General features: G+C 52.2%; 3 protein-coding genes and 1 pseudogene across 13 annotated transcripts; 3 read left to right on the top strand and 1 right to left on the bottom strand.

The window, feature by feature from the left end:
* Positions 1–36,351: 36,351 nt before the first annotated feature.
* Positions 36,352–115,697, top strand: RADIL (Rap associating with DIL domain). Its single transcript, XM_030932013.1, has 16 exons — positions 36,352–36,458; positions 41,815–42,413; positions 81,896–82,143; positions 83,238–83,870; positions 85,244–85,281; positions 94,900–95,060; positions 99,581–99,693; positions 100,479–100,716; positions 101,486–101,658; positions 110,203–110,353; positions 112,196–112,395; positions 112,819–113,162; positions 113,942–114,090; positions 114,490–114,629; positions 115,034–115,173; positions 115,321–115,697. Exons 2-16 carry the CDS (start codon positions 41,879–41,881, stop codon positions 115,421–115,423), a joined length of 3,366 nt encoding a protein of 1,121 aa, XP_030787873.1. The 5' UTR covers positions 36,352–36,458; positions 41,815–41,878; the 3' UTR covers positions 115,424–115,697.
* LOC104668112 lies at positions 46,529–55,099 on the top strand (annotated as a pseudogene).
* On the top strand, positions 58,644–62,940 carry PAPOLB (poly(A) polymerase beta). The gene has a single exon (XM_010370745.2). It carries the CDS (start codon positions 58,859–58,861, stop codon positions 60,770–60,772), a length of 1,914 nt encoding a protein of 637 aa, XP_010369047.1. The 5' UTR covers positions 58,644–58,858; the 3' UTR covers positions 60,773–62,940.
* Positions 115,698–121,133: 5,436 nt separating the features above from the next.
* Positions 121,134–138,571, bottom strand: AP5Z1 (adaptor related protein complex 5 subunit zeta 1). 11 transcript variants are annotated; one of them, XM_030933008.1, is made up of 17 exons: positions 138,418–138,571; positions 133,435–133,572; positions 132,992–133,178; positions 131,098–131,242; positions 130,762–130,871; positions 128,960–129,168; positions 128,282–128,422; positions 127,881–127,918; positions 127,649–127,811; positions 126,882–127,060; positions 125,528–125,670; positions 125,009–125,149; positions 124,321–124,432; positions 123,376–123,473; positions 122,277–122,409; positions 121,877–122,059; positions 121,134–121,752 (listed from the first exon to the last, which is right to left on the bottom strand). In XM_030933008.1, exons 4-17 carry the CDS (start codon positions 131,230–131,232, stop codon positions 121,318–121,320), a joined length of 2,220 nt encoding a protein of 739 aa, XP_030788868.1. In that variant the 5' UTR covers positions 131,233–131,242; positions 132,992–133,178; positions 133,435–133,572; positions 138,418–138,571; the 3' UTR covers positions 121,134–121,317. The 11 variants fall into 11 exon arrangements, with proteins under 11 accessions (XP_030788868.1, XP_030788863.1, XP_030788864.1 ...); XM_030933003.1 differs by having other exon boundaries at positions 128,960–129,128; XM_030933004.1 differs by having other exon boundaries at positions 121,982–122,059; positions 128,960–129,128.
* Positions 138,572–140,640: the final 2,069 nt, after the last annotated feature.

Below are 140,640 nucleotides of genomic sequence, written 5' to 3'. Positions count from 1 at the left end.
AAGATACGATGGCATCAATGTCAGTTAACTTGGCACTGTTTAAAATAGATCTATGATCAAATCTTAAATTTTTCCAAATAAGACCCTGGATGAATGCAGGAAGATCATTTGATTACTTTAAAATAAGAGTATTTTATGTTAAGTTTGAAAAAGCCAGTCATAAAACTAAGGCCTGTACCAATGAATATTGTTTGTGAAGCCAGCAGCACAGGCTTATTATTATAAATATCAAACACCACCATTAGGAGTAAGCTCATTTATTTTCAAAGCGCTTTGCAATCATTAACTGTTCACGTCTGTGAATACCCCCGAGACAGACGGTATTATTAACTTCATTTGAAAGGAAGAAAACTAAGTCACAGAAAACCCATAATTCATTGCCCTGAGGGGAAAAGGAGACACCAGGAACACTGGCTGTCCTTTCACTGCATCTTCTGTTTGGTAGAGATCCGGGGACATCCGGAACATCCACACTCTCTCTCCCACTCACGGCCATGCCACCATCTAGTGCCACATTGACATTTCCTCTCAGTCTCAGGATAATCACATCGATGTAGCACTTGGCAGGTTTGTTATCTCAATGTCTATTATCTCAAAAATTAATCCTCATAGCAACCTTAGAAAGAGGCAGTATTAGCCCCATTGCATAGGAAAATGAAGGATCAGTGAGAAAGTGACAGATCTGTCACTGGCGATGGCGGACAGGGCCATTGCGGCGAGTCAGGCCTCAGCTGCAGGTCTGACTTTATGCCATTGCCCCCATCTGTGGGGTCCAGGAGGCTGTTGTCTAAGCAGAAGGCATGGCCCATCAGGGGCCATGGGTGGTGGGCACAGAATTGAGTCATCTGACTGCCTTCCCACCCACCTGTGCGTGTTGTTTGTTTTATTTAAGTCCTGTGAGCGTAGTTTAGGACCTTGTCCCTTCCCACAGCATAGCACAGAAAACTGGGCAAGTCCAGACCATGACTAAATCCACTTAAAAAACCCCACCCCCCAAGACAGGTGGATTCTCTCCCTCTCCGCTTGAGATACGATGTTGCCTTAAATGGTCCAGCAGTTGCGGAGTTTCAGGGGGTCTCTCTGCCTTGGTTGGTGCATTCCAGTGCTGCTGGGTCTGTATTTCCAGGTCTTGCTTTTATCCTTTTATTTTTTAAAGTAATTGATAATTCCAATCTCTCTGGCCTGCATGAAATTTATAAAATAAATGGACATAATAGGAAATAAACATGTTATGGAGCCACCACTATGTGTGAGACATTCTGCTAGGGAGGCTGAGGGTCCACAGCTTCCAAGGACTGGTCCTGGCCTAATGGAGCTCACAACAGATTGAGAAGGGAGGACGGACACTGCTGACACAGCCCACACTGCCCAGTGCCAGGTGCAGGAGGGGCAGTGGATGCAGGGGACTGTGGGGAGGGTGTGCTGAGCCTGGGCCCTGGCTCCCTTTGGGAGCCTCTCAGCCGCTCTGCTGTCTTCCTCCATGCATGGCCTGGGCCACATTGTGTGCTGTGGAGTTGTTGGATCAGACCTGGATGCTGCAACCCAAGGAGAGAGAGGAGGACAGAGCCCGGGAGAAGAACAGCAATTGGCAGCCTGACCCCTAAAAACCAAACACAACAGAAACCAAGCCAATGGCAATGGTTGAGAAGAACCAAGCCAGCGTGTAGGGGAGGCCAGGGTGTTGCCCTGGGCATCCAGGGTGGAGGGACTCGAGGAAAGGAATGACCAGAAACACAGCTGGGGAGGCCCAGAAGGCCAGGGTCTCAGGTTGAACTGTCTCAGGGGTCCCAGGGGACTGACCAGGGAATGAATCGTCAGAAGTGGTCAGAGCCAGATTCCTGGAGGACATGTGCTGTGGCTCAGGATGGAGAAAAGGTGGGCTGAGGTGGGGACGGCTGGTGCAGGCCGGTGCACGAAGGCTTCTGGAGGAGGAGAAACTTTACAGCCCATGTCCTGGAGGGGCCACAGACAGGAGGCACCGGGTGCTGGAAACCACAAGCTGCTGCTTTTCATTGGTGAAGAGGGGAGTGGGGAACATAGGGCGAATTTCAGAGTCTACTGTGAAGAGGAAGGATTTACCTGACATGGCGTTGCTGCGTGATCTGGGCAAAGCGAGGGGAGCTGGTTTTCGAGGAGTGAAGAGATAGGGTGGGGAGGGGGAGATCTGGACATGGGTTTGGGAAACATGAGGGGATCCAACTGCAAGAGACCAGAGGCACCCTCAGGACAGTGGAGCTGGTTCTTTACTCTGCAAATAAATCTCACTTTTCTACATCTCAACACATGAGGCGGCTCATCCCAGTTTCTTGTTCTTTCTCTAAGGGGGTTTGGCCTTCCATTGCCTCTAAATGGGAGAAAAGCTAATGGGGCTCACGTCCATGGAGGGGAGCTCAGGATGAGGCTGGTGGTTCAGGCATCCTATGAGCCCAAGAGGAGGCCGCTGGCCTTGTGGTGTTTATAGAGACATGCAGCGGCTGTGATCCACATTGGGGGTGAGAAACAAGATGTGAGGCTGCAGACGCCCGAGAGGCACTGTGGGGGCAGCACCCCACAGGCAGAGGCAAACGGTGGGCATGCAGTGTCCCTTCCCATCTGGTGTCCACTGGCGGCTGGCAACCCCATGTGGAGACCTTTGGTGCCTGCGCTATCCCCACCCCCTTTTACCCAGGGCCCCTGATGTGCTCGGCTCTGCCTGGCACGAATCCCAACAACTCTCCCTGCCTCCTGCTTGTGCGAAATGAGCAAATGTGAAATTGCCCAGGATTGAAGAGCTCAGGAACCTTGAATTCCAAGAGCCAGGGAGAAATACTTTGCTGTTCTTTAGACCCAACAAACCAAATCTGTTAACACCAAGCCTTCCTTCCCAAGACAACCCTCCCTTTTGATGGTCCTAAGGTGTTGCCACCTAATTTCATGACTTTTGCCACTGCAAAGGCGTCCCAAATTCGTACCGGGGCCACGCCTCTCAAAGCAGATGCACGAAGGAGTCCAGATTCTCCTCTCCAGACGCTCGGGCAGTGCATCGGAAGTGAATCTGAGATTAAACTCATGTGTCTTAGCTCCTCAATGCTCACCTTCATCATTTCTTGAACCTACGTAGTAGCATGTCCTGGTCTTCTTGGCAGTCTCCTTAGGGATGTAGGGGAAAGGCAGTTTTCATATCAACTCTCTTTATGTTGCCATGAATTGGCTGCTTGCTGACTAAACTTCTCAGACAAAAATCACACACTTCCCGAGTATTCACCCTTTCACACCACAGTCACCTGCTCTAGTATTTGCACACAGTTACATTATTATCAAAACTGCAGTTCAACTAAACGCTCCAAGTGCAGGTGAAGGTCTGTCCTCAAGGTGCTGGTTGAAGCAAGTGAGTGGAACACTTCCAGGTCCCTGCCGTTCTGGGGTTTCAGCGTCAGCTCTGTTCAGGGGTGACAGACAGCAAGGCCCCAGCCAGGAGAGGCCAAGGGGATGGCAGTGAGAGGGAGAGCTCAAAGGTGGGGCAGGAGCCCCAGGATGGGGGATGCCAGGGCCTTGGCAGGTGGCCACCTCAGGACCGGCAGGCTCCACAAGCCAGGGGTTCTTTCCCTCCCAAGAGCAGGACTGAAAGGAAACTTGGGAGTCTGGGGCAAGGACGGATGGTGGCAGGTGCAGGGGGCAAAGGGGCCCTGCCTGGGATAAGATGGCAATGGAGCGCAAGGAAATAGAAGCAGCCACGTTGCCACAGTGGCCACGGTGCAGGAGCAGGTGCTGCTGGGGAGCTGGGCCCCAGGCTTTATCTACACTGTCTCACTGTAAGTCCGCTCCCAACTTGGCACCATCATCTGACTCCACACATTGCCATAGCCCTGCCAGGCAGGTGCTTGCAAAGGCCACAGAGCCGTTGAGTGGGTGCAGGAGGGAAGCACACCAGTAATTTGGCCCCGGTCTGAGGCAGCAGGGGACAGTTGACTGTGGTCAGCAGGGCCTGAACCCCAGCTCTGGAGCCTGCGAGCCACCCTGAGGGTGCAGAAATCTGAGTACCTGGGGCCATGTGCAAAGTGTGGCCATGTCACAGCTGTGGCTTCAGCATTCAGAGCCTCTGCCTCCACTGGGGATTAATGCAGGTTTCCAACATCTCTGTTTGGTCAGTGCTGATCTTTTTCCTAACTGGCGACTTATTGGTTCCAGGAGAGTACTGCGCAGGCTGCAAATGTCTGCATTAAAATAGCTCTGCTGGCTAAGACGGGACAGAAGCAGACAGCAGGTGGAGGAGACACACTTTCCTATCCAGCAGAACCTGCGGCAAGCTCCACAGCGCTCTCCAGTCTTGCTTCCGGGAAGGTGGTTAATTCCATCTGGTCAGTATTTCCACACCGTGCGAGCCTCCACTTCCCTCTACGTGTTCTCTGAGACCCACCCTCCTGGGCTTGCCACTTAAATGAGTCCAGAATTGCCTCACCACCCTTTTACTTGCAGAACCTGGCCTTCGTGTTGTGGGGATGAATAGGAAAGAAAGTTGCTTCAGGAAATGGCCAGAAAGGGGTTCCACGGAACTGGCTTATGAAATAGTTTTGCAGAATCTGTACTTAGTAAGCTGGAAACAAAGGCAAAAGAAAAAATAGGAAATCTTATTGTAGAAAATACGCTCTGCAGTGTTTGAAAAGGCTGTTCTTGTTAAATTAACCCATTAATAAATACAAACCACTTAACATTTGCTTTTTAATTTTTGTATCTTTTTGTAGAGATGGGGTTTCACCATGTTGCCCAGGCTGGTGTCCAGCTCTTGAGTTCTAGTGATGCACCAGCCTCAGCCTCCCAAAGTGCTGGGGTTTCAGGGATGAGCCTTCATGCCTGGCTTGGTTTGCTGGCTTCTGAGAGGACCAAGAGGAAAGCCCTTGCTGGCTGCTGGGTGGTCATTATGGGCCAGCTCCCCTCTAGGCTTCGTTCCAGGCATGTCACAGGTGCCATTCCCTAATCGTTTCAATAATTCTGCCATGTAGGCATTAGAATCCCCGAGTTTCACAGTTTTGATTTTTTTTTTTTTTTTTTTTTTTTTTTTAGATGGGGTCTCACTCTGTCACCCAGGCTGGAGTGTGGTAACGTCATCTCGGTTCACCTCCACTTCCAGGGCTCAAGTGATCCTCCTATCTCAGCCTCCTGAGTAGCTGGGACTACAGGCATGCACCACTGCATTTAGCTAATTTTATGTATTTCTTGTAGAGATGGGGTTTCATCATGTTGCCCAGGCTGGTCTTGAATTCCTGGGTTCAGGTGATCTGCCCTCCTTGGCCTCCCAAAGTGCTGGGATTACAAATGTGAGCCACCGCGTCTGGCTAGTTTTGATTAAAAAAATAAAAATAAAAATTACAGTGAGGCCGGGCAAGGTGGCTCATGCCTGAAATCCCAGCATTCTGGGTGGCTGAGGGGGAAGGATCACTTGAGGTCAAGAGTTTGAAACCAGCCTGGCCAACATGGTGAAACCCTGTCTCTACTAAAAGTACAAAAATTAGCCAGGCATGGTGTCTGGCACACACACGTAATCCCAGCTACTCAGGTGGCTGGGGCACGAGAATTGCTTGAACCTGGTAGGCGGAGGTTGCAGTGAGCTGAGATAGTGCCACTGTACTCCAGCTTGGGCAATGAAGTGAGAATCTGTCAAAAAAAAAAAAAAAAAGAAAGAAAGAAAGAAAGAGAGAGAGAGGAAAGAAAGAAAGAAAGAAAGAAAGAAAGAAAGAAAGAAAGAAAGAAAGAAAGAAATAAAAGAGAAAGAAAGAAGAAGAAAGAAAGAGAGAGACGATAAAGAACGAGGGATGGAGGAGGATCAAGGAAGGATGGAGGAGTAAGGGAAGGGAAGGAAGGGAAGGACGGGAAGGAAGGGAAGGAAGGGAAAGGAAAGGAGAGGAGAGGAAAGGAAAGGAAGAAAAGAAAAAGAAAAAGAAAAGAAACCTTATTTGCTCCAGGTTGCATAGCAGCCACATTCAACCCAAACTGACTCTAGGAATCCAGGCCCCCCATAAAGCTGTATGCCACTCCCTTTAATTTCTAGGAAGACATGCAGTTGAGCCGTGCATACAATCATTAGTCAAATTTGTTCAGGGCTGCACTTTGCTAGACAGAACCACAGTTTGTACGGGTCCGTGATTGCTTTGTAACGAAGTATGCCAGAGCATTGTGGCTTAAAATAACAAGAAACACTTAATTCTCTCTCAAAGCCTGAAGCGGTTAGGAATTTGAGAGCTTTAGCTGTGTGGCTCCAGTCCGTGGTGTTTCCTGTAGTCAGAGGTTGGCTGGGGCTGCTGTCATCTGACAGCTTGACTGGGGCTGGAGAGTCTAAGCCCCCTCACTTGGCTGGTGAGTTAGTGCTGGGTTGTAGTGTGGCTGTGTCTTCACAGCCACATGGGAGCTTGTTTTCCCCAAACTTAGCAACTTAACAGAACAAGGCAGAAGCTATAATGTCTTTTATGATCTAGCCTTAGGAATCATACACCATCATTTCTGCAATGTCCTAGCGGTTCCCTGAGTTTACCTTATTTGTTTTGGGAGGGGAGGGTCCCAGTGTGTGAATACCAGGGGTGTGACTCACTGGGCACCACTGTGGAGGCTGGCACATGACAGTCCCATGTATTGAGGGTTATCGCTCACTATACAAGGTGAGGTCATCATAAAAATGGTTGTTTATTTATTTATTTTTATTATTTATTGATTGATTTTGAGACAGAGTTTCACTCTTGTTGCCCAAGCTGGAGTGCAACGGCATGATCTTGACTCACTGCAACCTCCGCCTCCCAGGCTCAAGCAATTCTCCTACCTCAGTTTCCCTAGTAGCTGGGCTTACAGGCACTCACTACCACACCCAGCTAATACTTTGTATTTTTTTTTTTTTTTTTTTTTTTTTTTTTTTTTTTTTTTTTTTTTTTGAGACGGAGTCTCGCTCTGTCGCCCAGGCTGGAGTACAGTGGCGCGATCTCGGCTCACTGCAAGCTCCGCCTCCCGGGTTCACGCCATTCTCCTGCCTCAGCCTCCCGAGTAGCTGGGACCACAAGCGCCCGCCACCTCGCCCGGCTAGTTTTTTGTATTTTTTTAGTAGAGACGGGGTTTCACCGTGTTAGCCAGGATGGTCTCGATCTCCTGACCTCGTGATCCGCCCGTCTCGGCCTCCCAAAGTGCTGGGATTACAGGCTTGAGCCACCGCGCCCGGCCAATACTTTGTATTTTTAGTAGAAACGGGGTTTCACCATGTTAGCCAGGCTGGTCTCAAACTCCTGACCTCAGGTGATCCCCCACCTTGGCCTCCCTAAGTGCTGGGATTACAGGCGTGAGCCACCACACCCGACCAAAACAGCTGGTGTTTATTGAACACTTACTATATACTGTGCTGAGTATTAGCTAATTTAATCCTCCCTACAGCCCCGTGTCAGGTTGCTGGCATCCTCTGTATTTTACAGAGAAGGAAGCTGAGATCTAGAGCGAATAGGTAACTTACTCAAGGTTATGTACTCCTGAAGAGTAGAGCTGGAATTCAAACCCAGGCCTTCTGGCTCCAAAGCTTGGATCTGAACCACTAAGTTCTTCTAGCATTAGAATGTCAGCTCCCAGACAGTCTTGAGGGGCACATAATTTAGTAGTTTTTGCAGTGTTTTTGTTTTTGTTTTTGTTTTTTGAGACAGGATCTAACTCTGTTGCCCAGACTGGAGTGCAGTGGCACAAACATGGCTCAGTGCAGTCTCAACCTCCCAGGATCAAGAGATCTTCCTGCCTCAGCCTCTGGAGTAACTAGGCGTACAGGCACGCACCATTATGCCTGGCTGATCTTCCTAATTTTTAGTAGAGATGAGGTCTCACTATGTTGCCCAGGCTGGTTTCCAACTTCTGAGCTCAAGCAATTCTCTTGCCTCAGCCTCCGAAACCTCTGGAATTACAGGTGTGAGCCACTCTGTCTGGCCATTTTTGCACTTTCTCCACAGAATTCTTTCCCCATTATAAATCTTTGGAAAAACCCAGTATATAAAGCAGAAATGCATAATGGCTCTGTTTAAAGTAGGGGAGGATGGCCAGGCGCAGTGATTCACGCTTATAATTCCAGCACTTTAGGAGGCCGAGGCAGGTGGGTCACTGGACATCAGGAGTTCGAGACCAGCCTGGTCAACATGGCGAAACCCCATCTCTACTAAAAATACAAAAACTAGCTGGGAATGGTGGCAGGTGCCTGTAATCCCAGCTATTTGGAAGGCTGAGGCAAGAAAATGGCTTGAATCTGGGAAGCAGAGGTTGCAGTGAGCTGAGATCGTGCCACTGCACTCCAGCCTGGGAGACAGAGTGAGACCTTGTCTCAAAAAAAAAAAAAAAAAAAAAAAAAAATGTGGGAAAGAGGGTGTCCAATCCTTACTTGTAGGGGCACAAGGCCCTCAGTGGGACCCCCGAGGCAAGGTGTCTCCATACAACCCCTAGGGTGATAAGGAGCCTGGTTTGAAGACCACTGCCCTGGTCACTTACAGATGGGGATTCTGAGGCCCAAGGGGTCCTGGCTGGATAGAGGAACCCAGCCCCGCTAACCTGTAGGCAGGCACGATCAGCCTAGGGCACGGCTCTGGGGGCACTGGCCCTTCCCTGCTGTGCAGGGGCTGTGACCGCCGGCTTCTCTGCCACCCTAGGATGGTGGAACACTGTCTCCACATGTTCGACCGGATGGTCATCTATTTCTTCATAGCAGCTTCCTACGCACCCTGGTGAGTACTGTCCCACCGCTCAGCAAACGCTTGGCAGCCTTTCTTTTCATTGTTTGAATTTATTTTTCTATTTAGCTGGGTAATATGTTGACTTGGCACAGAGGAGTTAGGTGAAAAGCTTTCCGCCACACTTTTCTCCTTCCTGACAGCAGCTGCTTATACCCACCTTCTTGTGTGTCCTTCTTGAGTTACTTTATGCAGAAAAAGCAAATACATACATCGTTTTTTTTTGTTTTTTTTTTTTTTTTTTTCTGAGAATTCTGAGACAGAATCTCACTCTGTCACTCAGGCTAGAGTGCAATAGCGAGATCTTGGCTCACTGCAACCTCTGCCTCCCCGGTACAAGCGATTCTCCTGCCTCAGCCTCCCGAATAGCTGGGATTATAGGCGTGCGTCACCATGCCCAGCTAATTTTTGTATTTTTGGTAGGGACGGGGTTTCACCATGTTGGCCAGGCTGGTCTTGAACTCCTAACCTCCAGTGATCTGCCCACCTCGGCCTCCCAGAGTGTTTGGATTATAGGTGTGAGCCACCACGCCCATCCAGAAAAGCAAATATTAATATGTACATATGTATGCATGTGTCTATATATATATACACACATATATAAATATGTGTAATAGACAGACATGCATGCACATGCATATACATACATGTATACTTTATATTTACTTAATATTTAATTTATTTAATATAGCTTTTAAATTAAATAAAAAATTTTTTTAGAGACAGGGTCTTGATCTGTTGCCTACGCTGGAGTGCAGTGTTGTGATCTTAGTTCACTGCAGCATCCAACTCCTGGGCTCAAGTGATCCTCCCACCTCAGCCTCCCAAGTAGCTGGGACTGCAGGTGCAAGCCACCATGCTTGGCTAATGTTTTTATTTTTGTAGAGATGTGTCTCACTATGTAGCCCAGAGTGGTCCTGAACTGGCCTCAAGTCATCTTCCCGCCTCAGCCTCCCAAAGTGTTGGGAGTACAGGTATGAGTCACTGCAGTGGCCACGTTTTATAAGTATATATTTATTTTGTTTTTATTTTTTGTTTTGTTTATGTTTTTTGAGATAGAGTCTTGTTCTCTTGCCCGGAATTTTCACCATAAAATTCACTTGGATTCTGAAGTTAAGATAAATTATGCAACACACAAGGAAATTGGATTTTCAGCCGGGCGCAGTGGCGTGATCTCGACTCAATGCAACCTCCAACTCCCGGGTTCGAACGATTCTCCTGCCTCAGCCCCCTGAGTAGCTGGGACTACAGGCATGTGCCACCACACCCCGCTAATTTTTGTATTTTTAGCAGAGACGGGGTTTCACCATGTTGGCCAGGGTGGTCTCAAACTCCTGACCTCAGGTGATCTGCCTGCCTCGGCCTCCCAAAGTGCTGGGATCACAGGTGTGAGCCCCTGCGCCCAGCCTGAGTCTCTCTTCTTTACCTTTACCCCTGGTTGTGATTGACTGGGCACTACCCTGTGCCAGGCCCTGTGCTGGTATCTGAGGGTGTTGTCACAAACAGAACCCGCAGCTCCCTCTCCTTGTGGGGGAAAAAGAAACAAACCAAAAACCAAATAAATACTGAAGGTTTTACATAATCAGGGAGAACACAGACATTTTCAAAAAGCCAGAATTAGAGCAATCAGAGAGAAGCTGATGGAAATGAAAGAAAGAGACAAATTCTTCAGGCATTGAGACTGAAAAAATAAGTTATTTGCAAAGTGAAAAAAACAAGCTGGCTTCTGAATGTGGCCACAGCACCATTTAATGCTGACACGCAGTGGGGACACTTCTAATAATTTCTCAAAGATAGACTTCAGAATAAACTATCAAATGGGGTTATCATGCAGACATAAAAACAATAGGCACCATTGTCACACGTGAAAGAAGTCCAAGAATCCCGTATCCATGAATAGTGTTTGAAAGAAACTAGTTTGTGATGGCGTGTGCCTGTGTTCCCAGCTACTCAGGAGGCTGAGACAGGAGGATCGCTTGAGCCAAGGAAGTCGAGGCTGCAGTGAGCTATGATTGTGCCACCACACTCCAGCCTGGGAGAGTGAGCCCTGTCTCTAAAAAAACAAACAAACAAGAAACCGAAACGTGTAATTTTAAAAATCCAACTGTTTTTTTTTTTTTTTTTTTTCCGAGATGGAGTTTCACTCTCATCACCCAGGCTGGAACTCAATGGCATGATCTTGGCTCAGTGCAAATTCCGCCTCCCAGGTTCAAGCAATTCTCCTGTCTCAGCCTCCCAAGTAGCTGGAATTACAGGCTTCCACCACCACACCCAACTAATTTTTGTATTTTTAGTGGAGATGGGGTTTCACCATTTTGGCCAGGCTGGTCTTGAACTCCTGACCACAGGTGATCCACCTGCCTTGGCCTCCCAAAGTGCTAGGATTACAGGCATGAGACACTGTAACTGGCTGAAAATCCAATTTTCTTGTGCTTTACATAATTTATCTTAACTTCAGAATCCAAGTGAATGTTATAGTGAAAAAACATTTGTTTGAATTTCAGCAAAACTTTTAAGTGTCCATTTTCTTCTTTTAAAGTCAAGTTAAAATTAAACATAATACTTTTAATTAAAAATGATGTGTATAACTTAATTCTCACCCTTTCTCCTTTCCCTTCATCCCGTCCTATCCTTCTACCTGGTGGCCTATTTTTAGGTCTACTTGGAAGGATATCTAGAATGATGTTCACTGATGGTTATTTTGGGTAATGAGATGGGTTATTATTTTTTACTCTTAAACTTTTCAGTGTTACTTAACTTCTTTATAACGACAGACTCCAAGCAGGTCACTTTTTTTGGCAGAAGTTTTATGTAACACATTCTCATTTCACAAATTCATTCCAGGCCAGGCGCAGTGGCTCACGCCTGTAATCCCAGCACTTTGGGAGGCCGAGGCGGGCGGATCACCTGAAGCCAGGAGTTTGAGACCAGCCTGACCAACATGGTGAAACCCATCTCTACTAAAAATACAAAAATTAGCCAGGCATGGTGGTGGGCACCTGTAATCCCAGTTACTCGGGAGGCTGAGGCAGGAGAATCACTTGAACCCGGGAGGCAGAGCTTGCAGTGAGCTGAGATCGCACCACTGCACTTCAGCCTGGGTGACAGAGCAAGACTCCATCTCCAAAAAAAAAAAGAAAAAATAGAAATTCATTCCAGAAGAAACTTAAAGGACCCTCTTCTTCCCCAATCATCACCACTATTAACTACACCTTTCCAGACAAAACCACATGGGACGAGGTTCAGATCTTTTTCTGTGCATTGACAGTTATCTCTTTTTCTTTTTTTTGAGATGGAGTCTCGCTCTGTTGCCCCAGGCTGGAGTGCAGTAGTGCCATCTCGGCTCACTGCAACCTCCGCCTCCCAGGTTCACGCCATTCTCCTGCCTCAGCCTCCCAAGTAGCTGGGACTACAGGCGACTGCCACCACGCCTGACTAATTTTGTTTTTGTATTTTCAGTAGAGACAGGGTTTCACTGTGTTAGCCAGGATCATCTCAGTCTCCTGACCTCGTGATCCGCCCGCCTTGGCCTCCCAAAGTGCTGGGATTACAGGCGTGAGCCACCGCGGCTGGCCGACAATTATCTCTTTATACATTCACACAATATTAGTCATCTTATTCTTGGTTCATACCCTCCACCCCCCAAACACCTCACAATATAGCTTAGAGATCTATCTATGTTGGTAAAAACAGATCTTCCTCACATTTTTCACTTTTAAATTATTATTAGTTTTAATTTTTTTTGAGACAGGGTCTCACTCTGTTGCCCAGGCTGGAGTGTAGTGGTGTGATCATGGCTCACTGCAGCTTCGACCTTCCAGGCTTAAGCAATCCTCCCGCCTCAGCTTCTCAATTAGCAAGACCCTGTCTCTTAAAATAATTATTAACAAAGGATTGGAGGCTGGGCGTGGTGGCTCAGGCCTATAATCCCAGCATTTGGGAGGCCGAGGTGGGTGGATCACCTGAGGTTAGGAGTTCGCGACCAGCCTGGCCAACATGGAGAAATCCCATCTTTACTAAAAATACAAAATTAGCTGGGCGTGGCAGCGGATGCCTGTAATCCCAGCTACTCGGGAGGCTGAGGCAGGAGAATCACTTGAACCCAGATGGTGGAGGTTGCAGTGAGCCGAGATTGTGCCACTACACTCCAGCCTGGGGCACAGAGAGAGACTGCATCTCAAAAAAAATAAGCAAAACAAAACAAAACAGTGTTGCTTTGGTTAGCTGCTGGAACTGCAGTGGCAGAGAATGCACAATTTGCCTCCAAACAGGCTTCACTTGTTCATAATCCCGCCAGTTTGAGATGCTACTTACCTTTTCTTCTAGATATTATCAATTTTGCTAATTTTCCTCTAATCATTGCTTGCTGCTTTAAGTTATCTAGCGCCCTTTCTGCCTGTTCACCCATCTTCCTGTGAGCGCCCATGTCCCAGCCGTGGAGCGACGGGTTACAGGACTTCCCTGGGGTCCGTTTCCTGTGACAGGCCGGTCCTCAAGGGCTGGGGTCCTGGTGGGCCCCCCTCAGGGCCATGGCCTTGGCTCTCTCTCTCCCAGGCTGAACCTTCGGGAGCTGGGCCCCTGGGCCTCCCACATGCACTGGCTGGTCTGGATCATGGCTTCCGTGGGTACCATCTATGTCTTCCACGAGTGGTAAGCCAGGCCTGGGGGCTGCAGGGAGGTGGGATTTCCTTAGATGCCCTGGCCTCCCCAGCACTCCTGGGCAGCTGAGAGCCCAGGATGATGCCGTAATCGTGAGAGCACAGCTCTGGCTGTCATGCCATTCAGGCTCATGGGTGGCCACCAGGTCTTGCAGCCCCTAGGGTCAACTTGAAGTTGTCAAAAAGACATCATAGATGGCCAGACGCGGTGGCTCACATCTGTAATGCCAACACTTTGGGAGGCCGAGTGATCCACAGGGAAGGCGGATCACTTGAGGTCAGGAGTTCGAGACCAACCTGGCCAACGTGGTGAAACCTTGTCCCTACTAAAAATACAAGAATTAGCCAGGCATGGTGGCATGTGCCTGTAATCCCAGCTACTCGGGAGGCTGAGGCAGGAGAATCCCTTGAACCCGGGAGGTGGAGGTTGCAGTGAGCCAAGAGTGCACCACTGCACTTCAGCCTGGGCGACAAGAGCGAAACTCCGTCTCAAAAAACAAAACAAACAAACAAACAAAAAGCAGGGGGAAAGCATGCACTGGAAATTCAGACAGCAACACTCTCTTCCTTTCTATCCCTGGGGCGGTGATGTTCCCGGTGACCCAGCAGAGCTGTTGTCATGCCTCAGGGAGTCAGGAGAGTAGTCGGCAGCAGGTTGGCCTGTGTGACATTCTGGGCTCGTTGGCATCTTCACCTGAGCTCAGTGGGCACTGCCAGGGCAGGATGAGTGAAAGCAGATGGGAGTGAGGCAGGGTCCTGCTCAGCGGACTCACATTTGGGAGGGCAGCTGAATCAGTGGCCCCCAACACACCTCCCACACCCTGGCAGCGTGCCCAGCTGGGAGGACTTGCCTGTAAGGCCCAGACAGAATTTGGCAGGACTGCTCCCAGGACCGACAGGCTCCCAGCCAGGAAAGGATTTGAGTCAGTGTCACAAACCAGAGCTGTCTTTCCCACTGGATTGGAAGCTCAAGGTGTGGTGTGAGCAGCGCTGAGCCTTCTCCTTTCCATCAGCATCAGGCTCCACAGGGGAGAATCCTAGGATGGCGTTTGAGGGTGTGGAGGGGAATGCAGATGGGCCCAGAACTGGAGATCTAAAGCCACCTTGGTCATGGGCGGAGGCTCGCACAGGGGGATGACAGCACTGAAGGCTTGCAGAACACTTTCACAGTCCCCAATTTTCAGCTTTCCAAAGTCTCGTTTGTTTTTGTTTTGAGACAGAGTCTTGCTCTGTCACCCAGTCTGGAGGGCAGGGGCGCAATCTCGGCTCACTGCAACCTCTACCTCCTGGGTTCAAGCGATTCTCCTGCCACAGCCTCTCGAGTAGCTGGGACTCCAGGTGCATGCCACCACGCCCAACTAATTTGTGTATTTTTAGTAGAGATGGGATTTCACCATGTTGGCCAGGCTGGTCTCGAACTCCCGACCTCAAGTGATCTGCCCGCCTCGGCCACACAAAGTGCTGGGATTACAGGCGTGACCACCATATCCCAAACTCTCTCTTCCATATCAGTTTGCAAAAGCTGCAGAGCATTTTCCTCCACGGATGCCTGAGCCCCTGCTACTGGGCTCAGGAAGTGGGAGGTGGGGGCAGCTTGGGGTGCTAAGGGTGCTGACGCTGGCTTCATGCACCGCGGGTGCTGAGAGGGGGCAGGTAGAGGTCAAAGGGTTGGGAGATGGGCACCTGTCACATTTGCCACCATGTACAGTGTAACCAGATGCTGAAATGCAGGCTCTGGGGACAGCATCTGTGGGATCAGAAAGAGCCAGTGACAATTCCAGCACCCACTTCCAATGAGCATGCTGATGTCACAGGCATGGTATTCAGCAGGTGTGACAAGAAAGAGCTGGAAGCTGGGGCAGGCAGAGGCTCACCTGTCTGGGTCTCTTCCGGGTGCCAGTCTCCCTTGGTGGTTTTGTAGATGCTGTCTTCACCGATTCACAGAGACTCCCCCGCCGTGAGGTAAGGATAATTTGCTGATATTACAAAGCAGGAAGGCAAAGCCCAGAGAGGTTTGGTGACTTTCCCAAGGGCACCCAGCTTCTAACCAGCAGAGCAAAGCATTGAAGCCAGGACTATCTAATACCCAAGCCTCCTGCCCTTGGCCAGACCTGGCTGCGTGCAAGGAAACCCACTGCCTCCAAATCTTTTGCCCAGGGAGGAAAACTGACCTTTAAAAAACTTACAGAATTTTTTTTTTTTTTGGTGGGGCACGATAGTTCACGCCTGTAATCCCAGCACTTTGGGAGGCCAAGGCGGGCAGATCACTTGAAGCCAGGAGTTTGAGACCAGCCTGGCCAACATAACAAAACCCTGTCTCTACCAAAAATATAAAAAATTAGCCAGGTGTGGTGGCACATGCCTGTAATCCCAGGTACTCGGGAGGCTGAGGCAGGAGAATGCTTGAACCTGGGAGGTGGAGGTTGCAATGAGCCGAGATTGCACCACTGCACTCCAGCCTGGGTGACACAGCAAGACTTCATGTCAAAAAAAGAAAAAAGAGAATAATTGTTTTAAAATCTCTGGTGTGTAGCATTGTCAATTTCCATGGTGTAAATACTCATGCCAGGGCCAATTTTGTGCTGCCAATGTGGCATTGCCGAGGATGGAAAGCAATGTATATAATTGGTCACTGCAACTGCTACAAGCCAGGTGCAGGCTCCTCCCGCTCTGCCACTTCCCAGCTGTACCTCTCATGAAGCCTGGCCAGGGAAGCCAGGGATGTGAAGTTGGTGACAACAAACCCAGCCCCAAAGGGTCCCTGTGCAGTGCCAGCTCTGTGACGGAGATGCTCATAAATGGTATCGTAGGAGTCCAGAATCTGTTGCCAGTCAGACCTGACCCAAATCCAGCTCTCCACAAACCAGTGTGCAAGACCCTTGGGCCTGTCCCTTATCCGCTCTGTGGCTCAGTTTCCTGATTTATTAAATGGAGATTACGATCCATGAGTGCTATACACACATCAGAATTTCAGGTTTTTCTGTTTGGTTTTTAAATTTTATTTATTTTTGTATTTTTTGAGATCGGTTCTCTTGTCACCCAGGCTGGAGCGCAGCGGCACGATCTCGGCTCACTGGAAACTCTGCCTCCCATGTTCAAGAGATTCTCTTGCCTCACCTTCCCAAGTAGCTGGGATCACAGGCGCACACCACTATGCCTGGTTAATTTTTGTATTTTTTTTTAACTTATTTATTTATTTATTGAGACGAAGTCTCGCTCTGTCGCCGAGGCTGGAGTGCAGTGGCGCGATGTCGGCTCACTGCCAGCTCCGCCTCCCGGGTTCACGCCATTCTCCTGCCTCAGCCTCCCGAGTAGCTGGGACTACAGGTGCATGCCGCCATGCCTGGCTAATTTTTTTTTTTTTTTTTTTTTTTTTTGAGACGGAGTCTCGCTCTGTGGCCCGGGCTGGAGTGCAGTGGCCGGATCTCAGCTCACTGCAAGCTCCGCCTCCCGGGTTCACACCATTCTCCTGCCTCAGCCTCCCGAGTAGCTGGGACTACAGGCGCCCGCCACCTCGCCCGGCTAGTTTTTTGTATTTTTTAGTAGAGACGGGGTTTCACCATGTTAGCCAGGATGGTCTCGATCTCCTGACCTCGTGATCCACCCGCCTCGGCCTCCCAAAGTGCTGGGATTACAGGCTTGAGCCACCGTGCCCGGCCAATTTTTTTTTTTGTATTTTTTTTTTTTTTAGTAGAGACGGAGTTTCACCATGTTAGCCAGGATGGTCTTGATCTCCTGACCTTGTGATCCATCTGCCTCAGCCTCCCGAAGTGCTGGGATTACAGGCGTGAGCCACCGCGCCCGGCCATTTTTTGTATTTTTAGTAGAGATGTGATTTCACCATTTTAGCGAGGCTGGTCTCGAACTCCTGACCTCAAGTGATCCACTCACCTTGGCCTCCCAAGGTGCTGGGATTACAGGTGTGAGCCACTACACCCGGCCTATATCCCAATTTTTTTCTTTTTCTTTTCTTTTTTTTTTTTTTTTTGAGATGGTGTTTCACTTGTCGCCCAGGTTGGAGTGCAGTGGCGCAATCTTGGCTCACCGCAACCTCCGTCTTCTGGTTTCAAGCGATTCTCGTGCCTCAGCCTCCTGAGTAGCTGGGATTACAGGTGCCCGCCACCACGCCCGGCTAGTTTTTGTATTTTTAGTAGAGATGAGTTTTCACCATGTTGGTCAGGCTGCTCTCGAACTCCTGACCTCAGGTGATCCACCCACCTTGGCCTCCCAAAGTGCTAGGATTACAGGCGTGAGCCACCCCGCCCGGTCCAGAGAACTGGTTTATATGGAAGATATAGAACAGCCAACCCTAGCACAAAGAGCAAGGTGTGGAGAAGAGGAGGCAGGAGGAGCCCCACACTTGTTCTGCTGCTGATCTGGTGGGCGGCAGAAGAGGGGATATGGGTTGTGGGTGGGGGCGCTGCTGGAGGGAGAGCCATGAGCACTTTACGTGAGGAGGGCATACCATCCCGTCTCATGTTGCTCCACTGCTGGGGCAGGAGATGAGGAGTGATTGAAGGTATCAGTGTTCTTACATCCTTAGGGTACCCAGGAGACCGATTGTTACATATCCAGGCTTTTGCAAGTTGTTAGAAGACTGGTAGGGTGAAATTAAACAAGGCGTGACTGTTTACACCATGATGATGGGCGAATACTACAGATCAGAGCTTCACGTTTTTGGAGAACTAATTTACAGGCACACCACGACCTGCATCCCACAAACACATCTCTGCACACCATCCCCTTTCTTACCAGTATAACAGATAATATGCGCACTTATGAACATGCAGACATTCGCATCCCTCTTCTTGTATTTTGCTCTTCCAGAACCTTGCAAGATGAAATTAAATTACTATTTTCGTTTTCTTTCTTTCTTTTTTTTTGACACACGGTCTTGTTCTGTCACCCAGCTGGAGTGCGGTGGTGCAATCTCGGCTCACTGCAATGTCCACCTCCCGGGTTCAAGCGATTCTCCTGTCTCAGCCTCCCAAGTAGCTGAGATTACAGGCACCTGCCACCCCGCCCAGCTAATTTTTGTATTTTTAGTAGAGACAGGGTTTCACCATGTTGGCCAGGCTGGTCTTGAACTCCTGACCTCAAGTGATCCGCCCACCTCAGCCTCCCAAAGTGCGAGGATTACAGGCATGAGCCACCGTGCTCGGCCGAAATTACTGTTTTCATGCTACATGAGGATACTGAGGTTGCTCAGACAAGTTAAGTGACTTGTCCAGGGTCATCTAGCTGGTGCAGGCGGGGCCTGGAATTCAGCTCATGGTCCTTGGAGGTCACATGCTTCTTCTTTCCACAACACCCAGCTGTTTTGCTCCCCGAGAGGCCAGGTAGGTAAAGGCCATTTCCCTAAGTCCTCCTAGCAACCTCGTGTCCTGGCTGCTGGGTCCCTGATTTTGTCAGTTTGTCCTGAGCATTGGTAGGTCTGAAGACACAAACTGATGTTCTCTGCCTCTGCCTCCCATCAGGCCACCGCAGGGAACGGGCAAAGGCTGGAAGTCTCTCTGGTGGGCAAGGACACTTTGTGGTCAAAGCCTCCTGTGCGGCCTGGCAGCCTCTACAACCTTAGCTCTGGGAAAACCCTTTGTTTTGGGGGCTTGACTGTGCAGAAAGGAGGCTGTGGGCTGTGGACCTGCCTCCTATAGCGTCCATCTCTGTGCAGAGCTTTCTCCACCAGCACCCACAAGATAAAGAGGCATTTAAATACCTTAACTAGGCAATATTTTATTTAAAGCATTATGAGTGCGTACATAGGTGACTGCTTTTATCCATCTGGCATTTTGGGATGAGGATTTGGGATCTACTGGACTCGGCACAGCCATGACTGGTTATCACAGATCTGTGCAGAGGTCTGTCTGCTCACATACCTTCAGCTTGTCCTGACAACTTTCTCTTTGCAAATCTGGCTTCCTGGTGAACTTTCAAACAGATTTTTTGCCCCTGTTGCAGTGTTAAAAGGGGAGGGTGCTACATCCTAGCTGGGGCCGGCAGCCCTTATGGGTTAGGTGTTGGGTTTACCTGTGTATAATGTGACCCGCCCATTTCATCACCCAGGGTCCAGGTGGCAGAGGTCAGCCATCTTCTGTTTACTCTCATAGGGCAGTGTTTTTCAAGCCTTTTTGATGAAGACTCATACTAAGAAATACATTTTCCAGGCTGGGTGAGGTGGCTCATGCCTGTAATGCCAGCACTTTGGGAGACGGAGGTGGGTGGATCACCTGAGGTCAGGTGTTCGAAGCCAGCCTGGCCAACACGGTGAAACTCTCTCCCACTGTCTCTACTAAAAGTACAAAAATTAGCCGGGCACAGCGGTTTATGCCTGTAATCCCAGCTACTCGGGAGGCTGAGGCAGGAGAATTGTTTAACCCAAGAAGCGGAGGCTGCAGTGAGCTGAGATCATGCCACTGCACCCCAGCCTGGGCGACAAAGCAAGACTTCATTTCAAAAAAAAAAAGAAAGAAATACATTTTACACAGTGATTCCAGTTTACTGAAATAGGACTGACTGGTGATGTGCTCTGATATTTGCTATCCCATCCTATCCTGTCCTAGCCTTTGTCTATTTTGGCTGCTATAACAAAATACCATAGACTGGGTGGATTATAAACAACAGGAATTTATTTCTCACAGTTGTGGAGGCTGATTAGTCCAAGAACAAGGAACTGGCAAGTTCAGTGTCTGGTGCGGGCTGCTTCCTGATTCCTAGGTGGTGTTTTCTCATTGTCTCCTCCCATGGCCAACACGGGCAAAGCAGCTCTCTCAGGCCTCTTGTGTAAGGGTACTAATCCCATTCATGAAAGTGCAGCCTCCTTGACCTAATGACCTTCCAAGCCCTCCCTTCCTTCCTTCCGTCCTAGCTTGCTTCCTTCCTTCCTTCCTTCCTCCCTTCCTCTGTCTGTCTCTCTTTCTTTCTTTTTTTCTTTCTTTTTTCTGAGACAGAGTCTCACTCTGTTGCCCAGGCTGGAGTGCAATGGTGTGATCTTAGCTCACTGCAACCTCCACCTCCCAGGTTCAAGCAATTCTCCTGCCTTAGTCTCCCAAGTAGCTGAGATTACAGATGCGTACCATGGCGCCCAGCTAATTTTTGTATTTTTAGTAGAGACGGGGTTTTGCCATGTTGGCCAGGCTGGTCTTGAACTCCTGACCTCAGGTGATCTGCCCACCTTGTCCACCTCCCAAAGAGCTGCAATTATAGGTGGAAGGCACTGCGCCCTGCCCAAACACCTCACTTCTTAATACCATCACCATGCGGTTAGGTTTTCAACGTAGAATTTGGAGGGACACAAATCCTAGCACCATCCAATCTTATCTTATCCTATCCTTCCCTGCCCTGTCCCATCCCATCTTACGTCATGGTTTCAAATTGCTGGTTGCAACCCACCAGATTGATCTCATGACCCATGAGCGGTTCTGAATCCTAAGTTCTGAAAGCTGTTCTTAGTGGTACATTCCCAGAAAGCCATAGTTGTTGGTAATAGGTGCTTAGTGTCTATTTGCTGCAATTGGTAGGGCTCAGCATGGTGTTATGGCTTGGGAGTCAGAGTGCCCCCAGGCCATGTGGGGACAGGTAAGAAGAAAGAAATTAGGAGCTTCCAAGAATCTGGTTACCGAGAACCCTGACCCCACTGGGAGGAATACAGGATCACATTTCATGGCCTCTTGTCTTCGTGATGGCCCATGTTCGTGGGGGACCTTGAGGCTAGGTGGTCCTAGAGACCCAGTGGGCAGTGTGGCCCTGAACTTAAGCCAGCATTAGGTCAGGAGGGTTTAGAAGGCAGGAGAAAGAGATTAAATAGGCCGGGTGTGGTGGCTCACACCTGTAATCCCAGCACTTTGGGAGGCCAAGGCGGGTGGATCACTTGAGGCCAGGAGTTTGAGACCAGCCTGGCCAACATGGTGAAACCCCATCTCTACTGCAAATACGAAAATTAGCTGGGTGTGGTCGCAGGCACCTGTAATCCCAGCTGCTCGGGAGGCTGAGGCAGGAGAATCGCTTGAACCTGGGAGGCAGAGGTTGCAGTGAGCCGAGATCACACCAATACACTCCAGCCTGGGTGATAGAGTGAGACTCTGTCTCAAAAGAAAAAGAAAAAGAAAGCAAGATTAAATACACTAGAGAAAGGAAGGAGGGCAATCAATGTTGGAAGGGCTACTCTGCCTCCATAAGCGTTTTCAAATTTCAGGCTCCGGCCTTTCACCGAATGCACTGCCCACCAGTCCTGTTTGCACTGCCAGGTTCCGCTAGGAGCTTTCCCACCTCTGCAGGTGCAGGCCTCACTGCTTCTTAAGGCCTTTCTCTGGGATGGGGGAAAACAGCAACTATATGATTGTCTTTCATATTCACTTTTATAGACCTATAATGTCTACAATGTCTGAAAGTGGCGTTTGCGGCATGACTTTTAAAAAATGTCCTGCTGGTATTGGACCCTTTCTGTGTTTGTGAAATTGCTATTTTTGTATTAACACAGTATTTGATAAACAATTATATTAAGAAGAATAATCCCAGCCAAGGCGCGGTGGCTCAAGCCTGTAATCCCAGAACTTTGGGAGGCCGAGACGGGTGGATCACGAGGTCAGGAGATCGAGACCATCCTGGCTAACATGGTGAAACCCCATCTCTACTAAAAAAATACAAAAAAACTAGCGAGGCGAGGTGGCGGGTGCCTGTAGTCCCAGTTACTCGGGAGGCTGAGGCAGGAGAATGGCGTAAACCTGGGAGGCAGAGCTTGCAGTGAGCCGAGATCCGGCCACCGCACTCCAGCCTGGGCGACAGAACGAGACTCTGTCTCAAAAAAAAAAAAAAAAAAAAGAAGAAGAAGAAGAAGAATCCCTCTGCTGAATATTATTGTTTCCAGTGGAGTAGAAAAAACTTAAATTTAAAAAGAAAGAAAATTAAGATGTCTCACTCTTGGCTAATTGTCTTTTTTTTTTTTTTTTTTAACATAACACTTGCCAATTCTTTTTATAAAAGTGATCTCTGTTCACTGTAGAAAATGAGATAATTAAGGCCAGGCGTGGTGGCTCACGCCTGTAATCCCAGCACTTTGGGGGTGCTGAGGAGAGGGATCACTTGGGATCTGGAGTTCCAAACCAGCCTGGCCAACATGGTGAAGCCCCGTCTCTACAAAAAATACAAAAATTAGCTGGCTCTGGTGGTGGGCGCCTGTAATCCCAGCTACTCCAGAGGCTGAGGCAGGAGAATCACTTGAACCCGGGAGGTGAGGTTACAGTGAGCTGAGATCAGGCCACTGCACTCCAGCCTGGGTGACAGAGCGAGACTCTGTCTCAAAAAAAAAAAAAGAAAGAAAGAAAGACAGAAAATGGGATTATTGCTGATATAAATGGGGGTGGAGTAACACTAATACAACACTAATACTCAAAATACAAACATTAGCCGGACATGGTGGTGCGTGCCTATTATCCCATCTACTCGGGAGGCTGAGTCAGGAGAATTGCTTGAACGCGGGAGACGGAGATTGCAGTGAGCTGAGTGAGTGGCGACTGCACTCCAGCCCGGGTGACAGAGTGAGACTCCATCTCAGGAAAAAAAAAAAAAAAAAAAAAAAAAGGAATGCCTGGCCTCCTGGCTAAACTCCATCCTGAAGCCTGAAACCTCAGCCTTAAGTCAAAACAGCTGACCCCGTTTCTCCACCACCGCCCCCACCTGCCGCCACCGCCCCTCCGCCCCCCGCCGCCGCCGCCCCTCCGCTCCCTCCCCCCCCCTCAAATAATTGCCATTTTGGCCCATCCCACCCCTATCCTGTATCCATAAAAAGACTTCAGCTGGCTGAGCTCAGTGGCTCATGCCTGTAATCCCAGCACTTTGGGAGGCCAAAGCGGGTGTATCACCTGAGGTCAGGAGTTCAAGACTAGCATCGCCAACATGGCGAAATCCATCTTTACTAAAAATACAAAAATTAGCCAGGCGTGGTGGTGAGCACCTGTAATCCTAGTTACTGGGAGGCTGAGGCAGGAGAATCGCTTGAACCTGGGAGCAGAGGTTGCAGTGGGCTGAGATCCGGCCACTGCACTCCAGCCTGGCCACAGAAGGAGACTCCGTCTCAAAAAAAGAAAGACTTCAGCTGGTTGATGCAAGTGGTCGGGGATGCAAGCGGCTGAGCACCGGATACAAGTAGCTGAGAGTCAGAGACTACGTTTAAATGAGGCTTACTTCAGACAGTGCAGCTTCCGGGAAAGATCACTTTTCTTCCCACACGATCCCCTTTCCAATTCCGCATTCCACTAAGAGCCACATCCACCACCCAATAAAATCCTCCGCATACACTACCTACCTCTGAACTCGTTTGGGTGACCTGATTCTCCCTGGACGCGGAACAAGAACCTGGGTGCCGAGAGGGCAGGGGCGTAGACAGACGCTGCTGCAGGGGTCGCACAAGGCCTGCTCCCACCAGAGACAAACGACTAGCCGGTTCCAGCCTGCGTTGCCTCTGGTTCCTACACTTGCTAGCTTGCACTCTTCCTCTCGAGAGGAGTGGCCAGGGGCAGACTGAGTGAAACAATCCATTTCAGTTCCCGCCCACGAAGAGTGTCAACGTCAAGGGAACTATCCCATCTCAGTGAGATGTCAGGTCCCTGGCCCTGGGGTGATTAGGATTGGGGAATATTGGCCTGGAATCTGATAGCCCAGTAGAGGAGGTGGAAGGGGTGAGCTGTGATTGCTTGGTTTGCATATGAAACGCACGCTTAAAAGCCACTCTGTTACTCTCTCTAGGAATTGGCTGGCCCTAGGAGGGATAGTCCCTCCAGGATCAGAAAGGCCCCAGGTATCCAAACAGACTTTTTATTCTATCAGAAATAACTAAAAAGACATGCTTAATATACATTCACATGTGACTTCTGCATGTGGCCTGGACTTCCTTACAACATGGCAGCTAGGTCCTAAGGCAAGTGTCTCAAGAGAAAGAAAGAGCCAGCTGGGAGACTGTTGCCTTTTATGATCTGGCCTCAGGAGGTCATTCATCATCATTCCTGCCATATTCTTTGTTCAGAGACGTTTGAACCAGAGTGACTCCATCTTGAATAGGGGCTGAGTAAAATAAGGCTGAGATCTACTGGGCTGCATTCCTTGGAGGTTAAGGCATTCTAAGACACAGGATGAGATAGGAGGTCAGCACAATACACAGGTCACAAAGACCTTGCTGATGAAACAGCATGTGGTAAAGAAGCCGACCAAAACCTACCAAAACCAAGATGGCGAGGAAAGTGACCTCTGGACGTCCTCACTGCTTACACTAATTATATTAGCATGCTAAAAGACACTCCCACTGGCATCATGACAGTTTACAAATGCCATGGCAATGTCAAGGTGTTACCCTAGATAGTCTATAAAGGGGAGGAGCCCTTAGTTCTGGGAATTGCCCATCCCTTTCCTGGAAAACTCATGAATAATCCACCCCTTGTTCAGTATATAATCAAGAAACAACGGGCCAGGAGTGCTTTGGGAGGCCAGAGGCGGGCACATCACCTGAGGTCAGGAGTTCAAGAGCAGCCTGACCAACATGGCGAAACCCTGTCTATACTAAAAATACAAAAATTGCCTGGGTGTGGTGGTGCATGTCTGTAATCCCAGCTAATTGGGAGGCTGAGGCATGAGAATCGCTTGAACCTGAGAGGTGGAGGTTACAGTGAGCCAAGATTGCACCACTGCACTCCAGCCTGGGTGACAGTGCGAGACTCTGTCTCAAAAATAATAATAATAATAAAAAGAAATAACGATAAAAATAGCCAACCAGCCGCCCTTAGTGATGCTCTGCCTATGAAGTAGCCATTCTTTTATTTCTTTTTTTTTTTTTTGAGACGGAGTCTTGCTCTGTCGCCCAGGCTGGGGTGCAGTGGCCGGATCTCAGCTCTCTGCAAGCTCCGCCTCCCGGGTTCACTGCCATTCTCCTGCCTCAGCCTCCTGAGTAGCTGGGACTACAGGCGCCTGCCACCTCGCCCGGCTGGTTTTTTGTATTTTTTAGTAGAGACGGGGTTTCACCGTGTGAGCCAGGATGGTCTCGATCTCCTGACCTTGTGATCTGCCCGTCTCGGCCTCCCAAAGAGCTGGGATTACAGGCTTGAGCCACCGCGCCCGGCCCCATTCTTTTATTTCTTGACTTTCTTTATAAAGTTTCACTTTACTCTGTGGGCTCACCCTGAATTCTTTCTTGCATGGGGTCCAAGAACCCTCTCTGGGGGTCTGGATCGGACCTTTCCGGTAACACTTTTGCTCAAGGCAGCAAAAAAGGCCCTCCCAGGTTCAAGGGGAGGGAATGTAGACCCCATTCCCCCACACTTGATAGAGGTACATCCACTCCTCTTACAGCAAGACGAGTGCATAGGATGGGATCTATGTATTGGGGTGGCTATCTTAGAAACCGCAATTAGTAGGCCCGGTGCGGTGGCTCACGCCTGTAATCCTAGCACTTTGGGAGGCTGAGGCGTGAGGATCACGAAGTCAGGAGTTCGAGATCAGCCTGGTCAACATGGTGGAACCTCGTCTCTACTAAAAATACAAAAAAGTAGCTGGGCGTGGTGGTGGACGCCTGTAGTCCCAACTACTCAGGAGATTGAGGCAGAAGAATTGCTTGAACCCGGGAGGTGCAGGTTGCAGTGAGCTGAGATCATACCACTGCACTCCAGCCTGGGCGACAGAGCTAGACTTCGTCTCAAAAAAAAAAGGGAAATTGCAATTACTCATAAACTCTATCACCTAGAAATCAGTACTGTTAGTATGTTCTACCTGTCCTGCTTGCACATCTTTTAATTAATTAATTTTTTCTGATTTATTTATTTATTTAGAGCAGAGTCTCGCTCTGTCACCCAGGCTGAAGTACACTGGTGTGATCTCAGCTCACTGCAACCTCTGTCTCCCAGGTTCAAGCGATTCTCCTGCCTCAGCCTCCCGAGTAGCTGGGACTACAGGTGCCTGCCACCACGCCCGGCTAATTTTTGTATTTTTAGAAGAGACGGGGTTTCACCATGTAGGCCAGGCTGGTCTCGTACTCCTGACCTTAGGTGATCTGCCCACCTTAGCCTCCCAAAGTGCTGGGATTACAAGTGTGAACCACCGCGCCTGGCCTTGATTCATTTTTTATTTTGTTCTTTTAGTTCACAAATAAAAATTGTTTGTATTTATCATGTACAGTGTGATATTTTGAAATATATATACACATGGTTGAATGGCCTGGTAGAGCTAATGAACATTTGCATTATCTCACTTACTTATCATTTTTCATGTTGTGAACCAAAAGTATCTGAGACAGGTCTCAATCAATTTAGAAAGCTTATTTTGCCAAGGTTAAGGATGTGCCTGTGACACAGCCTCAGGGGGTCCTGATAACATGCACCCAAGGTGGTTGGGGAACAGCTTGGATTTATACATTTTAGGGAGACATGAGCTATCAATCAATATGTGTAAGATGGACAGTGGTTCAATCTGGAAAGGTGGGACAACTTGAAGCAGGGAGTGCTTCCAGGAGATAGATAGATAGATAGATAGACAGACAGATAGATAGATAGATAGATAGAGATAGATAGATAGATAGATAGCAGACAAACAGTTGCATTCTTTTTTTTTTTTTTTTCCAAGATGGAGTTTTACTCGTGTTGCCCAGGCTGGAGTGCGGTGGCGCGATCTTCACTCACCGCAAACTCTGCCTCCCGGTTCAAGAGATTCTCCTGCCTCAGCTTCTCGATTAGCTGGGATTTCAGGCACGCACCATCACGCCCAGCTAATTTTTTTGTATTTGTAGTAGAGATGGAGTTTCACCATGTTGGCCAGGCTAGCCTTGATCTCCTGTCCTCAAGCGATCCACCTCCCTCGGCCTCCCAAAGTGCTGGGATTACAGGCGTGAGCCACTGTGCCCGGCCTCAAACAGTTACATTCTTTTGAGTCTTTGATCAGTTTTTCACTGAATACGCAATTTACATGTGAGGGTGGGGTAGGGCAATAGTCATTTATGCCTTAGATGGGCTTAGTGAATCTGCATTTTTTGTTGTTGTTGTTATTGTTGCTGAGATGGAGTCTCGCTCTGTAGCCCAGGCTAGAGTGCAGTGGTGCGATCTCAGCTTACTGCAGGCTTCGTCTCCCAGGTTAACACCATTCTCCTGCCTCAGCCTCCCGAGTTGCTGGGACTACAGGCACCCACCACCACGCCTGGCAAATTTTTTGTATTTTTAGTAGAGACGGGGTTTTACCGTGTTAGCCAGGATGTTCTCGATTTCCTGACCTCGTGATCCGCCGGCCTCGGCCTCCCAACGTGCTGGGATTACAGGCATGAGCCACGGCGCCCTGTCAGAATCTGCATTTTTATTAATACATAGGTAGGGCAGAGGAAGCAATCAGATATGCATTTGTCTTCAGTGGACAGAGGGATGACTTAGAGTTCTGTCCTTTGTCTCGCACCTGTGAAGATCAGCTGTCAATTTATGTTGCTGAGGGAAATTCAACAGAACTGTTTTAGGGTAAAGATCTTGAGGCCCACAAGGAATTTCCTTGCAGATAAATTGTGAGGGAGGTATATAGCATTTTTTTTTTTTTTTTTTTGAGACGGAGTCTCGCTCTGTCGCCCAGGCTGGAGTGCAGTGGCCGGATCTCAGCTCACTGCAAGCTCCGCCTCCCGGGTTTACGCCATTCTCCTGCCTCAGCCTCCCAAGTAGCTGGGACTACAGGCGCCCGCCAACTGGCCCGGCTAGTTTTTTGTATTTTTTAGTAGAGACGGGGTTTCGCCGTGTTAGCTAGGTTGGTCTCGATCTCCTGACCTCGCGATCCACCCGTCTCAGCCTCCCAAAGTGCTGGGATTACAGGCTTGAGCCACCGCGCCCGGCCTATAGCATTTTTTTTAAAGTATTCGTAGCTATCATTTAGGAATAAAATGGGAAGCAGGTTTACCTGAAACAGTTCCCAGCTTGACTTTTCCCTTTGGTTTAGGGATTTTAGGGTCCAAGAACTATTTTCCTTTCACAGCGGTGAGATTGCACATCTTTTAAAAAGCATCTTGGCCAGGTGCAGTGGTTCACACCCGTCATTCCAGCACTTTGAGAGGCCAAGGCAGGAGGATCACCTGAACCCAGGAGTTTGAGACCAGTCTGGGCAACATAGCTAGACCCCATCCCTACAAACAATAAATAAAGTTAGCTGGGTGTGGTGGTGCATGTCTGTGGTCCCAGCTACTCAGGAGCTGAGGCAGGAGGATTGCTTGAGCCCAGTGAGGTATGATTGTGCCACTGCACTCCAGCCTGGGTGACAGAGTGTGATCCTGTCTCTGAAAAAACAAATAAAGTAGACAGACATAATGATGTCCACCATACAGAGTGGAAGTGGAGTGTTTAGTTCTCTTTGGCAGATTGGATGATTTGTTCACACATCTTTCTTCCTCCTCATCCCAGACATGGACACTTACCAGCTTGGGAAGAGCATGCTATCCTGACCCCTGGATGTCGATTAGCCATGTGATTTGTTGCTTTTTTGTTTTGTTGTGTTGTGTGTTTTGAGACAAGGTCTTGCTCTATCACCTCTGCTGGAGTAGAGTGATGCAATCACAGCCTACTGCAGCCTCCACCTCCCAGGCTCAACTGATCCTCCTACCTCAGCATCCCAAGTAGCTGGGACTACAGGTATGCACCACCACATCCGGCTAATTTTTGTATTTTTTGTAGAGACGGAGTTTCACCATGTGGCCTAGGTTGGTCTTGAACTCCTGAACTCAAGTAATCCATCTTCCTTGGCCTCCCAAAGTGCTGGAATTACAGGCATGAGCCACTGCACCTGGCCATGTAATTAGTTTTGGCCGATGAAATGTCGGTGGATGTAACATTAGCAGATGCTTTAGATAAACTCATGTGGTTTGGCTTGGTCTCTTGCATCTCTGCCATCTATCATGAGAAGACCATGCCCCTGGTAAGTGCTGCTCCCAGAATACAGAAGCACTTGAAGCAGATCTGAGCCCAAACCTTGCCAATTCAAACCCAGTTCTCTAGAGCCACAGGCAACCCGCAGGGCTCACCTGCTCTCAATGTTTTGAAATAAACTTTGAAATTTTAGAAGAGTTTCAGATTTAGAGGAAAGATATGAACCTCAAAAACTATGCTAAGGGAAAGAATCCAGACACAAAAGGTCAAATATTGTCTGACTCCACTTACTTGAAATATCCACAAGAGGTGTGGCCACAGAGGCAGAAAGTGGATTGGTGGTTGCCGAGACCTGGGGGCAGGAGGGAATGGGGTGTGCCTGCCTAGCTGGCGTGGTGGTCTCTCCTTTGAAGGTGACAACATTTTTTTTTTTTTTTTTTTTTGCAACCGAGTCTTACTCTGTTGCCCAGGCTGTGGTGCAGTGGCACGATCTTGGCTTGCTGCAACCTCTGCCATCCGGGTTCAAGCGATTCTCGTGCCTCAGCTTCCTGAGTAGCTGGGGCTACAGGTGTACACCCAGCTAATATTTGTATTTTTAGTAGAGACGGCATTTCACCATGTTGGCCAGGCTGGTCTCAAATTCCTGATCTCAAGTGATATGCCCACCTCAGCCTCCCAAAGTGCTGGGATTACAGGCGTGAGCCACCGCGCCTAGCCAACAATGTTTTAAAACTAAACAGTGGTGATGCTTGTATAACACTGTGGATGTCCTAAATTCCACTGAATTATACACTTTAAAATAGTTACTGTTCATTACAGCGTAAGTTCCTTGAGGATTCTTGCTCAACTCTGTAACTCCCTGTACCCCATACATTATCAGTGCCAGGAGGTCCTACATTGTTGATTGAAAATTGCTCTACATAAGGTATATGAAGAAAACTAACAATTGCTGAGTTTGGGCCAGGCTCGGGGACTCACACCTGTAATCCCAACACTTTGGGAGGCCAAAGCAGGAGGATAAACTTGAGCCCAGGAGTTTGAGACCAGCCTGGGTAACATAGCGAGACCCTCTCTCTACAAAAAAACAATTTTTTTTGTTTTGAGACGGAGTCTTGCTCTGTTGCCCAGGCTGGAGTGCAGTGGTGCGATCTCAGCTCACTGCAAGCTCCGCCTCCTGAGTTCACATCGTTCTCCTGCCTCAGCCTCCTGAGTAGCTGGGACTAAAGGTGCCTGCCACCTCGCCCAGCTAATTTTTTGTATTTTTAGTAGAGACAGGGTTTCACTGTATTAGCCAGGCTGGTCTCTATCTCCTGACCTCGTGATCCACCCGCCTCGGCCTCCCAAAGTGCTGGGATTACAGGCGTGAGCCACTGTGCCCAGCCTCAAAAAAATTTTTTTGAATTAACCATGTGCAGTGGTGTGTATGTGTGGTCCAAGCTACTCGGGAGGCTGAGGCAGGAGGATCACTTGAGCCTAGGAGGTCAAGGTTGCAGAGAGCTATGATGGTGCCACTGCACTCCAGCCTGGACAACAGAGTGAGACCTATCTCAAAAAACAAATGAGCAAAAGCATAAACAATTGCTGAGTTTGGGGCTGATGAGTTTACAAGCAATGGCCAAACCCAAAGCACTGCTATTTTTTTTTTTTTTTTTTTTTTTTTTTGAGATGAAGTCTTGCTCTGTCACCCAGGCTGGAGTGCAGTGGCACGATCTTGGCTCACTGCAACCTCCACCTCCCAGGTTCATGCAATTCTCCTACCTCAGCCTCCCATGTAGCTGGGACTACAGGTGTGTGCCACCACATCCAGCTAATTTTAAAATTTTTAGTAGGGACGGAGTTTCACCATGTTAGCCAGGCTGGCCTTGAACTCCTAATCTCAAGTGGTCCTCCTGCCTTGGCCTCCCAAAGTGCTGGGATTATAGGCATGAGCTATAAGCACTGCTATTTATAGGTGTAGAGGGCCTGAAGAATGGAATCCAAGGACTAAATCACCTGTTCTGCCAGCCCCCTCTAGGGAGACCAGATGTAACAGTCTGGAAAGGAAAAGTTGGGATCTAATGCTCCCCGTGTACCTCCTAAAGCCTGCCTCCTCGCTCCTCTGGGCCCAAAAGAGCCCAGTGTCTGCCCCTGGATGGCCATCCCTTGGGCACCGGAACGCTGGACATTAACGAGATCCTTTCCCTCTGGGTTCAGGTCCTTTCCTGGAGTCAGTTCCAGGTTTCTGTCACTCTCTGGTGGCCAAGCAGGACAGCTCAACACTCCTTTTTCGCCCAGTGAATTTCCAAAGATTCTTAACCCGACAGTTCAAAAACTGCCCAGGAGCCGGATGCTGGGATACGGAGATGAATATAGCTTTGGACTTTCCCTAGGAAAGGGGTGAGAGTGGATGGAAATCTATTCTTTCATCTACTCATTTAACAAATATTTATTGAGCACCTGCAGAGAACAGTAAACAAGACACATGAAGCCCTTGCCTTCCAAGAACACAAACTCTAGTGTATGTTAAATACATAAGCAAATATGTTGACATGGTTATAAAGTCTATGAATTAAATAAAACAGGTGGCAAGGTGTGGTGGCTCACACCTGTAATCCCAGTACTTCAGGAGCCGAGATGGGAGGATTGCTTGAGGCCAGGAGTTCGAGACCAGTCTGGGCAACATAGTGAAACCCCATCTCAAAAAAAAAAATAAAAATAAAAATAAAAATAGGCAGGCCTGTAGTCCCAGCTACTTAGGAGACTGAGGTGGGAAGATCACTTGAGCCTGGAAGTCAAGGATTCAGTGAGCTATGATCACACCACTGCTCTACAGCCTGGGCAACAGAGCAAGACCCTGTCTCTCTCTCTCACACACTCTCTCTCTCCTCTCTCTCTCTCTCTATATATATATATACACACACACACACACATATACATATATACACATATACATATAAATTAAACAGATAATAGAATCGAGAATGACTCAGGGGTGATGGTCAAGAAGTGGTCAGAAGACAGGAAGAGAGATGAGTTTCTGTGCTGGGAAGGGGCCCAGCATGAAAACACAGAGGGAAGGCTGTGGGGTCAGGGAAACTGAAACAGGAAAGGTCTCAGAGAAGAGAGATGACTTAAGTGTGCATGAGAAAAGAAGTTCCAAGGGGCTGGAACTCCAAGGGCAAGGAAGAGAGCAGTTGGAGCCGGGTTTTGCAAACCCTACTTTACTCTAAGTGCAAAAGGAAGTTATGAGAGGGTTATATGTGGAGGAGTCATAACATCTGGTTTAGGTTTAAGGAACATAGTGTGATTGATGTGGACTTGCTCAATAAAAAGGTAACAAAATTAAAAGACCATGGGTGCACAGAAGAGGGCATGTAGCCAGGTCTAGGGGACAGGAAGATCTTCCTGGATAAGGGGTATTAGTTATCCATTGCTGCATACTAAACTGCTCCCAAAACTTAGCAGCTGAGGTCAATAATAAACATTTATCAGCCGGGCGCAGTGGCTGATGCCTGTAATCCCAGCACTTTGGGAGGTCGAGGTGGGTGGATCACTTGAGGTCAGGAGCTCGAGACTAGCCCAGCCAACATGGCGAAACCCCATCTCTACTAAAAATACAAAATTAGGTGGGAGTGGTGGTGGCAGGTGCCTGTAATCCCAGCTACTTGGGAGGCTGAGGCAGAAGAATCACTTGAACCTGGGAGCCGGAGGTTGCAGTGAACTGAAATTGCACCGCTGCTCTCCAGCCTAGGTAACAGAGCGAGCCGCGAGCCTCCATCTAAAAAAAAAAAAAAAAAAAAAAAAATCATCTCATAGTTTCAGAGTTGGGAATTTGGGAGTAGCTTTGCTGCAGGGAGGAGGGAGCTATTTTGGCTCAGGGTGCTTCTGTGGACTCCAGTTAGGATGTTGGTCACCTAAAGTCTCCTGGGGCTGGAGGACTCACATCCACGATGGCTCACTGACATGGGTGGCGAGTTGGCCTGGCTGTTGGTGGACGCCTTAGTTTCTCACCATATGGACCCCTGTAGAGCTGCTTCAGTGTCCTCCCAACATGGCAGCTGGCTGACCTCAGAGCTAGTGATGTAAGAGACAGCAAGGGCAGAAGCCACGTCTTTTATTATTGCGTTCCAGAAGTCACAATGTCATTTTGGCAATATCTTACTGGTTATACAGGTCAGCCCTATTCAACATGGGCCTATACAGGAGCATGAAAACCAAGAGGTGGGAATCACTGGGGCCATCTTGGAAGTTGGCTACCACCAAAGAAACGCCTTGTCTGAGTCTCAAAGGATGAGTAGAAATTAGTGGCTGGGTGCAGTGACTTATCCCTGTAATCCCAGCACTTTGGGAGGCTGAGGCGGGCGGATCACAGGTCAGGAGTTCGAGAGCAGCCTGGCCAACATGGTGAAACCCCATCTCTACTAAAAATACACTAAAAAGACAAAAATTAGCCAGGCATGGTGGCGGGTTCCTAAAATCCCAGCTACTCAGGAGGCTGAAGCAGGAGAATCGCTTGAACCAGGGAGGCGGAGGTTGCAGCAAGCCGAGATTGCCCCACTGCACTCCAGCCTGGGCGACAGAGTAAGATTCCGTCTCAAAAAACAACAACCACAAAAAACAAATTAGCCAGGTAATGAAGTTTGCTGTTATGGTCTGAATTTTGTCCCCTTAAAATTCACTTGTTTGTTGAAGCCCCAACCCCTCACACCTCAGAAAGAGACTATATTTGGAGATTTAAAGAGGTGATTAAGATAAAATGAGGCTGTTAGGATGGGCCCTAGTCTAATCTGACTTGTGTCCTTGTAAGACGAGGAGATTGAACGCACAAAGAGACAGCCGGGAGGTGCACACCCAGAAAAAAGGCCATGTGGGCACACAGCCAGAAGGTAGCCATCTGCAAACGAAGGAGAGAGGCCCCCAAAAAGCTAAACCTGCTGACAACTTCACCTTGGACTTCCAGTCTCCAGAGCTGCCAGACAATACATTTCTGTTTTCCGAGCCACCCAATCTGGCATTTTGTTATAGCAGCTCAGGCAATCTAATACAGTTGGGAAAGGTGTTTCAAGGCCGAGGGACTGGCCAGAGCAAAGATCTAGAGGCGTGAAGCAGCATATTCATACCAAAATATCAGCAATTCTAGATCAAGAAGCAATCTGCAAAATTTCTCTGTAAAGGGCCAGATAATATTGTAGATATTTGGGGCTGTAAAATCTTGTTTGCAGGAAAGCAGTCATAGAAAATATCTAAACAAATGAGGGTAGCTGTGTTTGAATAAAACTTTATTTACAAAAACAGAAGGCAGCCCAGATCTGGCCCATGGGTTGCAGTTATCCGACCCCTGTGGAAGAAGGGTGTGGGGAGTGTGAGAGATGGGCCAGGGGCAGGGTGAGGAATATTGCAGGAGGAAAACCCAGGCCTGAACCAGCTCTGACCATTGTCTCTTCATGTGCACCTGAATTGAAATATTTAAGCACGTTATTCCTTTCAAGCATCCCGTCCCGGGGTAGGTGAGGAGGTTAGTGTGTATACAATGGGTCCTGTATTCCTGGCTCAGTTCTTGTCTCTACCTCCAGCAACCTGACATCTCTATGCCTCTATTTTCTCATCTGAAAAATGGGAGTATTACTGAACAAAAGGGTCCGTGCTTGCTGTGCTAGAAGCCAATCTTGGTCAGCTGCGGTGGCTCATGGCTGTAATTCCAGCACTTTGGGAGACCGAGGTGGGTGGATCACCTGATGTCAGGAGTTTAAAACCAGCCGGGTCAACGTGGCAAAACCCCGTCTCTACTAAAAATACAAAAATCAGGTGGGCATGGTGGCAGGCATCTGTAACCTCAGCTACTCGGGAGACTGACGCAGGAGAATCGCTTGAACCTGGGAGGTGGAGGTTGCAGTGAGCCGAGATCATACCGCTGCATTCCAGCTAGGACAATAGAGTGAGACTCTGTCTCAAAAAAAAAAAAAAAAAAAAAAAAAAAGGCCAATCTTACTGCATTAAGTTTTTGAGACAAAAGCTTTTTTTGTCCATATTGTGAGTTGATCAATAAGGAGACCAAAGCCTGGCTCAAATCTGTCTCTCTGTGTTGGTTTTAAGGCAGTATTTTTTTATTGGAAAAGGTTTAGGAGGTGGATTTTAAGATTAGCAGGTGATAGGCGGAGGAAAGGGGAGGCCTGGAATGTCTCAGACATCTCTGTCCCACAAGAGTTGATGTATTAAGTGAGGTGGCCTAAGTAAAGTTGTCTAGGGCCTGGCACACAAGTGGTCAATAAATGTCTGTTCCCACACTCATCATTGTCTGCTCCGACCTCCATCGGGAATATGGGGTCATGACTACGGAAGTCATACTGCGATAGTTGTCCACAAAAAGGTTCACTTCCGGGGCCCATATTCTGCATATTGATATTGCGAGCCACCTGAATCTCCCAGGTCCAGCCCACATTCCTCAAAGGGAAAACCCCAGCCAAAGTGCCGAGGACACGATCTGTTTTTTAAACAAATCCCCGGGGAGGGCAGTTGGGGCCAGAGCCCCAGAGCTGACCTGTCCTTTTTTTTTTACATCATGGTAAGCAGGAGGGCCATGACCTGATTTGTCTTTTAAAACTCTGGGTGGGAGACAGATGGTAGAGAGAGGGAATTCCTCCCTTGTTCCTTTTCGATGTCTTAGAAGATGTTCATTAATTGGGGACACAGCTCTATCCTCCCCTACACCCACTCGCTGGGCTACTAGAAGGTGCCGTCTCGAAATAGCCCACCCAACCATAAGAGCTCAGAGCCCACAAACAGCTCAGGGACTCAGAACTGGTCCCACCCTTCCTCCGGGGACCCCCTCCTTATGCTGCAGGCTGTGGGATGGGCTGCAAGCCCCGCCTCTCCACAACTGGCCCCTCCCCTTTCTTCAAAACCCCGCCTCTCCTATGAGGCCCCGGCCCCTCGAGGCTGCATCCCCGTCCATTGGGCGGCCGGCAGGAGGCGCCAGAGCACAGCCCGCGTTTTCTAACAGGTTGGCCCCGCCCCTCTCATAGAGACCCCGCCTCCTCGGGTCTTTCTGACTCTTGGACACCGAGGCCCAGCTCCAGCCCGCCTCTTCTCCCCCGCCCCTCCCTTCGTGGCCCCGCCCCCTCGCGGCCCCGCCCCGCCCGTTGCGCGGCCGGCAGGAGGCGCCGCGGCACGCGCGGGTCTGAGCGCCGGCCCGGGCCAACGGCTGGTGGGAGCAGCGCGGGAACGTGGCGGCGCGGCGGGTTGTGGCGGAGGTGAGTGTGGGGTGCGCGAGGAGTGACTGCGGAGGCGGGGGTGGCTCGTAAGGGGAGCTGCTCGGCCGCTGCCGGGGGCCCGGGGCGCGGAGGCCGCGGGGCGCGCTCCGGGACCCTCCCGGCCTCGGGTCCGGGCGCAGAGGGTAGGCTTGCCCAGTTGCCATGGAAACCGACCGGCTCTCGGGCCCCGGCCTGATCCGGGGGGCGGTACTCGGAGGCCGGCGAGCGCGGGCAAGGGCGGCCCAGCCTTTGGGGATCCGGGTGTCCGCGCTGCCGACCCCCGCGAGCCCCTGAGCCTGGCTGTCCGCGTGGGTCCCGGACCCTCAACTCCAGGAGACTCTCGTCCCTCAGTTTCCCCGGCTGTGCCCTGGAGGAGGACGTTCGTCCGGGGAGCGCTGCAGGGGAGCGGGGCGAAGGGTTCCGCGCGCTCTCCCACCCGGGCGGGCCAGACGTCCTCCGCACACACCCCGTCCCGGTTGCAGCCAGATCCCCACTCGTGCGCCAGCTCAAAGCATTGTTTCTCGGCTATTTATGTACCATTTCCAGCCCCTTGACAAATACTGCATCCAAGATAACAGATGCTGAGCCGAGCTCCGGGGCCCCGCAGGAGGATCCTGTTGGTGGGGTTGGCAGGGCCCCGGCGGGGCTGTGGACCAGCCTGCCCTGCCGTGTCGCCTGTCAAGTGTTTGACTAATCTGAATTGCACAGAAGAATTTGATTGCTCGTGTCTCCCGGTTAACATGGGCCACCGTGCATTCCAGACAGGAACCAGTGTTGAAAGTCCCTTTTGCTGGGTGGCAAGTCAGTCCCCTCTCCAGCAGCTAGCAGGTCAGAATTAAATCTGATTGAATTATGTTTGCATTTGAAAGCGTGGCTCAGGCGGGGGCTGTAAAGATGGGATTCACGGAAGGAGGGAGCTGGGTGTGTGAAGTCTGCATTTGGTTTTCCCTCCTGCTGGAAATGATAATGGGTTCCTCCACATTGTCCTGTTGGAGCAGAGAGGTCGCTCCACCCATGTCGTCAGCGCAGCACTGACCTCACTCCCTGTACTCGCCGCTGGGACTTGAGCTTGTTTTTCATCAGAAACTGGACCCTTCCTTGAGAACAAGAGAAAACATTCTCTAAGAGCAGCACCAGCCAGCGCCCCACACCCTCGCTGTCCGAGCCCTGCGCTTTCCCCAAGTATTTGTGTCACAGAGGAGCGAATGGGGCAGAAGACGCCGGTCGCACTTCCAGAAAAACAGATCTGGTTACCCAGGGCGTGCTCCGCCCGGTCGGATTTTCCTGCACTCCCCTTGGCCTTTTAAAAAACGAGTCCATCCCATTCTAACAAACAGGCCAGGCTCCGCCTTCTGGGATTCGGAAGCGGGCAGCACTTGAACGAGTGGGCACCCTCTGGTCTGGCCAAGGGAGGATGACCGAACGGAGAGAAATGCTTTCTGAAAATCCCCAAACAGATAAGGTTTGTGTAAACAGGGACTTCTGGGGGCTTAGGAAGGAATTATTGGAAAGGAGTGAATCACATTCTCTCTGCTTACATTTTCTCCTGTTTCATGATACTGCTAACTCTGCCTCTGCCTTCGAATCCGGCTCCAGAAACTGTGGGAAAAGCAGGGATCAGGGTAATGGGGAGAAAAACACTTCTGAAGTTCAAGCTTCCAAGGCCCTGGGAGGGGACCTAGCAGTTGTGTGTTTGTAATTTTCTATTTGTTTTTTATTAAAGAAGAATTATGTAAATGTCAGACCTTACAAAACCTATATCCACCCCTGGGCCCCAAATATTAACTCACTTTTCCATTGTATTTGGAGGCCTTTTTATAATTTTTCTTTTTCTTTTTTTTTTTTTTTTTTTTGAGACAGAGTCTCACTCTGTTGCCCAGACTGGAGTGCAGTGGCGTGATCTCGGCTCACTGCAGCCTCCACCTCTGGGGTTCAAGCGATTCTTCTGCCTTAGTCTGCCAAGTAGCTAGGGTTACAGGCATCTACCACCATGCCTGGCTAAATTTTGTATTTTTAGTGGAGACAGGGTTTCACCATGTTGGCCAGGCTGGTCTCGAACTCCTAACCTCAAGTGATCCGCTGCCTTGGCCTCCCAAAGTGCTGAGATTATAGGCATGAACCACCACGCCCAGCCAATTTTTGTCTTTTTTGAGACGGAGTCTTGCTCTGTTACCCAGGCTGGAGTGCAGTGCTGTGATCTCAGCTCACTGCAAGCTCCACCTCCCAGGTTAACACCATTCTCCTGCCTCAGTCTCCCGAGTAGCTGGGACTACAGGTGCCTGCCACCACGCCTGGCTAATTTTTTGTATTTTTAGTAGAGATGGGGTTTCACCGTGTTAGCCAGGATGGTCTCGATCTGCTGACCTCATGATCCGCCCGCCTCGGCCTCCCAAAGTGCTGGGATTACAGGCGTGAGCCACTGCGCCTGGCCGTCTTTTTTTGTTTGTTTGTTTTTAAACAGAAAGGGTCTCACTCCGTTTCCCAGGCTGGAGTGCAGTGGCGCAATCATAGCTCACTATAGCCTGGAACTCCTGGTCTCCAGTGGTCCTCCTGCCTCAGTCTCCCGAGTAGCTGGGACTACAGGTGCACACCATGCCCAGCTAATTTTTTATTTTTATTTTCTAGAGAGATCGGGGTCTTGTTATGTTGCCCAGGCTAGTCTTGAACTCCTGGCTTTAAGCCATTCTCCCGCCTTGGCCTTTTCAACACTTGCCTCTGCTTCATGACTTTTCTGTGATGTGGGCTTTCTCCTGCCTAGAGGGGGCTTCCCCAGGTTTTGATATCATGTTTATATCAGCATTTAGACTTCATCTGCAGAGGCAGAGGTTTCCTGAGCCACAGCTGCCTGGTGGCAGAGGCTGTACCATCCACCACCTGAAGTTTGGCTTGGCACCCTGGGGAACTCGTTGGAAATGACCACTATGAAAAAGTAATGGCTGACCCTCTGCCAGCGTGTGCTGCCTGGCGGCTTCTAAGCCAGGGGCGTCTGGAGAGGCGCTTGCGAGTGGGGTTGTGCAGCTCTCATGGATGGTTAATAAGGGCTGGCTGGAGAGGCTCTTTGAGGGGTTTTGTTCTGTGATTCCAAGTACTCACTTTGAAAACTGACCACAGGAGGCTGAGGTCAGATTCGAGGGCGATTTGAAGCCGCTGGTGTAGTGTGCACAGGCCAAGGCGCACGTTTGTGATGTGAGCACTGTCTGAAAATGCTTCTGTTGTAAATTAAATCGAGGCCTTTGATGAGTCCGTGGGGGAAGCTGTGGCCGGCTCTGAGCTTCTCAGGATTTGACAAGGAGACTCGTTGCACCTTCCTCAGAGGAAGAGAAACAAAGGCTTTGCTCCTTTACTCCTTTATGGCCTGGCTCGATGGAACCTCAAGGCTCCATCTGCTTATGACTTGTACTGGGATGTCCGTGACACCTGTTACAGCAAGTTCACATCTTCAGAAAGCCAGGAACAATGAAAGCCTTTGCCGTGGTGAACTGTCAGCAGTGGGCTATAGGAACAGGAGAATGGCCAGCCACCCACCCCACAGGGCAGACGTCCGCGTTGGGAACCCAGTCTTGGGTGTGCGAAGCTGTCGGAAGTATTTCTGAAGAGTTCAAGGTCGTTGAAGAAGGCGCAGCTGCTGGCTGACCTGGGCTAGTTCTGGAGGAAGTGAGTGGTGATCTGATTTCAGGACTCATCCATGACAGCTCTGGCTGGCAGTGAGAGGCTCCAGAGAAGATGAGCGATGCCTCGGTGATATTAGAAAGAGGCCAGTTCACAGTGTCAGCTTTGGAGGCCAGGACGGTTCCACTGTTTAGTTCCCTAAGGGATAGCATGGCTCCTTTTCTTTGGAGGGGTTCCCTGGTTGCTTTCTCTGGCCCTAGGCAGCCACCGTCTTTTCCAGAAGGCTTCTGCAGTGCCCGCAGCACGACGAGTGAGTCAAGCCTGGACAGTGTCAGTCGACTGCTGCGGAGTTTAGTACTGACCCGGGTCACAGTGGCAGGCGACCTATCCTTTGTTCACTGGGACCCAGACCGCTCTTTCCAGAGCTTTCCAAAAAACAGGCTTTCCTCCTGGCTCACTCGTCTGCCGCCTTTGTCTTCGGCGAGAACATGAGCGTGGAAGTGGGGTAGAGTAATGGAGAGATGTGTGCGCAGTTTTCCAGTATTTTCCTGCCTTGCCGTCCAGCCTCACCTTTTACAAATCGGAGACCTGCCTTCTTTTTCTCTGCCCTCCTGCCCCCACAGAGGTTCTGGAGGGAGACTGAGAAACCATCTGGAACTCCTGGCCCTGGGCACACTAAGGACATTAGAAGTGTGATTGTATGACACGCCAACACGTCCCAGGCTGTTTTCCAGTTTCCCCAGGAGACTAAATCTCTGTGGCCTGGAGCGCCGGGCACCCGCGGCCTGTGGTGGGCAGGACGCACGCATTCCGGCCATGCCTGCACCAACTCTAGAGGGGCCCTTTGTTCCCGCTGTGCTTGTGAGGCCACTCAATGCTGCCATCCCAGGGAGCATCTCCTTCAAGCCAGGACGGGTCTCTTGCCTGGAGGGGTAGATTCTGGGGGGTTTGTGCTTGGAATGTCTGATGGTCGATTCTGTTAACGTGGCTGCGATTTGCCTGTTTTCCTGGTTCCACTGTGTTTGTGACCCATTTCCCACGTTGCAGCCTGTGGGGCAGGAGACACGGGGTTTACGCAGAGGTGAAGCTTTGCCCTCGGGCTGCCCGCTGCTCTTCTGTGGCTGTGACGGTGCTGGGGGCGGCTCCGGGTGGGGTGCTCCTTGATGCTCACTGCACACGGGCGCTGTGCCCAGCACTTCCCAGAAACCCAAGCTCTGCAGCGGAGCGCGTCTTACCGTGGCGACCTCATTGTGTTTCCTAGTAATGGCTTTCCTTGAAGGGCGCTCTAGCCCGTTTAGTCCTCTCTGTCTCTGGTGGCCCTTCAGGCTCCAGCCACATCCTCTGCTCAGGTGCTCTGGTGGCAGGTCTGCAGGGCCAGGATGCCCATGACCTGTTATGTCCATCAGGTTTTGAGATGGGGTCTTGCTCTGTTGCCCCAGCTGGAGGGCTGTGGCACGATCATAGCTCCCTGCAATCTTGAACTCCTGGGCTCAAGCCATCCTCCAGCCTCAGCCTTCAGAGCAGTGGGTACAGTGCACGCCACCATGCCTGGCTAATTTTTAATTTTTTTGTAGAGTTGGGGTCTTACTATGTTTCCCAGGCTGGTCTGGAACTTCCGGGCTCAAGCCATCCTCCCACCTTGGCCTTCCAAAGTGCTGGGACGACGGGCAGGAGCCACCGCCTGTGGCCTCATTTGCTGTTGGTGCTCACGGTGATTGGCGCTAACCTCTCTCACTTTTTCTCCCAGGCCACGGCCTCCCCACGTCCTTTGGCTGAAGCCCCCAGTCCTCATCCATGAAGCCTCGCCCACCATGTTTTATGGGACGCACTTCATCATGTCCCCGCCCACCAAGAGCAAACTGAAGCGGCAGAGCCAGCTGTTGTCCAGCATGCTGTCCCGGACGCTGACCTACAAGTACCGGGACCTGGACTCCACCTTCTCCAGCCTGGGCGCCAGTGACGACCCCGCCGAGCTCTCTACCCAGCTCTCGGCCCCTGGTGTCCTAAAGGTGTTTGGGGACAGTGTCTGCACAGGAACCCACTACAAGAGCGTCCTGGCCACCGGCACCTCCAGTGCCCGTGAGCTGGTGAAGGAGGCGCTGGAGCGGTATGCCCTGGACCCCGGGCAGGCTGGCCAGTATGTGCTGTGTGACGTGGTCGGCCAAGCCGGCGACGCCGGGCAGCGGTGGCAGGCCCAGTGCTTTCGGGTGTTTGGGGACAGTGAGAAGCCCCTCTTGATCCAGGAATTATGGAAACCCCGAGAAGGTTTATCCCGGAGGTTTGAGCTGAGGAAGAGGTCGGACGTGGAGGAGCTGGCAGCCAAGGAGGTGGACACCATCACGGCAGGTGAGGAGGGCCACAGGTTCAGGAAGAGCCGTGGGTCTGAGCGCTGAGAAGGCTAGCCAGGGGAGGGGGAGAAGGAGTGGCGCAGGGGATGCGTGGGGCAGGCTTGCTCTGCGAGAGGCAGTCGGAGCCCATGTCCTGGGTGTTTGAAGGCTTCCTCTTTTGTTTTCTGAGACAGGGTCTTGCTCTGTCATTCAGGCTGGAGTGCAGCGGCACAACCAGAGCTCACTGCAGCCTTGACCTCCTGGGCTCAAGTGATCCTCCCACCTCAGCCTCCTGAGTAGCTAGGACTATAGGTGCACCACCATACCCAGCTACTTTTTTACTTTTTGTAGAGACAGGAGTCTCACTGTGATACCCAGGCTAGTCTTGAACTCCTGCCCTCAAGCGATCCTCCTACTTTGGCCTCCCAAAGAAGGTTTCCTCTTGAACTCACCATTTTCACCTCAGCTGTCTGGGAAGTCATAGTTTGTCTACGTGGCAGGAGGCTGGCTGGTGTTCCTCAGAGGCTCCTGATATATTCTTGCAATATTTGAGGCCACATCTGTTCTTCTGTCTGATCAGATCATTGTCCAGCTCTCCAGCAGTCATCTCATTGACCACAGCAACCACGCACGCCTTGTTAAATACATGGTCCCGGCAAGTCCCTTAGCACCTGCGACCTTGTCAGGGAGTTTTTGGGGCAATGAAGTGAAAAGACAATCAAGGAATCCGTCGCAGGCCAAAACCTACGTGGCACTGCCTGGTTGCACGGTCTGCAGAGGTGACTCTGGTGCACTCGGTGCACCGCGGGTCTGTGGGTGTCTGGGCGGCGGGAGGCCTTCCCGAGGAGGGCCCGGCCATGGGCAGCTGATCACTGTCTGTCCGAGGAGTGCCAAGAGCGGGGGCAGCATTGAGTGCCTGCCTCAGGGCTTGAGAGCCCGGGGCCCTGGGGCCCACTGTGTCTGGTGATTTATTCAATTGGTGGAAAGAAGTTGATGATCTTAATAGATATGTGTCATAAAAAATAACTTTGGCTGGGTGTGGTGGCGCACACCTGTAATCCTAGCACTTTGGGAGGCCAACGTGGGTGAATCCCCTGAGGTCAGGAGTTCGAGACCAGCCTGGCCAACATGGTGAAACCCCCTCTCTACTAAAAATGCAAAAATTAGCCGGGCATGGTGGCAGGCACCTGTAATTCCAGCTACTCAGGAGGCTCAGGCAGGAGAATCACTTGAACCTGGGAGGTGGAGGTTGCAGTGAGCCAAGATCATGCCATTGCACTCCAGCCTGGGCAACAAGAACGAAACTCGGTCTCAAAATAAATAAATAAATAAATAAATAAATAAATAAATAAACTAAATTTGGTCAGGTGTAGTGACTCACACCTGTATTCCCAACATTTTGAGAGGCCGAGGTAGGAGGATCGCTTGAGCCTAGGAGTTTGAGAGCAGCCTAGGTAACATAGTGAGACCCCATCTCTACAAAAAATAAAAAAATTAGCCAGGCATGGTGGTGCGTACTGTAGTCCCAGCTCCTCAGGAGGCTGAGGTGGGAAGATGGCTTGAGCCACGAAGGCAGATGCTGCAGCTGGGATTACACCACTGCACTTCAGCCCAGGCAACAGAGGGAGACCCTGGCTCAAAAAAATAACAATAAAAAGAGTAACTTGTGGTTGCTTTAATTATGGCTCTTTTTTTTTTTTTTTTTTTTTTTTGAGACGGAGTCTTGCTCTGTCGCCCAGGCTGGAGTGCAGTGGCGCTATCTCGGCTCACTGCAAGCTCCGCCTCCTAGGTTCATGCCATTCTCCTGCCTCAGCCTCCCGAGTAGCTGGGACTACAGGCACCCGCTGCCATGGCCGTCTAATTTTTTTGTATTTTTAGTAGAGATGGGGTTTCAACATGTTAGCTGGGATGGTCTTGATCTCCTGACCTTGTGATCCGCCCGCCTCGGCCTCCCAAAGTGCTGGGATTACAGGCTTGAGCCACTGCGCCCAGCCTAATTATGGCTCTTAAAGTCTGCTCAGACAAGCACCCCCAGTTGCCTGCACCCGGAGGCCCTTCCTCCAGCCAAAGGTCGCCGCTTCTGGGATCTGGTTTTCATCCTGACCCTGCCGTGTCAAGATCCAGTGGTCCCTTGGAAGGACAGTGATCCAGTGGCAGAGGAGTCCCTCCCCTCCTGATTCAAAAAGACCTCCCGTGAGACCAGGAAACCCGAAAAGAAAGAGGCGCGTGGTGGGATGTATTCTGCACAGGAACAGAAGGTCTTCAACGTCAGACACAGAATTGTGGTCATTCTTCCACCATGAGATGCCTCTGCCAAGTGGAGGGCAAAAATCGGGTGGGACAGGGCCACCTTGGGGCTGCAGAACGTGGGCCAGGGTTGTTGCTGTGTGGCTGGGGGTCAGCCTGGTGTGTCCTGAGGCCATTGGGTTCTGTCACCGGGCGAGGAGGAGCCCTGGAAAGGCCCACCTCCTTGCACAGGTGATAGGTGTAGGACAGGGCGGGCAGGGGGGGAGTAGACTGCATGTTGCAGGAGACAGGAGCTTGTCTGAGGCTCATGCGCTTCTTTTATTTTTTGAGACGGTGTCTCTCTCTGTTGCCCAGGCTGGAGTGCAATGGCATGATCTTGGCTCACTGCAACCTCCGCCTCCTGGGTTCAAATGATTCTCCTGCCTTGGCCACCTAAGTAGCTGGGATTACAAGTGTGCACCACCACGCCCGGCTAATTTTTGTATTTTTAGCGGAGACAGGGTTTCTCCATGTTGGTCAGGCTGGTCTCAAACTCCTGACCTCAGGTGATCTGCCCCTCTTGACCTCCTAAAGTGCTGGGATTACAGGTGTGAGCCACCACACCCAGCCAAGTTCATGCACTTCTTTGTTTTTTTTTTTTTTTTTTAAAGATGGAGTCTCGCTCTGTCACCCAGGCTGGAGTGCTGTGGCGCGATCTCAGCTCACGGCAACCTCCACCTCCTGAGTTCACGCCATTCTCCTGCCTCAACCTCCCGAGTAGCTGGGACTACAGGTGCCCGCCACCACGCCCGGCTAATTTTTTTTTTGTATTTTTAGTAGAAACAGGGTTTCACTGTCTTAGCCAGGATGGTGTTCATGCACTTCTTTTGGAATCATTCCTGTTACATTATTCAAGGCAAGCGAAAGTGCCCCTGCTCACAGCCTGTCTAAGCTGGTGGCAGTTTTTGAAACATGCCAAAGAGAGTCCATCAGGCTGCCCAGCTGTACTGACGCACTTGTCTGGGCTGGAGCAGGTTGTTACTTACCCAGAGCCGGCGCCTTGGGCCTCGGGGACTCATCCTTCCTTGCTGACCTTCTTCTCTGGCTGTGGCCCGGGGACTCCTGTGACCCCCGACCATGCCAAGAAGGTTCACCGAGGCGGCTGGGTGGTTTGAGATGGAGCGGCTGGTAGAGGCATGCACACGTGCTTCTGCTCATTACAGAACGGTTATTGAGTCTCTGCACGGAGCCAGGGGAAGCCTAGACCTGGGGGGAATTCCCATGTGGATAAGCCAGGCTCCGCTGGGGTGACCCTGCACAGACCCCACTGCTGCCGGACAGCCCTGCCTCAAACGGGCCCGCACCCAGAACCTTCGTGCAAGAGCATGTTCGGTTGTTGTGGTGACACTTGGGTACCTGGACACAGAAATGTCCACACAGGTGCGCACACACACAAAGTCTCCCACTCGGAACTGTTCCCCGCGTGAGGCACCTACACGGCCTTTCCATGGGTTAGAGGTGGCCTCTGCACATCCCTGGAACCCGCCTCTGAGAGTTCTCTCCAGCTGGCTTGGAGGCACGGAACGGGGAGGGCACTGAGCGATTGTTGTGTCCCGTGTCCCCCTGAGTGAGTTTGCAGCCGGCACTAGGTGATTCCTCCCTCACCCTTCCAAGGGGAACGACTGAGAGCCAGAGAAGGGGAGGCAGTGGGAAGCCAAGGGGTTGTTCAGTGTAGCAGCTTGTCCAGGAGCTTTGGGTGCCAGCCTGCCTCAGGTTGGAGTGATGCAGAAGAATCATGGTGGGGAGGATTTCCTAACACCCGCTGTGTCCTCTCCCTTACACATCCCCAGTGATGGGGAGCTCTGCGCCTTCCAGCATCTCGCCTGTCCTGCGCCTCCCTGGGCACCGATGGGGCTGCTGTGGTGCCTGTTTGTCCTGAGAGCGGCCCTCAGTGTGGGGCATGCATCACTGTGTCACTGTGGCGGAAGGTGGGGGGCTGCAGTGAAACAAATCCTACTGAAGTGGGTGGTGTAGTTTCAGAAGGACAGCTGGATGGTGGGATGGCATCTGCCCCTGCAGGGCAGGCCCAGTGAGGTCCAGAGTGCGCTAGGGCCCCTTCAGCTCCTGCATTCTCTCCCCAGAGGACCCAGCATGGGCTTGTCCCTGCTCCCTGGTGAGAGAACAGTCCGATATCACCTAGAAAAAGTGGCGAGAAAGGGAAGGGACCCCTGGCCTGTGCATGTAGTGATGTGTGCATGTGTGTGACTGTGTGGTGTGCATGTGTGACCGTGTACATGTGTGTGAATGAGTCCAGCCCCAGGTTGTTCACCATGGTAACACTGTTTTTCAATAATTTCCAGTTATTGTTCCTACGGTAAGAGTCACACTTGGCCAGGCGCGGTGGCTCACGTGTGTGATCCCAGCACTTTGGGAGGCCGAGACAGGCAGATCATTTGAAGTCAGGAGTTTGAGACCAGTCTGACCAACATGGTGAAACCCCGTCTCTATTGAAAATACAAAAGAATTAGCCGGGCATGATGGCGCGTGCCTGTAATCCCAGCTACTTGGGAGGCGAAGAATCACTTGAATCCGGGAGACAGGTTGCAGTGAGCTGAGATCGCACCACTGCACTTCAGCCTGGGCGACAGAGCAAGACTCTGACTCAAAAGAAAAACAGAGTCACACTGGTTCTGAGTTGAGCTAACGGGTTGCACCATTTCAGAGGAAGCATTTCGCCAGAGCCTCTCAGGCTTCAACCAGGCGCTTCCTGCCAGTTCAGTCATCACTTAGTTCGCTGTTACCCACCGTAGAAATGCACGCAGGCACTTTGGGTTTTGTTTTCTATAAACGTCACCTTCTCACAGCCGCCAGGTTCCCCCTGATTTCCAGAGTCACAAAACCTAGAGGGTCTCTTCCAGGAGGAGGCTGGTGTTGGAGGTGTGGCCGGGCTGGAAGTGGCTCTCACCCCCCTTTCCCAGAAGGCTGGTATTTAGGGCTGGTGCCCCACGGAGAGGGCCTGGGTCCTGTCACCGAGATAAGACAGCAGTCACTTAGGCGCACTGGGGAGGGGTGATGGCAGGGCCATGTGGTTTTTGTCAGGGGCTGGGGAAGGGTGAGTGGAGGGTTGGTTCGCCTTTGCAGGAGGGGCGAGTGTTAAACCGGCGCACAGCCCCGGGACGGCTGGCCTTCCTTGCTTTCTCCCTTCCTCCCGTTACATTTCAGGTTGGGGCATCTTCACTGAGCGAGGCGTCCGTGGTTGCAGGGCATTGAGCAGTGTCCCTGGCTCCTGTGCCCTCACCCCCAAGTGGTAGCAACCAAAGATGTCTGCAGACATGGCCAGCTGTTCCCTGGAGGCAGACCTGCCCTCGATTGAGAGCTGCAGTATTAGACCTGGCTGCCTGGACTTGGCCCCACCAGCCCCTGTCCACTGGGACCATGTAGCTGAGTGCCCGCCCCAGGCCCTCAGGCCTGATCCACACTGGCGACGTTCGTCTCTCCCGGGCCACGCTCGGAGGGGCTGGGGTGCCTGGCAAGCCCAGGGTCTCAGGGATGGTGACATGCAGTCTTGGCATTCATGCCTTCCTGGAAACGGACATCACCGTGGCTTTGGATAACCCCTTTGTAAAGAGGCACCCTAGAGAGCTTGTAAAGCTGCCCAGGTTTAGCCAGAAAGGTTCAGGCTAAACAAAGCCTGGGGACACCACCCCAGCACTCACCGGGCTTTTGACTGAAAAACAGCCCATCCAATGTCTGGTATATAGTAGGTGCTTATTAAATACCCGTGGAAGGGTTGGTGCCCTGAGGAGAGGAGGCCCCTCTGTGGGTCTCAGCTCCCCTGCGTCTGCAAGACTCCAGAGTGGAGTCGGTTTTCTTTGTGTGTGTGTGTGTGTGTGGGAGGGTGGTATGGGGATGGTGTGGCCGTCCAGGTGTGTGGATGTGGCTTGAGCAATGGAGGAACCTGCAGCCCTGGTCACCCGGCGGCGTGGTGGGCTGCCCTCCTGCCCCCAGCGCTGTGTTGGAGCTGGCAGGTGGGTGGCAGGTCTGTGTTGTTGCTGCGTGCCAGCTCTGAGTTTGCGTTTGTTGTCCCGCCTTGTCACTCAGGACAGGCAGCAGGACTCGGCCTCCCTGATGACAGCCAGGGATGTTCGGGCCACAGGGACTGTTGTGTGCACACGGGAAGCTGCCGCTGCCTTCCTCAGCTGACTGGGTGCTGTGAGTTCTGTCCTCCCGTGTCCCCAAACATATTTGTGGTTGTTTTCATTTGAAATATTTTTCTTCCGCTATGACTCTGACTTGAAAATAACCCTTATCTTAGCACAGTGAAGTTTTGTGAAAGGACTGCTTTAACTCTTTTTACGTGGGAATAATTCATGCCACTTGACTGGGACTTCCCTTCCAGTGGATTCCCAATGACAGAGTCACCATGGGAAACGTTCACTGTATGTGGTCTGGCTAAAAACAAAACAACCCCAAACCTTTTTTCACCAGCCTAAAACTAGAAAACTTATTGAACTTTAAAGACATGTTTGAGCATTTCCAATTCAAAGAGAAAATGAAGTCGAATGGTTAGTTGCTCACAGCCAGTTTCATCCTTCAGTTTACTGCTTAGACTTTTAAAAAATCCATAACCTTCAGTTTGGTCATAGAAGCACTGTTAACAGCCCTGTAGTCCCCTGAGCTGAGTGAGTCCTGGAGGGGCAGCACCCCCTCCTGCCCTGGGGACTCGGGTGACGTCCAGCTATATTCTGTAAGGGGCCACTGACAGAGTTTAGCATTAACACCAAAAACACGGAGGGATGTTGTCACTGGTGTGAAATGTTTGAAAGACAAAATAGCCGGGTGTGGTGGCTCACACCTGTAATCCCAGCACTTTGGAAGGCCAAGGCGGGTGGAGCGTCTTAGGTCAGGAGTTCGAGACCACCCTGGCTAATATGGTGAAATCCTGTCTCTACTAAAAATACAAAAAAAAATTAGCCAGGCATGGTGGTGTGCACCTGTAATCCCAGCTACTTGGGAGGCTGAGGCAGGAGAATTGTTTGAACCTGGGAGGTGGAGGTTGCAGTGAGCTGAGATTGTGCCACTGCACTCCAGCCTAGGCAACAGAGCGAGACTCCATCTCAAAAAAAAACCAAACCAAACCAAAACAAAACATGTTAACATCTGTTGGTTCCCAACAGTGACCTATATATAATGTTGGTTGAAAGATGTTTGGGGATCTGTTTAAATCATATTGAGCAGCGTCTCTCATGGTTTCAGAGAATATACTAACGTAGAGAATGTATCGTTTTTGTTTTGAGGGTTTAAGTGGCAGAAGTGTTTTCAGAGGTTTCAGATATATATAGACTGAGAGAAGTCAGCTCGCCCTGCGCCCCCTTCCCTGCCGTGCTATCCTTGAAATACTTGGCGTCCATCTTTGTTTGTTGTTGTTGTTGTTGTTGTTGTTGTTGTTGTTGTTGTTTGAGACAGGGACATACTCTGTTGCCCAGGCTGGAGTGCAGTTGTGCAATCGTGGCTCACTGCAGCCTCATTCTTCTGGGCCCAAGCGATCCTCCTAGCTCAGCCCCTCTGAGAAGCTGGGAATATAGGCACGTGCCAGCACACTCTCCTTATTTCTTTATTTTATTTTTTTTTGGTAGAGATGAGGCCTCACTTTGTTGCCCAGGATGGTCTTGAACTCCTGAGCTCAGGTGGTCCTACTGCCTCGGCCTCCCAAACTGCCGGGATTTCAGGTGTGAGTCACTGCACCTGGCCTGAGTGTCCATCTTTGTGAAAGAGTCAGATTCTCGAATGCCTGTGATAGGTTTGAACAACACAAGCAAGGGTGGGAGGGATTGACCTTATTAGTCTTGAGATATATCTTAAAGCCATGGTGGTTGAAACTATGTGGTTTTAGGGATAGGAAGAGACAAATAAAGCAGTGGAACAGAAGAGATAGTGCAGATGCAGACCAAATACCCTGTAGGAATTGGGTGGGCTATAGCATGCATCATAAATCCTGGGGAAAGAATTTTGTAAATGATGTTGGGATGTATGGATTCAGCTATATGAAAAAACAAAAACAAAAACAAAACAAAAAAAAAAAAAAACGGAAATTGGATCCTTCCTCCAAATGCATCAGAGACCTACATGTCAAAGGTAAAATTATATAGCCAAATGAAATATTTCATAAAGAAGGCTTAAAAAGTGCAAACTGGTTGGGCATGGTGGCTCACGCCTGTAATCCTAGCACTTTGGGAGGCTGAAGTGAGAGGATCAATTAGGCCAGGAGTTGGGCCAGGGCAACATAATGAGACTCTGTCTCCAAAAAAAAAAATATGAAAATTAGCTGTGTGTGGTGCCACAGGCCTGTAGTCCCAGCTACTCAGGAGGCTAAGGTGGGAGGATCACTAGAGCCCAGAAGGTCAAGGCTGCAGTGAGCTGTGATCATGCCACTGCACTCCAACCTGGGCAAAAGGGCAAGACCTCATCTGTTTTTGTTTGTTTGTTTGTCTTTTGAGATGGAGTCTCGCTCCGTCACCCAGGCTGGAGTGCAGTGGGGTGATCTCAGCTCACTGCAACCTCCACTTCCCGGGTTCAGCCCATTCTCCTGCCTCAGCCTCCTGAATAGCTGGGATCACAGACAGCCATGAGGCCCGGCTAATTTGTGTATTTTTAGTAAAGGCAGGGTTTCACCATGTTAGTCAGGCTGGTCTTGAACTCCTGACCTCAAGTGATCTGCCTTCCTCGGCCTTCCAAAGTGCTGGAATTACAGGCATAAGCCACTGTGCCCAGCCTGTTTTTTTTTTTTTTTTTTTTTTTTTTGTTTGTTTTTGTTTGTTTTTTAAGTGCAATCTGTAAGGGAAAAAAGTAGATAGATTTGACTATATCAAAATTGAAAATTTCTGTTTGACCAAGGACACTGTATAGATAAAAGGTGATACACTAGAAGAAAATGTTTGCAATATCTAAAACTGATGTGATGAATAACTAGAATAAAGTGATGCATGTCTAAAGATCAGCAAGAAAACGGCAAAACATTCACTAGAAAACATGAAGCTGGTACAAGTTTGCAGCTGGAAGAAGGTGAAACAAGTGTGGCTAACACACACAGTAGGGGAGACTAGCTTCACTAATGCCATTGCCACCCACGGCTGGCTCTGGCTGCCGAGGAAGCTGGACAAAGATTTTGGCTCTGCATCCTCTAGTACAAGGCAAAGAAGTTGTGAGGGTTGCGGATAGCTGATCCACAGGCTGCCACATGTATACATACATGTTATTTAAAAGACCCGTTCATTTCCCCAGAGTAAGAAACCAATGATGTCAAAGTCAAAGTTATGAAAGTTCGTTTCTCTGGCCTGCAGCCATGACCAAATGCCTAATGCAGGACAACCATCTCACCAATATGGGGAGCAAGTAAGTGCAGAGGAAGGGCCACACAAGCTTCTCTGTGCTTTGTGTGGCTGTTGGTTTCCAATCTTTTGGCAGATGCTCTGGTGGATGGATAGGATCATTTTCGTTTTTCATCGTCATTCTGTCCTTGGGAACCCACTCTAGTGTATTAATGAATACCATTCCAACATACCTTTCCTATATTTGGATTCATATGTATCCTTAAGACATAAATAATATTTTGTATATGTTTAATTTACCTAAGTGGGATTGAGCTATAACTCACATTACTTTATTTATTTATTTATTTATTTATTTATTTATTTTAAAAATAGAGACAGTGCCTCACTAAGTTGCCCAGGCTGGTCTCAAACTCCTGGGCTCAAGTCATCCTCCCACCTCAGCCTCCCAAAGTGCTGAGATTACAGCCATGAGCCACCACACCTAGCCTCACGTTATGTTTTTGACACCTACCCATGGTGCTCTAGTCAACTCATTGCTTTTGACTGATGCATAGTTTTCCATTATATGCCTATACCATATATTCATTTCCTTAAGCACAGACACTCAAATTGGATACAGATTCTTCCTACTAAAATGGTGACACAATGAACTTGTTGAGGGCCTGTGCAGAGTTCTCGGAGGCATTCTTCCAGGAATGGAGCTGCTGGATTACAGAGCATATGTGCATGTCATTTCCTGATGAGCACGGCTGGACAGCGGCTTCCTCAGAAGCCTCCTGTGCCTGTGTGCCCCTCCACACCTTTAGACGCTGCTTTAGTCCATTTCTTGTTACCACAACAGAATACCTGTGGCTGGTAGTATACAAGGAAAAGAGGTTTATTTATCTCATGGTTCCACAGGCTGGGAAGTTCCAGGGCATGGCCCTGGCTTCTGGTGAGGGCTTCCATGCTACATCATCACATGGCAGAAAAGGTCAAAGGGGAAGCAGACAGGTGCAAAGAGGGAAACCTGAGGGGTGCCCTGGCTTTATAGCAGCCTACTATTCTTGGAAACCAATCTATTCCTGTGAGAACTGATCTGGTCCTGCCAGAACGAGAACTCATTTACTACGGTGAGCACAGTACCAACCATTCATGAGGGATCTGTCCCCACAACCCAAACACCTCCTACTAGGCCTACCTCCAGCACTGCCCCTTTGGGGATCAAATTTCAACATGAGTTTTAGTGGGGACAAACAAACCCCATCCAAACCATAGCACTGACTGCGCTGCTGTCCTCACCCCTCACTGACCCAGGATAAGTCTCCCCTGGAGACACTTTCACATCCAAAGGTATTGCAGTGGAGTGGAGTGTTATAGGAATGCAGCCATAGAAAGTCCATAGCTGTCTTTTGGGAGCAGCTGTGCAATGAATAAATGATTTCCCCAAGGTCACAATGTATAGATTTGAAATTGCCCCTCTATCTAGTCAAGACCCAAGAAACAGGTTTTCTAAATATTGATTTGCCAGAGACCTGGATGAGAAATAATTTTTTGTTCTCATTTATTCATAAATAAAATTTGGCTACTCTGTGTTAGGCTCTTGACTAGGCACTGGATATGTTGCAATAGACAAAACAAAGACATCAATTTAATGGATTTATAAATAAATGATTTCATGGAGTCAGGAGTCTAGTGGCAGTCCAAACAAAGATGTGGCTGGGTGCAGTGGTTCACGCCTGTAATCCAAGCACTTTGGGAGGACAAGACAGGCCAGAAGTTTGAGGCTGCAGTGAGCTATGATCGCACTACTGCACTCCAGCCTGGGCAACAGAGGAGACCTTGTCCCTTAAAACACACACACACACGCACACACACATGCACATGCACACATACACAGATATAATCACTCAAAAAACATGTACAGTCATGCACTACTTAATGATGGTGATATGTTTTGAGAAATCCATCATTAGGCAATTTGTTATTGTTGGAACATCCCAGAGTGACTTCTACAAGCCTAGATGGTATAGTTTACTACACACCTAGGTTGTATGGCATAGCCTATTGCTCCTAGGTTACACACCTGTACAGTATATTTCAGTATACTGAATGCTAAAGGTAATTAGAACATAACAGTAAGTATTTGTGTGTCTAAACATATCTAAACACAGAAAAGGAGTTCACTCACCTCCCTTTCTGCGTCTGCTGCTGCCATAGCTCCTGTGAAAAACCTTGTGGTGAAGGGGGGCAAAAAAAAAAAAAAAAAAGAAGCAGGTTCTGGCTGGGCGTGGTGGCTCATGCCTGTAATCCTAGCACCTTGGGAGGCTGAGGTGAGTGGATCATGAGGTCAGGAGATAGAGACCATCCTGGCTAACATGGTGAAACCCCGTCTCTACTAAAAATACAAAAAAAATTAGCCGGGCGTGGTGGTGGGTGCCTGTAGTCTCAGCTACTCAGGAGGCTGAGGCAGGAGAATGGTGTGAACCCAGGAGGCGGAACTTGCAGTGAGTCGAGATCGAGCCACTGCATTCCAGCCTGGGTGACAGAGCAAGACTCCATCTCAAATAAAAATAAAAAATAAAAAAGAAGAAGAAGGAGGAGAAGGAGGAGAAGGAGGAGAAGAAGGAGAAGAAGGAGAAGAAGAGGAGGAGGAGGAGGAGGAAGAAGAAGAAGGAGGAGGAGGAGGAGAGGAGGAGGAGGAGGAAGAAAGAAGAAGAAGAAGGAGGAGGAGGAGGAGGAGGAAGAAGGAAGAAGGAGAAGAAAGAAGAGGAAGGAGAAGGAGAAGGAGGAGAAGGAAGAAGGAGGAAGGAGGAAGAAGGAAGAAGGAAGAAGGAGAAGAAGAAGGTTCTGAAGTTCACTCTTGATTGCACCCACCCTGTAGAAGATGGAATCATGGATGCTGCCAATTTTGAGCAGTTTTTGTGAGAAAGGATCAAAGTGAACGGAAAAGCTGGGAACTTTGGTGGAGGGGTGGTGACCATAGAAAGGAGCAAGAGCAAGATCACTGTGACATCCAAGGTCCCTTTCTCCAAAAGGTATTTGAAATATCTCAACAAAAAATATTTGAAGAATATTGGGCTGTGCCTAGTTGCTAACAGCAAAGAGTTATGAATTACATTACTTCCAGATTAACCAGGACGAAGAAGAGGAGGAAGACAAGGATTAAATTTCATTTATCTGGAATATTTTGTATGCGTTCTTGAATAAAACTTGGGAACCAAAAAAAAAAAACACTGAAAAGAAACAGTAAAAATACAATATTACATTCTTGTAGGGCCATCATTGTATATATGGCCTGTTGTCCAAAATGTCATAATTTACATGACTGCAACTACAAGTTGTTTTATGTGCTACGAAAAAGAAGCACAGGTGCTCATTTGGAATGGGGGTGAGGGAAATTCACTCTGAAGAGGTGAAATGTAAGCCAGTGTCAAAGATGACAACACACCAACCAGGTAGAGAGCAGTGGGCAGTTGGTGGGGCAGGAAGAGCGTTCTGGGCAGAGAGAACAGCATTGTGCGAAGATCCAGGGATGAGAGAGAATGAAGCAAAGGCAGGCACTGCAAGAAGGCCATTGCAACTGGTGCAAAGGGGAAAGTTGCAGCAGGTGCGGCTAGACAGATAGTTGGGGGAAAGATCAATCTGGCTTGTTATGTATTTTGGATTTTACACTGCATATAATGGGAGGTCATTGGAGGGATTAAAAGATGACTCTGGCTCCTAGGTAGAGAATACTTTGAAAAGGTCAGTAATAGGAGATTAATTCAGTTGTAGAAGTTGAAATGAGAGTTGATGGTGGCTTGGACTAGAGTTATAAGGGAACAGGTAGAAAGCAGTAGAGGGATTTTAAGTATATTCTGGAGGTGGCTTGGACTAGAGTTATAATGGAACAGGTAGAAAGCAGTAGAGGGATTTTAAGTATATTCTGGAGGTGAAATCAACAGAACATGTAAATGAATTGGATGTTGAGAATGCAAAAGAGGGAGGTGTCCAGAATGACTCCCAGGTTTCTCGTATCAAGAGTTGGGTAGAAAGAGATGCCATTTCCTAAAATGGAGACTACTGAGAGAGAAGCAAACTATGGGAGGAAGAGTTAGAGTTCTCTTTAAACTATGTTAAGTTAAAGACATTCAAATATAGGTGGTAACCATGGTCAGTCAGATAATATGGATCTGGAGTTCAAATATAGGGGCAACCATTGGCAGTCAGATAATATGGATCTGGAGTTCAGACAGAGTCTGATTAAAATATGAATTAATCTGTAAGTAGGAGATATTTAAAGCTGTGAAAATCAGTAGATTAACCAGGCAGTGAATGTACATGCAGTGAGGAGAAATGAGGGCTTAGAATAGAAACTGGAGGAACTCCCAACATTTAGAGGTCAAGTAAAAGAGGAGGAATCAGCAAATTCGACTGAGGAGTGGCCAGACATGTGGAAGACAACATAAAGAGTATGGTGTTGCAGAGGCCAAGATGAAGCTACGATAGGTCAAAGAAGATGGAAATCATTGGGGTCATGGATTGGGCAACATGGAGGTCACCAAAGACCTTTCTGATAGCTGTTTTTGAGCATGCAAGCCAATGTTGAAATGGATTGAAAAGAAGGTATTTATATTTCTGGCAATATATGGGATTAATTACCCTGGAAAATCTTTCTATGTAAAGTGCCTGGAAATGTTGGATAAATACAAGAAGTCATTTTTTAAATGCATAGCTTACCCAGGAAAATAAAGGAAATCTCTAGGGGTGGAAAAAAAGAGAGATGCCTTGAAACCTCAGAATTTTAGCTGATTCTGAAACTAGAACTGCCCTAGAGGCATTTGCCAGTCTTGGAAGCTGAGAAACTTAAATTTAGCAGCTGTCCAAGAAGAGAGAGAAATCTCTTAGGACCTTAAAAGGTAGGAAGTTAGAATTGAGACCCCTCCAAATACAACTGGAATCCTCAAAGGGTGACACATTGAGTGAAAAATGGAATAGGAAAAATCTGCTACCTGGTGAAAGGAGATGGCAAAGGAAGTTCTCTTTCTTTACCTGGGTGGGAAAAACTAAAGACTGATCCTTAGAATTGAAAACCACATGTCCTCTCACATGTATTTGGGGTTCAAAGTTGCACCACCTAGATGTTGTGGATAATCCCTGGATAAGAAATTAGACTGTATGTAATTCTATAGTGTACAAGAACATCTACTGGAAACAAAGCAAATCCTCTTTGGAAGGACACATCCTCTACACAGGCATTCCAAGCCTCACCAGAAATGAGCTCACAATCCAAAATTACAAGACACAAGAAGTAGTGCCACTCTGAGTTCTTGGACAACAACAAACTATATGGTTTCTCAAGAGCATTTGGAATTAGAATCATTAGTTATAGAGTATTAAACATGTATGTTTAACACGTTTAAAGAAATAAAAGGTGGGGGGAAAACATGAAAGAACAGAATGCCTCTAAAAGGAAGAGAAGCTTGGAAAAGAACAAAATAGTGTTTCTAGTAATAAAAATATAAGTATTTAAGTGGATATTTCAATGATGCTTAAACAGCAGACTAAATACAACTGAAGAGAGGACTTGGAGGTAATCTGGCATCACCCAGAAAGACACATGGCTTAAGAGACATGGAGGACAGAGTGAGAAGGCTGACAACGTGTCTAGATGAAGAGAATCAGGAGACAGGTGGGAGAACATATTCCGAGGAAGTGCCTGAGAAGCTTCTGGAGATCATGAAAAGCATGACTTCTGATTTGGGAATCATAGTGTATCCTGGGTAAGATTATATTTTTTATTTTTATTATTTATTTATTTATTTATTTATTTTGAGACGGAGTTTCGCTCTTGTTGCCCAGGCTGGAGTATTATGGCGCCATCTCAGCTCACCACAACCTCCACCTCCCAGGTTCAAGCAATTCTCCTGCTTCAGCCTCCTGAGTAGCTGGGATTACAGGCATGCACCATCACACCTGGCTAATTTTGTATTTTTAGTAGAGACAGGGTTTCTCCATGTTGAGGCTGGTCTTGAACTCCTGACCTCAGGTGATCCCCCAGCCTTGGCCTCCCAGAGTGCTGGGATTACAGTAGTGAGCCACCGCACCCGGCCTGGGTAAGATTATTAAAGAGAAACCTATGCCTGGACACACAGTGGTGGGATCAGACAGGGCACTAGGGACAGAGACTTTTACAGCTGCCATAAGAAAAGGCAGACGAGCAGCAGTTCATGCAGCTGTGGAATTCTCAATGGGAACCAGAGGACAGCAGAATCATGCCTTTACAGCATGGCCAGAATACAAATGTTGACCTCGAAATGCTGCCCCAGCTAAACCAACGTCCAGCAACAGCCCGAGAAACAAGACAGAAACTGCTTTCCACCAACGGGTTCCCACTATGAAGGGGTCTTTGGACTTCCAAAGGGTGCACGCTAGGGTGAAGTGGGCAGAGGGTGCCCCCAGAAAAGATGCACATCTGAAATGTCAGGGGACTTGGGGAGCAAAGAATTAGATGGGTAAAGTTGGGCAAATATGTAAAATAGTGGTAATAAAGGGTTGAGTTTGGCCGGTTATAGACAACGTGAGCCCTGTCCAGCCCCATCTAGACCCCCCCCCCCGCCCCCCGCGCAGCGAGAGGGGGCCCTTGGCCCGGAAAGCCATGGCTCCCGTGAGCCCTCGCACTGGCGGCCGGTGCGCAGGCGCCCAGGCGCCCAGGCGTGTACGGTAGGTTCTGGAACGCGGCCGCTGAGGGGTCTGGCGCCATGTTGGGACTGAGGGGGAGGCGGAGAAGTTCCTGAAGCGGCGGGCGCGCAGCGGGAGCGGGAGTAGGGTCGGACCAGGGCAGCTAGAAGCCCTGCCCTTCCCGCCTCAGAGGATCATGACCCGGGCGGCGGCCACGAAGGTCGCGGTGGTGGGGGACGTGCCCTGGAGGGGCGGGCGCTGAAAGATGATGCCGTTTCCGGTGACAACGCAGGGACCACCACAGCAGGCACCGCCACCGAAGTGCTACGGCATCTCCTCGCCTATCAGCCTAGCGGTCCCCAAGGATACGGACTGCCTTCTAACCCAGAGGCTAATAGAAACCCTCAGGCCCTTCGGGGTCTTCGAAGAGGAAGAGGAACTGCAGCGCAGGATTTTAGTTTTGGAAAAATTAAATAATCTGGTAAAGGAATGGATACGTGAAATCAGTGAAAGCAAGAGCCTTCCCCAGTCTGTAATTGAAAACGTTGGCGGAAAGATTTTTACGTTTGGCTCTTACAGATTAGGAGTACATACGAAAGGTGCAGATATTGACGCCTTGTGCGTTGCACCAAGGCATGTGGATCGAAGCGACTTTTTCACCTCATTCTATGTTAAACTGAAACTACAGGAGGAAGTAAAAGATTTAAGGGCTGTTGAGGAGGCATTTGTGCCAGTTATCAAACTGTGTTTTGATGGGATAGAGATTGATATTTTATTTGCAAGATTAGCACTACAGACTATTCCCGAAGATTTGGACCTAAGAGATGACAGTTTGCTTAAAAATTTAGACATTAGATGCATAAGAAGCCTTAACGGTTGCCGGGTAACTGATGAAATTTTACATCTAGTGCCAAACATTGACAACTTCAGGTTGACTCTAAGAGCCATCAAACTGTGGGCCAAGTGCCACAATATCTATTCCAATATATTAGGTTTCCTCGGAGGTGTTTCCTGGGCCATGCTGGTAGCAAGAACTTGTCAGCTTTATCCAAATGCAGTAGCGTCAACTCTCGTGCGGAAATTCTTCTTGGTATTTTCGGAATGGGAATGGCCAAACCCAGTGTTACTGAAAGAGCCTGAAGAACGGAATCTTAATTTGCCTGTATGGGACCCAAGAGTAAATCCCAGTGATAGGTACCATCTTATGCCCATCATCACACCAGCATACCCACAGCAGAACTCCACATACAACGTGTCTGTTTCAACCAGGATGGTCATGATTGAGGAGTTTAAACAGGGACTTGCTATCACACACGAGATTTTGCTGAGTAAGGCTGAGTGGTCCAAACTCTTTGAAGCTCCAAGCTTCTTTCAGAAGTACAAGCATTATATTGTACTTCTGGCAAGTGCACCAACAGAAAAACAGCATTTAGAATGGGTGGGCTTGGTGGAATCAAAGATCCGAATCCTGGTTGGGAGCTTGGAGAAGAATGAATTTATTACACTGGCACATGTGAATCCACAGTCATTTCCAGCACCCAAAGAAAATCCTGATATGGAAGAATTTCGTACAATGTGGGTGATTGGGTTAGTGCTAAAAAAGCCAGAAAACTCTGAAATTCTCAGTATTGATCTCACCTATGATATCCAGTCTTTCACAGATACTGTTTATAGGCAAGCAATGAATAGTAAGATGTTTGAGATGGGTATGAAAATTACTGCAATGCATTTAAGAAGAAAGGAGCTTCACCAGCTGCTGCCTCATCATGTGCTTCAGGACAAGAAAGCACACGCAACAGAAGGTAGAAGATTGACAGATCTAAACGACAGCAGCTTTGACTTGTCTGCAGGCTGTGAAAACAGCATGTCTGTGCCTTCATCTACTAGCACTATGAAGACAGGCCCATTGATTAGCAGTTCTCAGGGTAGAAATAGTCCTGCCCTGGCTGTAATGACAGCATCGATGGCTAACGTACAGGCTACTGAAATTTCCTTGCCACAGATGAATACCAGTGAAAGTTCAGGGGTTGCGTTAAATGAAAGTATTCCTCACGCTGTCTCTCAGCCTGCCATTTCTCCATCACCAAAGGCCATGGTCGCCAGAGTTGTTTCTTCGACATGTCTCATAAGCCATCCAGACCTTCAGGAAACGCAGCAACAAACATATCTAATCCTATAGTTGGAGTCTAGAGGATATTCTTGCCTCATGAAGAAAGGACCAAGAAAAGCAAAACAGAAGAGGAGAAACTCAATACAAAGACAAGTACAACTCCATTAGAAAAATTCAGACAGCATCTTCTCTGTTGGCCTCTCAGGTAACATCAGTATAGATCTTTCCAGTATCCCCATTCTCCCTGCAAATCTAGTTCCTGTTATCAAGAATTCAGTAAAAAAGGTTGAATGGTTAAAAACAACGTCAGGCGTCCATGCACAATATCTGCCAACTCAACCTGTCGTCTTCAAATACTAAAGGAGAATGAAGGGTACAGGACTGGATATGACTTGAAATAGATTGAGGCTTATTTGGTAACTTCCTTTACTGGGCCAGTCTTGATCAGAAGTCCACATTAGTATGTGACAGCTAGAGGTACTGTTATTAATGTGTCAGCAACAGTTACATTAACTATTTCAAAGGACTACTGCCCTTAAAAAGAAAAAAACCTTTCAGCTATATTTGTACCTGTGACTGACATCTGGACTGGATTTATATTGATGATTTGTTGGGAAAATTTGCAATACAAACTGGTATCAGAATTCCTTACACTGATGATGCACTTTATATTTTCTATTAGAAAGTAGAACTAATTTTAGATTTTTCAAATTGGTGAATTTTATCTTTCCCTGAAGAGGTTTGTTCACTATTAATGTTAAAATTGGCTACCATTGTGCAGTGGTGTACTATATTTCAGAGAAAGCATAAAAGTACATCTAGCTCTGTCCCTATGAGGTAGTTGTAACCCTTTAAAATGAAATGTCAACTTTAAGGTATGTATTTGACATCAAAACAATCATTAGTAGGTCTTTGGTTTTGATGGCACACTATGGAGAAAGGACACACTGGTTTCATCCGTAGAACTGTTTTAGAGAGTAATCAGCGATCAAACATTTTCTTTGAGCTAACAAAGCTCCATGTTCTCTTTTCCTCAATCATTAGTCCTAAAACAAAAAAGCTTTTTGCCTCCCCCTCTTCTCTTTGCTTGTATGGGCACAGTATGCTTATGTGTCATTTCACAAGAAAAAAAGAATAATAATCTCTAAACCATGATGTGAAACCGACAAACCTGTAGCCACATGGCACAAACACCAAATATTGGTTACAATGAAACACTACATTTTAGCAAAACTTTACTAAATGTAATGTCTATGAGATATGTTTCTGATCTTGGATGACCATTTGATCGCTTCATATGAGAAGTTTTGTACATTCCACAGAATACATCCTTATGGGAAAGTTAATTTCCAATTGCACACATAAGCAAAAAGGCATTTTCTTCAAGAATTTTAAGCACATTTTTATTTTTAAATGATTTATCAAAATTTATCTCTAAATTTTACATGTAGAAACAAAAAAGTAATTTCTAGCAAGCACTTGACATCTTATTGGCTTTCTGCTCTTTTAGTCTACAAAAGATTAGCAATACTTTAAGTTGAAAAAAAAAAAGATCCCTCATAATTAAGCAGTAGAGCATCTATGTTTAGGAAATATGAGGGGCAACAGATGTGAATGAATGAAAGTTTAGTTTTTCTTAATCTAGACAGCAAACTTAACAGGCTTTCCAATTAGCCTTGCTTTAACCCCTCCTGTCCCTCCTCTGACTCTGCACTTTTCGTGTTAAACTGCAATTACTTAAACTCTTTTCTTGTCTTTCTGGATTAATTTTCTAAAGTTGGAATATAGTCATGTCCTTTTAGGCTGTAGAGACTTTTCTTTCACCATTACCTTCTGATCTCTAATATACAGTATTTTTATTTCTCACATCTTTGCCCTTTCACCACAATAATAAATCAGGTGAAGTGTGCACAGTATCTGTATTTCGAATGGCTATGGTGTTAAGTTGAAATGGCCAGGCAAAAATTTAGTCTGGTCGTTTTGTTTACACATTGGGAAAAAAATTAGTTTATTAAACATTACCTGTAACTGTATCTGTTTTACCAAGCTGGAACCTTGGAACTTTTTATTTCTAATTTTTATTACTTGAATGTCAGACCATTTTTCCTGTGATGTACCTAGTGAATGGAATTTGCTTTGTTTTATGGTATCTATACTCCTGGTATATTCAAGTACTGTTTTGAAAACAGATGACTTATTTCTCCATTAAAAATGCAATAAAAATAAATGGCAAACAAGCAAAGTGAAACTAAAATACTGGACAGTAGTACGATTTAAATCTAAGATATGAATTCAGATGTACTTACATTGTTCTGAAGGAGGGTAGAGACACTGATGAACTTTTCAACTTTACTCAGTCTAGAATGTAATAATGTTTAGGGAAACATGAAAAGGTTAAAATTTCAAATCGGTAAAGATAAAAAATGAAGTTAAGCTGAATTCAAAAGAAGGCAGGAAAAAAAGGGAGAAAGCATACAAAAAAATAGAGTAAAAAGAAAACACAATCTATGGTCATGGAAATGAAACCAAATATATCTGTCACTACAATAAATGGAACAAACTTTGTGTTTTAAAAAGGCAGAGACAGTCAGATTCCATGGGAAAACCAAGTCCAACTGTATGCTGTTTTACTTAAGAATGAGACACAACCAAAATAAAAGGATGGGGGAAAAGCATGCTAATGAAAAGAAGCTGGTATAATAACAATATCATTCAAGTGGGTGTCAGAGCAAAAATAATTATTAAGGGCAAAAGGACCGTGCATTAATGATAGAAGACCTACCGCATCAGGAATATTGAATAATTTAAAACTTGTCTGCACTAATAAATCAGCCTCAACATAAAATAACAAAAATGAACAGAAATTGCTAAATATGTCATTATCATAGAAGATTTCAAAACAGCCTTTCATTAACTGATATCAAGCAGATAAAAATAGAAGGGAAACAGTTTTTGAACATAGTCCAGCATAGTGGCTGGTGGACTTTTCACATTAAGGATCAGATAGTAAATATTTTCAGCTTTGTGAAGCCGTCCAGTCTCTCTCGCAGCTACTTAACTCTGCCTTTGTAGAGGGCAATCAGTCATAGACAATATGTAAACAGATGGCCAGGGCTGGATTTGTCACCCATCCCCCTCAGCCATTGTTTGCCATCAATGATCTGGTGAACATTTGTTATAGAACCTTCCACCCCACAATTGGAAAATGCATATTGTTCTCAAGTATTGGGTGTGTACAAAAATTAACCTCATGCTATATCAAAAGTAATATTTAACACACTTCAAAGTATCTGGTTTATAGGACATGTTCTCTGACCACAGAACAGTAAGTTAAAAATTAAGTAACAAATAGCATAAAGAAGACACAAAAAAGCTCAAGTCATAAAAGAAGAGATTGGTACAATTAAGAAATTTTGTTCATCAGATAATGAACAGTGAAAAGTGAAAAACTGAAAAACAGGCCCTAAGCTGGGAGAAGATTTTGTGATAAGATAAAACTGACAAATGATTGCTATCCAGAATATATTAAGGATGGCAAAGGAAAAAGTCTATTTTAAAGATCAACAGGCCGGGTGCAGTAGTTCATGCCTGTAATCTCAGAATTTTGGGAGGTCGAGGTGGGTAGATCGCTTGAGGCCAGGAGTTCGAGACCAGCCTGAGCAACATGACAACATGACAAAAAGCCATCTCTACTAAGAATACAAAAATTAGCTGGTTGTGGTGGCATGTACCTGTAGTCCCAGCTGTACGGGGCAGTCCCAAGAGGCTGATGCAGGAGAATCTCTTGAACCCAGGAGATGAAGGTTGCAGTGAGCTGAAATCGCGCCACTGCACTCCAGCCTGGGTGATGATGAGAGTCTGTCTTAAAAAAAAAAAAAAAAGCTGGATGCAGTGGTAAACTGCATGGGTTTCATGCTTGTAAACCCAGTGTTTTGGGAGGCCAAGACGAGCGGATCATTTGAGGCCAGGAGTTTGATTCCAGCCTGACCAATGCGGTGAAACTCCACCTTTTGTATTTTTCTCTACAAAAGATACAGAAATTCGCTGAGCATGGTGATGCGCACCTGTAATCGTAGCTGCTTGGGAAGCTGAGGCATGAGAATCGCTTGAACCCAGGAGATGAAGGTTGCAGTGAGCTGAGATCACGCCACTGCACTCCAGCCTGAGCGACAGAGCAAGCTCTGTCTCAAAAAATGAAAACAATAAAATCCCCAACAACCCAGCTTAAAAAAAATGGGCCAAAGAAATGCATAAGCATTTCACAGAAGAGGAACTAGGAACAGCCAATAAACGTGAAAATTTGCCCAATCTCAGTAATAATAAGGAAAATACAATATAAGACCAGAGAGGTATTTCTTTTGTCTTTCTTTTTTTTTTTTAACAAAAATATGAAAGTCTAACAGTGTCTAGGTATGGTGAGGATGAGGAGCAATGGAAACTTGAACACGGTGCCAGTGAGAACATGGTGCAAATTGTTTTGGCCCTTTTGGGAAGCAGCTTGGTCTTACCTAGCACAGTTGACGACAGGCCCACACTCTGCGTTCCAATTATTCTACTTGTAGGTCTTCACCCTTGTGCTGTGGGACACTGATGTACTTCATCTTACTGATCCCCTTAGTCTTTGGGGTGACCAGAGTCTGTGGGACCACAGCCGTGTCCAGAACCCTACACACCTTCTAGTTTACCTCCAGTGTGCCATTTAAATACCATAATTTTCTCTGGTATTTCTCGTGGTGGTAGAAAAGTCAGAATGCATTTGAAAATGAGTATGAGAGTGTTTATGTTAATGTTTTGTCGTAGCCTAAAGTTCCAAACAATCCACATATCCATCAATGAGGGAATGGCTGGATGATGGCATATTTGTGCAATAAGTACCATAAAGTTGTGAAATTAAACCGTAGCTACCTGCATCAATGTTAGCTGTGTCTCATTATGTTGGGGGGAAAAGCACATTGCAGAAAAATGCACAGAGCATGATACCATTTATATAAGGTTTCAAAATAAGCAAAGTAGAGCAGTATAATTTAGGGTTCCAAAAATGTGTGGTATAACTATAAATGAAAAAAGGCCATGTTAAACACGGAATCCAGGAAAGTGATTCCCTTTGGTAGGATGAGAGGTGGGGACAGGCAGGAAGATGTGCTTGGGAGGGTTGATGTGATTCTGGAACTAGTTCATTCTTTTTAGGTTGGGTGATGGATGAAATGGTGTTCATTTTGTTATTAGTCTAAGTTACAAATGCTTTCATATGTGTGAAATATAATTAAACAACCAATACCAAAGTGGTATCTTTTTGTTTTTGCTTGTTTGTTTGGAGACAGAGTCTTGCTCTGTTGCCCAGGCTGGAGTGCAGTGGCACGATCTCGGCTCACCACAACCTCCGCCTCCTGGGTTCAAGCGATTCTCCTGCCTCAGCCTCCCAAGTAGCTAGGATTACCGGCACCCGCCACTATGCCTGGCTAATTTTGTATTTTTAGTAAAGATGAGATTTCTCCATGTTCGTCAGGCTGATCTCAAACTCCTGACCTCAGGTGATCCGCCCGCCTCAGCCTCCCAAAGTGCCGGGATTACAGGCATGAGCCAACACGCCCGGCCTACCCCCAGCATCTTCAAGTCAGCAGTGGCATGTCGAATCTCCATCATTCTTTGAGTATTTGACTTCCTTTCTGCTTTTTAAAAAGTCCATGTGTTTAGGTGAGGCCCACCTGTATAATCTCCCTTTTGATGAACCCAAAGTGAACTGATGAATAAACTTATTTACATATCTGCAAAAATCAATTTTGCCATACAACAAAACATAATGATGAAATGGCACAAACAGTTCCTACTCACACTCAAGGTTGGAGGGCAGGTTATGCAAAGCAAGGGTCACTAGGGGTCATCTTAGAATTCTGGTTGCCACAGTCTGCCATCTGGCCTCCAGTAACCCATAGTTACACCCGCATGCAAAACACACTCACCCCATCTCAAGGTCCCCCAGTCTCATCCTATTACAGTATCAGTTCAAGTCTAAAATCTCATCATCTTAATCTAAATCAGGTGTGAATGGGGCTTCTGGATATAATCCATTAAGTACCACTCTTGGGGCACTATTTCTTTCCATCTGTGGACCTGTGACACTAAAGACACAAGTATCTGCCCCAACCCTCCCAACTTACAAGGGTGGGACAGGCATAGGGTAACAGTCACTCTGGTTCAAAAGTGAGGGAAATGGACTGGGCACGCGGTTCATACCTGTAATCCCAGCACTTTGGGAGGCCGAGGCGGGTGGATCACATGAGGTCAGGAGTTCGAGACCAACCTGGACAACATGGTGAAACCCCATCTCTACCAAAAATACAAAAATTAGCAGGGTGTGGTGGCACATGCCTGTAATCCCTGCCACTTGGGAGGCTAAGGCACAAGAACCACTTGAAAGGCGGAGATTGCAGTGAGCCAAGATCGTACCACTGTACTACAAAGTGAGACTCTGGGCTACAAAGTGAGACTCTGTCTTTAAAAGAAAAGGAGGAGGAGAAGGAGAGGAAAAGGAAGAGGAAGAAGAAGAGGAAGAGGAGGAAGAAGAAGAAGAAAGGGTAAATGATCACTCTCGTAATTCAAGCATTTTGGGATGCTATGGTGGGAGGATGGCTTGAGGCCAGGAGTTCAAGACCAGTCTGGGCAACATAGCAAGACCCCATCTCTACAAAAAATAAAAAATTAGGCCTGATGGCACACACCTGTGTTCCCAGTTACTCAGGAGGCTTAGATGAGAGGATTGCTTGAACCTAGGAGTCTGAGGTTGCAGTGAGCTATGAACATGCCACTGCACTCCAGCCTGGGCAACAGAGCTAGACCCTGTCTCAATAAATACATAAAGAAATAATAGGAGAAAATGAAAGGTAAAAAGGTGCCACTGGCCTGGCCCAAAGCATTTTTGAACTCTAGTGAGGCAAATTCCAGTCCAGTGGAAGTTCTTTTGTTCCATTCCAAAGCCTGGGGATAGTCTCTTAGCTCTGCCTTCTGTCCTGTTGGTGCCACCCTCTGGGATCTTGGCTTCCTCCTCTGAGTCATCTTTCCCTCTGCATGAACGGTAGCGTGTTTATCAGCTACTTCCTGTCTGTAGCCACCCCCTTCATTTTTCAGTGTCTCTGTTCCTTTCGGTCTAGGCCAGCAGTATTTCTGCTGGCATAATTTTCTGAAGAACTTGTGGGCCGGATGAGGATTTCACAAGAATTCACTCTATTAGACAGAAAGCCACATCCATAAATGTCTCTGAGATAATCCCTTCTCTACTTTTAGCTTCTGGTGAGATGGTGGAGGGACAGTGCTCTTGAACTTCCTTGAGGTGCTCTGTTTTGACTAAGAAAAATATACAAGAAACACCCTTACTCTACTGAGTCATTTATGTGACCAGGTACCCTGACATTTTGGTCCTCCTGGGTTTCAGCAAAGGGTTGTCCAGGCCCACACTTGGTTTTTCCTCTCTGCCTCCCATCAGAAGCCACTTCTGACTTTTGGCATCTCTTGTCATCTGGAGAGGCTGTGCATTTTCAAACTTGTCCACTCCTGGTTCTTATTTTGCTGAACAGTTCTTCAATTTCTCTCTCTCCTGTTGCCTCTCACCATAAGCAGCAAGAAGAAACCAGGGGGCACCTTCTATACTCTGCTTGGAAACCTCCTTGGCCATCTCTTCAGGTTCAGCATTTGCAAATTCTGCTTTCCAACAACTGCAGGATGACAATTTCAGTGAGCTCCCTGCCCTCACATCACAAGAACCCTCCTTCCTCCAGTTTCCAGTAACATGCCTCTCACTTCCTTCTGAGCCTTTGCTGGCAGGCTTGTGAGCATCTAGGTTTCTGCTGTTTGCAGCAATTTTGCCTTTCTCTGAGGTGATTTAGGAAAGTTCTCACTTTATTCTGAGAAAGAAGCAATGTCTTTACTGTGCACATTTCCTAGTAGCCTGTTCAAGGTAATCTAGACTTTTTCCATCCTGCTTCTCAGAGTCCTTCCAGCCTCCACCTACTGTCTGATTACCAAAGCACCTTCACGTTTTAGGTATTTGTTACAGTAGCACCCACCCCATTTCCTGGCACTAAAATCTGAACTTTTCCTTCTTTCTTTTTTTTTTTTTTTTTTTTGAGACGGAGTTTTGCTCTTGTCACCCAGGCAATGGCACGATCTCGGCTCACTGCAACCTCCGCCTCCCAGGTTCAAGCAATTCTCCTGCCTCAGCCACCTAAGTAGCTGGGATTACGGGTGTGTGCCACCATGCCTGGCTACTTTTTTTTTGTATTTTTAATAAAGACAGGATTTCACCATGTTGGCAAGGCTGGTCTTGAACTCCTGACCTCAGATGATCCACCCGCCTTGGCCTCCCAAAGTGCTGGAATTCCAGGCGTGAGCCACCGCACTCGGCCCTGAACTTGTTTTCTATTGCTTGCAACTACAAGTGCAGCTTAAAACTATAGTATTTAACTTACATTTTCCACAAGTCAGGAGTCTGGGCATGGGGGAGCTAGACCTTCTGTCCAGGTCTCACACAGCTGCACTCAAGGTATCGGCTGGGCTGCATTCTTCTCTGGAGCTCAGGGACTTCTTTCAGACTCACAAGGTTGTTGGCAGAGTTGAATTCCTTGTGGTTTTAGGACTGAAGCCTCTGCATCTCTCTCCTCCTCTCTCACTGGCTTACAGCCAGGGACCACTCTCAGCTCCCAGTGACTGCTGTCAGGTTGCCCCTGTGATGCCCTGGAGAACTTCCGTGGCATCACACACTTCTCACACTTCATATCTCTCTGACTTCTCCTCCGTGACCAGCTGGAGAGAACTCTGGCTTTGAAGGAGCACACGTGATTAGGTTTGGCCCAACGAATAACCTCAAAGTCAGCTGATAGACAACCTTAATTATATCTGCAGAATCTCTTCTCCCATGCAGCATAATCACAGAGTGAGCCCAGAGGGCAGAGATCATGGAGCCATCTTAGAATTCTGCCTACCATAGTGACCTTCCGTGCTTTTTCTGTACTTATATTATACTGCAGGGGACTTCTTACATATGTATGTACATACCTACAGGGTTCTTTTTGTCAAAGTTTTTTTTTTTTTTTTTTTTTTTAATGGAATCATCTGTGTAGTATGGGTAAAAGCAATGAAGAAAAAAATGAAAAGAAAAAATGGGAGAATCATATACTTAGTTTTCTGTATTTTTCATACCAGATCCTGTCTGAAAATTACATCGTGTGTTATACCTCCAATTCATTCATCTTAATGGTTATGGAATATTCCTTGGTGTAGACGAAACACTGTGTATTTGGGGATTGTTAGGAACAATTTTGCAACTTACCTTCCTACGTATACCATATTTCACCAAAGAAAAGATGTTATCAGTAGTAAGATTACCAGTGTTAACCAACATAAAAAATACGACAAACTAAGACATAATTCTTATTATCTAGGATTTTTATTTTTGTACTTAAGCTATATCGTATCTAAAGATTTATTTCAACACAGATTTTGATCTGTATTCATTTTGTGCGTACACAGAAAGGTATGCAGGAGTGAAATGAATTTAGAGTCTAAGTCTTTTCAAATCAGAGCCGTCCCTGTCCACACTCCCCACACAGTATCATTTTCTTTGTCCTCAAGCGGATTGGTGATGTGGCATCCCCTGCTGTCTCATCTCTAGTATGTTCTTCCAAGCCACTTGCTGATTCAGTCTGCAAGTTTGTTGCAGATAACAGCTGGAAGGTATGTTCATTCTTTGGATGGTCCTGAATTAACTGAAATGTTGCAGAATCTCGCCCCAGGCAAAACAACCAAGTTCTCGCCTCACAGCTGCAGCCTGGCTGACATTCCACAGAATACAGGATGTCTTCCAGTTCCAGAGATGTTAGAAGATAAACACGTGTGTTTAGGAGTTGATGGAATTGATCCTATGAACGTTCGTTCATTCATTCATTCATTCTTGTAGTAGAATGAGAACTATGTACACTTAAAAATTTTTACTTATTTTCACCAAAGTTATGTATATATATGCACAGTTAAAGCAATACTTTCTCATTACTAATTAAAAGCAAAACAGTAGTTCTCTGCCATAGCCGTTCCTTCTTCCCAGTTTTGAACTCCCCACAACCACTTTCAACTGTGAACTGTTTCTTTTTGGCTTTTAATTCCTTATCTTTTTTTTTTTTTTTTTTTTTTGAGACCGAGTTTCCCTCTTGTTGCCCAGGCTGGAGTGCAATGGCACGATCTCAGCTCAACGCAACCTCTGCCTCCCAGGTTCAAACGATTCTCCTGCTTCAGTCTCCCAAGTAGCAGGGATTACAGGCATGTGCCACCATGCCCGGCTAATTTTGTATTTTCAGTAGAGATGAGGTTTCTCCACGTTGGTCAGGCTGGTCTCAAACTTCTGACCTCAGGTGATCTACCCGCCTCGGCCTCCCAAATTGCGGGGATTACAGGCATGAGCCACCAGGCCCGGCCTAATTCCCTGTCTTTAAATAACAAATGTATCCTGCTATGTCTTGATTTTGAAAAATTTTAGACATTTTCTAGTGACTTCCTTCAATGGAAAATGAGAACTTAGGTCTTTTCACCAACCCCCCTCCAAATTTCCAATTCCTATTGCCCAATCTTCTCAATATAGTCATTTTTTTTTAGATTAATAATCAGGGTTTGCATTTTTATGATCATATATAGCTTTTCACAACTAAAGATGGGTTCATACAAAGATTGTTTATCCTTCCTGTCCAGCTTCTATTTTTCTTTGTAGTTAATTATTGCCCTTCTTGCTTGTCCGTTCTTTTCCTTGGTACTTTTTATTATTTCTGCATTCCCTTAGCAGTCTTAATTGTCTTCTCTCTTTTAAGATGTTTAGATATATTCGATATCTTATCAATTTCAGCTTCTTGGAGCCGTCTTCCTTGTCTCTGTTGGATTATGATGTAAAGAAATGTATTTGCTGAGTTTTTTTTTTAAGTTTTCTTATAAGAGATATTTTTATACCATAAAATTTTCCTGTTTTTAGTATACAATCGAATGAATTTTTAGTAAACTTACAAAGCTGTGTGATCATCATCACAGTCCAGTCTTAGCATTTTTATTTATTTATTTATTTTCAGACAGGGTCTCACTCTGTCACCCAGGCTGGAGTGCAGTAGCGGGATCTCAGCTCAGGAGATCGAGACCATTCTGGCTAACACGGTGAAACCCCGTCTCTACTAAAAATACAAAAAAAATTAGCCGGGCGTGGTGGCGGGCGCGGTGGCGGGCGCCTGTAGTCCCAGCTACTCGGTAAGCTAAGGCAGGAGAATGGCGTGAACCCGGGAGGCGGAGCTTGCAGTGAGCTGAGATCGCGCCACAGCACTCCAGCCTGGGCGATACAGCGAGACTCCGTCTCAAAAAAAAAAAAAAGATTGTACCTCTGGGACAAAAGAGACGAATACCCAGTGGTGCCTGGGATGAAACAGCGCCCTCCACAGGGCTGTCGGTGTTGGTGGCCTGCCCAGCGCCATGCTGGATGCGGTGAGCAGGACTGTGCTTCGCTGGTAACCCTCACCCGCTGGAAGAAAAGGGCTCACAGGCTTCCCAGGGTAACTAGCTACGGCCCCTGGTTTCGGCTGGAGAAAGTTCTCGGTTCCGCCACGCTGCTCTCTCCTCCGTACAGCCCTGGAGAGCTCCGTCTCCATCTGTGTCTGCCTAACAAATGGCTTAAGCATTTTATCTCCTCAGTTACCCATTATCTTAATTAGGTTTTCAGTTGCTTCTCAGAGAGCGCGATTGTTGTTCCCTGAGTAAGATTCTAATTAGTATGAGGCGGTCCAAGTTTCATCATGGAAATAATACCCTACAGTATGTAAAAAATATTAATAATAATTTCTTCTCCCTCTAAAAAAATGGAACCTCTTAATTTGCCGAAAATTTGGAAAATAAGTGAAAGTATGAAGAAAGGAGTAGAAATCACCTGTCGGCTCACCTCCTGGAGAGAATCATTTTCAACGTTTTGGTGCTTTTCATTCTGGTGTTTTCTTAGTGTATGCATTCATTTACTTCATTTAGTGATCGATTAGAGATGGGGTTCTGGCGTTTTCTCAGAATATGCCTTCGTTTTCTGACTGTATTTATGAGGTCTTGCTCTGTCACCCAGACTGGAGTGCAGTGGCACAATCATAGCTCATGCAGCCTCCATCTCATGGGTGCAGTAGCTACTCCTGCCTCCACCTCCTGAGTAGCTGGGACAAGGTGTGGCCCACCACATCTGGCTCATCTTTTTATTTTTGTGGATTCGGGGTCTGGCTGTGTTACCTAGTCTGCTCCCAAACTCCTGGCTTCAAGTGATCCTCCTGCCTCAGCCTCCCAAAGTGCTGGGATTACAGGCATGAACCACCATGCCCAGCCTACATTAGCTTTCTTTAGGTTATAGCTGGGACTACAGGCACCAGCCACCTCGCCCAGCTAGCTTTTTGTATTTTTTAGTAGAGACAGGGTTTCACCGTGTTAGCCAGGATGGTCTCAAACTCCTGACTTCGTGATCCGCCCGTCTTGGCCTCCCAAAGTGGTGGGATTACAGGCCTGAGCCACCGCGCCCGGCTAGGTTAGGTTTCTAAAGTATTCTGCAAATATAATTTTCATATACAGGACACCTCTCGCTTCTTTCTTGCTTTTTTTTTTTTTTTCTACGTAGGTCAAATTCTGACACCCCTTGCTTCTTAATTTGCTCCCTTTCCTCCATCCTAGCACTCAGGGGCCACGTGTGGTTGACTCCTGGGTCATGAATCTGACATGATTTGCTTCTGATCTTTAAAAATATTACTGGCCAGGTGCAGTGGCTCATACCTGTAATCCCAGCACTTTGGGAGACTGAGGTGGGAGGAATGCCTAAGCACAGGAGTTTGGGACCAGCCTGGGCAAAATAGTGAGACCCTGTCTCTACAAAAAATACAAAATTAGCTGAGTGTGGTGGTGTCCACATGTAGTCCCAGCTACTTGGGAGACGGAGGCAGAAGGATTGCTTGAACCCAGTAAGTGGAGGCTGCAGTGAGCTGTGATTGTGCCACTGCACTCCAGCCTGGGTGACAGAGCAAAACCCTGTCTCAAAAACACAACAAAACAGTCTGAATTTTGCTTATTCACCATGTCTAGTCACCTTGCTAACTTCACTTGTTAATTGTAATAATTTTTTACGTAGATTCTTTTGCATTTCCTGCATATACAATCACATTGTCTGCAAAATAATGATAATTGAATTTGTTTCCTTCTTTCTTTTCTTTTTTTTAGACAGAGTCTCACTCCATTGCCAGGCTGGAGTGCAGTGGTGTGATCTCAGCTCACTGCAACCTCTGCCTCTCAGGTTCAAGCAATCCTCCTGCCTCAGCCTCCCAAGTAGCTGGGACTACAGGTGCCTGCCACCATGCCCAGCTAACGTTTTGTATTTTTAGTACAGATGGGATTTCACCATGTTGGTCAGGATATTCTGGATCTCTTGACTTCGTGATCTGTCTGCCTTGGCCTCCCAAAGTGCTGGGATTACAGGCGTGAGCCACTGAGCCTGGCAACTTCTTTCTTTTCAGTCCTGTATCTTTCCTCTATTTTTCCCCGCCTGTTGTACTGACTAGGATCTAGTACAAAGTTGAAGAGAAGTGGTTACAGCAGGCATCATTGTCTTGTTCCTGATGGCAAGAGGAAGTTACACATACAGTCTCCCTAGAATTGTTTCCCTAATGGGAGAATTGGTTCCCAAAAGCGAGGCTAATATGTTCCTGTCTAGCCACAGTTGCTTTGTAGGGCCTTTTTTTTTTTTTTTTTCGGAGTCTCTCTCTGTCACCCAGGCTGGAGTGCAGTGGCGTGATCTTGGCTCACTGCAACCTCCGCCTTATGGGTTCAAGCAATTCCCCTGTCTCAGCCTCCCGAGTAACTGGGATTACAGGCACCCACCATCATGCCTGGCTAATTTTTGTATTTTTAGTAGAGACGGGGTTTCCCCATTGTTGTCCAGGCTGGTCTTGAACTCCTGACCTCAGGTGATCCACCTGCCTCGGCCTCCCAAAGGGCTGGGATTACAGGCATGAGCCACAGCACCCAGCCTTTGTAGGGTTTCTGTAATGAGAATAAAATGGAATTAGATGCAAAATGCCCAGAATCAAGCTGGCCATGGCATAGGGAAGTGCTTACCAAATTATGCCTAAGCAGTTCTTTTTTGTACATTTGAAATGATTTTTCTTCAAGGACTGCTTGATGGTCTTATGGCTCTGTGTCCTTTACTGGCTTAGAAAAGGGTGCTTCAGCTAAAGGAAGACTCATTTCAGGCCTATCTGACCTCTGTGTTTTGCAGCAGTAACTGCAGAGTTTATTTAGCAGTGCGCCCCCGGCTGTTACTAGGGGCCACTTTAAAATCATCTCTTGGCCAAGGGCGGTGGCTCACGCCTGTAATCCCGGCACTTTGGCAGGCCAAGGCAGGCGGATCATGAGGTCAAGAGATCAAGACCATTCTGGACAACATGGCGAAACCCCGTCTGTACTAAAATTACAAAAAATTAGCTGGAGGGAGGGCAGGGTGGTGTGGCAGGCGCCTATAATCCTAGCTACTCGGGAGGCTGAGGCACAAGAATCGCTTGAATCCAGGAGGCAGAGGTTGCAGTGAGCCGAGATGGCACCACTACACTCCAGCCTGGGCAACAGAGCGAGACTCCTTCTCAAAAAATAAAAAAATAAAAATTGTCTCTTGCCAGGCATGGGGGTGCACGCCTATGGTCCCAGCTATTCTGAGGCCAGATGTTCGAGGCTGCAGGGCGTTATGGTGACTACGCCTGTGAATCCACACTGCACTCCAGCCTGGGCAACATAGCAAATAAGCAAAATGGTCTCCGTTCCCCAGTAGCAGTCAAGTTCCACAGCCCAGGAACGTTTCATTATCCCTTCTGTCTCCAGTCCTAGTCACCTCATCTCTGAGGCCTGAGAGTGAGGATGGGTGACAGAAACGGTTCCAAGTTGTATATATCATTATTCCAAACCATCAAGAGCCGGGGAGGGAAGAGAAAACAGGATCAGGAGGTGAAAGCTGCCGGCTGAGTTTATAGAGGAACTGAGCGACGTTCAGGAAAAGCCTGTGTTTTTCTTTCCAGGGCTGTTCAGAGTCTGTGGGAGCTGGTGATGGTCACCAGCTGCTTGTCCAGGTTCCCTGTGCACCCCCGGCACGCAGAGCCCCGCCCTCTCTGCCAGCAGCGCGTCACTAGGCGCTGCCTTCTCGAGGAGGGGAGGGGGTGGCCTAGACAAAGTTGTGTGGTGGTGGCTGCATGCTGTCCCCTCGCCTCTTTCTCCAGCAGTGACTACCTCACCTAGGAGATGAGGCTGTGCTCAGCAGCTAGGCTTGGCCCAGGCTGGGGAGGAAGTCCACTAACAGGGCTTCAGGGACACAGAGCTCAGCGCTCCTTTCCTTACAGCCTCTGCTGTGAGAGTAGAAGAAGGATGTCAACAACGACCGTCCCATCCCGATCTTCCCCATTGCCCCGGCGCCCTGCACTTTCTACTCCTTCCATCCCATATCAAAGGCAAACATTTCATGGCCAGGCAGTCCTGTCTGCGAACCATGGTCCCTTAGGAGGCCTGCATTGCTATTTCAACCTCTGGCCTTGTCACATCTTTTTTTTTTTTTTTTTTTTTTTTTTTTTTGAGACAGGTTCTTGCTCTGTTGCCCAGGCTGGAATGCAGTGGCATGATCATAGCTCACTGCAGCCTCGACCTTCTGGGCTCTGGTGATTCTACCACCTCAGCTTCCCAAGTAGCTGGGACTGCAGGCACACACCACCACGCCCAGCTAGTTTTTGTATTTTTTTGTAGAGACGGGGTCTTTGTGATGTTGCTCAACCTGGGCTTGAACTCAAGCCATCCTCTTGCCTTGGCCTCCCAAAGTGCTGGTATTACAGGCTGAGCCACTGGGCCTGGCCTTGTATTATCTTCTTACAATATCAGAAAGTGTACGTTTTGCTTCTGAGGCTGGGACCCCATGTATTAGCAGATGTTTGGAGCCAGGCAGGTCCCTGAGGGATGCTGTGGGCAAAACAGTGCTACCCACCAAGGTCCTAGTTACCCAGACCCTGCCTTATTCCTGGGCCGGGTTGTTTTTCTGCCTCTCCACCAGAGCAGATCAACAAGGGGCAGCAGGGAAGACCCGCACCCGCCGGCTTCCTCTGCAGGAACTGACAGACACTTATCCTGAGAAGGATTGAAATTGACACTAAATCAAACTGGAGGCTCCCCACCAAGCTCTCCCAGTGCTTGTGGGTATCACCTTGCTCCCTGTAAGGAACCGCTGTGGACAGGGCTTTGGGGGAGGGGGAGTGCTCTGGCAGTGGCTCCTCTCCCTGGCTGCTGTGTTCTAGAACCTTCCAGATGGCATTTACCAATACAGATTCCTGGACATCCCTCAAACCTATGCAGCACCTCTGTTCCCAGTGAACTAAGTCACGCCAGGGCAGGAACATTCCCAGAGATCCTTGAAGAAGATGAGGGCGTTGGGGCCACAGCTGACCTCGGCTGAAACTAGGCAGCCCGTCTTGTCCCTCACATGGGGTAGGCAATGAAAGATATGGGTATATTCTGGCTTGCAGCCTGGAGGTGTCCCCTTCACCCACAGCAGGGACTGGCGCTTTATTTAAGATGAATAACTTCCCATCTAAAATTACTGTTATGAAAGGCTGCGGCCGTCCTGCCATTTTGCTTTATTAGAATTCATTTGTTTCGATATAGTGTTTTCTTTTTGTTGTCGTTTTGTTTTGTTTTGAGACAGAGTCTCCCTCTGGTGCCAGGCTGGAGTGCAATGCCGTGATCTCGGCTCATGCAACCTCCGCCTCCCGGGTTCAAGCGATTCTCCTGCCTCAGCCTCAGGAGTAGCTGGGACTATAGGCGCCCGCCTCCACGCCCAGCTAATTTTTTTATTTTTAGTAGAGACGAGGTTTCACTGTGTTAGCCAGGATGGTCTCGATCTCTTGACCTTGTAATCCGCCCGCCTCGGCCTCCCAAAGTGCTGGGATTACAGGCGTGAGCCACCACGCCCAGCCAGAAATAGTGGTTTCTTGATAATGTATTTCTCACTGAACTTATTTCATGTTGGCGGAATCTCCCATTGGTTGCACAGGGGCCCCTGGGGTGACCCTGTTCTTGGCAAAGAACATACTTGTATAAGACTCCCAAACCAGGCAGTCCCTAAAATTGCAAAGCCCTGGCCTCCCCTTCCTGAGCAATGTGCTGCCAGTTCTGAGGGCCTTGAAACCTCCACGCTGTGTGTCTAGGGATGGCGCCATGTGATGCTTCTGAAGGTGGCTGGGGTCAGCGTTGCGAGAGATGCTCTCCACGTGCATCTGTCTCCCTCCACCCAAAGGCCAAGTGGGGACGATTTCTGTCCCAGTTCAGGTAGATCCACCCTGGGACTGCACAGCACTGACATGCTCAGGTGACTCAGGTGATGAAGCTGTATCACGTCAGGCACAAACAGGGCTCGATTGCAGCTCTCTCTGTGGGAACTTGGGAGGCCACGTCAGCCCCCAACAAGCCTGACAGCACACCCCCTGGGAACACGAGTGCTGGGGTCCTGTCTCCTGCAGCCTCATCTTGGGACAGTGCCAAGTCACAAAGCCACACGTAAGAGGCCTTTCAAACTTATGTGATTTTTACTTTAACAAAAGTGGTTATGCTGGGCACGGTGGCTCACACCTGTAATTCCAGCACTTTGGGAGGCCTAGGTGGGCGGGTCACTTGAGGTCAGGAGTTTGAGACCAGCCTGTCCAAGATGGTGACACCCCGTCTCTAATCTAAAGATACAAAAATTAGTCCAGCATGGTGGCACGCACCTGTAATCCCAGTTACTTGGGAGGCTGAGGCAGGAAAATCACTCGAACCCAGGAGGCAGAGGTTCCAGTGAGCCGAGATTTGCTACTGCTACTCCAGCCTGGGTGACAGAGTGAGACTCTGTCTCAAAACAAACCAACAAAAAAGTTTTTAAAAATAAAGTATCATCAGTTACATTTACCTGACACCTGGGTTCCCACCTCCCAGTCTGGACAGGTAAAGGTTTTTATCGTATTTGTTTAGAGTTTTTAAAAATGAAATAAGTCAAACACGATATAAAGTTATGATAATGTATTTATTATAAATTATATATAACATATATTCTGTTACGTACTGGACGCTATACTACATCCTGTGAAACTGAAAGCATTTCTTCCACCAGCCCCAGGCTTACTCCGCTGCCTGCTGAGGACAGCCACTATGTGGTAAATTCACTGTGTGCCTTGTTGTTTTGTAAAATAGCTCTACATTGATCACATGTTTGGCTGTAAAACACATTTGTTTGAATTCTCAGCGAATAAAAAAAAACTGAAATTATACCAACCACCCTCTCCGACCCCAGCCCAACAAAAATAGAAATCAGTGCTAAGAAGATTGCTCAAAACCATACAATTACATGGAAATTAAACAACCTACTCCTGAATGACTTGGGGGTAAAAAATAGCTTTGCATGCAAATATATAGAAACCATAAGCGATGTACAGCGGTGTTTTAGGTGCTTTAATAAAAACTGAGCCAACACGTCATACCATGTGTTATGTCATGTCACGTGTCACCTGAAGCTTTGCTCTTGCACCCTGTGGTCATGTACACAGCTGGCTACGGTCTTTTCTCTGCAGAGCTCTCCTCCCGTGCATGGCAGCTCCCTGTGAGGGGCGATTGGGTGGGTTCTGGGATTTGCTAACTCAAGCAGTGCTGAATGCATGTGTGCACGTGTGCATGCATGTGTGCACAAGTGCATGGGTCCTGCTGTCTGTCCCACAGCAGGGGACTGAGGAGCAGAGTGGCGTGGTCAGTTGCTGTCCACACTGGCCATGCCCGCAGCTGTGCCATTGTTGGCAGTGGCCGCTGCTGCTGCTTCACCTCCCCCACACCTGCACTCAGAGGGAGGCTCTGTCATGCTTGTGGCCTTGGGTGCAGGGACAGCGCCGCCGCCCAGAGGAGAGGCCTCATCTCTGGCCCCTCATTGAAGGCTGGCAGCCTGGCCCTTCTACACTCATGCAGGCCCACCCAGCACCAGCAAGGAGACCCTGGGAGTGGCCCCTGTGTGTCAGCCTTGGTTCTGACCTGCAGACATCCCAACCCTGGGCCTGAGGAGGCTGTGGGGCCTTGCCTGGAGGAGCAGGGTACACTCAGCTGCAAGCCACTTGCCTGGGGCTACAGCCCTAGGGGACACAGGCCTGGGACATCCTGTGCCGCATTTGTGGCCAGGCCCCCTGGGAGCCCCTGGAGACTCTAGGAAGAGAAGCAACCCTTCCTGCCCCATTGCCCTGGGACTTCCAGAAGGTCACTCTGAGGTCACCTCCTGTAACCTGGCCCCAGAGTTGGGAAAAACTTGGGGGCCGGAGCATCATCTGGAGCTTTTTTGTTCTTCTTTCGGATCTGACCCCACAGTTGTCCAATGAGGCTGAGCTGTGGGGCTCGTAACGCTTGTGGGAGTGGCAGGTGGGACGAGGTAGGGGAACCAGGCCCCACCTGCTGGGCACCTGCCGCCCGCCAGGCTGGGCCGGGTTCTGCAGCCGGCAGGAGCACAGGCGATGAGCAGCCAAGCCCAGCAGCCTCGCACTGCGGCTGGGCGGCCTCCTTCACACCCCGGCCCCCCGCGGGCTGCAGATGCACAGGCTGCCGGCTGCCTTGGGAAGGACGGCGGGGCCGCTGGCGCTGGTAAGGGTCGTCCTCGGCCAGCTGCCGCCTCCCTCCATCCGGCTTTTGTTTGGTTTTATTGGGAATGGCTGGAGGAAAGGCCGCCACAGATGGGGACGGATCTTAACCTGAAAGGCTGCGTACAGGGAACTCAGCAGAGGGCTCAGAAAAGACAGCGCCAGGTCAGCTGGGGACTGGTGAGTGGTTTTCGTCTATTGCAGCCGACTGGCTTTCCCAGAGCATGCATTTAGAGTGTGTGTCTGTATTTATGAGATTTTAAGTCTTCTTCTAAGGTTGTGTGTTATCTCTGAACTGTGTGTGCATGTTTGTGTGCACATGTATGTGTTAATGTGTGTGAGTGCATGTGTGTTGGCATGTGTGTATGTGTGTGCACGTGTTTATGTGTGTGTGTGTTTTTGTGTGGGTGCATGTGTGTGCATGTGTGTGTTGGCGTGTATGTGTGTACCCATGTGTGTTTATGTGTGTGTATGAGTGTGTGTGCATGTGTGTATGCGTTTTTGTGCGGGTGCATGTGTATTTGTGGGCGTGTGTATGCACATGTGTGTTTGTGTGTGTGGCTGCTTTGGTTTGGGAGTGTCAGAGGCAGCCTTGGGAAGGAGGCAGCCATGCTGTTGCAGGAGCAGGCTATCGGCAGCCCCATGGGCTGGGGTGACGTGGCTCAGTGACACCTCCTCCTTGTAAAGTGGGGGCAGGATGATGACCAGCCTCTCATCTCATGAGAGCACCCCCAGAGGGGAGTTTCACCTGGTGCCCAGATGGATGGGGCAGGACTCTGGAGGTGGCGTGGTGACCCTGCAGAGGCCCAGGCTGCCGTGGGAAAACGTTTGTGGTTTGAGGCCCTGTGGGCCGTGGTGCTGGCTGGTCGGGCAGGCCGCGTGCGACCCTGGGCTGCCACAGGGCAGGCGTGGTCCCCTCAGCCTGAGGATTTGACAGGCAGGCTGCTGGCTCTGAGATTGTCCTGCGGGTGCCATGGTGGTGCCAAGGCATTGTCTGCTTTTTCGAGGGGCATGGCTAGAGGGCAGAGTCCTTGAGTCTCCACCAGACCTGTTTTGACAGAACAATGACAGGCATCAGGAGACGTGGCTTAGTGGGATTTGAGCTCAGGAGGATCTGGGACGTGGGCGCTATTAGACTTATTTATTTTTTTTTTGGAGGGGATGGAGTTTCGCCCTTGTCACCCGGGCTGGAGTGCAATGGTGCAATCACAGCTCACTGCAACCTCCACCTCCTGAGTTTAAGTTATTCTGGTGCCTCAGCCTCTTGAGTAGCTGGAATTACAGATGCGCACCACCACGCCCAACTAATTTTTGTATTTTTAGTAGAAATGGGGTTTTCACTATGTTGGCTAGGCTGGTCTCGAACTCCTGACCTCAGGTGATCCCCCCACCTCCGACTCCCAAAGTGCTGGGATTACAGGGGTGAGCCACCGCGCCCAGCCCTGGTGCTATTAGATTTCTAACTGCTCACCCTGCGTTGCTTCTCTTCCAGGGATAAACGCCCAGGCCCGGAGGCTGCAGCGGAGTCGTGCAAAGGGAACCCCGGCCCTGGCCCTGGGGGATGCCCGGAGCTCCCCTCCACCCCGGTTGCGCCGCACAGTCAGTGAGACCAGCCTGAGCCCAGTGAACGCCCTGCCTGCTGCCGCCCAGGGCCCTGAGGAGCCCGGCCCGGACACCATGCGGTACTCGCTGTACCATTCCCCGCACTTGCTCCTTCTGCAGGGCTACAGCCAGCAGCACGTGAGCCTCCCCTCCTGACACTCACTGCCCGGTGCCACTGCGGGGACAGCAGGCGGGACTCAGAAATCAAGGCCTCCTCCCGCCTTCAGCCCAGTCGGCCGCGAGCTCTGTGGCTGCAGCCCCTCTGTGTGTGCGGAGGCTGTGGAGTGGGGTGGCAAGGGCAGATGTAGAGTCATCCACATTTTCCCTGTCCAGGCCACAGCGGGCAGCAGTGGGGGCTCCTCACTTCCCCAAACCCAGAGTGGGTGTCCTCAGCACCAGGCACTTTCAGGGAGAACAACTCAGGCCTTCCCAGGCTGGGTCTCCCACCTGGCTCTGGGGAAGGGCATGGGCAGGCGGCCAGAGCAGGCGGCCAGGGCCAGTCTGCTTCCTCCTCCAGGCGAGGGGGGTGCTGAATCACCAATTGGTGGCCACATTCTCTGAGGGGGCACCGAGAAACGGCCCCACCCCACCCCTACCTGCCCAGAGCAGTTTCTCACCACTTCCATCAGAGCAGGCAGGTTGTCGCCCCAAGCAGATGCCAGGCGCAGGGCCGCCTCGCCTTACCTTGCGGGACACTTGCCCTGCCAGACATCTGTTTTCCCTGCCCCCCTGCTCGCCCCCCCCCCCGCCCCCGCCCCGCCCTCCTGTGCAACCAGCTCTTTTGCTGCTCATTTCCATGAGCACTTTACAGCCATAGGGCTCCTGTGCTCAGGGTCTCAGGTGGCATCTTCTCTCGGGGCGGTGCTCCCACACAGTTTTGGGGATGACCTGGGAGAAGTTATGAAGTCCTTGGTCCAGTCTGTAGAACCAGTGCCCGTTTTCCCCGCCGGCCCTGACCTAGCCTCTCCCTGTCTCAAAGCTGGGTCACTCCCAGGTCTCTCGTGTGTCCCCGGGGCTCCTCTGGGAAACTAGCCTCCACTGGGATGGGCCCGGACATCGAGAGGCGGGTTCCTGAGAGCTGCCTGGGCTCTGGTTTGGGGATGGCCAGGGACATGGAGAGCCTGCGGGGACAGCATGCCAGCCACGCGGCTTCAGCAACCAGTGACTAAAGACAGGCCACTTTTCCCGTGTGCTGCTTGCATTGCGCCTGCCCTGAGCGGAGTCTCTTTCAGGACAGCCTGGTGTATGTGCTCAACCGGGACCGGCACACGGTGGGCCAGCGAACCCCCTCCAGCAAGCCCAGCATCAGCCTCTCGGCCCCCGACATCCTGCCTCTGCACTGCACCATTCGCCGGCACCCGCTACCGGACAGCGGCCAGCCCGGGGGGAGGCTGGTCCTGGAACCCATCCCCGGGGCGCCCATCTCCATCAACTTCTCCGAGGTGGGGCGCAGGACCGTGGTGCTGCACCACGGGGACCTGCTCTCCCTGGGGCTCTACTACCTGCTGCTGTTCAAAGACCCCGCGCAGGCCCAGCCCCTGCCCTCCCAGGCCTTGGCACGCCTCCGGGCGGTGCCGCAGAGCTGCCGGCTGTGCGGGGCCGCGCTTGGGGCCCGGGATGCCGCCTCCCCTGCTCAGGCTGCCCTGCCCCGGCGCCAGCAGCTGCTCCTGGAGTTCGAGCCCCACCTCGAGGACACGCTGCTGCAGAGGATCATGACGTTGATCGAGCCAGGCAGCGACGACCACAAGCTGACCCCCGCCTTCCTGCTGTGCCTCTGCATCCAGCACTCGGCCACCCACTTCGAGCCGGGCACGTTCGGGCAGCTCCTGCTCAAGATAGCCAGGCTGATCCGCCAGACCCTCTGGGTCAGTGTGCTGGGGTGGGTGGTCTGGGTCGTGTGCTGGTCTGGGGGAGGAGGGGGCCCGGAGCTGGCCCTGGCTGGGGGGCGGGAGCGCCTCTATCTGACCTCCACGGTGCTGTGCCGCTGAGCGCAGGGTGGCCCTTCCCTGCCTGTGGCTGCCTCCCAGCCCCACAGGCCACCAGAAGCAGCCCCAGAGCCCAAGGCGTCAGTTGCAGCACTTTGCCTCTCAGGGTGGGGCTTACATGGGGTCCGAGGTCACCTCCTGAGCTCTGGCCCGAGTCTCGTCTGCCCCAGGCACTTACTTGCAAACCAAACGCTGTTTAATTTCTTTCTCACAACCACCCTCACGATGTAGATACCGCATCCCAGGTCACTGCGGCATCAGGGAAACTGAAGCCAGAGGGTTGTAAGCCACTTGCTGAGGGACCCGGGTCCCAGCCTGCGTCCCAGCCACCTGGAGCTGGCTGTGTGGCTGGCCCACTCCCCGCAGCACGCCAGGGCTCACCCTGCCCCTAGGCTACAGGCTCTGAAACAGAGGCTCCCAGATGTGAGTGGCCTGGCCCAGGAATTGAGCTTATAGACATCAGACCGAGCCTGAGTTCACCTCTTGCCCCTGCACCCACTACCCCATGCGAATGTCATTTGCGCGTTTGTTTCCTGAAATGTGTGACTGTGTCGCCACTGCCCTGTCCTCGTTCCTCACCAAACATATAGACAATGCTTAGAGTCTATGCGCAGTCAGCCATCACGGTTACATTTAGCTAGATAATAACTTACTACTAAGGCAAGAATAATAATTATTTTTTTTTTTTTCTGAGATGGAGTCTCGCTCTGTCACTCAGGCTGTAGTGCGGTGGCGTGATCTTGTCTCACTGCAACCTCCGCCTCCCAGGTTCAAGCGATTCTCCTGACTCAGCCTCCCGAATAGCTGGGATTATAAGCATACACCACCATACCCGGTTTATTTTTGTATTTTTAATAGAGATGGGGTTTCACCATGTTGTCCAGGCCAGTCTCGAACTCCTGACCTCAAGTGATCTGCCTGCCTTGGCCTCCCAAAGCGCTGGGATTACAGGCGTTAGCCACCTTGCCCAGCCTCTACTATTTTTTAAATAGCCGGTTGTTATGTAAGCTAGAGAGTTGTGAGATACTCTATTGTAGGAAACTTGTAGGTCATAGTCGGTAATGGAATGGGAAGATGTTTAAGTCACATGGAAAATGTCCTTTCCAGCACAGCTTGAATAAATAGTCAGTGTCACACAGGATGCCTGGGGCAGCACGGCTTGTTTTCATGTCGATGGTATAATGTGTATCTGAACGTGTCCCTGTGTTAGCCTGTTTTTCTCACTTGCTTTTTCTCCTGCTTTGTAATTGTAGGAGAAAACCAAAGAACTAGCAGAGAAGCAGGCTCAACTGTGAGTATGACCTGGTTATTGTGCCCGTCTCTGAGCAGCAGGTCCCGGGGGCTCACACTTCCCCGGGGGAGCCAAGTCCCGAGGGGTCTCCCCACGCCTTGGGGTCAGCTCCGGGCTTTGTCCTTCCGTCCAAGCAGCAACCTTTTTTGCTTCTTTAGTCATTACCCTGGGAAGCTCTGAGTTGGGAAATTGCTTCAGGGCACCCTTAAGACTGGATGGGTGAGGTCTTTTTTTGTTTGTTTTTGTTTTGTTTTGTTTGAGATGGAGTCTTGCTCTGTCCCCAGGCTGGAGAGCAGTGGTGCAATCTCGGTTCACTGCAACCTCCACCTGCCAGGTTCAAGGGATTCTCTTGCCTCAGCCTCCCGAGTAGCTGGGACTACAGGTGCGCACCTCCATGCCCGGCTATTTTTTTTTTTTTTTTTTTTTTTTTTTTTTTGTATTTTCATTAGAGACGGGGTTTCACCATGTTGACCAGGCTGGTCTCGAACTCCTGAACTCAAGTGATCCACCTGCCGTGGCCTCCCAAAGTACTGGGATTACACGCGTGAGCCACCATGCCTGGCTTTTTTTTTTTTTTTTTTTTTGGAGAATCTTCACAATTTTATTAAGTATGTATTTTTCATTTTTATTTTAAGTTCAGGGGTACAAGTGCAGCTTGTTATGTAGGTAAACTTGTGTCATGCAGGCTTGTTGTACAGATTGTTTCATCACCCAGGTATTAAGCCTTGTACCCATTTGTTGTATTTCCTGATCCTCTCCCTCCTTCCAGCCTCCACCCTCTGAAAGTCCCCAGTGTCTGTTGCTCCCCTCTCTGTGCCCACGTGTTCTCATCATTTAACTCCCACTTGTAAGTGAGAGGGTATTTGGTTTTCTGTTACTGCATTAGTTTGCTAAGCATAATAGCCTCTAGCTCCATCCATGTGCCTGCAAAGGACAAGAGCTCGTGCTTTTTTTTTTTTTTTTTTTTTTGAGATGGAGTTTCGCTCTTGTTGCCCGGGTTGGAGTGCAATAGTGCAATCTCAGCTCACTGCAACCTCTGCCTCTCGGGTTCAAGCGATTCTCCTGCCTCAGCCTCCGGAGCAGCTGGGATTACAGACATGCACCACCACGCCCAGCTAATTTTTTTTTTTTTTTAAACGGAGTCTTGCTCTGTCGACCAGACTGGAGTGCAGTGTCGTGATCTCGGCTCACTGCAAGCTCCGCCTCCTGGGTTCATGCCATTCTCCTGCCTCAGCCTCCCAAGTAGCTGAGACTACAGGTGCCTGCCACCATGGCCAGCTAATTTTTTTGTTGTTGTTGTTGTTGTATTTTTAGTGGAAACAGGGTTTCACCTTGTTAACTAGGATGGTCTCGATCTCCTGACCTCGTGATCCGCCCTCCTTGGCCTCCCAAAGTGGTGGGATTACAAGCGTGAGCCACCGCGCCCGGCTGCTAATTTTGTATTTTTAGTAGAGATGGGGAGTCTCCATATTGGTCAGGCTGGTCTTGAACTCCTGACCTCAGGTGATCCCCACCCCCCCCCCGCCTTGGCCTCCCAAAGTGCTGGGATTATGAGCATAAGCCACTGTGCCTGGCCGATCTCGTGCTTTCTTTATGGCTGCACGAGGCCGTCTTTTGAGCCTTCTCCTCCCTTGCTCTCCCCTGATTCTGGGTTAGAAGTAACCTGCGCCTTCAGGGAAAGGCACAGCTCCTGGGTTAGAGGTAGGGCAGTGCACCGCCACTCTCCAACGGCTGTTTGCACAGAAAGCACTGTCTCTACCCTAGACACTGCTGGGGGGCTTGGGAAACCATTCGGTTGGGTCTAATACAGACGCACAGCCCCTGTGGCCCACACTCCCACCCTCAAGTAGGCCCTAGAGAGACACCTGCTTGTGGAGGGCAGTGTGTCTGCACGGGAGCTGAAGCCGCCACATGTCTCCTCCAGGCAGAGGGCTCAGCAGTAGCAGGGAATGACCTTCAGCCACTGCTCTCTCAGTGCAGCTGAATCCAAGACAATGCTGGGAAAAAGCACCCAGCACAGTGTCTGTGGTACGGTTAAATGCATACACACGCACACACACACACGTGTGTGATGTTCACAGCCAAGCCATCCTGTTTAAGACACACATGAGAGATGACACTGATGAAAGCAGAATGGAAGGTGGTGGCCATGCTAGGCAGCGAGGGAGGGAATGCGTCTGGGGGACTCAGGCTGAGTAGCTGGCAGCACCCCCTTAAGTCAAGCTGCGGTACACAGAGGCTTGTGTGATTCCCATCCATGCCTTTATTAGTCTGTTCTCACACTGCTAATAAAGACATATCCGAGACTGGGTAATTTGTAAAGGAAACAGGTTTAATGGACTCACAGTTCTCACAGTGGACTCACATGGCTGGGGAGGCCTCACAATCGTGGCAGAAGGCAAAGGAGGAACAAGGGATCGTCTTAGATGGCGGCAGACGAGAGAGCGTATGCAGGGGAACTGCCCTTTCTGAAACCATCAGATCTCGTGAGGACTCATTCACTCTCAGGAGAAGAGCATGGGAAAGACCCGCCCCCATGATTCAGTTACCTCCCACCGGGCCCCTCCCACAACACGCGGGAACTGTGGGAGCTACAGTTTAAGATGAGATTTGGGTGGGGACACAGTCAAAGCCTGTGAGTGCCTCACCTACCAAAAATGGTCCATCCATAAAGCCCATTATTGCCATATGTGCCTGCTGATGTCTACGCTAGGTCCATCCTTCTTTCAAAGGTAGGAGGGACAGGCATGGGACAGCTTGGGGACCACTGACCTGGAGTCCCCAGCATCCCCACTGCCCAGCCCAGGGAGAGCTGAGCTCTGAATGCCTTCCACTTTCACTGGCAAACAGCTGTTCCCTCTAGCCAGGCCCCGATGCCATGCACTAGGGTGGGTCCTGGCCTGTGAGATCTGGGACTGTGTGAGGGACCCAGGCTGTGCCTCCCAGCCTGACAGGAGGGGGTTCCACAGAAGCCAGGCCCCGGACAGCATCGAAGGGTGATTGACAGCCTGACCCATGGCAAGGAGGTGGTCCAGGCCCGGGCCCCTACAGTGGTGCCTGGCATCTTGTGGGCTTTCAGTGCTGAGGAGAAGTTTGCATGGGAGTTGGGACTGGCCCAGTGACAGGCGTGGTGGCCTCCCTCTGGGGCTCTGCTCCAGGACAGCTGGAGTTCTGAGGTTGAGGCAGGGTGTGGAGGGGATGGGAGTGTTCCCAGCCCTCAACCTCCTAAGTGCTGAGGTGCGGGGAGGACTGGAACCTTCCACCCCAGCGCCTGTTTGCTGGGTGGCCTGCAGTCTGAAGTGCAGCTCTGGGTGGACCCAGCTTCCTCGTTGACAGGAAGGCCGGGCCGTCTCTGCTGCAGCTGTGCGCTCGTGCTGTGCGTTCCGGAACCGTCATCGTTAGGGCCTAGAAACAGCCCTGTTTCCATCCCTCATGCACGCCTGGGGGCCTTTTCCTTTTTCCTTTGTAAAATAATGAATCACTTACAAAACCCAGAACAGTACAGACTCCGTCACTCATCCGTGAACCCACGCCTGAAACTGACGTGATGATGATGATGATGATGATGATGATTTGGGATTTAATATTACTAACATTTTGTTTGCCCTCTTTGCCTCAAATCTTTGTGTTCTGTGTTTCCAATTGTGAATGACCACTGAATTTGGCTAAATCATTTTCTGCATCTGTGATCATCATAGTTCGCCCCTTTAATCTGTTAATGTGGAGTGCTACATTCCTCGGTTTTCTTTTTTTTTTTTTTGAGACAAGGTCTCATTCTGTCACCCAGGCTGGAGTGTGCTGGCGCGACCTCAGCTCGCCGCAACCTCCACCTCCACCCCCTGGGCTGAAGCAATTCCCGCTCCTCAGCCTTCAAGCAGCTGGGACTACAGGTGCGCGCCACCACGCTCAGCTAATTTTTGTGTTTTTTGTAGAGATGGAATTTCACTATGTTCGCCCAGGCTGGTCTCAAACTCCTGAGCTCAAGCAGTCCTCCCACCTCAGCCTCCCGAAGTGTTGGGATTACAGGCGTAAGCCACCGGCGCCCAGTCTATATTTTTAATATTTCGAGGAGTCTCCGTACTGTTTTCTGTAAAGGCTGTACTAATTTATATTCCCACCAACAGCGTGCAGTCCTTTCGAACACCTGTCATCTGTCATCGTTTTGATAATGGCCATTCTAACAGGAGTGAGGTGGCATCTCGTTGTGGTTTTGATTGGCATCTCCCTGACGATTAATGATGTTGACTATTGATCTTTTAATTAGGATTTTCTCATCTGAATTTATTGGTAAAATCGGTCTACATTCTTTTATTTTTTTGCATTGTCCTAGTCTGATTTTAGTAACAAGGTTCACAGAACATGAATTGGGGAGCTTTCTCCATTTCTTAGTTCTCCAGATTGGTTCGTATGAGGTGAGGGCTGGCCCTGAAGCTTTGCTGGAAGAACATCTGGGCCAGAGTCCTCAGGGAGGGAGACCCGTGTTGGCCGAATCCCTTTCTTTAGTGATGATTGGTTTATTTCATTTTTTATTTCTTTTTGTTCTTTTCTTTTTCTGAGATGGAGTCTTGCCCTGTCCCCCAGGCTGGAGTACAGTGGCGGGATCTCAGCTCACTGCAACCTCCACCTCCTGGGTTCACGCCATTCTCCTGCCTCAGCCTCCCGAGTAGCTGGGACTACACGCATCCGCCACCACACCTGGCTAAGTTTTTGTATTTTTAGTAGAGATGGGGTTTCACTGTGTTAGCCAAGATGGTCTTGATCTCTTGACCTTGTGGTCCGCCCACCTCGGCCTCCCAAAGTGCTGGGTTTACAGGATTACAGGTGTAAGCCACTGCTCCTGGCACTGTTTTTTTTGTTTTGTTTTTTTGAGACAGTCTTGCTCTGTCGTCCAGGCTGGAGTGCAGTGGTGCAATCGCATGTCACTGCAGCCTCTGCCTCCCAGGTTCAAGCGATTCTCCTGCCTCAGCCTCCTGAGTAGCTGGGATTACAGGTGCCTGCCACCATGCCTGGCTAATTTTTGTATTTTCAGTAAAGACAGGGTTTTGCCATGTTGACCAGGCTTGTCTTGAACTCCTGACCTCAAACAATCTGCCCACCTTGGCCTCCCAAAGTGCTGGGATGACAGGCGTGAGCCACACTCCCGGCCTGTCCTGATGATTCTTAGTGCCCTAGAATCTTTCTTTCCCTGGGGTGAGTACCACATCCCCTTTCACTGGTTTCTTATTCGCCTGATCAGTTTTTTCCAGCCCGTACATGGAACCAGGGAAAGTTTACCTTCACCCTTTCTGTGTCCTTTTGTTTTATGTTTTGAAAGCGATTGTTTATTCACCTGACTTATCTTTGTTAATGGGCAAGTTGAATCTGTTTAGGTTTATTGCCATTCCTGATGTCTTTGGCCACATTTTTAACATTAGCTTCACACTGTTTTCTGTGCCTTTTGCCTTTAATTTTTATACTTTCCTATCTGATTGGATTTTTTTTTTTTTTTTTTTTTGGAGACAGAGTCTCGCTCTGTTGCACAGGCTGGAGTATAGTGGCTCGATCTCAGCTCACTGCAACTTCTACCCTCTGAGTTCAAGCGATTCTCGTGCCTCAGCCTTCTGAGTAGCTGGGATTACAGGCACGCGCCACCACACCTGGCTAATTCTTGTATTTTCAGTAAAGACGGGGTTTCACCATGTTGGCCAGCTGGTCTCGAACTCCTGACCTCAGGTGATCTGCCTACCTCGGCCTGATTGGATTTTTTTAAATTCCCCTTTTCCTTCTTTATTAGTTTAAAAGTAATTCTGAAAATATTAATATCTTCATCTTTTTATGGAACACTAGATCTCAGGATGCTTCGACCCCCATCCTCACTTCCAGGCTTTCATTTTATTACTTACATTATTGCAGCTTCAGCTTGCTTTTAACACTACTGTGTCTCAAATCATTCTTTGTTTTTACTTCATTTAATTTAATTACTATTTTTTGAGACAGGGTCTCACTCTGTTGCCCAGGCTGGAGTGCAGTGGTGCAGTCAGAGCTCACTGCAGCCTCAACCTCCTGGGCTCAAGAAATCCTCCTGCCTCAGCCTCCCGAGTAGCTGGGACCACAGGTGTGCTCCACCATGCCCTGGCTAATTCTTGGATTTTTTGTAGAGACAAGACTGAAGTGATCCTCTTGCTTCAGCCTCCCAAAGCGCTGGGATTACAGATGTGAGCCACCACACCTAGCCCCCAAAGAGCACTTCTAACAGTTTCCTGCAATATATTCACAATTTCATTTCCCTTCTTTTCTTTCTTTCTTTTTTTTTTTTTTTTTTTTTTTTCTGACACAGAGTCTTGCTCTGTAGCCCAGGCTGGAGTGCAGTGGCGTGATCTTGGCTCACTGCAACCTCCGCCTCCTGGGTCCCGGTTCAAGCAATTCTTCTGCCTCAGCTTCTTGAGTAGCTGGGATTACAGGAATGCATCAATATGCCCAGCTAATTTTTGTATTTTTAATAGAGACAGGGTTTCACCATGTTGGCCAGGCTGGTCTTGAAGTCCTGACCTCGTGATCTGCCCACCTCGGCCTCCCAAAGTGCTGGGATTACAGCTGTGAGCCACCGTTCCTGGCTTTTTTCTTTCTCTCTCTCCTTCCTTTTTTTCTTTCTTTCTTCCTTTCTTTCCGGGTGTGATGACACTGGCTGAGCTGTCTGTGGCTTGCTTTCTCACTCACGACTTCTCCAGGTGGGTGGATGTGGCTGACCCACATTTTGGGGTGCACCGTTCCCTGGTCCTCTCCTGATGGATGCGACAGGCATGCGTAGGCCGTGGCCGGCAGCCTACGCTCTCGCCTCTGTGCTCCTTGTGGGCCCTGCAAGTGTTTCCATTGCCTTGGTTCCCAGGAGTGGGACTCCAGTGCCTCCCTTCACCCGCAGGAGATACCCGCGCCCTGACCGGCCTGCCCCAGCCAGCTGCGCCCGTTCCTCCTGCCGGGCTGTGCCGTCCCTGCCCGAGTGCCCTTCCCTCTGCCCTCTTCTAGAACAACATGGGTTTTCCTTTTCCACTAGACCTGCTCCTCCGTCCACACAGGTCTGGGTAGAATGGGCTGGATCTTCATCATTCCCTGGGCCCCCATCACGTGGCCCCAGGTTGGCAGGTGGGAGCGTTCAGCGCTGACCTGGCCCGAGTCTGATCCTGAAACTCCAGTTGCAAAGCCTGGTTGCTTGTTTTCCGGGAGAGGCCCATCTACCCTCTGGGTTCCAGTAAAATTGAGAAGGGCAGCAAATGTTGAAAACAAGATGGAATTAGTCTCCGAAGAGCCCAGCGAATCCTTTAACTGCATAAAAAGCTCCTCTGCCCATCTGCAGACATGCATGTCCTTCAAGCCAGTGTCCAGAATGGGCAAAAAGGAGCAGGACTTTTAGCTGTGCCAGATCCATGAGCAGGTAGTGGACCTGCTTAGCCACCAGAAACAGGAGAGCAGTCTCAGGCCAGTTTCTTCCCTCCCCAGCTGTGCGCACGCGAGAGAGGTCAACATTGTTTGTGGACAACAGTGAAGTGACGTCAGAGAGAGCAGGCAACACTTGGGGCACCGGGGAGAATCTGGGACGCAGCCTGGGCTTCCTCCCCTAGCCCCGCTTGGCTGCCCAGCTGGGGAGAGAACAGGGAGGAAAACAGGGCCTCAGCCCTTCCCAGATGTCCTCACACACTGACTGCCTTAAGGTCCTGGTGGCATTTCCTGTGGGCTTGGTACCTTTTGAAGGGCCCCAGGCTGGGTCCACGCACCTGGGACTGCGCGCGGTGGTCACTCTGACAGCTGTCCAGCCTTGAGCCTGGCACTGCCCGGGGCCTGGGGGCAGGCACTGGGCTTGCACCATGCCCTGTGGCCAGCAGAGTGGCAGCCGCCTGGCTCACCCCTTAGAATCCCCCCAGTAAGGGACACAGGTGACAAGGAGTATCCGGGCCAGCCACAGGCCAGGCAGCAGGGCCCTCCTCCACACCCCAGGCAGTCCCAAGTCAGATCTGCATGATTTGATCTGTTTGCAAAACGATCCTTCCTGCTCACCACTCGGGCACACGGCTATTTGTGTCCGCCAGCTGCGATTATGGAGGCTTATGGATGAATGCGTCCTCTGAGCTGCTAGGGACCCAGGGCGTCTGAGGCAGCCTGTCCAGTGGCTTAATGCTAAGCTGGTGCATGGACCAGATGAGGAACCTGTGAGAAAGACGTGTGGTTGGCATTTTAAATGAGGAATTACCCGGGGACCTCAGCACAGCCTCGCCGTATCCACCCCTCAGACGTTCCAAGAGGCTGGCTGAGGACACTAGAAGGCAGTGTCAAGTCACACCAGGCAGACACATCCTGCGGCTGGTGCCAGAGATGCGGGACAAAGGGTTTGGGAGCTCTGAGCTTGGAAGCCAGCCTGACGGCGGAGGCTGCCGCCAAGGGAGGAGGCAGACCTGATGTTGCCGTCATCCCCTGAAAAGGGAGCACTGAGTCAGGAGGCAGCAGGCCTGGGAGGGAAGGGCGCCACCCCACCCCTACCTGCATCGGGCTAGCCAGGGAGGGGCCTGAGCTACTTCTGCTTTTGTTACTCAGAGTAACAACGAACCCCATGGATACAGAATCAGGGCCAGGCATGGTGGCTCATGCCTATAATCCCAGCACTTTAGGAGGCCAAAGCAAGAGGATTGCTTAAGGTTAGGAGTTCAAGAGCAGCCTGGGCAACATAGTAAGACCCCATGTCTTAAAAAAAAAAAAGTTTTTTTAATAATTAGCCAGGGATGGCAGTGCATGCCGGTAGTCCCAGCTACTTGGGAGGCCTCCCGGATTCAAGCGATTCTCCTGCCTCAGCATTCCGAATAGCTGGGATTACAGGTGCCCACCACCACACCTAGCTAATGTTTATATTTTTAGTAGAGACGGGGTTTCACCATGTTGGCCAGGCTGGTCTCGAACTCCTGACCTCGGGTGATCCACCCACCTTGACCTTCCAAAGTGCTGGGATTACAGGCATGAGCCACCATGCCTGGCCTCAATTTGGGTTTCTAACGATTGCCTCTGAGTCTTCAAATCACATGCTTTGCCTGCTACCCCGTGATTCATGGACTTTATATGTGATTTTCTGACTTCCTGTTTTAATAAAGTAGCATTTCATTTTGCTTTGTGCACCTCCCAGAATAGCCCTATTATTGTTTATTTCCTTTGATAATTACCTTGTTAACTTAAATAATATAATGGAACAGACATTTCTTGTTATAAAAACTTAGGACCAGCCCCCACCCCCATGCACGCATACAGGCGCACACACACATATTGGCACACATTCTGTCTCAGCATTCATAGCCACTTTATGATCTCATTCTAAAAGAGAAGACATGCAAGTCATTTATTTACCAAGGTTTTTTACCAATGGCTGTGGTGCCCGGCTGTCTCCCTGCTAGGCTTGTAGGGGCCTCTGGCTGTCGGGTGTCGTGGGCAGATGCCAGGCGGCTACATGTATTGTTAAATGTCCCCGCCCAGCAGTGTCAGGTTGACGGTTGCAGTTGTTGTCAGCGTCCCGTGAAAATGCGCGTCCTTACTCAGAGAGAGTGGTAGATTCAGCCTCCTGGGTGTCGGGTCCCCGCATAACTCTTAGTCTTTCTGTCTTGGTAGCCAGGAGCCCATCTCGCTGGCCGGCTGCGCCATGGCTGATCTGGTTCCAGACTTGCAGCCCATTCTTTTCTGGATGTCTAATTCCATCGAGCTCCTGTACTTTATCCAGCAGAAATGCCCACTCTACATGCAGAGCATGGAGGAGCAGCTGGACGTCACAGGTATGGCTGGCGCTGCCCTCCGGAGGTTCCCCCCGCCGGCGCCCCAGGCAGGGGAGCATGGCACCTCCTCGCCGTCCTCAGGACCGAGTTGGCCATGATAGCAGGGATGGATTCATGCCGGGGCTTCCTCAGCCCCTGGGCTGCCATGTGTCAGCTGCTCGGGGACGGCCTGTGAGGCTGGTGCTGGTGGCATGGGCCAGCCTGGCACCTCCCCCCACAGCGCCTTGGCACTCAGTCTGTCCCTGTCATCCCATGTGCTCCGTGCAGTGGCGTCCCCTTGACCGCAGCCCCACTCTTCTGCTGGCAGGAGGGCCCGGGGGTTACACAGGTCACTCAGTAAGGGAGACAGATGCCACCGTCCACCATGAACCAAATGTAAGGGGCATTAGGGAGAGCGTCGGCCATGAGACCGCCACCCGTTCTGAGACACACCGTTATTCCAGAAGGACAGATGTTGCCAGTCATCGTTGTGAAATTATAGATCATGTCGGTTTCATAGATTAAGATGTGGGAAATACACATTTCAGGATTTCTTTTTCTTTTTTTGAGACGGAGTCTCGCTCTATCGCCCAGGCTGGAATGCAATGGTGGGATCTTGGTTCACTGCAAGCTCCTCCTCCCAGGTTCAAGCGATTCTCGTGCCTCAGCCTCCTGAGTACCTGGGATTACAAGAGCATGCCATCTCTCCCGGCTAGTTTTTGTATTTTTGGTAGAGATGGGGTTTCACCATGTTGGCCAGGCCAGTCTCAAACTCCTGACCTCAAGTGATCCGCCCACCTCAGTCTCTCAAAGTGCTGGGATTATAGGTGTGAGTCACCACACCTGGCCAACATTTCAGGATTTCTGAAATGCAGTAGGAAGTGTTCTGAAAATACTAAGGGAGAGGAGTTCCAACGGGGCAGTCTCGGGGGCTTCATGAGGAAGGTGGCATGGGGCCGGGCCCGGAAGCCAGGGTAGGATTTCGGCTGGTGTGTCTGCTGAGGACTGTGTGGGGCCTGGAATGGAGCCAGGTGGGGCAGCAGGACTGTGCCACTGTGCTGCAGAAGTGACAAGCGGGCCCAGGGGACTGGGGACCAGAGCCTCTCGTGGGTGGCCTTGGTTCTGCCCCCCACGGCCTTGCTGTCCATCCACTGCCCTCACATCTGTGGGGTGGGCTGTCAGGCGGGCCCAGGGCCGGAGGGTCCTGAGTGGCCGTGGTGTTGTGGCCCTGCCTCTGGAGGACCCAGGTCAGTGAGTGGCGCATTCCGAGCTGCCCTGGGCTGTGTCTCCAAGCTGCGAGGGAGGCCCGGGCCCGGTGTACAGGGACGGGCGCTCCCACAGGCTCAGTCTACCAGACGCTGCGGGGTCTCTGTGTACTCAGCTGTGTCCCCGTCCCTGGGAGGGGTCTGTGGCTATGACTGCATGTGAGACACATGTGAGACTGCGCAGATGCCCCGGCGCCTCCCTCTCACCACATGACGTGCCTGTGTCCCCCACGCCTGTCCACGGGGCCTGGATCTAAGCTAGACCTTTCCTCTGGCTTTTTCCCAGAAAGTGATGTAAACGACTGTGGGTCCCTAAGTCTCCACGCAAGTTTCCCACATCCATCTGCCTGGCTGCAGTCCTCCCCTGGGGCTCCTGGGCTCCTGGGACTCCAGCGCCCGTCGCCTCTCCCTGCAGACCTGACTCCGCCATCCTCTAGGGCTGGAGTCGCAGCCAGCAGGTGGCCCTGGGATGGAGGCAACTCCGGGGGTGCGGCTGGCCAAGGGCGACCCTCGCTGACGTTGCAGTGCACTTGGTCCTTCCGTGTGACAGGGGGACGGGGCCAGCTTAGGGGCCCCTTTTGTTCCGGCCCCCACAGAAAGAGTCAGTTCGTGGACCTGTGACTTTTGGGCTCCGTGTTCCCGGTGAGTCCCCGGCTGACTTTCCACGTGGCTTCATGGCTGCCTGGGTCTGGTGGCTGCAGGCAGCTGGGTCCCATGTGGTCCCCGTGTTGGCTGCTCTTCATGGGAAAAATTGCTCCAGGCTGATGGAGGTGCTGCCTTTGGTCTTGGGAGGAAGTTATTTTTGGTCAGGGGCCTGGGTAGTGTTTGGCCCGGCGATGGGAGTCGGGGCCCAGGGACGCCCGCAGGCTCCCGGTGTCGAGGGCCAGGCAGGCGCCAGGGAATGGAGTGGGAAATAGCCCCAGTAGGGGCCAGAGGGTCAGAGCCCCGTCAGCCTCCTTACTCTCTGCAGGAAATGTCTGTGGGAAGAATTCGGAGAGCAGGGCTGTCCCGTCCTGAGAGCGAGTCACATGGCCATTGTCATTCCCCAAACACTGTTTTGTCCAAAGCTCTGATCCAGGCCCCTCCCGCGCCGCCTCACACCGTCGTGTGTGTCTCGGATTCTCTTCATGGCTGAGGCTCAGCGCCTTCTTCTTTAGGGACAGGGCCGGCTTCCTCAGGGGTTGTGGAGTTTCGGGGCAGGGCAGGGGCTGCCACCTGGTGTGTCCTCTTAATTGCTTGTGGGCGTCAGAAATCCTCAGAAATCCCACCAGCCCTGGTAACACAGGGAAACGCGTCTTGGGGGATTTAGAAATGGAGTCTAAGGGCCAGGCTCACACCCGTCATGCCCGCACTTTGGGAGGCTGAGGTGGGCAGATCACTTAAGGTCAGGAGATCGAGACCAGCCTGGTCAACATGGTGAAACCCTGTCTCTACTAAAAATACAGAAATAAGCGGGGCATGGTGGCATGCTCCTGTAGTCCCAGCTACTTGGGAGGCTGAGTCGGGAGAATCGCTTGAACCTAGAAAGCAGAGGCTGCAGTGAGCTGGGATTGTGCCCTTGCACTCCAGCCTGGGCGACAGAGTGAGACTCTGTTTCAAAAAAAAAAAGGAAAGAAAGAAAGAAATGGAGCCTCACGGCCGGGGGCAGGGGCACATGCTTATAATCCCAGCACTTTGGGAGGCCAAGGCGGGTGGATTGCCTGAGCCCAGGAGTTCCAGACCAGCCTGGGCAACATAATGAGATCCCATCTCTACCAAAAATAAAATAAAAGAAGAAATGGAGTCTCAGGCCCGTGGGGGGTGGTTGGAGGCTGCTCTGTGGTTTCGTTCAGCACAGCCCCTGCCACCTTCTCCTCCTCCTGTCACTCCCACGCCCCGTTTCCCTCTTCCTGCCGGCACCCTGCCCTTGCCCAGGAAGTGATGTGGGGCTGGGTTCTCAGACCTGGCAGCCTGAGGCAGTCGGGGTCAGGGCACCAGGACAGGTGGACGGGTCAGAGGTCAGCCTCCTGACCCGCCTGCCGTGGCTGTGAATATCCTTGGCTGGTACTCGCTGTGGATGCCCTCGGGCCGCCTTGTGTGTCTCCACAGGCCTGGAGGCCTCTGGGCGCAGTGTTGAGGTTGGCAGAACCTGAGATCCCCTCACTGCCCTGGACCCCGGGGTCCCTCCAGCTGCCCTGCCTGGGTCCCAGATGTGACCCTGTGGGGCAGGCACTAGGGGGTCTCACAGGTTCTTGGGGAGCAGGCTTGGGCCAGGCAGCCCCAAGCCCCTGAAGGAGGAGCACCAGGAGCAGAGGAGCGAAAGTGACAGGGGCTTGTCCAGGGACTCGGCGCAGCATTGTCCTGGCCATGAGTGGGCGGCCTCCCGTGCACTCTACGTGGCAGAGGGGCAGCTGGGGACCTGTGCTCCTGGGAGGCCCGCATCGGGGTGAGTGTTGGCCTGGCTCACCAGGCGCCACCCATGCAGCCCTGTCAGGTGCCCCGATAGGCAGCTCCCGCGGTGCGGCCCCTCTGCCCCTCCTGGAAGAAGACCTCACAGAAGGGAGAGGGGGAAGCTGTGGTCGCCGCCCACAGTCCTGGGAGAGAACGAACGCGCCTAAAGGCAGGACACCACCTGGGTGCTGATGGTACCCCCAGTCACTGAGACCACCACATGCCCCCTCACTTTCTGGAAGCCCCCAGGAAGGCTCCACCCTGTCGGGGGCCTCTCACCTTCACAAGAGCCCCCACCCAGAGGGCAGGAACCACTCGGTGGGCAGCTCCCCCCAGCCTCAGCTCCAGCCGCCCCCGCTGACACCCGGGAGTGGGGGTGAAATAGGTGATTTGGGCTTTTTCCTCCCGAAAGACTGTTATGATTCCACGGAGTGGCAGCCACTCGGGGGCTGCTGCCAGAGTCCTGTGACCCGTGTCGCAGGTCAGAGGCGACCTATGGGGAGGGAGTTAGGACCTGCTATGTTGGGTGCAGTTGGTTGTAACAGAAAACTTATCAGAACGTGGGAGTGAATGAGCACTTAGGCAGGGCTGGGCATTGAGACATTGGGTGTCTGGGCCCCTCCTGCCCCCTCCCCAGCATTCTCCTCCCCTGGTAAGGGCGGCGGCAGGTTTGCTGCGCTCATCCCAGCCAGGGCCCGGAGTCCCTCGGCTGGTTTATGGCATCTGGACCCCAGATGGGCATGTTGGGCAGTGCCCGCGGCAGGGACAGAGCTGGCAGCCGGCTGAATTGCTGCGTTCCTGAGTGCTGTGCCTGTCGTGACCATCCGTGTGGCTATCTCCCCGCAGGCTCTAAGGAGTCGCTGTTCTCCTGCACGCTGACGGCCAGCGAGGAGGCCATGGCGGTGTTGGAGGAGGTGGTGCTGTACGCCTTCCAGCAGTGCGTCTACTACGTCTCCAAGGTGCACGGACGGGCACTGCTTCTGCCCTCAGGCAGCTCCTGGGATGAAGTGGGGCTCAAGCTTGTGCCTGTGGCTCTCCTAGGAGCCTTCTGGGGGGCTGAGGGAGGGGACCGTGGCAAGCTCCACTTCAGCAGGGAGCAGTGGCTGCAGGTTCTGCAAAGGCCCAGCTGCACCCCCCACACTCCCTCTTCCTCAGGTTGCACAGAAACCCTAGAACCATCCCAGCTCCCTCTTTCCCTCACCTTGGAACGCCCCCTTCCTGCCATTGTTTCAAGGGTCAAGGATGAGGTGGGGGAGGCTCCAGCATGGGGCACAAGGGAAGTCGCCCTGTTGTCACCCTGGACCCGCGGGTGCCAGAGGTGCTGCCGCCGGTCCCTCTGTGACCCTGGTCAGTTTGGGGTGCATCGGGGATGTGGTGAGCCACTTTCAGGGGAGCGATGGCTCTCCCATCTTTACCCATGGGGGTCTCCAGCCCCTTTGTTGGAGCCCATCCCCCCAGGCACTACCTCTGTGCGCCTTCTGAGTTCATCTGTGCCTCCAACAGGAGCAGATCCCCCTGAGCCCCCTGTACCCCACCTCTGCTCCCAGCAGTCCCGGGAGGCAGCTCCTGTGTCCCCACACCCCACACTGGATGTTTGCAAAGCCATGGCCTGTCCAGTAGGAAGCCGCCGAGGCCGGGTCCCTGCGAGCAGTGCGTGGGTGGGGAGCTCGCTGGGTCAGGCCCCCTGTTCGGCCACCAGCACTCCTGGAAATGCTGGTTGCTGTTCTTCTCTCGCCCCCGCCAGTCCCTGTACATCTGCCTCCCAGCACTCCTGGAGTGTCCACCATTCCAGATGGAGCGCCGTGAGAGCTGGTGTTCAGCTCCCGAACTGCCCGAGGAGCTGCGCCGCGTGGTGTCTGTGTACCAGGCAGCCCTGGACCTCCTGCGGCAGCTGCAGGTGCACCCCGAGGTGGCCTCGCAGATGCTTGCCTACCTCTTCTTCTTCTCCGGGACACTGCTCCTCAACCAGCTCCTCGACAGGGGTGAGGGCCTCATGTGGGGTTGAGGGGTCGGGGGCTCACATTCCTGGATGTGACGGCTGCTGGCGCCTCCCTCACCAGTTCCTGGGGGCGACTCTGCCCTTATTGGGCTCCTGCTCCCCAAGCATCTGGTGTCCCTGAGGGGTGGGAGGCCAGAGTGAGGGGGGACAGATTGCCACAGCGCATCCCGTAGGAGCCAAGGTCCCATCAGGGTTTCAGAGAAGCCACGGCCATGAGGTCTGCACGGGGCCTCTTCCCCGTGACAGGGAGGGAACGGGCTCAGAGCGTCACCGGACTGTCCCAGAACTGCCCGGTGGACACTTCAGAGCCAGGATGGAACCCAGGTCTGTGCAGCCGCAGACTCTGGCCTTGGACCCTGCCTCACCTGTGGGGCTCAGGAACACTGGTCACTCCCAGCCAGGGCCACTGGGGTGCATGGGGAGACCCAGGTGGCGGCAGGCCTCCTGCACATGTATGTAGGGGTGGGAGAAGGTCCCAGCCAGGGGTTGCTCTGTGGAGTCAGTGGCTGTCACAGCCCACCTTGCCCTTCTACGTTCACCTCCCACCTCACCCCCTCTCCAGAGAGGGGTTCGAGGCTGGTCAGTTGCCTTGGAAGCGGAGGGAAGGTCTCCTGCCTGTCATGGAGCTGTGATGTCCTCAGTGGCCCAGAGCCAGGAAGGGCAAGCTCTGGGGACAGGCCTATGTCTGTGTCCCCCGGGGAGGGCAGCCCAGGCATCACCCTCCCTCCCTCCCTCCCTCCCTCCCTCCACAGGCCCCTCCCTGAGCTGCTTCCACTGGCCCAGAGGTGTCCAGGCCTGCGCCCGCCTGCAGCAGCTCCTGGAGTGGATGCGGAGCGCTGGCTTTGGGGCGGCTGGAGAGCACTTCTTCCGGAAGCTCTCCTGCACCCTCAACCTGCTGGCCACGCCCAGGGCCCAACTCATCCAGGTAGGGGGTGCGCATGGGAGGCGGGGAGGGCGGGGCCACATGGTGGGTCCCTGGCTCTTGAACCAAGCCTGGGGGCTGGGCCTGGGCTTCTGGGCTGGAAAGCTCAAAGCTCCCATAGGTAATTAGCAAAGTTGCTTCCATTCCATGGCTGTCTCCACCTGCAGTAGGCAGGATAGTGGCCCAAAAGATGTCTGAGACCCCTGACTGTGTTACCCCACATGGCAAAGAAGCCTCTGTTCGTGTGACTACGATTAAGGACCTTGAGATTCGGCGATGACCTGGGTATCTGGGCGGCCCAGTCCACTCAGATGAGTCCAGAAGGGTGGATCAGATAGAAATGGAAGAAGAGGGGATGTGGCTCTGAGGCTGGAGGAGGGGCCAGGAGCCAAGGAGTGCGGTGGCCTCTAGAAGCTGGAGTGGCCCCAGCTGACAGCCAGTCTGGAAACAGGACCCCAGTCCTACAACCGCAGGAACTAAATTCTGGCAGCAACCGGGAGAGCAGGGAGACGGATCCTCCCCCAGGACCTTCATCTTGCTGTCAGCCCTGCTGAGCCGCGGAGCCACAGAGCTGTGAGAGTGCCACACACGGCACTTGTGTGGCCGTGACCGCCAGGCGTGTGGGCATTTGTCACAACAGCAACGGGAAACCGATGTGCCCCTCCCCACCTCCCTCGCCGCTCACCACCCCCCTCCCAACACAGTTGGCCGCACACCACCCTCCTTCCCAACACAGTTGTCACAGTAATTAATGGAAATAGCCAATGGTTTCCTCTCCTGCCTGGAAAATGCTGAACATGCTGTAGGGTGGCGGTGAGAGTGGCCACAGGGCGAATCGCTTGAGCCGGAGAGGCAGAGGTTGCAGTGAGCCGAGATCATACCACTGCACTCCGGCTTGAGCAACAAAGTGAGGCCCTGTCTCAAAAAAAAAAAAAAAAAAGTGAAGCATTTTTATTTACTATAGAAAATTCGGAAAATGAGGCTGTCTGGATCCTACGTGTGGCAGATTGAAACCGTGAATTTAGTTTGCTTCTGCGGTATTACTAAACAGAAGTAAAGCAATGCTTTTTAATGCCACAAACCCACGAGGACAAAGTCATAGAGGAGGCAAAAGCAGTGCTATTTTGGAAGGCAGAAAGCAGATGGGTGAAGGGCAACTGCCTTAGCAGATTGAAGAAAGCTGACTCGGCCGGGCACGGTGGCTCATCCCTGTCCTCCCAGTGCTTTGGGTGGCTGAGGTGAGAAGATTACTTGAGGCCATTGGTTTGAGACCAGCCTGAGCAACACAGTGAGACCCCATCTCTACAAAAAAGAAAAAAGCAATCTGACTCCTGAGAAGTAACCCAATTTATAGGAAGCCACCAAAAGGCTCAGGAATTGGTGGCACCAGGTACCTATGGACGCTGATGTCAAGATGGGGCTAAAACAGAAGAACAGTTGATAGACATTGTGGCAAGCACTGAGGCTTGGAGGGAGCAGCTGAGCCTGCAGTTCCACTGAGGACAGCTCGCACAGTCGGAAAGAAACACAAAGTCATCTGTTGAAAGGCGTGAGCAAGCTCCTGCAGGATGAGGAGAGGGTGATCCTCCACAAAGAGCTGACCTGAAGTTCCTGTTGCTTTTCCCTGGAGACATTTGCTGTCCTGGGAGCAGGTGACAGTGTGAGGCTGAGAATCTAGGCTTTGTCCAGGCAGGGGCCACTGGTGGGGAAACAGAAACCGGAATAGCACAACACTGGCCATCTCACAGGCGAGAGGCAAGCTCAGAGACGTCAGGGGCCTGAAATGCATGGCTGGCTTTTCCCTAAGACACTTGCCAACATTCTGAATCTCCAGGGAGTGCGATGGAGAGAGACTTTAAAATGGAACCAAAAGCGTTGAAAAAAAGAGTGGAATCTGTGGTGGCTTCACAGTGCAGAGGAGACAGAGATGACGAGTCCAGGACCCCCTGGGAAGTAAACACCAGGCCCCCGATGGAAACACTGGAGTGAGAGGCAGGCATGGGGCAAACACCTGTAGTCCCAGCTACTTGGGAGGTTGAAGCAGGAGGATCATTTGAGTCCAGGAATTAAAGGCTTCAGTGAGCTATGATCACACTACTGCACTCCAGCCTGGGCAACAGAGGAAGACCCCAACTATAAAAGAAAGAAAGAAAGAGAGACAGAGAGAGACGAAGAAAAGAACCTTGGGGTGAGGATCAAGCAGAGGCCGTCTGAGCCTCACCAAAAGCTTGCCAACCTCAACTCAGCATTAAGTTCATCAGCAACAATGAAGATACAAAATATCCAAACCTGTAGGCTGCAGTTAAAGCAGTCTTAAGAGGAAAAGTTATAGCCTTGTATGTATATATTAGACTACAAGGAAGGCCAAGAATGAATAATCATGAGGCAAGAAAGAGAACGACAAATCAAACCCGAAGAAAGCAGAGATGACGGATGAGAGCTAAAAATCAGTGAACTAGGAAGCAAACATGGTTGAGATAAGCAATAAAGCCAGGAGTTGGTTCTTTGAAAAGTGGAATAAGAGGCCAGGCGCAGCGGCTTACACCTGTAATCCCAGCACTTCGGGAAGCTGAGGCGGGTGGATTATTTGAGGTCAGGAGTTTGAGACCAGACTGGCCAACATGGCAAAACCTCGCCTCTACTAAAAATACAAAAATTAGCTGGGTGTGGTGGCGTGTGCCTGTAATCTCAGCTACTTGGGAGGCTGAGGCAAGGGAATCCCTTGAACCTGGGAGGTGGAGGCTGCAGTGAGCTGGGATCATGCCACTGCACTCCATCCTGGGTGATAGAGCAAGACTTCTTCTCAAAAAATAAATAAATAAATAAATAAAATAAAAATAGGAAGTTGAATAAGGGAGAAAACACAATTGCTAGTATCAGAAAAAGGAGGCCATCACTCGGCTCCTGCATTAAAAATTAAAAATTAGTAAGAGGAGATCATAACCAACTTTTTGCTGATAAATTTGACAACTTAGATAAAATGGACAAATAAGAAAAAGATTACTTATTGAAACTGATTCAACAGGAAGTTAAAAATCTGAATGGTCCTGCATGCATTAGAGAAACTGAAAGGCCAGGTGCGGTAGCTCCAACCTGTAATCCCAGCACTTTGGGAGGCCGAGGCAGGAGGACCCCTTGAGCCCATGAGTTCAAGACCAGCCTGGGCAACATGGTGGAACCCCCATCTCTGCAAAAAATACACACAGAAAAAGCAGCCAGGCATGATGATGCATACGTGTGGTTTCAGCTGCTTAGAAGGCTGAGGCAGGAAGGTTCCTCGAGCCCATGAGATTGAGGCTTCAGTGAGCTATGGTTGTGCCACTGCACTCCAGCCTGGACGTCAGAAATGACACCTTGTCTCAAAAAATAAAGAAATTAAATTGATTAACACTTTCCCATGAAGAAGATTCAAGGCCCAGATGGTTTCACTGGTGAATTATTTTAAACATTAAAGAAGAAATAGGCCGGGCGCGGTGGCTCACGCCTGTAATCCCAGCATTTTGGGAGCCCGAGGCAGGTGGATCACGAGGTCAGGAGATCGAGACCATCCTGGCTAACATGGTGAAACCTCATCTCTACTAAAATACCAAAAAACTAGCCGGGCGTGGTGGCGGGCGCCTGTAGTCCCAGCTACTCGGGAGGCTGAGGCAGGAGAATGACGCGGAGCTTGCAGTGAGCCGAGATCACCCCACTGCACTCCAGCCTGGGCGACAGAGCCAGACTCAGTCTCCAAAAAAAAACAAGAAATAATACCATTAGTACCCAAATTCTTACCAGAGAGTAGAAAAAGAGGAAGCCCCATCTCACTTTAAAACACCAGTAATACCTTGATGCCAAAACCCAAAAAGGGGCTATAAGAAAGAATTACGCATGAAAGCTGGACAACTTCATTCGTCATCAGAGAAATGCAGCCCAAACTCTCCACGTTTCAGACTGGTCCGAGTGCATTGGTGTTTAGAACTAATTCATCACAACCAGTTACAGATTTTCTTGTTTCTTCTCCACTCCCATTGCTTCACTTGACTAACCTTAAAAAACAAAAGCAAAAACTAACCTCAGCAGGTGTTTTTGCTTTTTTTTTTTTTTTTTGAGACAGAGTCTCGCTCTGTCATCCGGGCTGGATGGAGTGCAGTGGTGTGATCTCAGCTCACTGCAACCTCCACCTCCTGGGTTCAAGCGATTCTCCTGCCTTGGTCTCTTGAGTAGCTGGGATTACAGGCACGTGCCACCACACCCAGCTAATTTTTGTATTTTTAGTAGAGACAGAGTTTCACCATGTTGACCAGGCTGGTCTCGAACTCCCGACCTCAGGGGATCCGCCCACCTCGGATTCCCAAAGTGCTGGGATTACAGGTGTGAGCCACCGCGCCCGGCCTAATCTCAGCATTTTAAACACCGAACACATCAGAATGGTTGAAAGGAAGAAAGCCAGGCACTGGTGAGGAGGTGCAGTGGTTTGAACCCTCAGGTGTTCCTGGTGAGGTTGTAAATGAGGCTCGCCACTTTGGAAAGCCATCTGGCAGCATCGGCCAAAGCTGACCGAGTGCGTGTGCTCTGATTGAGCAATTTCCCCGATGGAGATGCTTCCGTGGGTCCCTCGCCACGGCCCGCTTAGGGATGCTTCCAGTGGCACCACTCGTAACCACCCCAGACTGGGTAAAACCCATCTTCTATTTATCAACAACATGAGGGATGAATAAAGTGGTCTCTTCAGTACAGTGAAATACGGCAGAGCAACGTGACTGAGTAAACTGGTTCCGAGGAGCCACGGACACACCTGAGCGGTTGGCTGGGCACTTAGGGAGGCCGAGGCAGGAGGATCACTTGAGCCCAGGAGTTCCAGACCAGCCTGGGTGACATAGCGAGACTACCCCCACATCGTCTTTCCAAACATAACTTTTTTTAAATTAGCCAGGCCTGGTGGTGTGCACCTGTGGCTCCCAACTACTCGGGAGGCTCAGGCAGGAGAATCGTTTAGGCACAGGAGGTCTGCAGTGAGCTGTGATCATGTCACTGCACTCCAGCCTGGGTGACAGAGTAAGACCCTGCCATAAATTTAAATAATAAAGGAAAAGAAAATAAGTAAGGCCGGGCGTGGTGGCTGACGCCTGTAATCCCAGCAGTTTGGGAGGCCGAGGTGGGTGGATCACCTGAGGTCAGGAGTTCGAGACCAGCCTGGCCACCACAGTGAAACCCCATCTCTACTAAAAATAGAAAAATTAGCCAGGCGTGGTGTAAAAATACAAAAATTAGGCAACTACGCAGGAGGCTGAGACACATGAATCACTGGAGCCCGGGAGATGGAGCTTGCGGTGAGCCGAGATCACGCCACTGCACCCCAACCTGGGCGACAGAGCAAGACCCCGTCTCTAAATAAATAAATAAGATAAGATAAGATATAAAATACTCCTGAAAGGGCAGGTTGAGCTGAAGGAGTCGGGTGCGAGGAGCGTGTCTGCCTGGCTGAAAGTGGGGCGGGACCTGCTGTGGTGCCCGGACGGCCCTGGGGGCTCCTAAGCTGCCCCGGCCCACATTCTGGTTCTTGTTCTTGGGGCTGGGTACACAGGCGTGTTCCTCGGGGGAAGCTGGTTGGGTTGTGTGTGTCAGATGTGTGGTTTTCTGTGTGCACGGAAAGGAGGCAGCAGCGATACTCAGGATCTCTGCCTCTCCCTGCTCAGCTGGGCGGGGATATTTCTAGAACGTTGAAAACAGGAGTTCTCCTGGCTGGGGAAACTAGGCCCAGCTGAGGGCAGGAACCTCGTGCTGGAAAGGAGGCCCCAGCCTCTCACCCAGCTTGGCAGCCCGGCCCGAGCGCCCCTGCAGGAGATGGTCAGGCCCGAGTCGGCAGGGACAGCCCGGGGAGGCTGGGGACAGGGCCAAGGGTCTTCCAGAAGCGGCCGGGCCTCCCCATGCTGAGGCCGGGAAGCGCCCGCCCTGCGCCCGGCATCCTAAGCAGAGCGTCTAAAGGAGACTGCGGAGAGACGGTGGCGTTGGAAGGAGCAGACCAGGGCCACGGGCTGCTGCTTGTAAAGAGCCAAGCTGTGAGGACTTCGGGCTTTGCGGCCGCTTCTGTCTCTGTCTCACCTCCTTCTTTGTTTTGTTCTTCTCAAACCCTTTAAAAAGGTGAAAACCATTTCTAGCTTGGGGGCCCTATAAAAATAGGCCTTGCTGGTCCTAGTTTGATGACTCCTGAAACAGACAATTCAGGGAGAAGCTTAGTGAAAAAGTCACTTACAGCCTCATAAAAATAAGACAAGATATATCATATCCATAAAATAATAATAAGATTCTATCCATGAGAGAACAAGAGGAGTCTTGGAAAATCAAACTGTGGAAGCAGAAATAAAAAGCTGTGCAGCGGGTGGGAAGAAAACTCCCTGGACCACCAGAGTGAGGGTGAGGAGCGGAGAGAGAGAGGGCGGAGGGATGCAGGGGTAGGGAAGGGAGTAAGAAGGGAGAAAAAGAGACAGGGAAGAGGGGGGAGAGGAAGGGGGGAAGGAGAGCAGGAGAAGGGAGGAAGAAAGGGAGAGGGAGGAGGAGGGGAGAGAGACAGGGAGGAATGAGAGGAGAGGGAGGAGGGAGGGGAGAGAGACAGGGAGGGACAGGGAGAAGGAGAGGGAGGAGGGAGGGGAGAGAGACGCAGGGAGGGGAGAGAGAAGGAGAGGGAGGAGGAAGGGGAGAGAGAGAGAGGGGGAGAAGGAGAGGAAGGAAGGAGGGGAGAGAGAGACAGAGGGAGAGAGAGGAGAGGGAGGAGGAGGGGAGAGAGAGACAGGGAGAGAGAGGAGAGGGAGGAGGAGGGGAGAGAGTTCTGTTCCCTTGAAGCTGATCTCTTGGCCCCAACCTCTGGCCCCCTCTGACACCAACTCTGGACCAAGCACAGAAGTGGGAGTAGAGAAGGTTCTAGGAACTCACAGTCAAACAGAACCACCCCTGGGCAAACCAGAGGCTTTCTTGAAGTGGTGGTGGGGGCTGGCGGTGTTGGAGGAGGATATGCCAAGGCTGGGGGGCGGCCAGTGCTGTGCCCTCGTCCCTCCCGCACGACGCCCGAGACACCGATTGTCCTTCAGTGTGGACATCTGGTAGCCACAGCCCAGGCCCCTGGATGTGGGCAGAAAAACACATGGGAGAGAAACAGAGAGGAAGCAAGGGTGAGAACAGAGGGGACCCATCAGCGAGGCCAACATCCAAACAGTGGGAGTCCAGAAAGAGCCAGCAGAGGGGCGGAGACCACGGGGAAGGCAGGTGCAGGCAGTTTCCAGACCCGCACATCAGCGGGGAGGAGCTGCTACCAAGAGTGGGCTTGCACCGAAACTCAGCATCCCAGGACTTCAGGACGATGGGCACAGAGAACCCACAGGCTTCCAGACAAGAATCGGTACAAGGCAGATCCTGGAGATCTGCACTCAGGATGCTTTTGGATGAGCAGCACAGGAGTCACAGGACAAAGCAGCACCTGAAGAATCCGAATGGTGATGTCCTCTGACCTGGAGTTCTGTGCCAGCCAGATGACCAGTCCAGGGTGGAGGTGAAGACAGTTCCAGCATGCAGGGCAGCCGTTTTCCTGCGATGCGCCCCTTTTGGGAAGCTACTAGAAGATTTATTCCGTAGAAACAGGACAAACCAGAGAGCTGAAGAAATGAATTCCAGAAAATAAGAACTGGCTGGGAGCCAGGGAAGGGAACCCCAGAAGGATGATGACAGAGGTCCCAGGGGGCTGCAGAGGCTGTTTCATTTTCTTGAAGGAATCCACCCTTTCCTTGCGGTGTAGGCTTTTTGTCTTGCCTAAAACGTTTTCCTGGGCCAGGTGCAGTGGCTCATACCTGCAATTCCAACACTTTGGGAGGCTGAGGCAGGAGGATCACTTGAGCCCAGGAATTTAAGACCAGCCTGGAGTTTGAGACCAACATAGTGAGACCCCCATCTCTACAAAAAAAAAAACCCAACTAGCTGGACATAATGGTGCAAGCCTGTGGTCCCAGCTACTCAGGAGGCTGAGGTGCAGGATCACTTGATCCTGGGAGGTCAAGGCTGCGGTGAGCTATGATTGAGCCACTGCACCCCAACCTGGGTGACAGCGTGAGACTCTGTCTCAAAAACCAACCAACCAAACAAACAAATGCTTTCCCTGCCTCCTGTCACCTAAATGATGAATGCCCCTGCCTTCCAGTCAGGTTTTCAGCCGACTTGATTGACTTCTTTTACACTGTTGGAGGCAGGAATCTGATTTTACTGTTCATTTCCCAGTAGTGGTTTCTCTGGTTGGCAGCTGCCATGTGAGGCGGGCCCTTGCTTGAGGCAGGGGTGGGTTCCCTGGGCAGGGGGTTCCCGATGGCACCAGCCGGCCTCTCCCTGGAGCAACTGCGCTAGGAAGTGCCAGGGGTGAACTGCTGCAGTGACACTGTCCCTCTCACAGATGATCCCTGGTGGGAGTGAGGACCACAGGGCCCCTCAGCTGGCTACCCCCAGGCTACCCATGGAGGCCATCCCTCCTTGGGCTGGGGTCTGCACCCAGAGACCTGTGACCATGAGCTCCTTCTTGTCACCCAGATGAGCTGGACAGCCCTGCGGGCCGCGTTCCCTGCCCTGAGCCCAGCACAGCTGCACCGACTGCTGACTCACTACCAGCTGGCCTCGGCCATGGGCCCCGTGAGTACCTGGGAGCCGGGGGCCCAGGACAGCCCCGAGGCCTTCAGGTCAGGTAAGCTCTGCCCCGGGGCAGGAGAGGGCTGGGGACTCCAGAGACTCGCCCTGAGGCTGAAGGCAGCACACTCTCATCCCATGTGAACTGGAGTGTGGGGGCCCTCTCTCCTGGGGACCTCCCTAGAGAAACCTCCACCGGGAGGACCCCCTGCCCCCTCCCCCACCTGGGGATCCAGGGACCTCCTCCGCAGGGGAGTCAAGGAGCCGAGAGTCCGTGCCCAAGTTCCAGACTCCAGGCTCAGGTCCAAGGCCCCCTCGTTCCCTCACGGAGCCGGAGGATGGGGCCTCCCCGTGTTGTGTGGCTGCCCAGGAAGGGAGCAGCGGTGGCACACAGCCGTGGGGAAGCATCCCTGAGCACATGAGCCATGTGTGTGCACACGCACTCACACGTGTCCATACGGAGGGGTCTGTGTGCATGTATATGTGTACACACATACATAGGGGTGCATTTTATTTTATTTTATCTTTTATTTATTTATTTATTTTTTGAGACAGAGTCTCGCTCTGTCATCCAGGCTAGAGTGCAGTGGCGCTGTCTCAGCTCACTGCAACCTCCGCCTCCCAGGTTCAAGCAACTCTCCTGCCTCCAGAGTAGCTAGGATCACAGGTGCTTGCCACCATGCCTGGCTAATTTTTCTATTTCTAGCAGAGATGGGTTTCACCATCTTGGCCAGGCTGGTCTCGAACTCCTGACCTAGGTGATGTACCCACCTCAGCCTCCCAAAGTGCTGGGATTACAGACGTGAGCCACTATGCCCGACCAATGATGCATTTTATTGCTTGATTGATCGAGACAGAGTCTCGCTCTGTCACCCAAGCTGGAGTGCAGTGGGACGATCTTGGCTCACTGCAACCTCTGCCTCCTGGGTTCAAGCGATTCTCCTGCCTCAGTCTCCCAAGGAGCTGGGATTATAGGTGCGTGCCACCATGCCTGGCTAATTTTTGTATTTTTGGTAGAGACCAGGTTTCACCATGTTGGCCAGGCTGCTCTCGAACTCCTGACCTCAGGTGATCCGCCTGCCTGGGCCTCCAAAAGTGCTGGGATTACAGGTGTGAGGCACCGTGCCCGCCAGGGGTGCATTTTAATGTGAGATTATACACACGTCTCCCATCATTCGCATTACGTATAACACATCAACAAAACAGAGTACGGGATGGTGGGAGGCACAGAGCCGACGGGGCCTGGGGTGCCGTTCCGCGGCCCCCGGTCACCTGGCACTGGGCCTGGAGAACGTCTCTGAACAGGACCCCTGGCTCCACCTGACACCTTCTAAGTCCTCCCTCCTCATTGATTCATTTCTGTGGCCTGAATTCTGTGCTAGGGGCTAGGAGCTCGGTATGCACGCACTCTCTCGTCGCCTGAAAAGTGCTCGCGTTCCAGGGGACAGAGAACAGCCCGCACACAGGCCATTTATGTCCCATGATTCCTACAGGGAGGCAGTCGGCTCCGGCCCTAGCAGCACCTGGGAGGAGCTTGCATCCAGCTCAGTGGGGCTGGGGGAGCTCCAGTTACCCGGGGACACCACTGGAAACCAGTGAGGCAGAGACAGACCCAGTGCGGAGCCGCTCAGTGGTGCGGGAGGGTTCCTGGCTACAAGGCCTTGTTCTCAGTCCTGAGCAGCTCAGACGTCACACCGGGTGGTCAGCGAGGATTCAGAAGGGATGAGTCCTAGGGTGGGGCCAGTTACTGTGGCCAGGATCCCAGCCTCCTGTGTCCACAGGTCAGGGGACTCAGAGCTCAATCTGCTGGCCCCTGGGTTCCCACACCGTTGGGCGGGGTGGCCTGGTGAGGGAGGCAGCTTCTCCTGTGGCCATCACGGGCATCCTCTCTGCCCCACAGAGGATGTCCTGGAGTCCTACGAGAACCCCCCACCCATCGTCCTGCCCAGCGAGGGCTTCCAGGTGGACTTGGAAGCCGACTGCCTGGACGACAGCATCTACCAGCACCTGCTGTACATCCGCCACTTTCTGTGGGGCCTGCGGAGCAGAGCCAGTCCCGGCAGCCCTGGCAGTGGGGCCCCCCAGCCAGCGTGCCCCGAGGTACCCAGGGAGGGGACCCATCCAGCGTGTCTCAAGGTACCCGGGGAGGGGGACCCAGCAAGCGTGCCCCAAGTACCCAGGGAGGGGACTCATTCAGCGTGCCCTGAGGTACCCGGGGAGGGGGCCCAGACAGCGTGCCCCCAGGTGCAGGAGGACAGGAGAGGGCCTGGAAGCTGGGCTGGGGACAGCTGGCCAGAGCTCTGGGAACCCGAGGAGTCCTGGTCTGCAGGCCGTGCTTACCGATGGCGGGGAAGCCCTTTGCCTCTTGCACGTCTCAGGCTGCACAGGCTGCCAGGAGTCCTTTTCTGACCTCTGCCCCCGCAGCCTGGTGGCCCTTCTGCCTGCAGGCTGCCCAGTTGCCCGAGTGCTGTACCCACCGGGCCACCTCTCCTCTGCCTGAGCTGTCACCCTTCCTCTCCCCAGGGTATGCACCACGCGATCCCTGACGGGCATCCAGAGGCCCCGAGCTGCCCCCTGGCTTCCAGGGACCCTGGCCCAGCAGCCCGGGAAGCTGCTCCAGAGCGTACTCTTCCCTTGAGGGGGGCTCCCTGGGCACAGGCACCCCCTGGAAGGCAACCCAGCCGTGGGGGCTCCCAGGCTGGCCCCCCGCACACGGACTCGTCCTGCTTGCTCACGCCTCCCAGCACTCCACTCAGCCCTGAGCCTGGGGACCCCGACTGGGCAGAGTCCGGCGGCCCCTGCGGAAAAGCGCTCCCAGAAAGGCAGAGGAACGGACCCAGCGGCCTCCAGGGGTGCAGCTCTGGAAGGTGAGGCCTGCCTGGTGCTCAAGCGGAAACCCACCCCAGACCCACACAGCACCGTGATGGCCCGTCCCCTGGGGTCATTCCACCCTTGGGGTCCTGGCTTTCACTACCTGTCCCACAGACACCTGCAACCTGGGATGGGGCCAGATGGAGAGGACTCAGGGCAGCTCAGCCCCCCAGGAGCTGGGCCACACGGTCGCTTAGTCACTGACACGTCCTGGGCAGTTACTCACTGTGATCTGGGAGAGAAAGGGTCCAGAAAGCGGCTCAGAGTCACTCCTGCACCGGACGGAGGAAGGGATGTCTGAGCCAGTGGAGAGGATGTGCTGGGGGGAACCCAGAGGTCTTCAGGGAGGAGGTGGAGCTGGAACCCTCTGGGGCAGGGCCTGTGTGTGCCTGTGTGTGCCTGTGTGCTTGTGCGTGTGGATAGGTGTGTTCACAGGTGCATGGGTGTGCTGGTGCGTGTGTGCATGTGTGTGCGTGGATGTGCTTGTGTGTCCATCTCTGTGTGCCTGGGTGTCTGCCTGGTGTGCACTGTGTGTGCATCTGTGCGCATGGGTGTGTGTGCATGGGCGTGCTTGCACGTGTGTGCATGGTGTGCATGTATGTGTGCATGAGTGTGCGTGCGCAGCCGGGCTAGGCTGGGGAGGGCACTGAGGGTGAGGCAGCCCAACCAGCCCTGGCCTCGTGTGAGGGGGTTGGGTGTGCCCTGCAGGAGTGAAGTGTCCTGGGTGCGTGTGTAGAGTTCAGAGTGTCCCCTGTGGCTTGGGGCCACTTGGCAGAGCTGGGTCCCAGGCAGGCCACCTGCTCGGGCACAGCTCGTCTCTGACCCAAGTGCCCCCATGGCGGGATCGCCATTACGGAGAGGGCAGCAGCCGGTGGCCCTCAGGGCAGGTGCTTGCGCTGGGCTGGGCTAGGGCCTGGGGCCCCGGTCTGGTCAGCAGTGGGAACCCTCGGGGTGCACATGGTCACATCTGGGTGTGGAGAGAGGAGGAGGAAGAAGGGCAGAGATTGCTGAGGAGGCAGCACAGAACCACTTGGGGCCCTCGAGCCGGAAAACAGCCTTCCCCCAGAGGCGCCAGTGTCCTGGGGCTGCGAGGGGCGGGGACTGAGGTGCTCCTTCAGGGGACGTGGGGGTGTCGTTCACAGGCAGACCCCGACCCTAGTGTCTGGGTTGCTGGTCACATTGTGCCTGAACAGTGTCTCCTGGGAGCCACAGGAGGCCGTCCAGTCCCTGACCTCCTGCAGAGGCAGCCAGGCCAGGACATCCTATTCCTCGTCCTGACTCCTGGCGCCTCACTCCCACCCACCTTTCCCGGCCCCCACCCAGGAGACTCTGCAGCCCCTGAGGACGAGTCCCCTCCAGCCCCGTCCAGTCGCAGCTCCAGCACTGAGGACTTCTGCTACGTCTTCACTGTGGAGCTGGAACGAGGCCCCTCCGGGCTAGGGATGGGCCTGATCGACGGGATGGTGAGTGGCCCAGGACCCCCGCCCCACCCCCGTGCAGGCTGCCTGGCTTCTCCCGTTCATGCGAGCCTGGCTGCAGCTTGCGTGGCCACATGGCTACAGGAAGGCCTTCGGGGAGGAGAGTGGGGTGGTCCCTGCAGCTGAGACAGAGGACCTGGCCTGTCCAACGGCCATGTCCCCGGGCCTGCTGTCTCTTGCCTCTGTCCTCAAGCCTTTGGGGTCTGTCCTGGGCCTGTAGGGACAGTGGTGTCCACTGCTTTTCTGGAGGGACACGTGAAACCATGCGTGGGCCTGGCTGGATGCCAGGTAGGGGCCTGTAGGTGCCAAGGGAGGGACTGCGGGGGTCCTTGCTGGAGACAGTGAGAGTCAGGGGCCTGCAGAGCTCTGAGGCCTGTGCTTGTCCCCAGCACACACGTCTGGGCGCCCCCGGGCTCTACATCCAGACCCTGCTCCCGGGCAGCCCCGCAGCGGCCGACGGGCGCCTGTCGCTGGGGGACCGTATCCTGGAGGTGAACGGCAGCAGCCTCCTGGGCCTCGGCTACCTGAGGTACCCCTACCACATGCATGCCCCGCCCTTCCTCCCAGATGCCCTGCTCAGGGGAGGGGACCTGGGGTAGCAGGAGAGGCCTGGCTGCACCCTGTGGGGCTCCCCTGGTGCCCTCCTGCCCACCCCCACTTCTGGCATGGATTTCAGAGCCGTGGACCTGATCCGTCACGGCGGGAAGAAGATGCGGTTCCTGGTTGCCAAGTCTGACGTGGAAACAGCCAAGAAGATCCATTTCCGCACGCCCCCCTAGGGGGACGGCGAGGACACCCCCACACTCCCCGCGCCCGGTCCTGCCCGGTGACACGGCGCTTCCTCCCGCCTTCGTCCCTGTTTTGTAACTGACCAAGTCGGGTCCCAGGTGGGGAGCCTCACCTTGGGGACACGCCTGTTGATAACGTGCATCTCAGTGTAGGTTTTATTTATATGGCAGATGACGCGACGTTGTGATGTTTGTTACAGAGCTTTTATGTTTAAAGACTTTAATGGAGAAGTACGGATTCAATAAACTATTTTTCCCGTTCTTAGAGGGTGGCCTGCTGGGGTCTCATCTCGGGGAGCAGGCGTGGGCCGCTCGGAGGGGCTGCAGGCCTGTGGCCTCTGCCTGCCACCGACACGGGAGAATGCAGCAACTACTGTCATCAGGGGATCATCTGAACCGATTCTCCCTGCCCCCGCCCCGCCCAGACACAGGGCACTGCCGGAAGCAGCTCCAGGAGCCCCTCACAGCTGGAGCAGGGACCAGACATGGCACAGAGGCCACTGGGCTTCTGATCCCGCTGCTCAGCACAGGCCCCAGAGAAAGGTCTAGACACCCAGGGGTTGGAAAGTGGACAGGCCTGATGGTCTCTGAGGCGCCAAGCCCACCCTGGGCCCTGCCTCCTCTCTCAGGACTCCTGCTCCCTCCCGAGTTCCTGTCCCCTAAGAAAGCCACCAGCTTAGCCCTAATACCAAGCTGGTGGCCCCAGGCCCTTAATCCTCGCCCTCCGGCCCTAACCTGGGCAGGAGGCCCGTGTCCCTCTCCACCAGCCAGCTGACCGTGCGCAGGACCGGCCTCGCGGTGACAGCGCGGGTAGCTGGGCATCTTCAGCAGGGTTAGCAGCTCTGTGGACTGGGTGCGGGCGGCTTCCGTGCCCTCCTCGCTGTGGTGGAACTGGTGGCCCAGGGTCATCTTTGATAGCAACAGAGAGACCCTGGGGAAGAGGGTCCCGGCCAGTCAGTTGCAGATGCTCCCCTCACGGGGACAGAGGTCCGCGTGGGGTCCCCAAATTGGTGTCCTGGGTCCGTCCCAGGCCCTGGGCCTCGTGCAGCCCCACGCTGCCCCCTGGTGTGCGCTACTGGGAGGTGCAGCGCGTCCACCCCAGTTCTGTGTGCGGCACCCCATTGCGCCTAGCTCCAAAAGGCGACCACTGCCAGGTTCCAAAAATACTGGATAAAATATATGTATATATAATGTGTGTGTATATATATTTAAGATGTTATATATATAATAATTTTTATAATAATTTATATATTATATATTATATGTAATATATTCATATCTTTCATAAATATTTATTTAACTTTTTTATGAGACAGTCTCGCTCAGTCACCCAGGCTGGAGTGCAGTGGTGCAATCTCAGCTCACTGCAGCCTCCGCTTCCCAGGTTCAAGCAATTCTCCTGCCTCAGTCTCCTGAGTAGCTGGGATTACAGGCACATGCCACCACACCTGGCTAATTTTAATTTAGTATTTTTAGTAGAGACGGGGTTTCACCATGTTGGCCAGGCTGATTTCGAACTGACATCAAGTGATCTGCCCACCTTGACCTCCCAAAGTCCTGGGATTACAGGCATGAGCCACCGTGCCTGGCCTTGTTCTCTTTCTTTTCCTAGAATTCCCACAGTGTGTGTGTTAGCACTGCTGAGAATGTCTCACAGCTCTGGACCGTCTGCATTTCTGGACCTGGTGCAGATCCCAGGATCCTGGACTCTGATTTGATGCCTTACAGTGGAAGGGGGTTGAGTATATTTTTTATGTGGGAGGGGTGTGGACTGTAGTGGCCAGAGGAAAGAGAGTGGCAAGGCATTTCCAAAAGTGGCCACCAACAGTTCCTCCCACAAAGAGAAGGGGCTTATCTCTTCTCTGCAATATTCTCCGACCTTCTGACTTGCTCCGAACAATAGGATGCAGCATAAGTGATATTCTGGGACTTCCAAGCCAGACTCAAGGGCCTTTGGCTTCTATTTTCATGCTCCTGGAACTCAGCATCCGTGGAAGGAAGTTCTTGGCTTCAACCCAAGGAAGGGAGGCCCGGTGAAGTCCGGGAGGCCCCCAGCCAGCCCCTGGCCGCTGAAGTGCCCAGCTGAGGTGCAGGACTCTTGAGGGCTGCCACTGTGTGTGCTGAGCATCCAGGCGAATGCAGTCCCACGAGTGATCCCACGGACACCACGTAGAACAGAACAACTTCGGCCGGGCGCGGTGGCTCAAGCCTGTAATCCCAGCACTTTGGGAGACCGAGACGGGCGGATCACGAGGTCAGGAGATCGAAACCATCCTGGCTAACACGGTGAAACCCCGTCTCTACTAAAAAAAAAAAAAAAAAAAAAAAAAATACAGAACAGAACAACTTCTCAGCCGGGCTCCAGACAATCCACACACTTTGAAAAGTAACACTTCTTATGGGTGTTTTGTTTTTTGGGTTTGTTTGTTTTTTTTTAATGGAGTTTCACTCTTGTCACCCAGGCTGAAGTGCAATGGTGCAATACGGCCCACTGCAACCTCCGCCTCCCAGGTTCAAGTGATTCTCCTGCCTCAGCCTCCTGACTGGGATTACAGGCACCCGCCACCACACCCAGCTAATTTTTGTATTTTTAGTAGAGACCAGGTTTCACCAGCTTGGCCAGGCTAGTCTCAAAACTCCTGACCTCAGGTGATCTGCCTGCCTCGGCCTCCCAAAGTGCTGGGATAACAGGCGTGAGCCACTGCGCCCGGCCTGTTTTTGTGTTTTAAAAAGCATTTTATTTTGACATAATTATAGATCCAAAGGCAGCTGCAAAAATAGCAGAGTCCCGTGTACCTCCACCGACTTCTCCCACTGCTGCATGGCAGCAAAACCTGAAAACTGACATTGACTTGTTACTATTAATATACCAGTTATGCTTTGTACATATTCAGTTGTCACCACTTTTTAAATTAAAATGAAATTCACATACAGTTAACTATTTAAAGTTATAATTCAATGGCAAGTAGCACGTTCACAGTGTTATGCAACCATCACCACTGTCTAGTTTTAAAACATTGTGGTCACTTCCCAAGGGGAAAACATACCTCCCCATTCCCTTCTGCCCCTAGGCCCTGGCAACCACGAACCCACTTTCTGCCTCTGTGGCTACACCTCTTGTGGATACTCCATGTGTTATCAGAAAAGGGTCCTGATTCAGACCCCAAAAGAAGGTTCTCGAACCTCGAGCAAGGAAAAATTCAGGGCAAGTCCATAAAGTGAAAGCAAGTTTATTAAGAAAGTAAAGAAACAAAACAATCGGCCAGGTGCAGTGGCTCATGCCTATAATCCCAGCACTTTGGGAGACCGAGGCGGGACGTCAGGAATTCGAGACCAGCCTGGCCAACATGGTGAAACCCTGTCTCTACCAAAAATACAAAAATTAGCTGGGCATGGTGGCACGCGCCTGTAATCCCAACTACTTGGGAGGCTGAGGCAGGAGAATCACTTGAACCTGGGAGGCAGAGGGTGCAGTGAGCTGAGATCGTGCCACTGCACTCCAGTCTGGGTGACAGAGCAAGATTCCATCTCAAAACAAAAAAGAAAAAGAACAATGGCCACTCCATAGGGAGAGCAGCAGCATGAGCTGCTAGACTGAGTAGACTTATAGTTATTTCTTGATTATATGCTAAACAAGGGGTGGATTATTCATGAGTTTTCTAGGAAAGGGATGAAGATTTCCTGGAACTGAGGGTCCTTTCCCTTTTTAGACTACATAGGGTAACTTCCTGACGTTGCCATGGCATTTGGAAACTGTCACTGCGCTGGTGGGAGTGTCTTTTAGCATGCTAATGCATGATAATTAGCGGCTAATGAGCAGCGAGGATGACTGGAGATCACCGTGGTTGCTGTCTTGGTGCAGAAGCTGCACCCGTGGTTGCAGCTTCTCTACAGCATCCTGTTTTATCAGGAGCGTCTTCGGGACCTGTATCTTGAACCTGTACCTTGCGCTGACCTCCTGTCTCATCCCCTAAGAACGCCTATCCTCCTGGGAATGCAGGTCTCAGCCTGGTTTTACCCAACCCCTATTCAAGATGGAGTTGCTCTGGTTCCCACGCCTCTGACATGAGTCATGCAGTATGTGGCCTTGGGTCTGGATTCTTTCACTTAGCATATAATGTTTCTAAGCTTCATCATCTTTTCTGTAAATCTGAGACTATTCTAAAATTTCAACGTTTATTTTTTAAAAAAGTTGAGAGCTGGTGAGCTTTGCCCCTTTCCCAGTTGCCTCCTGGAAGCCACCTGGAGGCCGCTCCTCCCTGGGCTGGGGTCGTGCCCTCGGAGGCCTGTGGCCATGAGCTCCTTTTTGTCACTCAGATGAGTGGGACGGCCCCGCAAACCACACTCCCCGTCCTAAGCCGGGCGCAGTTGCATGGGCTGCGGACTCAGCACCAGCTGGCCTGGGCGGTGGCCCCATGAGTGCCTGGGAGCTGGGAGCCAGGGCAGCCCCGACGCCTTCCGGTCAGGGAAGCCCCACCCCAGGGCAGGAGGGGAGCTGAGGACTCAGTGGGAGACTCATTCCGAGGCTAGGCTAGGGGCAGCCCCGCGCTCTCTGAGCTTCAGGATGGGCCCAGCAGCGCCCCCACACCCCCTGCTGCAGACTGGGTCGTGCACCGCGCGGGGAAGCGATCCCGAGACCCGCGCACGTGCATGCACCTGTGCACTCACGTCCTGATGTGCACAGTTCTACACGTGCACTGCTGTGTTTCCATGTGGAAACACAAACACAGCGCTGCCGAAGGAAGCGCCTGCCAGCGCCAGCCTTTCCTGCGACCCCAGCTCAGCGACCCTGGGCTGTCCTGGGCACTCCCGCCGCGGGGGACACCACTCGCCCTGGAGCTCAGAACGCGACCCCAGGCCCAGGCTGCGGGGCGGGCGAGCGCCTCCTGGGCTGGAACCTGGCGGTGAGGACCCCGCGGGTTCGGCCCGGGTATCTGGGGAGCTCCTGGACCTGCACGGTGTCCCCGGCTCCGCCCCTTGCGCGTCACTCGCCCCCTCCGTAGTCCTGAGGCTGGGCGAGGGGGAGGACCCCGCAGCCGCCTTCAGCGCGTGGTTTCTTAGCGGCGGAGCAATGGGGGACCGGGGGCGGGGCCGAGGCCGGAGGGAGGTGGGCGGGGCCAGAGCAAAAGCGGGGACCGAGGGCGGAGCCAGAGCCGGGGGTGAGTCTGGGGGCGGGACGTGAGGCTCGCGGGGCGGCGGCGCCCCCTGGCGGCTGAGCCCGTCCCAGGCACCGGGCAGAACGTGGGACGCAGCTGTGCCTCGATGGCCCAGCGGGTAGGAGCACAAGGCCCAGGAAGGTGGCGGGGCCGGGGCCGCACAACCAGGCACCTCCCCTTCGCACGAATCCAGTGCTCTGAGCTCCACTCAGGTGGCTCCCTGGGACTTTCCCTCCGAATGGCCAGAGGCTGCAGCCTGCACAGGCGACAGCGCCTGCAGCCCTCCCCGGCCCCTTTCCTCCATCTTCAAGCTATTCAAGGGCATCAAAAGGGGGACTGACCAAGCGCACCACCCAGCGCGGTGACCACCCCCGGGAACTCGCGTCACTGCCTTCTGGGCTGTGCACAAATGACCTGGTTTCTGCAGCAGCGGTGCACCCGGCTGAGCCCCCAGGACTGGCAGCAGCTGCAGGAGCTCCGGTCCCTGGCCCTCTCCCCAGGGTACAAGGCAGGTAAGGGAACTGATTGCGCACTCTTCACACAGATGCTTATTAAAGGCATTTATTTTTACTGCAGCTCTTTCTGCCCCTAAACTGTCCAAAAACAAAGACTAGGAAACAGCCCCAGCAGCCTCCACCCAGCCTGGCCACAGGGCCTCAGCCTCCAATCAGAGCCTCAGCCTCCAATCAGAGCCGCTCCATGGCTCCCCTCAGCTCAGCTCAGCTCAGCTCAGCGTTGCCTGGGAGAGAAAGGCTCGGAGACAAAGCCCAGAGGGTGAGCAGGGGCCAGCCCCATGGGTCTCTGAGGGTGCCAAGCCCACCCTGGGCCTTGCCTCCTCTCCCAAGACTCCCTCACCCTCTTCATCTGCACCGGCGTCCCTGGCCGCTGTCCCTTCATCCCGGCAGGAGGCCGGCCTCCCTCTCCACCAGCCGGCTGACCGTGCGCAAGGCCAGGGGCAGGGCCGTGTTGACATCGCGGTGATATCGGGGGCTGCACACCTCCGTGCTGGGTGTGAGCACAAACTGGGCCACACTGGGCATCTTCAGCAGGGTCAGCAGCTCCGTGGCCCGGGTGCAGATGGCTTCCGCACCCTCCTTGCTGTGCATGGAGCTGGTGGCTGGACTCTGAGTCAGGGTCCTCATCTTTGACAGCAACAGAGAGGCCCTGGGGAAGAGGGTCCCTACTGTCAGCTGCAGATGTTCCCCTCCCAGGGACAGGGGTCTGTGTGGAGGGACCAGGCCCTGAAGCGCCCAGCAGTGGCTTTAGCTCAGCAGGGCCCACTCAGGACCTGCGCTGCTGCCATCATTTCAAGACATCTGGACGGGAAGACCTCAGAAGCCACGTCTCTTCCCCAGGAAAGCCAGGAGGCTTCTCTCCCTCCCCGACCAGGCACCTGGGGATCAGGTCTTGGCTCCGGGAGGCCAGCTTCGTCAGTGTGGTCATCAGCGCAGTGACCACCTTGGGGGGACACCTGGGCAGGGCAGCAGAGGGGCGGCACTGGGTGACCTCGAACAGCAGGGCCTCCAGGGCTTCAAAGAACTTGTTGATCTGCTCCACAGTGCACCTCCGATCATAGGCCACAGATAGGTACTCGCCGACGGCCCACACCTAGGCCCGGGGACAGAGTTCAGCCCCCACCCAGGCCTCTTGGGTCAGGAGCAGCCAGGGGAGGCCAGCGCCCACCTTACCACGCTTGTGACGAGGCTCGCCCTGCTGCGGAGGCCGTTCACGCTGCCCAGGAACTCCAGCAGGTCTCTTGCCAGCTCCACCACCAGGGAGGGCTTCAGCGTACACAGGGCCAGGAACTGGGAGCTCAGCACACTGCCCAGGGAGCCGGGTCCATGCCTACTCCATGCCTGCTCTGTGCAGACTCTGACCCCATCCCCACACCCACTCCGTGCAGCCCTCTCACCCGCTCCCCACGCCTGCTCCACGCAGACCTCTGACCCTGTCGCCCCACCTGCTCCGTGCAGACCTCTGACCCCATCCCCACCCCAGCCACCCCTTTCAGGCCAAGGGCCTGGAGGGACCCGGGAAGTGTGTGAGTGGCAGGTGCAGGCTGCACCCTCAGATAGGGGGACGCAGATGACTGCCAGCCCTAGAGGAACTGTTCTCCTCACTGGGGAGAAAGCTGGCACTGGCGCTGGCCTCAGGCCTGGGCTCAGAGTAGGACCAGGATGGGCCTGCGCGCATCAGGCCTTTGGAGAGAAGGACCCCAGGGGACAGGGTGTGGAAGAGAGACTTGAGCCAACCCTGAAGATGACAGGCTCGGCAGAGGGAAGGACAGGGGAATGTTCTTGAGAGGCAGAGAGGAAGCACCGGGGCTGGACATAGGGCTGTGGGTGGGGATGGCAGGGTCTGAGGCTGCTGAGGGCCCAGCTAGGGGTGGAGCTGAAGCCACTGAAGGGGAAGGGGAAGGGGAAGGGGAAGGGGAAGGGGAAGGGAAGGGAAGGGGAGGGGAGGGGGCAGGGGAAAGGGAAGGGAAGGGGAGGGGAGGGGAAAGGGGAAGGGGAAGGGGGGGTAAAGGGGAACGGGAAGGGGAGGGGGAAGGGGAGGGGAAAGGGGAAGGGGAGGGGAAGGGGAAAGGGGAAGGGGAGGGGAAGGGGAAGGGGAAAGGGGAAGGGGAGGGGAAGGGGAAAGGGGAAGGGGAGGGGAAGGGGAAAGGGGAAGGGGAGGGGAAGGGGAAAGGGGAAGGGGAGGGGAAGGGGAAGGGGAAGGGAAAGGGGAGGGGAAGGGGTCCAGGAAGCACCTGCCCAGGGATGGGGAGGTGGTGCAGGAGGGACCCACCTGTGTACACGGGCCGCGTACCCCGGGGCCGGATAGAGTGAGTCGCTCCTGCCCAGGAGCAGCAGCGCCAGCTGGTTGATCAGGGCCCCGTCAGCCACCTGGAGATAAGGAGTGGGAGATAGGCTCAGCCCCACCCCTACTGCAGGCCCTAGGGTGGGGGATGAAGCCATGGTGAGGTTGGGGGGCAGCTGAGGGGCTGGAGACTCCTCATCCACTGCCTTCCCCAACACCCAGGGACAGAGACTCAGCTGGCAGCATCCGGGCACAGGGAGGGAATCCCCGGGCAGACCCGGGTGCCCCGGCAGAGGCGTTGCTTGTTCCGCAGCTCCTCTGCCAATTCTCGCTCTGCAAGGCTGGGGACACGTCTTGCTCAGCCAAGGGTGCGCCCAGGCGACACCCAGGCCTGTGCCCAGCGCCCTGCTGGCCTGCCCACCTCCCAGGCTCTCCTGCACTGGCATCTGGCTTGTAGAGCTCCCGAGGTGGGAAGCAGCAACGGTTGGGGAGGGCGGGGTACCAGCCTGTGGGAGCCTTTATTTTGGCCTCAGATGCAGATGTTGAATTATCAGGGGCAGCAGGGGGACAAACTGCTCCGGCCCCCGCTGTGCCGCCAGCGCCCAGGCCACTCACTCGCCCTGTCCTGGGGATGGGAGACAGGGCCTGCTGGGACGGGGGCTGGGGCCTTCCGGGATGAAGGGGATGGGACGGGGGCCGGGCCCTGCTGGGATGAAGGGGATGGGGCGGGGGCGGGGGCCGGGGCCTGCCGGGACTGTGGCCCGTGCAGCCATGTCCCTGTGCCTCCCTGACCCTCAGAGTGGCTGTGGATGGCATGTGTGGTGAGATGAGCCTTCTGCAGAGCTCAGGAGGACCCCACGGTGCCGGCTCTGGCCTGCCCCTCGGTTGTGAGTGAGGCCCATGGGAATGGGGGGCTCCAGGTGGCGAGCTCACCTGGGTCACCGCTGAGAAGAACGTCTGCAGCAGCGTGGGCACGGCCTCGGCACACTGGGCCACGCGGGCGCAGCCGGCCATAGGCTGCAACAGCTGGTAGAGCGGCACCAACCTGAGAACACAGGCGTAGCCTTAAGCACCGCCCGCTCCCCTACCTGGTGAGCACAGGCAAGGGCCAGGCGCTGGGGCCACGTTGCCACTGCTCCCTCTTGCACAGCTGAGCCCACTCCCATCCTCGCTCATCGCCTCTCAGGACCTTCTGCTCCCCTGGGTTTGGGGAGAACCCTGGTGTCAGCACACCCGGGACAGTAGAGCCGTCGGGGCAAAGGCTGGTGTGGGCCGAGGGCAAGAGGCCTGTGGGCTGGTCCCAGGCCTCCTGCTTTCTGGGCTCAGGCTCGGTTTCTCCATCTGTAAAATGGAGCACCCACAAGGCCGACCTGCAGGTTTATAAGGGTTGATGTGGGCAGCAGAGAGAGCTGAGACCAGGCCCCGCACCCGGCAGAACTGTGTTGCAGAAGCAGGGCCTCTGCAATGGTGATGACAGTTGCTCCCCAGGTCAGGCACGCAGCCTTGTCTGGCGCACAAAGCACCCTGGCCTCAGCCCAGGGCCCAGCAGCGAGCCCCACCCCAGTGGCTGTGGCCTGGCTCTCTGAGCCCCTGGTGGCCCCCTGGCCCAAGGGCCCCCTACCTCTCGGTGGCGCCACTGGCCTTGGGGCGCAGCAGGTATTGGAAAAGACCCTGGAACTTGGGGTCCCGGAAGGCTTCCAGGCAGCTGGGGGCCCTGAGAGAGGTGTCCCAGAGTGGCCTCTCGGATGAAGCCGGCAATGACCTGCGTGGACAGATGCCCAAGGCCAGGCTGGAATGCGGCCCCTGCCCTCAAGGGCACCCCCATCAAGGAGGCACACGGCAGGTGTCCCTAACATCAGAGCGCCTCGGGTGCTGGGAAGGGCTTGTGGACACAGGAGGCTTCAGGCCTGTGTGTGAAGACAGGTGAGGAACTCCAGGGCGCAGGGGCTGCCCTTGGCAGGTGGCCAAGGGTGACAAGACACGCCCTGTCCTGGAGGTGGCTTTGCAGGGGAGGACTGGTCAGGTGTTGGTGGGGAGGGAGGAGGGTCCCCGGTGTAGGGTCAGGAGCGGTGAGGAGGGGGCCCAGTGTGTGGAACCAGCTGCCTGGAGAAGCAGCCCTGGCGGAGGGCGAGGGGCCCACCTGAGCTGCAGGTCCAGCACCGCCGTCAAGCAGGGCAGGTCCAGCAGCGCATGTAGCATCTCCAGGGCCGTGCCGGCGTCCACCAGGGCCGGGAGGAGTGCCACAAACTCGGAGGTGAGAGGTGGGCTGTTCCAGGCCAGGAACTGTGGGCACAGCGAAGTGGTTCGGATAGGGCTCGGAGCTGTGGAGCGGGCGGCAGAGGGAGCAGCTGGCCAGGGCTCCACTGCTGTCCCAGACCTGCAGTCCCCAGGAGGGCTTCTACATTTGCCTCCTCCCGCTTTTTATTTTTTTGAGACAGGGTCTTGCTGTGTCGCCCAGGCTGGAGTACAGTGGTGCAATCAGAGCTCACTACAGCCTCAACCTCCAGGCTCAAGTGATTCTCCCACCTCAGCCTCCTGAGCAGCTGGGACTACAGGCACACACCACCATGTGTGGCTGTTTATTTTTTGTAGAGAAGAGGTCTCCCTGTGTTGCCCAGGCTGGTCTTGAACTCCTGGCCTCAAGATCCTCCTGCCTTGGCCTCCCAAGGTGCTGGGATTACGGACGTGAGCCACCGCCCCTGGCCTGTATCTACTTTCGTACCAACAGGTCAATAATTTCCCACTGTCCTGGTTTTTCTCTAGGAAAAGGATTCCCCACGTGGGTTGAAAAGACCTTACAGCGAGGTGAGGCTGCAAAAGACATTTCAAAAGCAAATGGCACCAGGCTGGGTGCGGTGGCTCATGCCTGTAATCCTAGCACTTTGGGAGGCCAAGGCGAGAAGATCATCTGAGGTCAGGAGTTCGAGACCAGCCTGGCCAACATGGCAAAACCCCATCTCTACTAAAATACCAAAAATTAGCTGGACATATTGGTGGATGCCTGTAATCTCAACTACTCGGGAGACTGAGGCAGGAGAATTGCTTGAACCCAGGAGGCGGGGGTTGCAGTGAGCTGAGATTGAGCCACTGCACTCCAGCCTGGGTGATGGGAGCAAGACTCCATCTCAAAAAAAAAAAAAAAAAAAAAAAAAAGGCAAATGGCAGCCAACGGCCCAAGGCACCAGGCAGGGCTCCCGGGGGAGGGATCCAACCAGCCAGCAGCCCTGCCCCAGTGCTGTGAGAACAAACTCACCATCTTGTGGCACTACCCCCTCCCCAAAACCACCACAAGGGAGTTATTGGACAGCACCATCGTTCACGTGATGCTGCATGGGCACCCCGGACCCCCCCCCCACCCTGCACCCTACATTCCAGGCCCAGGATTCACAGGGCTCTATGCTCAGCCAGGACTCACCCTGAACCCCGCTGGAAAGAGGAGAGGAGTCCCAGGCACTTGCACCCCTGCCCTGGCACCCAGGGACGCCCAGATGTACCTTGAAGAGGTTGGGGAAGCTCAATCTGAGGGTGCCGAGGTGCCCGCCAAACAGGTGGAGGTTGTCCCTGCAGAACTGGACGAACTCAAAGGCCAGCATGGGGCTGTGGAACTGCTCCAACGGGATCCTGGTGAACAGGTGCTGGTAGACAGCTTCCGAGTCCACTGCAGCTGCCTCCCCTGCAAGACCAGGGCCCGTCGGGGTGCACGTCTGCTAGACGCACACGTCTTGACCTCACTCTGGCCGTGCTTCTCTGTGGCTGGTTAGGGCCCGAGTCTTGGGCCTGCTCTCCAGGACACCAAGGGCTCCGAGGCGTCCTACACCGGGACACTGGGGAAGCGGCACTCAGTCTTCCTCACCCAGGAACACGGTCAGCTCATGAGTCACACAAACTATGGCACATTCTTTGGAAGGTACTGGTTCCTAGACTTTCGGGTTTCCCAGGCTAGGGACTCAGTAAAGAGAGTTTCTGTTTATTTCCCTATTTAAAAAGTTTAAAAATTACCAACATCTAGCACAGCGATCCATAAAAAATAAGTATGAGCTGGGCACAGTGGCTCATGCCCGTAATCCCAGCACTTTGGGAGACCAAGGCAGGAGGATCGCTTGAGGCCAGGAGTTCCAGACCAGCCTGGGCAACACAGCAAGACCCCTGTCTCTATTCAATCACAATTTAAAAAAAAAAAAAAGGGAAGAAGAAATCCCATCCTCAAACTAAAGGCAGGCGCAGAGCCCCGAGAGTCAGCGCCACCCCGCCCTGGGCTCACCATGGCTCAGGAAGAAGCGGGCAAGGGGCAGCAGCACCCGCACAGAGGCCGGGTCCCCGCGCACCCGCCCGTGCAGGGTCTTCAGGCAGGAGAGGCTTCGGTACAGGAAGGACGGGTCCTGCCGGCACAGCACGTCCAGCACCAGCACAGCCTCCACCAGGCACTGTGGGACACGCGCCACATCAGAAGGGCCAAGTCACCGCCTCCCATCCCCCCATCCCCAGCCACTTACAGCTTTCTGCAGGTCGGAGTCCCCCTTCCTCAGGGCCCCTGGAAGGAGGGGAAAAAGTCAGCCGGCTCTGTCTCAGCCTCGGAGCAGCCCAATGACGTGCAGCTTGTGTCCTGGAAGCTCCAGGCAGGACCAGGAGCAGAGGGGTGGGACAGGCCCTAAGGAGGACTTGAGTGGGACTGAGGCTGAGGGGCGCAGGCAGGACAGGGCCAGGCTGGGGACTGGCGTGGAGCCCGAAGAACACTCAGGGGTGACCCCAGAAGCAAAAACGGGCCTGCTCCAAACCGGCCATCCGGGAACCCCCTCTGGAGCAGCAGCTCAGGGAAGACGTGCGGCCTCAGGTCGCCTTGCGGAGCAGGTGGGCCGAGCCCCGGGGAGGCCAGTGGCCTGGGCGGGGGACTCACGTCGGTTACTCTGCTCAATGAGGCGCTGGCAGTACTCAAAGGCCACCTCCCGAAGCCGCTCCCGGGGCGGCAGCAGGCGGCCGGCGGAGGAGGTGGCGGAGATCACCGACAGCGTGGAGCCCTCCTGCTCTGACCTGTCATCTGCGGGAGGAGGGAACGCTCAGCAGGCCGACGCGTGGCTCCCGGGCTGGGACATGCCCGCTGCCCTGCTTGGAAGAGCAGGAGGAGAGCACAGGCCACAGCCCCTCCCCAGGGACGTGAGGCGTCACCGTCATGGGACGTCCACCCACCCGGCAGCTTCCCCATCATGGCCGCCCTTCAGGGTAGCTGAGGCTTCTTCCCCAACAAGTCCACAGAGCAGCTGGGAGGAGCTCGGCGGCGTCACCCCAGCAACCTTAAGGGAGCCTGCCTTAAATGGCGGCTCTGACTTCTGCACATCGCGTGAGGGTCACGAGGTGTCTAGAGGATCCCCAGTGCTGACCCCGGACCCCAACGATGCTGGCCAGGGAGTGTTCTCGGTTTAGCTCCAGGTCAGCAGGCTGCACTGCCCAGCCCCGACCTCCGCTGCGTCCTGGGCACACCTGTGTCCCCCCAACCTCCGCCTGTGTCCCCGTCGCGCCCAACCCACAGTGCGCCTGCCTCCCACCGCTGTCTGACGTCGGCCCACCCCCAGCACACCTGTGTCCAGGATGCCCAGGCCCTCAGGGCCACTGTGCAGCAGCCACGCCCGCAGCATGGAGAAGGCCTGCACGTTCAGCCACTGGTCCTCCGTGAAGCGGTGGCCGGTGGAGAGCACCGTGAAGAAGTCTGTGGCCACTGCCCCGTCCACCTCGGTGATGGGGCCCGGCTGCGGGAAGGACAGGCGGGGGTGGGTGGAGGGGCCGAGGCTGGGAAAAACGCCAACCTTTAGCACAAGCTCCTCAGGAGATGGAGGGGAAGCTGCCTGAATGTGAACCCGGGCAGCAGCCCGCCCTGTGTGATATCAAAACACCGTCCCCACCTGACCCCAGGCAGACGCGCATCGCACATCCTCTCCGCAGGCCCTGGGAGTGAACCCACGAGCAGACCCCCGGAGCCACACGGGTCGGTGGCTGCGGCCCCGCCTGACCCAAGCGCCTCCCGCAGCAGAGGCAGGCTTGTCCTGGACCCTGCGGAATGACAGCAGGCGCCGACAGGGACCTGTCAGGCAGGGCTGGCCACAGTGGGCACAGGCGCCGACGGGAACGTGTTAGGCAGGGCTGGCCGCAGTGGGCACAGGCGCCAATGGGGACCTATTAGGCAGGTCTGGCCACAGTGGGCACAGGAGCCGACGGGGACCTGTCAGGCAGGTCTGGCCACAGTGGGCACAGGCGCCGACGGGGACCTGTCAGGCAGGGCTGGCCACAGTGGGCACAGGCGCCGACGGGGACCTGTCAGGCAGGGCTGGCCACAGTGGGCACAGGCGCCGACGGGGACCTGTCAGGCAGGGCTGGCCACAGTGGGCACAGGCGCCGACGGGGACCTGTCAGGCAGGGCTGGCCACAGTGGGCACAGGCGCCGACGGGGACCTGTCAGGCAGGGCTGGCCACAGTGGGCACAGGCGCCGACGGGGACCTGTCAGGCAGGGCTGGCCACAGTGGGCACAGGCGCCGACGGGGACCTGTCAGGCAGGGCTGGCCACAGTGGGCACAGGCGCCGACGGGGACCTGTCAGGCAGGGCTGGCCACAGTGGGCACAGGCGCCGACGGGGACCTGTCAGGCAGGGCTGGCCACAGTGGGCACAGGCGCCGACGGGGACCTGTCAGGCAGGGCTGGCCACAGTGGGCACAGGCGCCGACGGGGACCTGTCAGGCAGGGCTGGCCACAGTGGGCACAGGCGCCGACGGGGACCTGTCAGGCAGGGCTGGCCACAGTGGGCACAGGCGCCGACGGGGACCTGTCAGGCAGGGCTGGCCACAGTGGGCACAGGCGCCGACGGGGACCTGTCAGGCAGGGCTGGCCACAGTGGGCACAGGCGCCGACGGGGACCTGTCAGGCAGGGCTGGCCACAGTGGGCACAGGCGCCGACGGGGACCTGTCAGGCAGGGCTGGCCACAGTGGGCACAGGCGCCGACGGGGACCTGTCAGGCAGGGCTGGCCACAGTGGGCACAGGCGCCGACGGGGACCTGTCAGGCAGGGCTGGCCACAGTGGGCACAGGCGCCGACGGGGACCTGTCAGGCAGGGCTGGCCACAGTGGGCACAGGCGCCGACGGGGACCTGTCAGGCAGGGCTGGCCACAGTGGGCACAGGCGCCGACGGGGACCTGTCAGGCAGGGCTGGCCACAGTGGGCACAGGCGCCGACGGGGACCTGTCAGGCAGGGCTGGCCACAGTGGGCACAGGCGCCGACGGGGACGTGTCAGGCAGGGCTGGCCACAGTGGGCACAGGAGCTCCTGGGAAGGGGTCGTCTATGACTCTGTTCCCCACGGTTCCAGAACAGTCCCGGCCTCACGCGCTCACCTGCCGGGCCCTGGGCGTGGAGAAGAAGCTGCTGGAGTGCGGGAGCCCTTGCTGGAGGCTAGCATAGCGCAGCCAGTCAACCAGCCGCTTGCTGAGCAGGGTGGCCTGGTCTGCAGTGGGTAGAGTGGCATGGGGAGGTGAGGTTAAATCCTGTGGATGCCTGGGCCATTGGGATGCTGGCCGATTTTTCTCAGAAAACAGAATCCTACAACGTCCCAGGTCCTTGGACCTCCCCATGCCCCCAAGTCACTCCCCACTCCCAACCCACCACGGGCCCTCAAGGAAAGCCCCAGGAAGGCAGACCCCGAAGAGCCTCTTGGGAGGGGCCCCACGTACCCTCCTGGAGGGTGCCCGGGCTGAGGACCACGACCTTGGCCATGATGGGGAGGAGGTATCTGAGGCTGGGCCCCTCAGGCTGCCGGCTCTCCAGTGCTCGCAGCACACCCTGGCCCACAGCACTGACCTCCTCATTTCTGTCACCCTTCAAATCAGACAGGGCAAGCGCTGGGGTACTGGCCTGTGCTGGAGACCAGCTCCCCCAATTTCGGAAGTCTGTGTGACACTCCTGAGAAGCATCAGTCCCCGATACCCCGGCCCAGCAGGTGGCAGGGAGGATGTCACACCCAGGGCCACCCAGGGCCGCAAGGTGCCTGCTCCACCTCCAGCCTCTTTCCCTGGGAGCTGCATCGCTGAGGGTGGAGGGGCCCCGGGTAGGGGCATGGCTGATTCAATGCTAAAAACACAATGGCGGCCACCATGGGCCTGGTCACAGCCACAGAACACCCCGTCCTGCGGGGCCTCCAGTGTGGAGTCCCAGTCTTTAAACTGCCCGCCTCACTCCGCACACCCAGATGCTGAAACATCTGAGCAGCACCAGAGACACCCAGCAGAGGGGCAGGGCTGTCAGGGGAGGGAGGAGGGCGGCTGGTGGCTGGGAGGCCAAGTGCCTCGCGGGGGGTGCACTGCTGGTGCCTGGCAGCAGTTTTGCAAGATCATCTTCCACTAAAAAAAAGTGAGAGTTGCATGAGGAAAAGGGCTGGTGAAATGAACAAGAAGAGCCGGAGTCATCTTGTCCCAAAGGCGAGGAGCCACCACAGCATTACCGGGGTCATCTCGGAGGCCTGGAGGTGGGCTGCAGGGGCTCTGTGAGGTGAGGGGGCTGGGCACCAACCAGGATGCCCTGAGTACACTGGGGCCCACAAGCTCTCGCCCACACAGAACTAAAGCAACCGCAGGCTGCACCCCAGTGCAGGAGGCGGCTCATGACGCTGCAGGCTGGGAACGGAGGGAAAACCCCGGCTCCACCGCAACCTTCCAGCAGACTCTGCACCCCTGGGCAACCCATGACCACAGACAGCCTGTGAACCCCTAGATCCCCACGCCAAGCATCCAGGCCTGCTCACGACACAGAGGGAGGGAGGACATGGACTTGGCAAAAACTCCTGGCTGAGGAGGGAGGGCTGCTACCCAGAAGTTCGAGACCAGCCTGGGCAACACAGTGAGACCCTGGGTCCCTACGAAAAATACAAACATGAGCTGGGTGTGGTAATGCACGCCTACAATCCCAGCCACTCAGGAGGCTGAGGTGGGAGGATTGCTTGAGCCAGGGAGGTCCGAGGCTGCAGTGAGCTTTGATCACGCCATGGCACTCTACAATGGGCAGCAGAGTGAGATCCTGTTTCTAAAAAACAAAACAAAACTCCAAAAAGAAGGTCTGGAGGCCCAGCCTCCCCTGACTCACTGTCTCAAGGCTATATCTGAGAAACCGAACTCCACCACCTCTACTGAGCTCCGCTTACAGCAACAAATCCTGTGGTCTGAAAACTCCTGGAACGGGGCCCGGGGAGCTGAAGCCTGCTGCTCTATCAGCATCACCAGTGCCACCCTTACACGTGTCTAGGAATGTCACCAGAGCAGCCCAGGCTCTGTACCCTCATGGAGTCTTCAAGAGAGCACCGGATGGCTGCTTCCCAAGGAACAGGGGAGCCAGGAAGCAGGGGCGCTGGAGCCGGCAGGTGTCTGCTTGTTCTAGACGCATCTCGGTGCTGAGTGCCTGGCACACTGGAGGTTGGGGCATGCCCTGTTGACTGGAATGGGTACGCAAGCCCAGCAGGCCCACGTAGCATGTTGGTGTCCAGCCAGCAGGACATAGGCCGGCCTGCTGGCTGCACCCGAGGGCCCGAGACCCCTGGGGCAGGACGGCCAACTGGGGTGGTGACTGCTGCGCTACCTGGGCAAAGAGCACGGAGGCCACCAGGCTCAGCTGCCGGCTGTTCTGGGTGTGGTCCCAGACCAGGCTGAGGCTGTCGGAGGGGGACATCTCTCGAAGGATGGCGGCGCAAAGCACCTGGAGCTGCTCGGGACACGCGGCCATGCCGAGGGTGGCCTGCAGCAGGTCTACGCATGTCTTCTCCAGCCTGGAGGGCGAGATGCCCGTGGGGGGCAGCGATACGTCACATCCATGGCAGGAGCACCCCGCACCCCAGAGCACCTGGCCAGGCACCCCTGGGCCGGTGGACAGAGCGTTTTATGTGAGGACGGACCTTCAGCGCTGGTTTAAGTGGGCAAATGACTCAACCCCCCAAGGATCATCTGCAGCGACCTGCTGGGCCTGGGCCCGGTTCTCTTGGGGCTGCTGCGTGAGGAGCCAGCCTGAGCTGTGGCCACACTCACCTCCGGTTGTACTTCGTGGCTGAGATGATGAGGAAGAGCCTCTGCAGGGAGTCAAGGGTGTCCGGCCCCAAGTCCTCCGCCTGCAGCAGTTTACTGATCCGGGAACAGAACTTCTTCAGCTCCTCGTCCTGGATCTCCCTAAACAAAGAAGAGGACTTCAGGACCCAGAAGCACCCGCTGCTCGGAACCAAAAAAAGGATAACTCCTGGAGCAGGGAAAATCCCTCTTCAGAAAAGAGAAGCCGAGTGTGTGGGAGGAACACGGCTGCACCGCTCATGGCTCTCCAGATAAATTCGCTGATTCCCTGAGCTGGTTCCTCTCACCCCGGGATTTCGCGAGCCATCGCTGCAGTGCACTATGACGAATCTCAGTCACGGAGACCCACGCACTTAGATTTTGCTATTCTAGGGGCAGAAGAACTAAAACCGATTCTTTTTAGGGGCCTCATGCAAGAGTAGGAAATTTACTCCAGAATAGGGGGCTTTACAAAAGAAGTCTTCAATAAGCCTTCCACTTGTGGGAACAAGAATATATATGTATTTTTTCTTTCCCTGAGATGGAGTCTGGCTCTGTCACCCAGGCTGGAGTATAATGCCACGATCTCGGCTCACTGCAACCTCCGCCTCTGGGGTTCAAGTGATTCTCCTGCCTCAGTCTCCCGAGTAGCTGGGATTACAGGTGCCCACCACCACTCCTGGCTAATTTTTTTTTTTTTTTTTCAGATGGAGTCTCGCTTTGTGGCCCAGGCTGGAGTGCAGTGGCGCGATCTCGGCTCACTGCAAGCTCCGCCTCCTGGGTTCACACCGTTCTCCTGCCTCAGCCTCCTGAGTAGCTGGGACTACAAGCGTCGGTCACCACGCCCAGCTAATTTTTTGCATTTTTAGAAGAGACAGAGTTTCACCATGTTAGCCAGAATGGTCTGGATCTCGACCTCGTGATCCGCCCGCCTCGGCCTTCCAAAGTGCTGGGATTACAGGCATGAGCCACTGCGCCCGGCCTATGCCCAGCTAATTTTTGCATTTTTAGTAGAGACGGGGTTTCACCATGTTGGCCAGGCTGGTCTCAAACTCTTGACCTCATGATCCGCCCGCCTCGGCCTCCCAAAGTGCTGGGATTACAGGCGTGAGCCACTGCACTTGGCCTGAGAATAAAATCTTATATATTAAAGAACAAATGTTACGACATATTGTAAGGTAAACCCATTATAATTTTTTACTCGATTAACTAATTGGCTTAATTTAAAAATCTCTCTAGTAAGCCACAGGTAAGATGCTGAATAAAGTCCCAAATGAAAGCCTGTTTTTAGGTTTCTATCCCAGTCTAAAAGAAAGAACCCATAATGGGCAAAGGGGCTGCCGTGCCAGGGGACTCTGGGCACTCCCTGAGAAGGGCCCCCTACATGGCTGTGCCCTCCCCAGGCCACCTATAATCGCGGCACTTTGGGATGCTGAGGTGGGAGGCTCACTTGGGCCCGGAAGTCTGAGACCATCCATGGCTAAACAGTGATACCCCATCTCTACAAAAGAATAAAAAAAATTCAGCCGGACACAGTGGCTCACACCTGTAACTCCAGCACTTTGGGAGAACGAGGCGGGCGGATCACCTGATGTCAGGAGTTTGAGACCAGTCTGGACAACATGGAGAAACCCTGTTTCTACTAAAAATACAAAAAAATAGCCAGGTGTGGTGGCACACACCTGTAATCCCAGCTACTCGGGAGACGGAGGCAGAAGAATCGCTTGAACCCGGGAGGTGGAGGTTGCAGTGAGGTGAGATCATGCCATTGCACCCCAGCTTGGGCAACAAGAGTGAAACTCCGTCTCAAAAACAAACAAAAAAAGGAATAAAAAAAAATTCACTGGGCATGGTGTAGTCCCAGCTACTTGAAAGGCTGAGGTGGGAGAACTGCTTGAGCTAGATCAGGCTGCAGTGAGCTGAGACTGTGCCACTGCACTCCAGCCTGGGTGACATAGTAAGACTCTATCTCTCTCTCTCTATATATATACACACACATATGTACGCATACATATGTACGTATACATATATATGTATACACACACACACACACACACACACAACGGAGAATCTTTCCCAGAAAGGTGGAACCCCTCACCCCGATTTAATTCCCTTCAGCATATTCTCCAAATCCCAAGCTTCTCTCTAAAAGCCAACCGATCCAAACTCTTCAATCACTACTCACTGCTTTCAAATCCAAACTCCTACAGACCCTAACGCTGCCTACAAGACCCCGGCCCCGCCTTCCTTCTCCAGCCTCCACGTCCTGTTTTTCTTGCTTCTCCCCCTTCACACAGACCCTCTGCCTGAAACACGCCCCACTAGCTCCTGACCTTCCAGTCTGCGGCTCTTCCTCCTGGAAACCCCTGACTTTGATGGGCACCCCTCCATGCCCCCATCCTTCACTCGCTTCCCGCTTTCTCCATTTATCCTTCACCTTACAGAGCCATCTTCAATCACTTTTTCCATGCTTGCTTTCCGTATCTCTGACACATTTACAGAGAAACTCAAGTTCACTCCAAATCTTTTTGGCTTTCCTTAGAGACAGGGTCTCCCTCTGTCACCTGAGCTGGAGTGCAGTGGCATGATCATAGCTCGTTGCAGCCTCAACCTCCTTGGCTCAAGTGATCCTCCTGTCTCAGCCTCCTGAGTAGCTGTGACTACGGGTGCGTGCCACCACACCTGGCTAAGTTTTTAAAAATTCTGTTTTGTAGAGACAGGTCTCACTATGTTGTCCAGGCTGGTCTCAAAGTCCTGGCCTCAAGCGATCCTCCTAACTCAGCCTCCCAAAGTGTTCGGATTACAGGCGTGGGCTAGTCACTGTGCCTGGTCTGCTCCAAACCTTAACCTTCAAACTATAGTCATTTATTTTAAAACATCACCAGAAATCACAGGCTTAAGTATATTGTGAAAACTGGTAAGTCCTGATAGATTACTAGCCTTCTTGAAACCCTAAGAGGGCAACTGCAGAACTCATGTATGTTACGTAGGAAAATTCAACCACACTCTATCCTCAAAAATGCCTGCCCACCGACCCAGGGAGGCGGAGAAACAGGTATTTAAATAGTGGTAGCTCGACCGGGTGTGGTGGCTCATGCCTGTAATCCCAGCACTTTGAGAGGCCGAGTTCAGGAATTTGAGACCAGCCTGGACAACGTGGCAAAACCCCATCTCTACTGAAGTTACAAAAAAATCAGCCAGGAGTGGTGGCGGGTACCTGTAATCCCAGCTACTTGGTAGGCTGAGGCAGGAGAATTGCTTGAACCCCGGAGGCGGAGGTTGCAGTGAGCTGAGATTGTGCCATTGAACTCCAGCCTATGCCACAGAGGGAGACTGTCTCAAAATAAATAAATAAATAAATAAATAAATAAATAAATAAATAAATAAATATCTATCTAGCGAGGGCTATTCATTTTGTCTTTCATGTCACAAGTTTATGACCTGGAGCAGAATGTGACTGGGATGAAGTTCTCAGTGAGTGTTTTTCCTTGTCTCTTGGCAAGGACCTTGGGATGAACATGTTGCATGCTGAGATGCCAGTATTTTTCATTTTCATACAGTCCCTACATCCACATGAATGGCATATCTGTCCAGGATTGAAGGGAAGGTTGCCTGTGTTGAGCTGCTGGGAGATGGTGCTGCATATTCACCAACCCCCTTCCTAATGAGTGGAATTTTAAGGGTTATTTTGATCAGAGACTTTTGTCCTGTCTTCAAGACCTCACTCACTATAATCACAGCACTTTCAACCAACCGAATCTTTCCCACCAATTGGTCTAGCGCTGAATCCAGGTTTGCTTGTTTGTTTTGACATGGAGTCTTGCTCTGTCAACCAGGCTGGAGTGCAGTGGCACGATCTTGGCTCACTGCAGCCTCTGTCTCCTGGATTCATGTAATTCTCCTGCCTCGGCCTCCCGCCTCACCAAGTTTGTTTACATTTACCAAGGGGCTGTAGTTCTGACACTGTTTTTTTTTTTTTTTTTTTTTTTTTTTTAACTGAGACGGAGTTTCCCTGTTCCCTAGGCTGGAGTGCAGTGGAACAATCTCGTGTCACTGTAACCTCCGCCTCCCCGGTTCAAGCAATTCTCCTGCCTCAGCCTACCGAGTAGCTGGGATTACAGGCGCCCGCCTCCACGCCCGGCTAATTTTGTATTTTTAGTAGAGATGTGATTTCCTCCTGCTTGGCAGGCTGGTCTCGAACTCCTCACCTCAGGTGATCCGCCCGCCTCGCCCTCCCAAAGTGCTGGGATTACAGGCGTGAGCCACCGCGCCCGGTCAGCATTTTCTTCTTTTAAACATGCGGTATGAAGTCTTTGCCTGTTTGGTGGACCGTGAGTCTTTTCAGTCCTTGCCTACACTGTTTTCCCCCATGACTGGCTAGTTGGTGAGGAAGGGGCTACCCACTCCTTAGTGGGAGCCCAGAGACAGCCTGAAAGCAGCCTGGAACCAGCTTGGTAGGTGATTTCTCAGCCTAGCAAATACATCCGCGCCAAGAGCGATCTTTCTAAGTCACAAAACCCTCCCACGGTTCCCCAAAGCCCTCGGATGGCCTCCAGCTGCCCAGCCTGGCACACAGCCATACTCCTAAGCAGCGCTCCGGGCTCTCTGTGACTTTGTATTCTTGACTGTGAAGCAACGAAAGCTCCTGGATGCTCGATTTCCTGCCAGACGCGGGGTTCTCACCGCCAAGCCTTTGACTAAACTGTCGACCGGGTCCCACCCCACTTAGTTTCGCTCACCAACACTCTGCTCAGGTGTCACCTCATCCGGAGACCCACCGTGATCCTCCCCGACCTCCTCACCCCACGCCTGGCCGCCGTGTTGCCTCCGATCCCCAAGTCTCGAGGGCGGGTCCAGTCGGGTTCCTGCAAGGCGGGAGCCCCGGCCCCCCTGTCCCGTGAGACCCACCCCCGTGTGCCCCTAGGGAGAGGTGCAGAAAGGAGGACCGGGGCCGCAGCTGCCCTGCACCTGGCTTGGTGGAGCAAACTCTCCGCTCCTGCCGAGAACATCGCGGCGCCGCCGCCGCCGCCACCGCTACCAGGCGCGTACGAACCGCTGAAACTCCACGAGCTGCAGCGCAGCCAGCCCCACAGCCCCGCAGCCCGGTCAACGTCCGGGACCGCATCACGTGAGCGCAGCGGCCTTACGTAGCTGCGTCACGTGCCGCATCACATGGACAGGAGGGACAGGTTGCCGACCAATGGGCTTTGGCGTGGAGCCCCTGGGGCGGGGCGTAGGTGCCCTGGCTGGGGGTGCGGGTCGGCGCCTGGGAGCTGTGGAGTTTCGCGACCCTGGAACTTCTGCACTCTGGAACGCCGGCGCCCTTCGACCCCGGAAACTATTCCGGCGGATATTGGGCGACTGGGGCCTTAGGAGAGGGTATCGCTGGCCCGACGTGTCACTGCCCCAGTTCTGGTTTCTGTTTCGTAAACAGTTCTGTGGTGCGGGAGTCCCTATGCTAAGTACGACCTGAAAATCTGACACAAACTCCGCCACTTGTGGGCTGAGCCCAGCAGCGAACAACAGTTTGCAAGGAATAGCTGCGGCTCTGGGCAGTTTTGGGGATTTTTTTGAGCTCCTATTTATTGAGCACCCATCCCGCCGCTGTTCCTGCTGCTTAAAACAAAACAAAAAAATCCCTTATTCAATCCCCACGGTATTCATGGGATCTCGCGAACTTTATTTTACAGATGAGGCCACAGTCTCAGAGAGGGGAAGTTTCTGTTCATTCTAACAGATGTGTTGGATGCCCAGGATGTGCTGCGCCCTGGCGATGTTTGCCACCCTGCAGACGGCAGGAGGACACAGGGCGACATGCCAGCGTCATGATAAACGCTGTCACAGCCTGACCTGGGCGGGGGTCCAACCGGAGGAGGAAAGCTTCCGGAACTGTGGCCTAAGATGAGCCCACAGGGTGTCCAGACCAAGGGGTGGGGAGGGGCGGGCCTAGGACAGTGATCGGCTTCCTGTGGCTTAAATGCACCCCACGGGGGGAACTGACCTCTGGCCACAGGGGAGAGAAAGAATTGGGAAGCTCCGGAGGGAGAAAGGAGGCTGGTGCAGTTGTGATCCAGGGAAGGGAGGTTGCCCCGAAAGTAGGCAGATTCAGTAACCATTTAGAGGTAGGATTTGCAAGACCTGTGATTGAGGAATTTGCAGGAAGGAGGAAGAAAATGGAAAAAATCAAGGATAACTTCATGTTTGTGGGGTGTCTGTCTGGGGCAGAAAAGGACGAGGAAATTTGTGCCAAGTCAGTCATTCAGTGGACAAGCGATGATTGAGTCGTATCTGTGCTAGTACTGCTGAAGGTTCTGGGGAATAGGGTAGGGGGTGGGAATCTGGGTGGGTGTTCCGTAGATAAGAGTGCGTCAAGGTTAGACCTTGAAGGGATAAGCCCCGAGAAGACACCTGGATGGGAGGAGGGAGGGAGGCAAGGCTTCCTGCAGGAGCTCCACATATGACTTTGAGATGCCCTAGGGCGCCCAGTGATGTCTGAGAGCACCTGGTGCAGAGGATGAAGAGATGGGAGTTGGTGGATGGTGAGCAGTGGATGGGAGTCGGTGGAGTGCGGTGAGTGCACCTGGAGCTGCAGGTTGAAGATTGGCAAAGGAAAACCGGTGACAGGTAGTCTATGGAAAGCCTACTGCCAGTGTTTAACGTTTACTAGGGTAAAACGTCCACACCAAAGCGCACAAACCTTAAATGAACTCGATGTTTTACATTTCTAGAAATCAGTGGTAAATTGGCAAATGTCTTAAGCCTCGGCTCCATTGGCGGTGGTGGGGAGTCGGGGGGTGATTTGTGTTTGATAATTTCTGTGGTGTAAATACTCCTGCCATGGTTTGAGTTCAAGATCTAGACCATTTCCAGCTCCCCAGAGGTCCCCCTGTGGCCCCCTCCCAGTCAACACACACTCCCCTCCCCCAGAAGTAACTGCTAGTCTCTCTTCTCACCAGAGATTAGTTTTGCCTCTTTTTATACTTCATGCAAATGGAATCATACCGTATTTAGCTTTTCTTGTTCATCCATGAGTATTTGGTTGGTTTCCAGATTTTGACAATAATGAATACAGTTGCAGTGCATAATTGTATGTCTTCTGGGGTTCTGAGAGATGCACCCCTCTTTGTTGTATAGATACCCAGGTTCATAGGGCAGCTAACTTTAACTGAGATTCTAATTATGTGCCGGGAA

This window comes from Rhinopithecus roxellana, chromosome 6, assembly GCF_007565055.1.
Source record: "Rhinopithecus roxellana isolate Shanxi Qingling chromosome 6, ASM756505v1, whole genome shotgun sequence".
Lineage (NCBI taxonomy): Eukaryota > Metazoa > Chordata > Mammalia > Primates > Cercopithecidae > Rhinopithecus > Rhinopithecus roxellana.
The sequence above is the reverse complement of the archived record's forward strand: the minus strand, read 5'-3'. Positions and strand labels throughout refer to the sequence as shown.

Bases quoted from the DNA above. Each gene is read 5' to 3' on its own strand.
- PAPOLB (XM_010370745.2), top strand. From the start codon at position 58,859: ATGATGCCGTTTCCGGTGACAACGCAGGGACCACCACAGCAGGCACCG.
- RADIL (XM_030932013.1), top strand. From the start codon at position 41,879: ATGTTTTATGGGACGCACTTCATCATGTCCCCGCCCACCAAGAGCAAA. The intron at 83,871-85,243 runs GTCAGTGTGCTG...TTGTAATTGTAG, and splicing joins TGATCCGCCAGACCCTCTGG to GAGAAAACCAAAGAACTAGC. The intron at 112,396-112,818 runs GTACCCAGGGAG...TCCTCTCCCCAG, and splicing joins CCCAGCCAGCGTGCCCCGAG to GGTATGCACCACGCGATCCC.
- AP5Z1 (XM_030933003.1), bottom strand. From the start codon at position 138,458: ATGTTCTCGGCAGGAGCGGAGAGTTTGCTCCACCAAGCCAG. The intron at 129,129-130,761 runs GTGAGCGCGTGA...TCCTTCCCGCAG, and splicing joins CCACGCCCAGGGCCCGGCAG to CCGGGCCCCATCACCGAGGT. The intron at 123,474-124,320 runs GTGAGCTCGCCA...CCTTATCTCCAG, and splicing joins TCTTCTCAGCGGTGACCCAG to GTGGCTGACGGGGCCCTGAT.